Source organism: Electrona antarctica, assembly GCF_951216825.1.
Source record: "Electrona antarctica genome assembly, chromosome: 10".
In the NCBI taxonomy this organism is placed as follows: Eukaryota; Metazoa; Chordata; class Actinopteri; order Myctophiformes; family Myctophidae; genus Electrona; species Electrona antarctica.
This window is the reverse complement of record NC_136791.1, coordinates 1,844,172-1,988,350: the sequence shown is the minus strand read 5'-3', so window position 1 is coordinate 1,988,350 and position 144,179 is coordinate 1,844,172. Positions and strand designations below refer to the sequence as shown.

Here is a 144,179-nt window from a genome sequence, read left to right as displayed (position 1 = left end):
AATAACAAGAAATTTGAGAGGTTAAAAGAATACTTTGCTATTTACAAGTGTATCCACATTTACAGTGCAGTGTGTGTGTGTACCAATTTAGAGTGATCAGTTCTTGAGAACCACTTTTCTGATCGACTTTACAGTCAACAATGCACTTCCTTGGCTTCTAATACAACCATGTGTAAAGTTGATCAGACAAGCGTTTCACAAGGAGCATGTGCCTGTCCAGAGACGAGTGCACTAATTCTCTTTAACATGAATGAACCTCTTTGGAGTTAACAGCACCAAGCCATCAATATTGTATGCTGAGAATGTGACAGTGTCGTTGAGATCTGACAGCACATAGACGGATTGGCTTGACCATGTGGCTGACAGCTCATATGAACGGAGATGCTCTAAATACCAGGTCTCAAAATCATAACAGAAAAAGTTTACCTTTTGATTTACAAGGTAGATCTGTGCAATTTTGCTGAATTAGGACAGTCCCCCACTATGTCCAACAGACAATGGTCACCTTGGGTGTGCTGTAGACTGTGACACTGTCTGTGTGTTGTCTAATATGTGCCTGGGCTACCTCTGGAAGAGTTGAAACCAATACAGAGTCAACTCTGGATGTTTGGACTTCAGGTCTGAAAAAGGATGGTGAACTAAGGTGATATGCCATCATGTTTTAGTGTCTGTTTGCCAACGTCTTCAAAACATTTTTAAAGTTCATAGAGTCATGAACTACCTTCTTAAAAAAACTGCGTTTCCCTTCGAACCTCATAGTCCAAACGTGCACTAGGGGACCAAAGCACCTAACTAGGGCGGGATAGTGATGTTTAGGACGAAGCTTATACTCTGGGAAGACCTCTTGCAGTGACTGTCTGTGATCACTAATTTTGCCCTGAAAATAGTATAAGGAGTCTTTGGTAAATGATTGGCACAATGCCAATTCGACCACCTCTTTTAACTCCATCAAAACTGACCAGGCACCATCACCTTCTGGTATTTTATTGCCTACAAACAATGGAAGTAGTCTGAGCATGGTGGCATTTTCATGCCCATTGCCTCCTATTGTGCCTCGAGTCATGAATGTTTTGGGAATTAGCTGAGGTCTGTCTACTTTATCAGTGTGCTGATAGGGGAACGATTTGATCTTTTGATTTAAATACTCTAACGTAAAGTACTTCAGCCGGATCATCTCTTTAATGCAAAGAGCAAGCTCAACAGGGACAGCACCTTCCAAAAGATCATGGAGAATATCTGGAGGAAAACCTGTTACAGGGTGAAAGTACTGCAATGATTTGTGCAAGGCACAGTCACCTTTAACACCAAACTGGCTGCTCATAATGTCACTTTAAATGCCTTCTCAAATGATAGAGAACCTCAGATCCGGAAAAGGGCTGCTCAAATGTGCACAGAGGACACTTGAATGACACATGCTCCTGACTCTGACTTGTACTACTGCTAATTTCAGCAGTGTGGTTCCTAGATAAATGTGACCCCAGTGCACTAAGTGTCTTAAATGTGCACATGCAATGGCCATACAGGCATGGCAGTGGACTGACTCCTGAACATTGACTGTGCTGTAGCCTATAATGTGTAAATAACTGTGTTCGGCCAGTGAAGGACACTGAACACAACTTACACGGCCAAGTCATATGGGCACCGTCAGTGACCTGGAAACAGAAGACACGTTTTGGCACTTAGCAATGAGGATAGACTACATCCTCCACATAGCCAACATAAAGAAACTTTACACAAAATATATGGCTTAACCTTGGTATATATAGCTGCTACTATAGCATACACAAAATAATAGGTCTAAAACTAGAACAGTGTTAAGAGTGGAGATACTTACATTTAGTTCGATGTGGTGATTGAGCAGGGCCTTCAGTGTAACCGGGGGAGATATGGTACTACGAACACGAACCAACCACTGCAAAGACAATAATTGAAAATGGTTGCGCATGATGCAAATCCACACACAAAATAATAGGTCTAATGAGTTCAGGTGTTAAAGCAAAAAAAAAGCCAAGATGGAAAATGATTTTCAGACAATCAAGCACAACACTTAGTTGCGCACTGGTGTTGCGTGCAGCAAATAGCAGATATACACGCTCACAGCGCGTAGCATTCGTGACACGCTGTGAGCTTGCAGATCTGCTATTTACTGTCTGCGCAGCAGTGTGCACGACAACATTACATTCAGGTTACATTCAGCAGCGCGTGGTCCATTCTGGGCAGCTGATGTAAATATTATTTGAGTGCGAATGGATGCTTGGTAGTTTGGACTTGAGAGATCTCGTTTTGATCACTTATTGTCATTCACACCTTGACCATGGCTACATACACCCCCCACCCCCTTATTCATTTTTTTGCAGATCTGCACTGATCTCATAAATGGCCCATAAATCCGGAAATCCGGCCCCAGGACAGAGAACTTTAAGCCCTGAGAATAGCAGTCGAAATGAAATTGAAAACTTGGGGAAAGAAATAATTTCATGCAGCCAGAGACAGACATACTTGAGGCACTGGTGACAGGAGCAGGCTTTGCTTGTCGTCGGTAGGTGGCCAGTCAGACAGACGGTGGAACAGAAGAGCTGCGTGGAGCCTTTTCTCTGGAATGCCGTCTGGCCCTTGCGCAGCACCTACACATTCAAATGTCCCAACATACAAGATATCAGCACGTACACAATACATGCAATATATCATTAGTCATAGTGATTTGCAGAACAGCAGCTCTCAAAAAAGATGTATTTAAGTGATGCTCCTCTGAAAAAGACTGTCCCAGCGACACCCATAAGAGAAGATTTGTGCCGTTAGTTCTTTCCAATGTGTTTCCAAACTCATCCATGATGTCAAATGGTTTCAGCGCATGACATGCTTTCATAGCAGACCTGCCCCTCTTCTATAGAATTCAAATGACTGAAATCAGTGTAGGTTACCAAGAACTTTAACAAAGGTAATAGAGCATGCACCTCCACTCTAGCCCAGGTGCTGGACAAAAGGCAGTACAAGAGGAAAAAATAGAGTCTGCAACACTGATATGAAAACTCAGCTCCACTGGTTTATTTGATTCAACGTTTCGATCACTAGGATCTTCTTCAGTGCTTCTTCCTGAAGAAGATCCTAGTGATCGAAACGTTGAATCAAATAAACCAGTGGAGCTGAGTTTTCATACCAGTGTTGCAGACTATTTTTTCCTCTACCAAGAACTTTAACCCATGAACACGACATTACCTTTGAACAGCCACTGCAACTGACGCTGCTTGGAGTTCCGGGCTGTGGTGGAGGTGGTGGTTGTGGCTGTCGGTGGGGGGGTCTGATAGAGATGGGTTGCAGTCCTGAAGCTTGAAAAGTTCCTCTGCCTGGGATGAAAAAGGTTGTTGCCTGGGGTGCAGCGATTGGAGCAGACACTGGCACTAGAATAGATTAAAACACACACACACACATTGACAGTGTAAATTTTTGGCATGTGGATTACATTGACATTTATTTATTCATCATTACCTTTTGTATAACCCCACGGTAATTATTTGTAGAATGTCCAGATATATTGTACCAAACCAAAGTCCTGATGTCACTCACTACCCCTGGGTCACGGACATCTTAGCCTCGTACACGAACCAACCACTGCAAAGACAATAATTGAAATGGTTGCAAAATACAACTATAGCAGAGATTCAGTGTATGTCACAAGGAAAACTAGAGAATAGTAGTTTCCATGATAGGACAGATTGAAAATAAACATCATAGTTGACATTCAACCACTTGAACCCCAGCATCCCCATTCTGGGGGGGGGGGGGGGGGGGGGGGGGGGGGGACCGTCACCAAAAATGGCATACAACAGCTCACATGGCACAAGCTTGTAGATCTGCTATTTTGGTGAAGAGACTTTGATATAGATTTGTTTTAAAGAACGCACCAAGTACAGTGCAACTTAGACCCTCTAGTCCAGTGGTGTCAAACTCATTTTGGTGTGTGTGATATATATATATATATATATATATATATATATATATATATATATATATATATATATATATATATATATATATATATAGCTACTTTAATTATTAACTAACAATGCAATAAGGAGCCCCAATAAAAAGCAGTTTGAATTTATTCATATTCATTACAGAGAAAGCCTGCTCACATATGTTGTGCCAAACATACTGTAGACGTTTATTTTATTCAATATCATATTAAAACGACTCCATGCTGTGAGTTTGTCCAGACTAATCTCTCTATACTTGATAAAACAACAAAGTATTCTGAGGCACAACTGAGGGACCTTTAAAACCAAAGGAGAAAGCTTAAAGGTCAATACATTCATAATAGTTCACCAAAAACAGATCTAAGAAGTGCAAACTCTAAGAGCAAAGAGCACCTCTTCTCATCCCAACACGTTATTTTATGTATGTCGGTCTGGAACTATAACCAGACCTTAGAGACTATGAATTAGATGTTAAGGGTAAATAATGGTTAATTTCCATTTGCCGAAAATAACAGATACAAGCAAACATGTGACATGATGTCGGCTTGTTATCGATTGATTGAATCCGTTCTTGGTAGATGAAACGCTGCAAAGATGCGTTGTGAGTTAATTTGGATGAACAGCTCGGATAAACATGCTTTTTATTAAACAACGCGGGATGCAGCAATGCTAATCGCTGTACCAGCAAATCTCTAACACCCGTGGGACAAATTGTGAGTACTTTATATTTGAAAACGGAATGTTTATATACACGTTTGGATTGTAAATGTAGCGATCGCGTAAAACAGGCTGCAGTTGCGTCATGACTGTCAGGATGATTATCATGGCAGTCATGTTTCAGGGCTAACTCCCATTGTAACAATGGAATGGGGAAGTGTTCATTCTATCTCAATGGGATAGTTCCACTGTACCGCAAAGCGGGTGCATATGGGCAAAAAAAAAAAAGTAATTTAAACTACTGCCGAATGTTTAATAAAGCAATACTCATGCGCGCGCTCCTCGCACACACCAACCCGCCTCCACACACCCACCCCCTCCCTCCACACACACACACACACACACACACACACACACACACAGCGGCGCCTAGCACATTTTAGGCTCAAATGCATAAGCACGCTCTTAAATGTCGACACACACGAACAACTCCCAAATATGACCAAAAAGTAATTAAAACTACTGCCGAATTCACGTTTATTACAGTAATAATCAAACGCACGCGCACACACAGTACACACACACCGGGCCGGTGTGAGCATATATTACATTATTTTAAACTCACATGCATTTTAGCACGCTCTTAAATGTCGACACATACGAACAAATTCCAAATATGAAAAAGTTATTCAAACTACTGCCGATTTAATACGCAAGCGCGCGCACACAAACAAACACAAGTTTAGGCGGGCAAACCACCTCGCCAGTCGACACGGAAAACTACATGTTAATATGAACAAATTATCAAAACAATATATTGATTTCATGTATAATATACTTACAGTTGATGTGGTGAGACAATTCTTGATCAATTGAAGAAAATAAATTCGTTTTAGTCCAACTGAACGCTCCGACCGCACTGCGAGCAACCGGCAGCCATTAAAGAAAGTTGAGAGAGAACTTCAATGCCCGCCCACTTATGACGTCAGATGCAGTCACGTGCAACCAAGTGTAAAATGACTTATACTGGATCTCTTGTCCACTAGTCTCTTCCTAACATTTTAGTCTAGTTTTTATTTGTCGACGAAATTGTCAGTATATTTAGTCTTAGTTTTAGTCATCATAGCTTAGTTTTCATTTAGTTTCCATTTGTTTTTGTCAGTGAAAAAAGGTAGTCGACGAACATTTTTCGTCTTAGTTTTAGTCGACGAAAACAACACTGCGTCGCTGTAGTTGTTTGTTCTGCTTCAGATTGTGCTACAGTGGTCAGTGGTTCCCAAAGTGGGGTCCGTGGACCCCCAGGGGTCCTTGAGGGAGTTCCAGGGGGTCCGTGGACCCCCAGGGGTCCTTGAGGGAGTTCAATGGACCCTTATGGGTCTGTAACTCTTTAGAGTGTACAAATGTCCATTTGGTTACATTTGTACACTCTCAGAGTGTACAAAGTAGTTTTTTTTTGCCACTCAGTAGGCGTTCCCGCATTACTTCTGGGTACGATGATAATGTCACGCACAAATAACTCCATATATGGGCATAACAGGGACACATACATAATAACTGGGTCTGGGTGGGTCATCCATTTCCAACTTGCATCGTTCCAAGTAGGCCAGTGCCGCTCTAGTACTGTTCAAGCCTTCTTGATATGGTACAGAGTTCCACAGGGAATCTGGGGGTGGCTGTAACCAGAGCCATAGAGTAAGACAGAGTTACGCAAACTCCATTCACTTCATGTGGCTTCAGTACAATGGCGGCTCTCCTACATAGACTTCTATTGATTCTCTGACTGTCTGGACATCAAACTGGTGGGCTTAGCTGTAATAATAATATCATGTGGTATCATATCATAATAATATTATCACTTTTGAGTTTAATGTCGACTTTTCTGTGTGGATGTATGGACTGTCAATCAGATAGGACTTTTCTGTTTGGATGTATGGGCTGTCAATCAGATAGGACTTTTCTGTTTGGATGTATGGGCTGTCAATCAGATAGGACTTTTCTGTTTGGATGTATGGGCTGTCAATCAGATAGGACTTTTCTGTTTGAATGTATGGGCTGTCAATCAGATAGGACTTTTCTGTGTGGATGTATGGGCTGTCAATCAGATAGGACTTTTCTGTTTGGATGTATGGGCTGTCAATCAGATAGGACTTTTCTGTGTGGATGTATGGGCTGTCAATCAGATAGGACTTTTCTGTGTGGATGTATGGGCTGTCAATCAGATAGGACTTTTCTGTTTGGATGTATGGGCTGTCAATCAGATAGGACTTTTCTGTTTGGATGTATGGGCTGTCAATCAGATAGGACTTTTCTGATTGGATGTATGGGCTGTCAATCAGATAGGACTTTTCTGTTTGGATGTAAGGGTTGTCAATCAGATAGGACTTTTCTGTGTGGATGTATGGGCTGTCAATCAGATAGGACTTTTCTGTGTGGATGTATGGGCTGTCAATCAGATAGGACTTTTCTGTATGGATGTATGGGCTGTCAATCAGATAGGACTTTTCTGTGTGGATGTATGGGCTGTCAATCAGATAGGACTTTTCTGTATGGATGTATGGGCTGTCAATCAGATAGGACTTTTCTGTATGGATGTATGGGCTGTCAATCAGATAGGACTTTGCTGTATGGATGTATGGGCTGTCAATGCCAGAAAGTAGTTTTTTTTTGCCACTCAGTAGGCGTTCCCGCATTACTTCTGGGTACGATGATAATGTCACGCACAAATAACTCCATATATGGGCATAACAGGGACACATACATAATAACTGGGTCTGGGTGGGGCATCCATTTCCAACTTGCATCGTTCCAAGTAGGCCAGTGCCGCTCTAGTACTGTTCAAGCCTTCTTGATATGGTACAGAGTTCCACAGGGAATCTGGGGGTGGCTGTAACCAGAGCCATAGAGTAAGACAGAGTTACGCAAACTCCATTCACTTCATGTGGCTTCAGTACAATGGCGGCTCTCCTACATAGACTTCTATTGAGAATGGGGACAACACATATGGCCAAGTCCTGGACCGGAAGTAGGCAGAAATGCATTGGACCCTGCAGGCAACAGCCCAAGCTTTAATGATCTTAAATCTCTTTATTTTAGATTGTTTTGTAGTAATAGTACAACATAAACATTAAAGAGACTTTAGTTGTTACTGTACAATACTTTAAAACAGTTGTCATGTTGCACACATGCCTAAAATGTCTCTTATTTGCACCACCCTCGTTGACAACAATGTATTTCAAACTCCAGCTTGTCCCTCTCCAGGCTGCGTGAACAGCGCTCGAGCGCTCGGTTTCTGCCCCCTCAATGTCCTAACTCTTCTATTAGATGGCTCTGGCTGTAACGAAGGCTTTCACCTATAGAGCTCCATATATGGAAGACGACGGCGACATGCTAGTGTTGACACCAGGTCATCATAGAACTCCATATATGGATATAGCCGACTGGCATCGTCACAAGCATCCAGCTTAGCCCTATATATAAGAGCGGGTATTTGAGACTAGAGGAAAGTATCATTTGCTTTAAGCCCCTTAATGAGACACTCCGTTGCCTTCCGTACGAGACAGAATACTTGGCCTAACAACCCAGATATTCTCAGATAGGAATCCACTGACCCAGACAGATATCGTCGTGTCAGAGATTTCTGCATCCTGGTTAAAGTCCTCACCGGGTCCCCACCGGACACCCAGCTCTAACCCAGCTCTATATAGTTTGAGTAGTTATTCAAAATGGTGGTCGGCGCCAACGTGATCAAGGACGCCGCCGTGATCTTCCTGGTCGGCGGAGGCTGCGTGGTGCTGGAGTACAACAGGCAGGCCGCCAACTCGCGGTCGCGGTGCAAGAAGGAGGAGCTGAACGGGATGCTCGCGGGTCTGCAGACCCGGAGAGGAGAGCTGGCCGTGACCACGGAGACGCTTGATGCACGGCTAAAGACGCTTGATGCACGGCTCACGGAGGTCAACGGGATACTGCAGTCCAAGTCCCCCCCGCCCAAAAAGTAGGCCCGGTGCCCCCGACGGCCACCGCTCTAGGATTTTATCTATAAATGCAGCACGTCTGTGTTTACGTCTGCCCGACTTCAAATTCACACACACGCATTCCACATGCACTACCACAGTGCCCGGTGTTGGGCAAGCCTGAGAAATGACTCCATATACAGACAGGGACACATAAATGGTAAATGGTGCATTTATATAGCGCCTTTATCCAAGACGCTTTACATAGATTGTGCATTACATTCACCCATTCACACACACATTCATACACCGATTGCGGCGGAAGCCATGCAAGGTACCAACCAGCACATCGGTGTCTTGCCCAAGGACACTTCGACATGTAGACAGGAGGAGCCGGGATTCGAACCGCCGACCCATGGATCATTGGACGACCTGCTCTACCTCCTGAGCCACAGCCACCCTAACACCCACATACATACTAACTGGGTGGGGCTTGAATTTCCAACTTGCATCGTTCCAAGAGGCCAGTGCCCTACAGGCACCTATATGCAAGTGTGTGTATGTCTGTATGTCCTTTCTCATGTTTCAAGTATTCAGTACTTTATTTTTTGTTTAATAGTTTGTGTTGGGGAATACAGTGAATCAAAGCCAACAGTCTTCATCGTTATGCTAACATGCATGTCTTCATCAGTGTAGTAGTATGTCAAACCCACAGATGTTATAGTTAATTTCCAAAGTGATCAAATTATTGCAGTTACCTCTATTAACTCTAAAAAGATGTTTTGCAATGCAATTCTAAAGTAAGTAGCCTTGCCGAGCCATGGGGCCCATATAGGGCAGGAGCCTATCTCCTGTTTCTGTAGCGTGAGGCAGCTTGATGTACAAGTACACCCCCTGGACATGACGCTAGTATGTCGCAGGGACTTACCCCCAATCCAACCCTTGATGCTGAGTGTCAAGCAGGGAGGCACTGGGTCCCATTTTTAAAGTCTTTGGTATGACCCGGCCGGGGATCGAACCGTGAACCTCCCAGTCTCAGGGCGGACACTTTAACCACAAGGCCACTGGTAAGCCAATGGTAAGCCGTGTTGTTCTCACGCCACAAAGGAATGGCGGATTCAGCCACGACATACGCCGTACACACGTAAAGGAATGGCGGATTCAGCCACGACATACCCCGTACACACGTAAAGGAATGGCGGATTCAGCCACGACATACCCCGTACACACGTACGCGTGGCTCAATGAATACACTGTCGACATCTCACAGACTTTTTACATTTTCTTACATCATTCCACAGGGAGAAGAAACAGAAACAGAAACAAGTCACATGCACTTTACTGTTAAACTGCATTTCTGGCGTCGCTGCAGTGTTGTTTTTGGCAGCAAATTTCGATTTTAGTTTAGTCATAGTCTTTGGACTGAAACTTCATTTAGTTTTAGTCACATTTTAGTCACCTGGAATGTCTTAGTGTTAGTCTAGTTTTAGTCGACTAAATGTCATAAGATTTTAGTCGACTAAATCAACTGTAGATTTAGTCGACTAAAATGTATTTTGGCGGGCCTTGATGCCCTCGTAATGAGCGTTTTTACACTTGCTGAAAATAGCCGATCTACAAGCTCACAACGCGTCGCGTTGCGACGCGTTGTGAGCTTGTAGATCTGCTATTTTCAGCATGCAACCAAGTGTAAAATGACTTATACTGGATCTCTTGTCCACTAGTCTCTTCCTAACATTTTAGTCTAGTTTTTATTTGTCGACGAAATTGTCAGTATATTTAGTCTTAGTTTTAGTCATCATAGCTTAGTTTTCATTTAGTTTCCATTTGTTTTTGTCAGTGAAAAAAGGTAGTCGACGAACATTTTTCGTCTTAGTTTTAGTCGACGAAAACAACACTGCGTCGCTGTAGTTGTTTGTTCTGCTTCAGATTGTGCTACAGTGGTCAGTGGTTCCCAAAGTGGGGTCCGTGGACCCCCAGGGGTCCTTGAGGGAGTTCCAGGGGGTCCGTGGACCCCCAGGGGTCCTTGAGGGAGTTCAATGGACCCTTATGGGTCTGTAACTCTTTAGAGTGTACAAATGTCCATTTGGTTACATTTGTACACTCTCAGAGTTAAATTAACATTCATTTTACAATATAAATTGGGGGTCCGAGAGATAGAAAATAAACGTCATTAAATGGGGGTCCGTAGACTAATGCATGTCAAACTGGGGGTCCTTGAAATTAAACAGGTTGAGAATCTCTGCTAGAGCCGTACACATGTTCTCTTATGGGGGTCCCTGGCATATCTTTTCAAATGGGAGGTCCGCAGGGCTAATTAGTGTCAATTTGGGGGTCCTTGACATGAAAAGGTTTGGGAACCACTGCGTTACATTATATCATTATATTGGGTGAGGGGTCTTCAACAGAGAGTCCGGGACCCTCTGACTTACTAAAGGGGAACTGTGTGATAATAACTTGAACCGTAGCATCCCTATTCTGAGGAGACCATTTTCAGCAGAGGTTTGGTGGTTACATGTCTGAGATTAACATGAATCTAGAAAAGAAAATCCAATAAAAAAACAAAACATGTGCATTTTTTACACAACACTGATGATAGTGCTGTCTAGATGATAATGTTATATACAATGTATGTGTGCGTGTGCGTGTGTGTGTGTGTGTGTGTGTGTGTGTGTGTGTGTGTGTGTGTGTGTGTGTGTGTGTGCGTGCGTGCGTGCGTGGCTGGGAGGGGTAATGGGGGGGTCCCTGCTCCGTCTCTTTCTCAGCTAAGGGGTCCTTGGCTTGCAAAACCTTGAAGACAGACCCCGGTTTGTTGTAGATTGTTTATTTCACCAACACACAGAAACAGCCCCAGACACATTCAACCTGTTCATGTGCTACCGCTGCCCTCTGCTGGACATTCTGTATCATGATTCTCTGACTGTCTGGACATCAAACTGGTGGGCTTAGCTGTAATAATAATATCATGTGGTATCATATCATAATAATATTATCACTTTTGAGTTTAATGTCGACTTTTCTGTGTGGATGTATGGACTGTCAATCAGATAGGACTTTTCTGTTTGGATGTATGGGCTGTCAATCAGATAGGACTTTTCTGTTTGGATGTATGGGCTGTCAATCAGATAGGACTTTTCTGTTTGGATGTATGGGCTGTCAATCAGATAGGACTTTTCTGTTTGAATGTATGGGCTGTCAATCAGATAGGACTTTTCTGTGTGGATGTATGGGCTGTCAATCAGATAGGACTTTTCTGTTTGGATGTATGGGCTGTCAATCAGATAGGACTTTTCTGTGTGGATGTATGGGCTGTCAATCAGATAGGACTTTTCTGTGTGGATGTATGGGCTGTCAATCAGATAGGACTTTTCTGTTTGGATGTATGGGCTGTCAATCAGATAGGACTTTTCTGTTTGGATGTATGGGCTGTCAATCAGATAGGACTTTTCTGATTGGATGTATGGGCTGTCAATCAGATAGGACTTTTCTGTTTGGATGTAAGGGTTGTCAATCAGATAGGACTTTTCTGTGTGGATGTATGGGCTGTCAATCAGATAGGACTTTTCTGTGTGGATGTATGGGCTGTCAATCAGATAGGACTTTTCTGTATGGATGTATGGGCTGTCAATCAGATAGGACTTTTCTGTGTGGATGTATGGGCTGTCAATCAGATAGGACTTTTCTGTATGGATGTATGGGCTGTCAATCAGATAGGACTTTTCTGTATGGATGTATGGGCTGTCAATCAGATAGGACTTTGCTGTATGGATGTATGGGCTGTCAATGCCAGAAAGTAGTTTTTTTTTGCCACTCAGTAGGCGTTCCCGCATTACTTCTGGGTACGATGATAATGTCACGCACAAATAACTCCATATATGGGCATAACAGGGACACATACATAATAACTGGGTCTGGGTGGGGCATCCATTTCCAACTTGCATCGTTCCAAGTAGGCCAGTGCCGCTCTAGTACTGTTCAAGCCTTCTTGATATGGTACAGAGTTCCACAGGGAATCTGGGGGTGGCTGTAACCAGAGCCATAGAGTAAGACAGAGTTACGCAAACTCCATTCACTTCATGTGGCTTCAGTACAATGGCGGCTCTCCTACATAGACTTCTATTGAGAATGGGGACAACACATATGGCCAAGTCCTGGACCGGAAGTAGGCAGAAATGCATTGGACCCTGCAGGCAACAGCCCCAGCTTTAATGATCTTAAATCTCTTTATTTTAGATTGTTTTGTAGTAATAGTACAACATAAACATTAAAGAGACTTTAGTTGTTACTGTACAATACTTTAAAACAGTTGACATGTTGCACACATGCCTAAAATTTCTCTTATTTGCACCACCCTCGTTGACAACAATGTATTTCCAACTCCAGCTTGTCCCTCTCCAGGCTGCGTGAACAGCGCTCGAGCGCTCGGTTTCTGCCCCCTCAATGTCCTAACTCTTCTATTAGATGGCTCTGGCTGTAACGAAGGCTTTCACCTATAGAGCTCCATATATGGAAGACGACGGCGACATGCTAGTGTTGACACCAGGTCATCATAGAACTCCATATATGGATATAGCCGACTGGCATCGTCACAAGCATCCAGCTTAGCCCTATATATAAGAGCGGGTATTTGAGACTAGAGGAAAGCATCATTTGCTTTAAGCCCCTTAATGAGACACTCCGTTGCCTTCCGTACGAGACAGAATACTTGGCCTAACAACCCAGATATTCTCAGATAGGAATCCACTGACCCAGACAGATATCGTCGTGTCAGAGATTTCTGCATCCTGGTTAAAGTCCTCACCGGGTCCCCACCGGACACCCAGCTCTAACCCAGCTCTATATAGTTTGAGTAGTTATTCAAAATGGTGGTCGGCGCCTTCCCCATCGCCAAGCTCGTCTACCTGGGCGTCAAGCGGCTGAGCAAGCCGGTGGCCAACGTGATCAAGGACGCCGCCGTGATCTTCCTGGTCGGCGGAGGCTGCGTGGTGCTGGAGTACAACAGGCAGGCCGCCAACTCGCGGTCGCGGTGCAAGAAGGAGGAGCTGAACGGGATGCTCGCGGGTCTGCAGACCCGGATAGGAGAGCTGGCCGTGACCACGGAGACGCTTGATGCACGGCTAAAGACGCTTGATGCACGGCTCACGGACAGAGCCGGATTTACCTTGCTGAGGGCCCCCGGGCTGGAGCAAATTTGAGGGCCCCCCTTGGGGCGCGCGGCGAATCCGCGCGTCCCGCGATTTGGCCGAGCGGCACAGCCGCGAGGCCGGAAAAAATTTGGGCTATTTTGTTTTCATTTTGGGGTACCCAGGCCCCTAAAAAGAGAGGCAGGCAGGCAGAAGCTCTCAATGGTTTAACCATAATACAACTAAATACAATAACAATACACACATTTCACTTGAATTGGATTTCACTTTACAATTTTATAATTAAAAAAAAAAAAAAAAAAAATATATATTTTTTTTTATTTTTTTTTGGGGGGCCCCCTAGTCGGGGGCCCCCGGGCTTCAGCCCACCCTAGCCCAACGGTAAGTCCGGCTCTGCTCACGGAGGTCAACGGGATACTGCAGTCCAAGTCCCCCCCGCCCAAAAAGTAGGCCCGGTGCCCCCGACGGCCACCGCTCTAGGATTTTATCTATAAATGCAGCACGTCTGTGTTTACGTCTGCCCGACTTCAAATTCACACACACGCATTCCACATGCACTACCACAGTGCCCGGTGTTGGGCAAGCCTGAGAAATGACTCCATATACAGACAGGGACACATAAATGGTAAATGGTGCATTTATATAGCGCCTTTATCCAAGACGCTTTACATAGATTGTGCATTACATTCACCCATTCACACACACATTCATACACCGATTGCGGCGGAAGCCATGCAAGGTACCAACCAGCACATCGGTGTCTTGCCCAAGGACACTTCGACATGTAGACAGGAGGAGCCGGGATTCGAACCGCCGACCCATGGATCATTGGACGACCTGCTCTACCTCCTGAGCCACAGCCACCCTAACACCCACATACATACTAACTGGGTGGGGCTTGAATTTCCAACTTGCATCGTTCCAAGAGGCCAGTGCCCTACAGGCACCTATATGCAAGTGTGTGTATGTCTGTGTTTACGTCTGTAATCCACGTAACTCGAGCACCGTCCGCCCCACAGACTTCAATTTTGACACGCGTGTTCCACACCACCACAGGGAGTGCAGTGCCCAGCCTTGAGTCCGTCAGATACACGGTTGTCCAGAATCACCACAAAAGGCCTCTCTCTGGACAGGGCCCAAATTGATCACACCTAATCACATTATGGAGCTGGCCATTACAACGTGTTCTGACATCTGAATAGACTCCTTATTTAGGCACGCCTGACGAATAACTCCATATATGGGCATAAAAGGTACACCAACTGGGTGTTCCAAGTAGGCACCACTCTAGTAATAACAAATCGCAAGTAGCAAAAAGTCTCTAGTTCAGTTCCGACTGTTTCTAGAGTCTGTTGACATCAGAGACTCTAAATTCGGACATCATGGCTGACCTCAGGAATCCAATCCATATATGGACATCACCAACGCATCGTGGCATGTCAGAATGACACCAACGCTCTAAGCCCAGTTTAAAAGGAGACACAGACAATGTTCTATTTCTTTCAACACATGTAGGACACATTCATTCACTCAGGACAGTTTCACTTCACCTTGTTGTTTGAGACCGTGGGCTGTGGGCAGACCGTGGGCTGTGGGCAGACCTTAATGAGACACTCCGTTGCCTTCCGTACGAGACAGAATACTTGGCCTAACAACCCAGATATTCTCAGATAGGAATCCACTGACCCAGACAGATATCGTCGTGTCAGAGATTTCTGCATCCTGGTTAAAGTCCTCACCGGGTCCCCACCGGACACCCAGCTCTAACCCAGCTCTATATAGTTTGAGTAGTTATTCAAAATGGTGGTCGGCGCCTTCCCCATCGCCAAGCTCGTCTACCTGGGCGTCAAGCGGCTGAGCAAGCCGGTGGCCAACGTGATCAAGGACGCCGCCGTGATCTTCCTGGTCGGCGGAGGCTGCGTGGTGCTGGAGTACAACAGGCAGGCCGCCAACTCGCGGTCGCGGTGCAAGAAGGAGGAGCTGAACGGGATGCTCGCGGGTCTGCAGACCCGGATAGGAGAGCTGGCCGTGACCACGGAGACGCTTGATGCACGGCTAAAGACGCTTGATGCACGGCTCACGGACAGAGCCGGATTTACCTTGCTGAGGGCCCCCGGGCTGGAGCAAATTTGAGGGCCCCCCTTGGGGCGCGCGGCGAATCCGCGCGTCCCGCGATTTGGCCGAGCGGCGCAGCCGCGAGGCCGGAAAAAATTTGGGCTATTTTGTTTTCATTTTGGGGTACCCAGGCCCCTAAAAAGAGAGGCAGGCAGGCAGAAGCTCTCAATGGTTTAACCATAATACAACTAAATACAATAACAATACACACATTTCACTTGAATTGGATTTCACTTTACAATTTTATAATTAAAAAAAAATATATTTTTTTTTTTTTTTTTTTTTTGGGGGCCCCCTAGTCGGGGGCCCCCGGGCTTCAGCCCACCCTAGCCCAACGGTAAGTCCGGCTCTGCTCACGGAGGTCAACGGGATACTGCAGTCCAAGTCCCCCCCGCCCAAAAAGTAGGCCCGGTGCCCCCGACGGCCACCGCTCTAGGATTTTATCTATAAATGCAGCACGTCTGTGTTTACGTCTGCCCGACTTCAAATTCACACACACGCATTCCACATGCACTACCACAGTGCCCGGTGTTGGGCAAGCCTGAGAAATGACTCCATATACAGACAGGGACACATAAATGGTAAATGGTGCATTTATATAGCGCCTTTATCCAAGACGCTTTACATAGATTGTGCATTACATTCACCCATTCACACACACATTCATACACCGATTGCGGCGGAAGCCATGCAAGGTACCAACCAGCACATCGGTGTCTTGCCCAAGGACACTTCGACATGTAGACAGGAGGAGCCGGGATTCGAACCGCCGACCCATGGATCATTGGACGACCTGCTCTACCTCCTGAGCCACAGCCACCCTAACACCCACATACATACTAACTGGGTGGGGCTTGAATTTCCAACTTGCATCGTTCCAAGAGGCCAGTGCCCTACAGGCACCTATATGCAAGTGTGTGTATGTCTGTGTTTACGTCTGTAATCCACGTAACTCGAGCACCGTCCGCCCCACAGACTTCAATTTTGACACGCGTGTTCCACACCACCACAGGGAGTGCAGTGCCCAGCCTTGAGTCCGTCAGATACACGGTTGTCCAGAATCACCACAAAAGGCCTCTCTCTGGACAGGGCCCAAATTGATCACACCTAATCACATTATGGAGCTGGCCATTACAACGTGTTCTGACATCTGAATAGACTCCTTATTTAGGCACGCCTGACGAATAACTCCATATATGGGCATAAAAGGTACACCAACTGGGTGTTCCAAGTAGGCACCACTCTAGTAATAACAAATCGCAAGTAGCAAAAAGTCTCTAGTTCAGTTCCGACTGTTTCTAGAGTCTGTTGACATCAGAGACTCTAAATTCGGACATCATGGCTGACCTCAGGAATCCAATCCATATATGGACATCACCAACGCATCGTGGCATGTCAGAATGACACCAACGCTCTAAGCCCAGTTTAAAAGGAGACACAGACAATGTTCTATTTCTTTCAACACATGTAGGACACATTCATTCACTCAGGACAGTTTCACTTCACCTTGTTGTTTGAGACCGTGGGCTGTGGGCAGACCGTGGGCTGTGGGCAGATCGCCTGACCGTGGGCAGATCGCCTGACCGTGGGCTGTGGGCAGACCGTGGGCTGTGGGCAGATCGCCTGACCGTGGGCCGTGGGCTGTGGGCAGACCGTGGGCTGTGGGCAGTGGGCCGTGGGCTGTGGGCAGATCGCCTGACCGTGGGCTGTGGGCAGATCGCCTGACCGTGGGCAGTGGGCCGTGGGCTGTGGGCAGATCGCCTGACCGTGGGCTGTGGGCAGATCGCCTGACCGTGGGCAGTGGGCCGTGGGCTGTGGGCAGATCGCCTGACCGTGGGCTGTGGGCAGTGGGCCGTGGGCTGTGGGCAGATCGCCTGACCGTGGGCTGTGGGCAGACCGTGGGCTGTGGGCAGTGGGCCGTGGGCTGTGGGCAGATCGCCTGACCGTGGGCCGTGGGCTGTGGGCAGACCGTGGGCTGTGGGCAGTGGGCCGTGGGCTGTGGGCAGATCGCCTGACCGTGGGCTGTGGGCAGATCGCCTGACCGTGGGCCGTGGGCAGACCGTGGGCTGTGGGCTGTGGGCCGTGGGCTGTGGGCAGATCGCCTGACCGTGGGCTGTGGGCAGATCGCCTGACCGTGGGCCGTGGGCAGACCGTGGGCTGTGGGCAGACCGTGGGCTGTGGGCAGACCGTGGGCTGTGGGCAGATCGCCTGACGACGACGCATACGTTTTTAAAGGTTAGTGGAAAAAACACACCTGTGTGAACTGAGTGGTGCAACTACACATTTATTGTAGAGCTGGGACTCGATTAAAATTTTTAATCTAATTAATCAGAGGCTTTGTAGTTAATTAATCTCGATTAATCGCATTTTAATCGCATATCATTATTTGACCCGAGAACAGTGAGAAAGCTATTTTTTCAAATGGATTTTGGTATACTAGTGAATCAATGAATAGTGACTACAGGATACCACTAATTTTCAACATTTTACTGTCATTAATATACCTTAGAGCTGTTAATAATAATAAATAATAAAAAGGTCACCCCATTCTGTGTTGCCTAGAACTGGAGGTCTGAAAAAAAATCAGTGACAGTAACAAGTACATCTCAGTGACATCACAAAGCTGTACTTCATATTGTTACTGTTTTTTGTCAGACCTCCAGTTCTAGGCAACACAAAATGAGGTGACTATTTATTATTTCCAGTTTTCCACACAACTCCATAGAAAAATGTTGAAAATGAGTGGTATTCCCCTTTAAGCAATACAACTTTTTTTTCAACAGATAAACAAGTGCAGCAAGTGCCTATATAAAGTGTCTATGAATACTCAAATGTGCTTTGCATGGTGGGGCATTATTAGGGGGGAAACACTTAGACAAAGGAATAAAATAAAAAACGGTGGAATGAACTAGCTGGGGAATGCATTTCACATGGGGTTGGGGCAGAACATTGTCTGACCACGGACTTTCACACTTGCTGCTTCAGTATGTTTCGCATCGAGGACAGCTTGACAGCTTCGTGCTGTGGTGAAATCTCTGCGAGCCTCTGCAAGCCTCTACTCAGTGCGAGACATGCTAAGCTGAAGCAGCTAGCATGGAGCTAACATTGGTCATATGGCTTATGGATCCTTTACATTGCACACAACCATGCTGCTATCCACGCGTCCATCCGATAGCTTTTAAATCTAAATGCCCCATCCACGGAGCAAAAGCGATATAAGCGGCTTCTTCATTCGATTCGTTTCTCGTTTGGGTGGTGTTGTTGTCTGACGGAGCTGTAGTGTAGAGTGAAAATGGACTGCTGCTCCTCCCCCTGCAAGCAGTGCAAGGCATGCAGGGGGGGGGGGGCTGCTCCTCCCCCTGCAAGCAGTGCAAGGCATGCAGAGCCTATTCAGTACTAGAAATGCGCCCAGTGAGAAACGTTCCGCCGTGAAAAAAAAGGTGCGATTAAATGCGTTAATTTTTTTAACGCGTTAATTTTTCTGTAGTTAATTAATCTCAATTAACGCGTTAAAGTCCCGGCCCTAATTTATTGTTATAGTTACTGTACATTAGAACCAGGAAAGCATCTGTGTCATAAGCTAACCATAGCAACCAGGAAAGCATCTGTGTCATAAGCTAACCATAGCAACCATGCTCGTTTTTTTGGTACGAATAAATACGGGTACACGGGTACAAAGCCAGTTGTTGGAGTGGTTTGCACCACTCAAAAAAAAAACAGGATATAGAATAGTTACTTAAGTTAATATCTTAGTTACAATGTCATTGAGTTGAGGTGTTTGTTTAGTGTAACTAACTGTTGTGGAATTGCGATTCCACACTCGAGTCCCCTCCCGCGTGTCCCCGCTGAGACAGAGAGGACGTGGGCGTCCCCCGTGTCCCCGCTGAGACAGAGGACGTGGGCGTCCCCCGTGTCCCCGCTGAGACAGAGAGGACGTGGGGAATGTTTATCCCATGCGTGACTTCATCGTCAACAATCATATAGCTGGCTAATCTCCTGTTGGGGCGTGTCACGGCCCGTTTAACCCATTTTGGGCGGGAACCCCTTTTGGGGTTTTTATTATGTTATAGTTTAGCTATTGAAAAATAGCAGATCTTGTAGATCTGCTATTTTTGAAAAATCATGAAAATGTGGCTCAAATCTTTGAATATACAGTATATTCTTTCAGAGCAAACGTTTATACTCAAATCGTTGCTTCTGGGAGGGGGGTCCCTGGAACTACATATTTTCAGATGGGGGTCCATGGCCAAATACAGATAATTATGGAGGTCCTTGACATGAAATATTGAGAACCACTGATATAGAAACATAGGTATTTCAGAAAACTGATGAAACATAGCAAGAAAGGGGACTGGTTATTGGAGAGCAGGACTCACTACAGTGGTGTCATTAAGTAGGTTACATTGAAAGGGACTGGTTATTGGAGAGCAGGACTCACTACAGTGGTGTCATTAAGTAGGTTACATTGAGGACTGGTTATTGGAGAGCAGGACTCACTGCAGTGGTGTCATTAAGTAGGTTACATTGAGGACTGGTTATTGGAGAGCAGGACTCACTACAGTGTTGTCATTAAGTAGGTTACATTGAAAGGGGACTGGTTATTGGAGAGCAGGACTCACTACAGTGGTGTCATTAAGTAGGTTACATTGAAAGGGGACTGGTTATTGGAGAGCAGGACTCACTACAGTGGTGTCATTAAGTAGGTTACATTGAAAGGGGACTGGTTATTGGAGAGCAGGACTCACTACAGTGGTGTCATTAAGTAGGTTACATTGAGGACTGGTTATTGGAGAGCAGGACTCACTACAGTGGTGTCATTAAGTAGGTTACATTGAGGACTGGTTATTGGAGAGCAGGACTCACTACAGTGGTGTCATTAAGTAGGTTACATTGAGGACTGGTTATTGGAGAGCAGGACTCACTACAGTGGTGTCATTAAGTAGGTTACATTGAGGACTGGTTATTGGAGAGCAGGACTCACTACAGTGGTGTCATTAAGTAGGTTACATTGAGGACTGGTTATTGGAGAGCAGGACTCACTACAGTGGTGTCATTAAGTAGGTTACATTGAGGACTGGTTATTGGAGAGCAGGACTCACTACAGTGGTGTCATTAAGTAGGTTACATTGAGGACTGGTTATTGGAGAGCAGGACTCACTACAGTGGTGTCATTAAGTAGGTTACATTGAGGACTGGTTATTGGAGAGCAGGACTCACTGCAGTGGTGTCATTAAGTAGGTTACATTGAGGACTGGTTATTGGAGAGCAGGACTCACTACAGTGGTGTCATTAAGTAGGTTACATTGAGGACTGGTTATTGGAGAGCAGGACTCACTACAGTGGTGTCATTAAGTAGGTTACATTGAGGACTGGTTATTGGAGAGCAGGACTCACTGCAGTGGTGTCATTAAGTAGGTTACATTGAGGACTGGTTATTGGAGAGCAGGACTCACTGCAGTGGTGTCATTAAGTAGGTTACATTGAGGACTGGTTATTGGAGAGCAGGACTCACTACAGTGGTGTCATTAAGTAGGTTACATTGAGGACTGGTTATTGGAGAGCAGGACTCACTACAGTGGTGTCATTAAGTAGGTTACATTGAGGACTGGTTATTGGAGAGCAGGACTCACTGCAGTGGTGTCATTAAGTAGGTTACATTGAAAGGGGACTGGTTATTGGAGAGCAGGACTCACTACAGTGGTGTCATTAAGTAGGTTACATTGAGGACTGGTTATTGGAGAGCAGGACTCACTACAGTGTTGTCATTAAGTAGGTTACATTGAGGACTGGTTATTGGAGAGCAGGACTCACTGCAGTGGTGTCATTAAGTAGGTTACATTGAGGACTGGTTATTGGAGAGCAGGACTCACTACAGTGGTGTCATTAAGTAGGTTACATTGAGGACTGGTTATTGGAGAGCAGGACTCACTGCAGTGGTGTCATTAAGTAGGTTACATTGAGGACTGGTTATTGGAGAGCAGGACTCACTACAGTGGTGTCATTAAGTAGGTTACATTGAGGACTGGTTATTGGAGAGCATGACTCACTACAGTGGTGTCATTAAGTAGGTTACATTGAGGACTGGTTATTGGAGAGCAGGACTCACTACAGTGGTGTCATTAAGTAGGTTACATTGAGGACTGGTTATTGGAGAGCAGGACTCACTGCAGTGGTGTCATTAAGTAGGTTACATTGAGGACTGGTTATTGGAGAGCAGGACTCACTACAGTGGTGTCATTAAGTAGGTTACATTGAGGACTGGTTATTGGAGAGCAGGACTCACTACAGTGGTGTCATTAAGTAGGTTACATTGAGGACTGGTTATTGGAGAGCAGGACTCACTACAGTGGTGTCATTAAGTAGGTTACATTGAAAGGGGACTGGTTATTGGAGAGCAGGACTCACTACAGTGGTGTCATTAAGTAGGTTACATTGAGGACTGGTTATTGGAGAGCAGGACTCACTACAGTGGTGTCATTAAGTAGGTTACATTGAGGACTGGTTATTGGAGAGCAGGACTCACTACAGTGGTGTCATTAAGTAGGTTACATTGAGGACTGGTTATTGGAGAGCAGGACTCACTGCAGTGGTGTCATTAAGTAGGTTACATTGAGGACTGGTTATTGGAGAGCAGGACTCACTACAGTGGTGTCATTAAGTAGGTTACATTGAGGACTGGTTATTGGAGAGCAGGACTCACTACAGTGGTGTCATTAAGTAGGTTACATTGAGGACTGGTTATTGGAGAGCAGGACTCACTGCAGTGGTGTCATTAAGTAGGTTACATTGAGGACTGGTTATTGGAGAGCAGGACTCACTACAGTGGTGTCATTAAGTAGGTTACATTGAGGACTGGTTATTGGAGAGCAGGACTCACTACAGTGGTGTCATTAAGTAGGTTACATTGAGGACTGGTTATTGGAGAGCAGGACTCACTACAGTGGTGTCATTAAGTAGGTTACATTGAGGACTGGTTATTGGAGAGCAGGACTCACTACAGTGGTGTCATTAAGTAGGTTACATTGAGGACTGGTTATTGGAGAGCAGGACTCACTACAGTGGTGTCATTAAGTGGGTTACATTGAGGACTGGTTATTGGAGAGCAGGACTCACTACAGTGGTGTCATTAAGTAGGTTACATTGAGGACTGGTTATTGGAGAGCAGGACTCACTGCAGTGGTGTCATTAAGTAGGTTACATTGAGGACTGGTTATTGGAGAGCAGGACTCACTACAGTGGTGTCATTAAGTAGGTTACATTGAGGACTGGTTATTGGAGAGCAGGACTCACTACAGTGGTGTCATTAAGTAGGTTACATTGAGGACTGGTTATTGGAGAGCAGGACTCACTGCAGTGGTGTCATTAAGTAGGTTACATTGAGGACTGGTTATTGGAGAGCAGGACTCACTGCAGTGGTGTCATTAAGTAGGTTACATTGAGGACTGGTTATTGGAGAGCAGGACTCACTGCAGTGTTGTCATTAAGTAGGTTACATTGAGGACTGGTTATTGGAGAGCAGGACTCACTACAGTGGTGTCATTAAGTAGGTTACATTGAGGACTGGTTATTGGAGAGCAGGACTCACTGCAGTGGTGTCATTAAGTAGGTTACATTGAGGACTGGTTATTGGAGAGCAGGACTCACTACAGTGGTGTCATTAAGTAGGTTACATTGAGGACTGGTTATTGGAGAGCAGGACTCACTACAGTGGTGTCATTAAGTAGGTTACATTGAGGACTGGTTATTGGAGAGCAGGACTCACTACAGTGGTGTCATTAAGTAGGTTACATTGAGGACTGGTTATTGGAGAGCAGGACTCACTACAGTGGTGTCATTAAGTAGGTTACATTGAGGACTGGTTATTGGAGAGCAGGACTCACTGCAGTGGTGTCATTAAGTAGGTTACATTGAGGACTGGTTATTGGAGAGCAGGACTCACTGCAGTGGTGTCATTAAGTAGGTTACATTGAGGACTGGTTATTGGAGAGCAGGACTCACTGCAGTGGTGTCATTAAGTAGGTTACATTGAGGACTGGTTATTGGAGAGCAGGACTCACTACAGTGTTGTCATTAAGTAGGTTACATTGAGCGTAAAGTGAAACCAAATGGACCCGTTTGGGTCCATTTGGTTTTATTTATTATTTATTATTGTTAAACATGTGCATTACTTCATTCATTTACAAGAAGTCTGCACAATTGGAGAATGTAGAATAATTGTTATTTTCATCAACGTTTGCCAACAGCATGGAATTGTGGACAAAATGGTATCCAACAACAAAGTATTATCGGGTCTGAGAGGCTAAATCTCATCAAATGGTGGACCGTGGCTCAGATTACAAAATGAATAATGGACCTTTATATGATAAAATACTGATTTAGACAGATGCCAGGTTCATTGAAATGAAATGAAATGATTACTATATTTACCCAGGGTATCTGGGCTAAGCTCAAGAACTTGTTTCCAGCCAGGCCCTGCTCATAGAACATGTCATCGTAGTGGTTCAATGCCTTGTTCAAGGGCACTTCAGCTGTGGTAATTTTTTAACGTGTCGGACCGCTGATTCGAACTGGCGACCTTCCGGTATCAAGACCGCTCGGCAATCCGTTCGGCCACCGCTGCCACATTAATGTTGTTGACCTGGCATCCTATAGTTTCAATGGACATATTACATTGAAAGTAAACTATACTTCACTCCTCTCGACCAAGCTGCATTTCTATCAGGCCTTACTGGGTCCGTTGGATTGTCAAGTTGACGTGTTCTAAGTTTGTAAACAGAAGGACATGTTCTGCTCGGTGCTGGGGTCTGCCCCACACTGAGGGGACACCTGCCCCACACTGAGGGGACACCTGCCCCACACTGAGGGGACACCTGCCCCACACTGAGGGGACACCTGCCCCACACTGAGGGGACACCTGCCCCACACTGAGGGGACACCATACACATACATCAACACATCTGGCTTTTGAAATAAATGAGAGGCCATTTACACATTACAACTGTTGCAAATCAATCAGGGGGGCAAACGAAACCAATCGAACATCAATGACAAGTAAGTCACAATACTGCAAAGCAACTGATATTCAAAGAAAGATAAGAAAGAAAGAAAGAAAGAAAGAAAGAAAGAAAGAAAGAGCCTACATAGAGACATTCTTTGCCACCATGCCCGTCATGAACCAATACAGCCACCCTGTCACAACGGCTCACGGCAAACCTCAGCAACCACAGCACAACACAACACATGTACACATCACCAGTTTATCAGTCTTCAATTGAAAAATAAACATTTGGAATTAATGGCTGTTATAAAGCCCAAAACCTCTAGCTCGAACCAAAAGGAAATAGCATATTCACTCATAATAGCATCATTGAAGTTATCAAGAGCCACATACACACACATAATGTTCCCTGTTATAACTCACATAACCTTCAACAGCAGATATACAACACAACACACACACTGTAGATTCACATCAGATACAACACAACACACACACTGTAGATTCACATCAGATACAACACAACACACACACTGTAGATTCACATCAGATACAACACACACACTGTAGATTCACATCAGATACAACACACACACACACTGTAGATTCACATCAGATACAACACAACACACACACTGTAGATTCACATCAGTTACAACACAACACACACACTGTAGATTCACATCAGATACAACACAACACACACACTGTAGATTCACATCAGATACAACACAACACACACACACTGTAGATTCACATCAGATACAACACAACACACACACTGTAGATTGATAGAGTCACATCAGCATTCAATTCCACAGCCAGAAACAGTTACTGGACATGTTTCATTGCCATCCAGTCATTGGGTCCCACAATGACAGCAATAGTACACCATCATACTAGTTTACACACAACAAAACAACACAAGAAGCAGCAACACAAGAAGCAGCAGCAGCAGCAGCAGCAGCAGCAGCAGCAAAGAAGACACATGTAATATAAATTGCTGTCGGGACAAAACCTCATAACTCCATTGGACCGTCAAAATGTCTGCTAAAGCAACTAACTCCACCAACTCTCTCCCTCTCATGGACGTAATTGACAATATATAAAGTTACAACACCAACTTTGCTGAGGCTGTATTGATTTGTTTTAAAAATATAAGGTTTTCTTCATTTCCTGAAAAGATTATATTTTGCATTTCCTGAAAAATGAACATTTTGGAGTTATGAGGTTTCCTCCCGACAGCAGAGTTATACATGTATATAATATAATATTCTACCTTGAGCTGTCTTGAGCCGATTGGAAGGTCAGACTGTGGAACCCATGGATAGACAGATAGAGCCTCCTAGTTCATGATGAGCCCTCCAGCATTCTGGTGTAGATGGTCAGGGATTTAGGGCAGGCTCTAGGGTCCAGCATTCTGTAGCCCCTCTCGGCACCCTACGTAAAGTTTTCTGACATTTGGATGACTTTACACGTAGGGTCCCTCTCCAGTTCGTAAGCCCACAATAGGACGCAGCTGTACATAACCTCCGTTGCGGCCGTTCTGTGCTTTTTTGATGGGGGTTAGATGTTTCAAAAGAATTTCCTTTGGCGCAGAAGCCGTTAAGTATTTTTGTTTGACCGTTTTGGCAGCTCTGAAATTCTCTCTTCCTTCCTTCCTTGACTTCCTTATTGACATCCCATTGTACCGCCTCCAGCACCGACACTGGCTACAGTGGCGACAGAGCGATCAGAGGCAGGAACGTAGGGCCGCGCAGCTAGCCAACCTGGCGCTGGAGGCGCCACTCAGGCGCCACTCAGTTCACCCGTGTGAACTGAGTGGTGCAAGGTCTTATATAGCCTGATCAGCTATGTCAGTGACGTCACACACTAACCATAGCAACCATGCTCACCTGTGCACGGACACGTACACAGGTACACAAACATACAGACAAAGCTGCTTGTTGGAGTGGTTTGCACCACTCAAAAATACTTAACGGCTTCTGAAAATTCTCTGACGTTTCCGTTGTCTCCTATAGCTCCTATATGCTTCTTTTGAAACATCTAACCCCCATAGAAAAAGCACAGAACGGCCGCAACGGAGGTTATGTACAGCTGCGTCCTATTGTGGGCTTACGAACTGGAGAGGGACCCTACGTGTAAAGTCATCCAAATGTCAGAAAACGTTACGTAGGGTACCGAGAGGGGCTAAGCATTCTGGTGTAGTGCAGTGGTCAGGGATGGTGGCTCTAGGGTCCAGGATTCACAGCATGTCACAGGGGAACGGACTCAGGGCTGAGAAGAAGCTGAGCTTGTGGTTCTGGGGTCTTCACCCTGCCTCGTGTACCTGTCTGTGGAGCAAGTTGAGAGAGACATCTGGCTTTGAGTAGAAGGAAGGAAGGAAGGTAGAACGAAAGAAAGTGACCTGACCAAAAGAGACACATATTACGGTGTGTACAACCAATTGTTTGAGACCGCGGGGCTGTGGTCAGATTGTATGATGACGCATACGTTTTCAAAGATTAGTGAAAAATCACACCCGTGTGAAGTGAGTGGGGCAACTCGGTGTGGGGGTCCCCAAAAATGTTGAGAACCCCTGGGGGTCCCCAAAATCGTTGAGAACCCCTGCTGTAGGCTACATATAGCCCATTATATCCTGTCACAACATGATTGATTGATTGAAAATTATTGTATTCACAGTTTGTAGAATGGGTACAGTACATTTCAAACAAAAGCACAAAGTCAATACAAAAAACTGCTAAGGGGATAAAACCATTGTTTACACCATGAAGACCCTCCATTTTCAATTCATCAGAACATTTAAAGATGTACAAATATACACTAATATGAAATAAAAAGTTAATCGTCATATAGGCTATATACACAGTATATGTATGGAAAAATAGTGGGGTTGGGGGGGGGGGGGGGGGTGGGACTATAACATTTTTACATACACACACAGCCTAGTGTGTATAGCCAGGTGTACACTACACATATGTGATGTTAGTTTTATATCAGTATAAATAATACATTTTAGGAATGAAGCTGTGGTGACTTTGGGCATGCCTGGACTAGCTGGGTATGGCTTGAAATAAATTGAGCGATAGAAATGTAGATGTGCAATTGGTTCAATATCACTTTCAATTAAGCCATCATTGGTAAACAATTAGGAATTACGTTTTTGGTAGCTGTGACACCCCGAAGAAAACATTATGTGTCTGTATATTTATTCTATAACTTTATATAGGACCAGTCAGTCAGTCAGTCAGTCAGTCTGTCTGTCTGTCTGTCTGTCTGTCTGTCTGTCTGAAAAACTGAATCCATTAAATTACCTACCTAGGTTCTATCCTGGAGGCTAATCCAGCACCTCAAATGCCCTTAAAACCAGGCTCCAGATTTCCCAAAACAAACTGGTCAGGCTCCTACTTGACCTCGCCCCCCGAACCCACCTCACCCCTGCCCACTTCGACAGGCTGGAATGGCTTAGGGTCAACGACAGAGTACAGCATCTTGCAATGGGTCTGGTCCACAAGATTCGATACACCACCAAGATACCCATGTACCTGTCTAGATACTTCCTTAATGTTAACAAAGTCCACACCCACAACACCAGAGGGAGTGCAACGAACCATGTACAACCCAGATTCGGCACAAACAAGGGACTAAATTATTTTCGCTCCTATGCCACCAAAATGTGGAACGCCATACCAAGTCATTAAGACATGCGAATCCCTTGACTCCTTCAAAACCACTCTCAAAGGGCACCTACGGACGGCTGCAATTCAAAACTGGCCCCTGTAAAATCGGAATCCCTCAAACACGGACGCAAGGACAACACAAGAGACGGTCGCGGCCACACAGCCAACTCAAGGTATGGCCACTGAGCCAACTTGGGGACCCAACGCAAGGACAACACAAGAGACGGTCGCGGCCACACAGCCAACTCAAGGTACGGCCACGGAGCCGACTTGGGGACCCAACGCAGCTCCTCCAAGGAAAACAAACAAATTAACGGAGCTGAACGTGAATCCCCCCCACCGCCCACCCCTTTTTTTTCCCTCACTGACTGTATATGTTTCTTTTCCCTTTTTCCCTCCTTTATGATGATTTCCTGTTCTGTCCTTTGTCTATATAGAAGTGTCTATTTGTACGTCTCTAAATGTTTTTGATGATTTGAACATGGTGGACCCTATTGGAAACAAGTGTAATGCTTAATTGGGTCGTCCACTCACAGTTAACAGTCTTTGTATTGAGTTTGTGCTTGAAATGTACTGTAATTCTGCAAACTGTTAATACAATCAATCAATCAATCAGCAGAGGAAAGGTAGCTAACTCACCTGCAGAATATTAGACAAAACGAGCAGTTTATCATGAAGATGAATTAACTTCTCTGTCAAACTGTCACACAGGTTGTGACGGAGCAGTTTTCACTTCCTAACAACCCAGACTAGGCTATACTGCACTCAACGTCCATGAGGTGTAAAAGTTACATTATAAGTTGTTTATTTCACTCGTTTTACTAACAAACACAAAGAGTTCGTGTTTGTTTGTTAGCAGCAGGTGTGTGTGTGAGTGTGTGTGTGTGTGTGTGTGTGTGGAGGGGGAAGGGGGCGTGTCTACCGGAGGTTTTTAAAGAGCGCGCATACAGGGCAGTGCGCGTTTCCCAAAGTGGGGTCCGGGGACCCCCAGGGGTCCTTGAGGGAGTTTCAGGAGGTCCCCAGCTAAATGATACTTTACTTTGGAACCAAATGGACCCTTATATGGGTCTGTAACTGTACAAATGGAACCAAATGGATCCATTTGTACACTCTCAGAGTTCAATTAATATAGATTTTTCAATATGAATTGGGGTCCCGACTCCCAGAGATAAAAATGCCATTAAATGGGGGTCCGTAGACTAATGCATGTAAAACTGGGGCTTGAAATTAAACGGGTTGAGAATCACTGCTAGAGCCCCTGGCATATCTCTTCAAATGGGGGTCCGCGGCCGTGGGCTCATTAGTGTCAATTTGGGGGTCCTTGACATGACAAAGTTTGGGAACCACTGGTTTATGCCACGGACCACCATTTGATGCCATGTTTAGCCTCTCAGACAGTCTTAGAATATTGTGTTGTTGTTGAACAGGGACATCAAAATGATCAAAATAACAATTATTCTACATTCCCTAATTGTGTGTAGACTTCTGGTAAATTAAGTATTAATGCAGTCTATGTTTAACAATAATGTAACTTTTGAGACCGTAAAATATGAAACCAAATGGACCCGTACGGGTCCATTTGGTTTCATGTTATGCTCTCACGAGTTAAAGATCTAAAGACTAAAAGGGAACCATTTGTTTACCAACTCTGCATCATTTCAAGTTTAACTGGGGACCACCTGGAATCCCCTCAAGGACCACCATGGTGGTCCCTGGCCGGACCATTAGGATATTTTACATGTTTTTGATTAATTGAAAATGGAGGACCCTGATGTAAACATGGTCTTTAGAGCTTTTTTTATCCTCTTAGCAGATTTTGTATTGACCTAGCTGTACCTTCCTTGACATTTTAAAAGTATACCCATTAAATCAATTTTCAATCAATATTAGATCTGTAATTCTTGCGAGCATAACAAAATGGGTTCATTTCATGCTCTCGAGGAGTTAAATTATTGTTAAACAATCTTCATTAATACTTAATTTAAAATTACTCTTCACAATGAATTAGAGAATGTAGAAGAATAGCTGTTATTTTTTGATCAGCCTGGCTGTTTATCTATCTCTCCTATACGTATATTTCTACTACTTTTTTACTTTATTGAGTCAATCACATGTACAATTCCTTGTAACAAATACATTTTCTTTTCATATTTGTTTCTCACATGTTTCATGTCACTGTTTGTTAGCTGACTTTGACCCATTTTCTTTTTTTTGGCATTCATACAGACAGCTACATCCCTTCACCTATTTCAACACACAAAGAAATTAAAAGAAAAAGAAAAAGAAGAGGGTACGGCCCATATTAGATTAAAAACTTTAATTTCATTACATTTAATATACAAAATATATACAGACAGAGCTCATCATTTTCAATCACAGCCACCAGGGGGCGGACAAGACACACCACACTACACTACAGTACAGACTACAACACCAGCGCGTTGCATTGTGGGACTAATCCAAGATGGCGGCCTCCTTGTGCCAGAAGAAGAGCACTGCTGTGTACAGAATGATGACAACAACAACATTACAGAGGCTGCTGCTCCACCAGAGAAGCCTTTATTACAATAACAACAACAACAACAGTGTCAGGAGGTGGTTCAGCAGCAGCGACGCCATTAAGGATGGAGGGACGGAGGAAGAAGATGGAGGAGTAAACATCACACCATCAGCTCCAGCTCTCAGAAGCGGCTTCGCAGAGGCGTATGACCTGCACACTGACCTGAAGACTGAGCAGCAGGTAGAGAGTTGCGACCGAAGGTCGAATCTCGCGTTTTTTGTCACTCAAAATCCCCATAAAGTGTTGTCATGTGGGCCCTATTGTAAACAAGTGTAATGCTTTATTGGGTCGTCCACTCACAGTTAACACTTAACAGTCTTTGTATTGATTGAGTTTGTGCTTGAAATGTACTGTAATTCTGCAAACTGTTAATAAATCAATCAATCAAAAAGTCACTTAGCTCTGGCCCATAGCCCTAATGCTGCCGTTGCATTAAAGGCATTAGAGCTATGGACCAGAGATAAGTTGTCACTCAAAATCCCCATACATGGGGAAAGACCCCATTTATTGTGCCCAGGTCTCGTGACATCACTTCACTATGACATCATCAGGGATGATAGTAAATGTTTTTAAATTGTGTTCTTTTTCATCATGGCAACGATTATGAAGATTATGTGAAAATAATTCAATTGTGATTTATTTCAAATAATTGCGGTGGTGTAATGCTTGTGGCAGGCATTCCAGCAGCATGACCCTCAGAACAGAACCAGAGTGGCGTATAGCTGCAATTTGCAACTCTAGTTTTTTTTCTAATGGGATGAATCTAGAGTTGCAATACCCTCCATTGACTCCCCACTCATCATTTTGCGTTGGCGATCTGCTTGTCTTAAACGACGTTAAACTCACCAACATTGCAGCTGTAGTCCAAGCTTGAATTATTCTCTTTCAATCTGCAAAGCTTGTTTTTCATAAAAATCCCCCGTAGACATGTTATGAGCTACTTTCTGTCAAGAAGAAGAAATGTTGGAGTTTGGAAACGCTCGTTTGTATTAAGGGGTCGCGCTGCTGCCTCCTGCATTATGTGCAAATGCGAATCAGATGCATGCAGGGACGTTCAGTGACTTACGACGAGCGCTTCCAAACTCCAGCACTTAGAAAAATAATTTCTTGACAGAAAGTAGCTCATAACATGTCTACGGGGGATTTTTATGAAAAACAAGCTTTGCAGATTGAAAGAGAATAATTCAAGCTTGGACTACAGCTGCAATGTTGGTGAGTTTAACGTCGTTTAAGACAAGCAGATCGCAAACGCAAAATGATGAGTGGGGAGTCAATGGAGGGTATTGCAACTCTAGATTCATCCCATTATAAAAAAATCTAGAGTTGCAAATTGCGGCTAAGTGGCGTAATGATTGTGACAGAATCAGGGCGGTGTAGTGAATAGTGATTGAGAGTGTGTAATGATTGTGACAGAACCAAGGCGGTACTAGTGAGTGTGTAATGATTGTGTGACAGGCCCTCCAGCAGCAGCAGGACCCTCAGAACCAGAGCGGTAGAACGGGCAGCAGAACCGGTAGAAGCAGCTCCAGACCTGTTTCCTTCTCCGCCATGCTCCGCAGCTCTCCTCTCGTCCAGATGGGTCCAGCACAGGACAAGGTAGATTCTACCAATCATCTCTTCTTAAATCCTAACATTTTTCTACGTCCACTACCTGTCCTTTCAGCGCCACATCATTGGCCTGCTGGTGGTGGTGGGCGTGCTGTCTGTTGGTATCGTCCTGCCTGTCAACTTCTCTGGGAACCTACTTGGTGAGTGACCACACGGGGACATTAACCCATTTAGGCCTGAGGACGGTTCTACAAAAAATGTCTTCTACATCCTGACAGGTTTCTGTATCAGTCGTTCTCAAACTATTTCATGTCAAGGAGCCCCAGAATCATCTGTATTTGGCAGCGGACCCCCCCCAGAATGCGTTGTTCCAGGGGACCCCCCCCCCCGAAGCAAAGATTTTCAGTTTAAAACGTTCACTCTGAAAGATTATATTCAAAGATCTGCGACACATTTTCACGATTTTTCCAAAAAATAGCAGATCTACAAGCTCGTAGTGCGGCACCCGGTGCCGCGCTATGAGCTTGTAGATCTGCTATTTAACGCCACATGCCAGTCAGCCGCTGGTAAATTGCAGGCTACGGCAGCCACTTAACCCGCTAAAGACACCTCTGATAAAACAAAACCAACACAATTCTGTCCCGGCCAAGTGGGGACATCTTAAGAATCTTCTTTTTGTAAGTTTGAAAATGTAACTGACGTGTTAACGTACCATTTGTATTACATTATTCAGACGAATCATATGATGTACTTTGCCCTTAAGTGAAAGATTTCATAGTCTAAATCAGATTTGCAAATTTCAACAAACCACTATTAATTAGTATTTATAGTCTCATCAGTATCATGCTGGTCCAGTGCACACCCAATACTACATTTTACGGTATTTTGCTCTTATGTGGATCACATGAATCCACTCTGCCCTTTTTATAAAGGCATTAATTTCATTTTCTCCACCTAATGGGCAGCCACCTCCTGCACTGCTGCTAAACTGCTACGTTAGAATGTTCCTAGCTATACAGTGTGCAATGTCACAAGGTCGACCTCGAAGTTAATTTTCTTGTTTTTTTTTTGTTTTTTTTCTCCACAGAAAACAATGCCTACAGTTTTGGGCGAACAACTATAGCTAATTTAGATGCCAAGTGAGTAAACTCAACCATTACTTGCTTTCACAACATTCCTAAATGATATTGAATCCATGGGTCTGACAGTAAATTATTTCCCTTTGTCTTTCTTTCCCAGTAACACACTGCTGTGGCTGCACACGACCTTTGCATTCCTTTACCTGCTATTGACAGTGTACAGTATGAGACGACACACTTCCAAAATGCACTACAGAGAGGATGATCTGGTAAGTGGTGTAATATTAACCGTTTCCGTACATATAGGAGGTCGCCACACGTCCTAGGGGTCCCAATCGACGCGTACATCCGACGTCCTCACACGTCCTAGCGCATCCTCAATGATACGGGGCGAGATAAGAATATTCTGAATTTCTTCCCTTTTTTTATTTGTCAGTTCGCCTTTCGGCTACCGTATGCTACACTAGGCAATTGTTAGCTTACCATTGAGTTAGCCGTTAGCGCGGCGGAAAGAATGACTCGTCTCTCCTAATCCAGGCTCTCTGTGGTGTTGAACGGATCGATATACTGGCGCTTCATTTCTGCTCCTCATCCGTCTCTCCCGCAAAATATGAACGCTTTTTGGATCATATATCGTATAAATTAAAACGATCGCAATTTAAGCTAGCTATGTAAAGTCAACTTTTTTTAGTGGATTGATTCCGGGTCGTGGGTTTCAGAGTAAAAGCGGCCATGTCTTTCCGTCACCCCAGAGCTCCTATTTTGAAGGACTTCCGGCACCGATTGGGATTCCGAGCGCATACGTCGCTCACATATCCTTGCTTTGCACACTGCACCCCTCATTCCATTTAAAAAAACATATCCTTTTTTCAAATCGGTGCGGTGTCAAACTGTCAATGCACTACAATAAAAAAATAAAAAAATAGGAAGATTTATTCAGTATTATAGGAAGATTTCAAACTATAATATATTACTGAAGCAAAGGATATGATCGAACAATAACATACAAATAGAGTAAACATTTATTTACTTATTTTATTATTAAAAGCGGTGCAATCCACCTTTTGTCTGCCTGAATGTTCACAACTCTGTTCCCATTCTTCTCCAGGTGAAACGCACTTTATTCGTCAATGGAATCTCCAAATATGCGGAGGAGAAGGACATAAAGCAACACTTTGAGTAAGCGCTGGTTTCAGCATCTCGGCTTTACCGTGGCTTTTGTTTCACATACGTTTTTATTAACTGTCAAACGTACTGGCACTCACTTCACAATTAACGTTTTGCACATTAGCACGTAACACAGGCTTTTCCTTGGTTTATGTTTTACATGCATTAACCCATTCAGGCCTGACGTCGAAATAAAAAAAAAAAGTTTTCTAAATCATGACAATTTTCGGAAAGATTTGAGGCACATTTTAACGATTTTTCAAAAATAGCAGACCTACAAGCTCATAGCGCGCCACTCGGTGGCGCGCTATGAGCTTGTAGATCTGCTATTTTTCAATAGCTAAATTATAACAATGTTTAAAACACCAAAAGGGGTTCCCGCCCCAAAATGGGTTAATGGTTAATGTGGTTAAACGCTAACGTGACATGGATGCGTTCCAGGTCTCAATGGGTTAACCCATTTTGGTCGGGAACCCCTTTTGGTGTTAGCATTATGTTATGCTTTAGCTATTGAAAAATAGCAGATCTACAAGCTCATAGCGCGCCACCGAGTGACGCGCTACGAGCTTGTATGTCTGCTATTTTTGAAAAATCGTAAAAATGCGGCACAAATCTTTGAATATATATTATTTCAGAGCAAATGTTTTTTTTATTTCGACGTCAGGCCTAAATGGGTTAAACTGTCAAACGCACTGGTGCTCCAGTTCATAATTAAGTTGCAGATTATCAGTACTAAGCTCTGTGAGAGCCACGGCTGCTGTCCTGACCTGGGCCGTGTGCCTCTGGGACGGGACAAGACAACAGCCCGTCTATATGGTGTAATTGTCCCTAATAGAAGCCAGATGAGCAGGATCATGGGAGTCATGTGTTTGGATGGGAGGGGCCCGTGGCTCACTTCCTGCTCAGCCAAATAGTATTATGCCAAATCTTATCTCCGCTCCAGGATTCTCCTAAAAATATCTACTGTGTCAAAATATGCCCCATTGAAAGAATAGAAAAGATGAATGAATGAATAGCTTATTTCGATCTTTTCCTTTTTCAGAGAGACATTACAAATGAACCCATGGGTTAAACGGTTCCTTTAAGGTGATCAAAAAGGCATAGGCTGAAGCTTATAGCTTATTGGTGCCTATCCTTATCACAATATATATCAAAATACTAATGTGAATATACATAACAAACAACATATAAACAAAACAAACAAACATTAAAAAGAGGACAGAACAAAAAAAACAGAACAGAACAAAACGATAAACAGACAACGAAAAACATGGAGGAGAAAAAAAGACAAATATAGAAGATAGACGCTTGATTGTGTGACTCTTGATTGTGTGACTCTTGCATTTATTGCACTCTATATTGTAGAATTGAAGATTGGATATTTATCACAGAAACTGACTTCATAAGCGGCGGTGGCTCAGCGGTAGAGTGGCCTGGATGGTAACCGCAAGGTTGCCAGTTCGAACCCTGTGGGCTCCCCCCAGAGTTACTGTCGAAGTGTCCTTGGGCAAGACACTGAACCCCTAATTGCTCCTGATGTGCTAGTTGGTGCCTTGCATGGTTTCCGCTGCCATCGGTGTATGAATGTGTGTGTGTGTGAATGGGTGAATGTAATGCACAATCTCTGCAAAGTGCCTTGAATAAAGGTGCTATATAAATGCACCATTTACCATTTATTAGGATTGTGGAGACGAGATCTAATCTTTCCCTCTTTCTCCCCCCGTCTCTCCCTCGTAGGCAGGCGTATGAAAACTGCACCGTGCTAGAGGCTCGTATCTGTTATAACGTGCAGCGGCTGATGTACCTCAACTCTGAAAGGTAACAACATATAACAAATAACCTTGTAGTCTTCTGATCATCGCTTGAAGGGGTGCATACTTAGTTTAGACTAGTCATTGAAGGGGTGCATACTTAGTTTAGACTAGTCATTGGTTAGACATGGGTTAGGTTTAGGGGGGTGCATACTTAGTTTAGACTAGTCATTGATTAGACATGGGTTAGGTTTAGGTGTGCTGCCCCGTGGTTAGGTTTAGGTTTCTGGTTTAAGGACTTTAAGGAAAGAATGTTTGCTTTCGCCATCTTTGTTGAAGAAGAGTCTGGGCAATTAAGGTGTATTCTTACTAGAAGTACTAAAAGTTTCTCAATCTTATATTTAGATTTAGTCTGGATTAATCTAGTTACCTCTGAGGTAAGTTTCTGGTAGCCTGGTTAATAAACCAGACCGAATCAACCGTTGGCAAAAAAAAAATTGCCTGCCAGCGGATTAGGGTCTGGCGAGGCTCAGTAGCACGCCTCTTTCCTACAACCGAGAACAGCTCGGGCCAATCGGGACACGGTATGCAATATGGGCGGGCTTTGGTACAGTGACGTTCAATGCTTGAGACCTTTGACTGACAGTAGCTCTGACCAATTGCGTCGAAGAGAAAATGTTTGAACCCGCCCCCCGGGAAATGAAATCCAAGTGGAGCCAGCCCAGACTAATATACCGCGACAGTGTTGTGTGATATTAGTCTGGCTTATTAGCCAGGCTAGGTTTCTGGAGGTCAGGGTTTGAGATAGGTTGTAGTTGTAGGACTAATGACTGGTCTAACCAATGACTAGTCTAAACCAAAAACTGTCTAAACTATTCAATTGTCCCCACTAGCCAGGTCCCGGGTTGGGTTTGGATGTAGGTGGTTATGTAATGTATGTACGTCTGTCTGTCTGCTGCGTGCAGGAAGAAATCGGAGCGCAGCAAGAAGTTCTACACTGACCTGAAGGCCAAGGAACATATTGAAACCCTGGTCAACACCAACCCCTGTGGCCATCTCTGCTGCTGCGTTGTCAAAGGCTACTGCGAGAAGGTACAGTAGGCCTGATGTCCTTCTTCTACTACTGAATCCATTACGTACCACTTTTAACCCATTTTGACCTGACCTCGAAATTTAAAAAAAATCTTCTAAATCCTCCAGTTTTCCGAAATAAATATTTCATGATTTTTCAAAAATAGCAGACCTACAAGCTCGTAGCGCGCCACTCAAGTTGGAAATCCATGCACCCACCCAGGATAGCCAATTAGTCATATTCAGACCGCAGCCTACCTAGGTGATACTTCCCATAGGCAGCCCATTCATCCAAACAGAAAAGTCCTCTCTAATTATATTAAACAACGTCAAAATCACTAACATTGCAGCTGTAGGGAAACCTTGAATTATCCTCTTTCAATCTGTAAAGTGTTTTGTTTCATAAAAATCCACTGTATACATTTTATGATCTACTACGACTAGAGGCATGGGGTGCCTTCAGACCAAGCAGACTAGTCAAAGACTACTATACTTAAAACTGTCAGATTGATGAACAGACTAGCATTGTTATCAACATTTTAACAACATTCTAAATCCTGGAGTTTTCTGAAAAACTAAAATGACAAAAATGTTATGTTGCTATTTATTGTATAATTATACTACATAGCAGTCTGTTATCCTCTCTTACAGACCCTCAATGACCAAATTGTTTGGATGTGTGTCCAGCTGACTTGTAGTCACATCATTCTGACGTCTGCGTAGACTCCATATTTGGCCATGCCTGAGAAAGAACTCCATATATGGGCATCAAAGGGACGCAGACATAATAACTGCATTTGACACTTGCGTTCCACACCACCACAATGATGAGCGACCTCGCCCCTTCATTAGCCAATTGAACACATCTGATCGCCCCCAACGGGCACTGTTCCAGTTAAACACCCATTTAGGCCTGAAAAGAATGTCTTCTAAATCCTGACAGTTTTCTGAAATGCCTATGTTTCTAGGCCTATATATCACTCAATATTTCATGTCAAGGACCCCAAAAAATGATCTGTAATTGGCCTCCGAGACCCCCATCTGAAAATATGTTGTTCCAGGGACCTCCCCAGAAGCAAAGATTTGAGTTCAAATCGTTTGTTCTAAAAAAATATATTCCAAATTTGAGGCACATTTTCACGATTTTTCAAAAAATAGCAGACCTACAAGCTCATAGCGCGCCACTCGGTGGCGCGCTATGAGCTTGTAGATCTGCTATTTTTCAATAGCTAAATTATGTTTAAAACGCCAAAAGGGGTTCCCGTTCAAAATGGGTTAATTGAATTCAGTGGTAAATGTGTGAAGAAGTTAAAGTTCTTGGGGTGCTGTGGTTCCCCCCCCAGCGCTGCCTGACTCTGAAGTTAAAGTTCTTGGGGTGCTGTGGTTCCCCCCCCAGCGCTGCCTGACTCTGAAGTTAAAGTTCTTGGGGTGCTGTGGTTCCCCCCCCAGCGCTGCCTGACTCTGAAGTTAAAGTTCTTGGGGTGCTGTGGTTCCCCCCCCAGCGCTGCCTGACTCTGAAGTTAAAGTTCTTGGGGTGCTGTGGTTCCCCCCCCAGCGCTGCCTGACTCTGAAGTTAAAGTTCTTGGGGTGCTGTGGTTCCCCCCCCAGCGCTGCCTGACTCTGAAGTTAAAGTTCTTGGGGTGCTGTGGTTCCCCCCCCAGCGCTGCCTGACTCTGAAGTTAAAGTTCTTGGGGTGCTGTGGTTCCCCCCCCAGCGCTGCCTGACTCTGAAGTTAAAGTTCTTGGGGTGCTGTGGTTCCCCCCCCAGCGCTGCCTGACTCTGAAGTTAAAGTTCTTGGGGTGCTGTGGTTCCCCCCCCAGCGCTGCCTGACTCTGAAGTTAAAGTTCTTGGGGTGCTATGGTTCCCCCCCAGCGCTGCCTGACTCTGAAGTTAAAGTTCTTGGGGTGCTGTGGTTCCCCCCCCAGCGCTGCCTGACTCTGAAGTTAAAGTTCTTGGGGTGCTGTGGTTCCCCCCCCCAGCGCTGCCTGACTCTGAAGTTAAAGTTCTTGGGGTGCTGTGGTTCCCCCCCCAGCGCTGCCTGACTCTGAAGTTAAAGTTCTTGGGGTGCTGTGGTTCCCCCCCCAGCGCTGCCTGACTCTGAAGTTAAAGTTCTTGGGGTGCTATGGTTCCCCCCCCAGCGCTGCCTGACTCTGAAGTTAAAGTTCTTGGGGTGCTGTGGTTCCCCCCCCAGCGCTGCCTGACTCTGACGTTAAAGTTCTTGGGGTGCTATGGTTCCCCCCCCAGCGCTGCCTGACTCTGAAGTTAAAGTTCTTGGGGTGCTATGGTTCCCCCCCCAGCGCTGCCTGACTCTGAAGTTAAAGTTCTTGGGGTGCTATGGTTCCCCCCCAGCGCTGCCTGACTCTGACGTTAAAGTTCTTGGGGTGCTGTGGTTCCCCCCCCAGCGCTGCCTGACTCTGACGTTATCGTTGTTGTTCCCACAGGAAGAGGCTGTGAGCTACTACACCAAGCTGGAGTCGAAGCTGAAGGACGAGTACAGGAAAGAACGAGACAAGGTCAACAGTAAACCCCTGGGGATGGCCTTCGTCACCTTCCAAAATGAATCCATGACTGCCATGTGAGTGTTTTAGTGAGGGAGTGACTGCCATGCGAGTGTTTTAGTGAGGGAGTGACTGCCATGTGAGTGTTTTAGTGAGGGAGTGACTGCCATGTGAGTGTTTTAGTGAGGGAGTCGTGGGTATTTAAATGAATCCATGACTGCCATGTGAGTGTTTTAGTGAGGGAGTCGTGGGTATTTAAATGAATCCATGACTGCCATGTGAGTGTTTTAGTGAGGGAGTCGTGGGTATTTAAATGAATCCATGACTGCCATGTGAGTGTTTTAGTGAGGGAGTGACTGCCATGTGAGTGTTTTAGTGAGGGAGTCGTGGGTATTTAAATGAATCCATGACTGCCATGTGAGTGTTTTAGTGAGTGAGTGACTGCCATGTGAGTGTTTTAGTGAGGGAGTCACTGCCATGTGAGTGTTTTAGTGAGGGAGTGACTGCCATGTGAGTGTTTTAGTGAGGGAGTGACTGCCATTCGAGTGTTTTAGTGAGGGAGTGACTGCCATGTGAGTGTTTTAGTGAGGGAGTGACTGCCATGTGAGTGTTTTAGTGAGGGAGTGACTGCCATGTGAGTGTTTTAGTGAGGGAGTGACTGCCATGTGAGTGTTTTAGTGAGGGAGTGACTGCCATGTGAGTGTTTTAGTGAGGGAGTGACTGCCATGTGAGTGTTTTAGTGAGGGAGTCGTGGGTATTTAAATGAATCCATGACTGCCATGTGAGTGTTTTAGTGAGGGAGTCGTGGGTATTTAAATGAATCCATGACTGCCATGTGAGTGTTTTAGTGAGGGAGTCGTGGGTATTTAAATGAATCCATGACTGCCATGTGAGTGTTTTAGTGAGGGAGTCGTGGGTATTTAAATGAATCCATGACTGCCATGTGAGTGTTTTAGTGAGGGAGTGACTGCCATGTGAGTGTTTTAGTGAGGGAGTCGTGGGTATTTAAATGAATCCATGACTGCCATGTGAGTGTTTTAGTGAGTGAGTGACTGCCATGTGAGTGTTTTAGTGAGGGAGTCACTGCCATGTGAGTGTTTTAGTGAGGGAGTGACTGCCATGTGAGTGTTTTAGTGAGGGAGTCACTGCCATGTGAGTGTTTTAGTGAGGGAGTGACTGCCATGTGAGTGTTTTAGTGAGGGAGTGACTGCCATTCGAGTGTTTTAGTGAGGGAGTGACTGCCATGTGAGTGTTTTAGTGAGGGAGTAACTGCCATGTGAGTGTTTTAGTGAGGGAGTGACTGCCATGTGAGTGTTTTAGTGAGGGAGTGACTGCCATGTGAGTGTTTTAGTGAGGGAGTGACTGCCATGTGAGTGTTTTAGTGAGGGAGTGACTGCCATGTGAGTGTTTTAGTGAGGGAGTCGTGGGTATTTAAATGAATCCATGACTGCCATGTGAGTGTTTTAGTGAGGGAGTCGTGGGTATTTAAATGAATCCATGACTGCCATGTGAGTGTTTTAGTGAGGGAGTCGTGGGTATTTAAATGAATCCATGACTGCCATGTGAGTGTTTTAGTGAGGGAGTCGTGGGTATTTAAATGAATCCATGACTGCCATGTGAGTGTTTTAGTGAGGGAGTGACTGCCATGTGAGTGTTTTAGTGAGGGAGTGACTGCCATGTGAGTGTTTTAGTGAGGGAGTGACTGCCATGTGAGTGTTTTAGTGTGAATGAATCCATGACTGCCATGTGAGTGTTTTAGTGAGGGAGTCGTGGGTATTTAAATGAATCCATGACTGCCATGTGAGTGTTTTAGTGAGGGAGTCGTGGGTATTTAAATGAATCCATGACTGCCATGTGAGTGTTTTAGTGAGGGAGTCGTGGGTATTTAAATGAATCCATGACTGCCATGTGAGTGTTTTAGTGAGGGAGTTGTGGGTATTTAAATGAATCCATGACTGCCATGTGAGTGTTTTAGTGAGGGAGTCGTGGGTATTCAAATGAATCCATGACTGCCATGTGAGTGTTTTAGTGAGGGAGTCGTGGGTATTTAAATGAATCCATGACTGCCATGTGAGTGTTTTAGTGAGGGAGTCGTGGGTATTTGTTTGTGTCTCTGTGTGATCAAGCAATGTTCTTTTTCAAACTAATTGTTTCCAGCCGGGGCGCCTGATGAAGGGGAAAGGAACTGGTTGGAATAACGTGTTCCTTCCACGTGCTAAGTCCAACCAGGGAAACTCCCCCCTGTCAGGTGTAAAGGAGCAACTTGGACACTCAGGCATGAAGGAAGCATGAGTTCAAGTCCGTTGCTCTCCCCATGTCCCCCATATAATAATAATAAAACTTTATTTGTATAGCACCTTTCATGACATGAAATGCAGCTCAAAGTGCTTTACACAAAAAAAGAAAAGAAAGGCAGGGCATAAACAATACAGTGAGGACATGAATAACATTTTTTTTAAAAAGACAAATAAATCAATTAAAAGCAAGGGTGTAGAAGTGGGTCTTGAGCTGAGCTTTAAAAATGTCTACAGAGGCTGCCTGTCGAAGGTACAGTGGGAGTTTGTTCCACGCCGTCGGCCCGTAGAAGCAAAAAGCTGCTTCCCCGTATTTTTTAGTTGCCATTTTTTTAGGCAAAGCGAGCAGGCCAGCATATATGGAGACTAGGCTGGCGGAGGGTGTGTAGAGCCCAGGATCACATTAGATAATTGACACAGGGGTGAAAAATGGGTTACAAAATCGTGGGATAAAAAACGGGAGGACAAACTAATTGTTTCTTGGCTTGTTTTGACCTGTTGTAATTGTTTGTTTTGACCTGTTGTAATTGTTTGTTTTGACCTGTTGTAATTGTTTGTTTTGACCTGTTGTAATTGTTTGTTTTGACCTGTTGTAATTGTTTGTTTTGTGTGTCTTTGCCCGGATTTTTCCCCTCTCTCTCTCAAGTATCCTGAAGGACTTCAATGCTTGCAAATGTCAGGGCTGTTATTGTCGTCGGGAGCCAAAGTCCTCTCCGTTCAGCGGCAGCCTCTTCGCACACAACTGGACTGTCAGCTACGCCCCCGATCCACAGAATGTCTACTGGTAAGAACACACTCATACATATACAGTGTTCATCACATGTTCACACATGTGTGTCAAACTGCTAAACTTTACAATCCAGCAAAAATACATGTACTTTGTCTTATCAACGCAATGAGAGAGCGATGGCAGGTTAACCCATTTAGACCTGAGTTAAAAACATTCACTTTGAAAGAATTTATATTCAAAGATTTGCGCCACATTTTTACGATTTTTCAAAAATTGCTAAATTATAACATAATGTTTAACCCATTTTAGGCCTCAGGCCGATTCTAAAAACGCCTCTAAATCCTAACCTACGTTTTCGGAAAAAATTCAAATATTTATATTTTTTGATGAATACTGTACATACTGTACAGAACCCCAAAATGGGTTCCCGGCCTGAGGGGGTAAAACACTAAAAGGGGTTCCCACCAAGAATGGGTTTAAACACCAAAAGGGGTTCCCGCCCAAAATGGGTTAATGTACAGTATATTGTGAATATCCCCACAAGTCTTCAAACAGGGGTCGACGGCTTTGCTTTTTGATGTTTGTGTTTCCCCATCTGCCTGAGAATCGTGGACCGCAGAACGATTCGATTTCAGCCCCACGTTTGAAGAGCAACGCTCTCCCTCGCAGAGGAACCCCCTTTGTATAACCACTGTGGGGACAGCTGTGTCCATAACCGCGGGTCACCCATGGCTCGGTGTCGGGCTAACCACACATCCTAATGTGACCCTTCTTCCTCACAGGGAGCATCTGTCGGTCGGAGGGGTCACCTGGTGGCTGCGCTGCTTCATCATCAACGTTGTCCTCTTCCTCCTGCTCTTCTTCCTCACCACGCCGGCCATCATCATCTCCACCATGGACAAGTTCAACGTCACAAAGCCTGTGGAGTACTTAAACGTAAGTGCTTCCTTTGCCTTTTACAATTACAATTTACAACTTAGGCATTTAGCAGATGCTCTTAATCCAGAGCGATTTACATTAAGCAATAAGAAAAAAAGCATGGCATGCATATATAAAAAGTAGTTATCATGCGTAAGCTAAGAACGTAACAGTGGAGTATCTATGTAAACTATACATACTATACTATATTATATATAATACATGTATACTATATAAACTGCTATGAAAGTGCTGTCTATGTAACAAGCTATAAGTCTGTTTAAAATACTATCTAAGTCTACATAAAGTGCTATCTAAGGGACTAGGCTAGGGCAAGTGCTACGGGCCATGGTGGAGTCTGAAGAGGTGGGTTTTCAGACTACGGCGGAAGATTGGGAGTGAGGCTGCAGTTCTGACTGTGATGGGAAGTGCATTCCATAGTTTTGGAGCCAGAAGGGAGAAGAGTTTGGGACGTGTGGAGCGCTTTTACCTTCACTGTGTTGACGTTATGGGGGAGGGGGGGGGGGGGGGGGGGGATTCATTCGGTTCATGCTTCGATGCTTCGTCTGTACTAGCTGGGTCTGAATTCGTTAAAATCGTGCCAACTCGTTTGCGATGGTTTTTGAAAACCTTAGAACCATACCTAACATCATGCCAAAAATCAAAAACTTGTCACCAAGAGTATAATTGTTATGATTTTTTATGTATTAAATCCCAGTTTATAGGCATTTTAAGATCCTGGAAGCCATCGTGGACGCCATCTTGAAAATGATGCCTTTCCAGAAGTTATTTTTTCCTAATTTTTTAGTATGTTATTTAGCACACCCAATACTAATATAATCCATTGGAAAATCTCTTTTATCAATTATTTTGATTTTTAGCCATATACTGACCCATTTAATATTAGATTCATTGCAAACAGGCCACTAGGGGGCGCTCCCAACTCGTTTGCGATGGTTTTTGAAAACCTTATAACCATACCTACCATCATACCAAAAATCTAAAACTTGTCACCAAGTGCACGATCTTGTTGATTTTGGACGAATTCAGACCCAGCTATACTGCAAATACATTGAGTTGTTGAGACCAGTCTATGACTAAATAGACTGGTAAATACATTGAGTTGTTGAGACCAGTCTATGACTAAATACATTGAGTTGTTGAGACCAGTCTATGACTAAATAGACTGGTACAAATACTTTGAGTTGTTGAGACCAGTCTATGACTAAATAGACTGGTAAATACATTGAGTTGTTGAGACCAGTCTATGACTAAATACATTGAGTTGTTGAGACCAGTCTATGACTAAATAGACTGGTAAATACATTGAGTTGTTGAGACCAGTCTATGACTAAATACATTGAGTTGTTGAGACCAGTCTATGACTAAATAGACTGGTAAATACTTTGAGTTGTTGAGACCAGTCTATGACTAAATACATTGAGTTGTTGAGACCAGTCTATGACTAAATAGACTGGTAAATACATTGAGTTGTTGAGACCAGTCTATGACTAAATAGACTGGTAAATACATTGAGTTGTTGAGACCAGTCTATGACTAAATACATTGAGTTGTTGAGACCAGTCTATGACTAAATAGACTGGTAAATACATTGAGTTGTTGAGACCAGTCTATGACTAAATAGACTGGTAAATACATTGAGTTGTTGAGACCAGTCTATGACTAAATAGACTGGTAAATACATTGAGTTGTTGAGACCAGTCTATGACTAAATAGACTGGTAAATACATTGAGTTGTTGAGACCAGTCTATGACTAAATACATTGAGTTGTTGAGACCAGTCTATGACTAAATAGACTGGTAAATACATTGAGTTGTTGAGACCAGTCTATGACTAAATACATTGAGTTGTTGAGACCAGTCTATGACTAAATAGACTGGTAAATACATTGAGTTGTTGAGACCAGTCTATGACTAAATAGACTGGTAAATACATTGAGTTGTTGAGACCAGTCTATGACTAAATAGACTGGTAAAAATACATTGAGTTGAGGATTTTCTCACATCATGCAGAGAGGCCAGAGATTTTAACAATGTGCATGTGCTCAACTAATTTATTTTAAATTGGTAAAAAACAAAAATAGTTTTTTTTTAATAGCATTTCCACAGTAGAATGATGCAAGCATTGCAAGTAATGTGGCTCTGTTTGTTTGTTTGGAGGAGATACTGTAGTTTTTTACTCTCTACTGTAGTTTTTTACTCTCTTACTTTCTGCTGTAGTTACTGGGCGAGCGCTGGCGCTTTGGGCGTGGGGGGGTCAGATCAACATATGGAATGAATTCTGTACTGACCATATATGGAGCGTGTCTTGAGTGTACAGGGTTTGATGAGGTCAGTGTAGGAGCCAATATGGCCATTACTGTTTGGATCTACCATTCAGGGATGATGACGTCATTATGCCCAACAATCACAACCTCGCTGTTCAGCGTCTGCCCGGTGTGTGGAGACCTTTAATGTCAGATATACAAGCCATGTTTCACCAGGTCAGAGTGTCAGAAAAAGACATTGATTTTAGAATATAGAATGCTGTTGCATCTGTTTGGCGCTACCTCATCCTCCAGTTGCGCTAATTATGCACTTAGGAAAATTGCAGAGGATAACAAGGACTGTTTTCCTCCAATAGTGTCTGACACTGTCCATCATAACTTTTACGTGGATGATTGTTTGAAATCGTTACCATCAAAGGAAGAAGCAATGCAAAAGACCTAGCTAATATGCTTCAGAAAGGAGGATTTCATCTTTCAAAATGGATCGCACAGTGTTGACATCTATTGCAGAGGAGAAAAGATCTAAGACCACAAGAGATCTAGATTTGGATAAGGATGATTTGCCCATGGAACATGCTCTTTGGATAAGGATGATTTGCCCATGGAACATGCTCTTTGGATAAGGATGATTTGCCCATGGAACGTGCTCTTGGTCTGTACCGGTGTGTGGATAAGGATGATTTGCCCATGGAACGTGGAACGTGCTCTTGGTCTGTACTGGTGTCAGACCAAGAGCACTCGGGATGAAGAGGTGCCTCGGGATGAAGAGGTGCCTCGGGAGGAAGAGGTGCCTCAGGAGGAAGAGGTGCCTCGGGATGAAGAGGTGCCTCGGGATGAAGAGGTGCCTCGGGATGAAGAGGTGCCTCGGGATGAAGAGGTGCCTCGGGATGAAGAGGTGCCTCGGGATGAAGAGGTGCCTCGGGATGAAGAGGTGCCTCAGGCAGCTTCAAGACAATGGCAGGAATGGTTGGCACTTGGCAGATCTTAACCCATTTAGGCCTGACCTCGAAATTAAAAATAAATCTTCTAAATCCTCTAGTTTTCTGAAATAAATATTTTCACGATTTTTCAAAAATAGCAGATCTACAAGCTCATAGCGCGCCACCGAGTGGCGCGCTACGAGCTTGTAGATCTGCTATTTTTCAATAGCTAAAGCATAACATAATGTTTAAAACACCAAAAGGGGTTCCCGCCCATAATGGGTTAAAAATAAGTGCCACACTGCATCAAGGATAAATAGTAAATACTCTGCCAGAAAGTGCACAATTGCATCATTTTTCAGATGCGAGTGAATATGGTTATGGCACCGTATCCTATCTTAGATTACCTTTCAAAACAGGAGTACAGGTTTCTTTTCTGTTAGGAAAGTCTAGAGTCGCTCCAATGAAACAAACTACGATTCCCAGACTTGAGCTCACCGCTGCTGTTGTAGCAGTTTGCGTTGACAAAATGCTGAAGAAAGAGCTTTCATTTCAGTTGAAACCATCATTTTTTTGGACAGACAGCATGACTGAGTACATCTCAAGTGAGACTACAAGGTTTCTCACCTTCGTAGCAAACCGAGTGGCTATCATTAGGGAAGCATCTCACAGTGGAGATACTTCAACTCAAAGACCAATCCCGCTGATGCTTCCAGAGGGTTGTCTGCAGATCGCTTTCTGACCTGTAAGAGATGGATCGAGGGCTCCGAGTTTCTTATAAAGGCAGAAGAGGAATGGCCAAAACTCACAGTGGAGCCCCACCCAATTGCTAATGATGACCCAAATGTCAAAAATAATGTCCATGTGAATGCCATATCTGTGAACGATTCAAAAAGTGCTACACAACAGTTGTTGTGTTACTTTTCAGATTGGACTAGACTAAGAGTCTCAGTAGCTTGGTGTCTCAAATTGAAAGACGCTCTGCTGAAACTTGCAAAATGCAGAAAGGAAATGCAAGCCTCTGATGATGTCGGTGACTGTGGAGGAAATACAGAACAAAATACAGAAAGCATTGTTATCAGATGGGCTAAAATGGAGCTTCAACACGCCTGCACGATCTCATCAAGGAGGAGTATGGGAGCGTCTTGTAAAGAAAGTGCTCTACTCTGTTCTCAGACAACAACTTATGGATGATGAAGGCTTGCATACCATCATGTGTGAAATTGATGCCATTTTGAATGAGCGGAGGATTTCAGATGATCCCAATGACTTTGAGGCGCTCAAGCCTAATCATCTGCTACTTTTGAAGAGGAAACCATTGCTGCCACCTGGACTTTTCAAGGAGGAAGATCAGTACACCAGAAAAAGATGGCGACAAGTTCAGTATATGGCAGACCTATTTTGGAAAAGGTGGTTGAAGGAATACCTCCCACTGTTACAAGAAAGACAAAAGTGGAACAAAGAAAAGAGAAGCTTCGCTGTTGGTGACTTAGTTATCATTCATTATGGATCCCAGTTATCATTCATTATGGATCCCAGTTATCATTCATTATGGATCCCAGTTATCATTCATTATGGATCCCACTGCACCGAGAGGTTCATTATGGATCCCACTGCCCCGAGAGGTTCATTATGGATCCCACTGCCCCGAGAGGTTCATTATGGATCCCACTGCACCTAGAGGTTCATTATGGATCCCACTGCACCGAGAGGTTCATTATGGATCCCACTGCACTGAGAGGTTCATTATGGATCCCACTGCACCGAGAGGTTCATTATGGATCCCACTGCACTGAGAGGTTCATTATGGATCCCACTGCACTGAGAGGTTCATTATGGATCCCACTGCACCTAGAGGTTCATTATGGATCCCACTGCACCTAGAGGTTCATTATGGATCCCACTGCACCTAGAGGTTCATTATGGATCCCACTGCACCGAGAGGTTCATTATGGATCCCACTGCACCGAGAGGTTCATTATGGATCCCACTGCACCGAGAGAGGTTCATTATGGATCCCACTGCACCTAGAGGTTCATTATGGATCCCACTGCACCGAGAGAGGTTCATTATGGATCCCACTGCACCTAGAGGTTCATTATGGATCCCACTGCACCGAGAGGTTCATTATGGATCCCACTGCACCTAGAGGTTCATTATGGATCCCACTGCACCTAGAGGTTCATTATGGATCCCACTGCACCTAGAGGTTCATTATGGATCCCACTGCACCGAGAGGTTCATTATGGATCCCACTGCACCGAGAGAGGTTCATTATGGATCCCACTGCACCTAGAGGTTCATTATGGATCCCACTGCACCGAGAGGTTCATTATGGATCCCACTGCACCGAGAGAGGTTCATTATGGATCCCACTGCACCGAGAGAGGTTCATTATGGATCCCACTGCACCTAGAGGTTCATTATGGATCCCACTGCACCTAGAGGTTCATTATGGATCCCACTGCACCGAGAGGTTCATTATGGATCCCACTGCACCTAGAGGTTCATTATGGATCCCACTGCACCGAGAGGTTCATTATGGATCCCACTGCACCTAGAGGTTCATTATGGATCCCACTGCACCGAGAGAGGTTCATTATGGATCCCACTGCCCCGAGAGGTTCATTATGGATCCCACTGCACCGAGAGGTTCATTATGGATCCCACTGCACCGAGAGGTTCATTATGGATCCCACTGCACCGAGAGGTTCATTATGGATCCCACTGCCCCGAGAGGTTCATTATGGATCCCACTGCACCTAGAGGTTCATTATGGATCCCACTGCACCTAGAGGTTCATTATGGATCCCACTGCACCGAGAGGTTCATTATGGATCCCACTGCACCTAGAGGTTCATTATGGATCCCACTGCACCTAGAGGTTCATTATGGATCCCACTGCACCTAGAGGTTCATTATGGATCCCACTGCACCGAGAGGTTCATTATGGATCCCACTGCACCTAGAGGTTCATTATGGATCCCACTGCACCTAGAGGTTCATTATGGATCCCACTGCACCGAGAGGTTCATGGCTGATGGGGAAAGATCATTGACACTCATCCGGACAGGAGAGATCTGGTGCGATCCGTGAAGCTTAAGACGAGGACTGGACAGTTGGACAGACCCATCAACAAGATCTGTCTACTGCAAGAAGCTGCAGAGGTTGCAGACAACACCACAACAGTCTAAAGTTCACTTTAGTATTGGCTCCATAGACATTTGTTTTGTTTTTTGTAATTGTTTATCACAATTAAGGGGCCGGTGTGTAGGAGCCAATATGGGTGTTTTGATTTCTTTATGATTAGTATTACTTATATGGTGGTGGTGTTGTTGCACCGCCAGGCCACTAGAGGGCAGTTGACTCATTGGTGGTGGGCTGGGCACCGTCACCTACCCATTGATAGAATTGACTGGCGTGTTTTGGACCGCTAGACACGACGCACGGGTGAATCTGGGGTTTATTATTATGTTTATGAAAACGAGTGCTGCTGCTGCTTCAAGGAACCAGGCTGGAGGCGAGGCGAGCGCGTCCAGAAATACTTTTTGGTGAGTCCAAACACCACCGTGACTCAACTGAACGAGGCATTGGGCCAAATTTAGTTTAGCCACAACAGTCTGATCAACAACAGAACAGGTCAGCTGAGCTCCATACAGTATATGAAGATATAAGGGTGGCAGTGGGGGTCTTTTTTTTTTTTTTTTACTATTTTTGCAACCCAGTTTTTTCACCCAGTGCCAATTATCTAATGTAATCCTGGGCGCTACACTTCCTCTGCCAACCTGGGGGGGCAGCGGACTGACTTCATGCCTCCTTCCATGCATGAGGAGTCCAAGCTGCTTCTTTTCACCTGACAGGGGGGAATTTCCCTGGCCGGACGTAGCGCGTGGAAGGAACACGTTATTCCGACCAGTTCCTTTCCCCTCCATCAGGCGCCCCGGCTGGCCAGGGGGAGGCAGTTTAGAGACCAGGATTACTGCATGTTTTTTGTGAGGGTACCTACCCTAGAGGACACAGGAGAACATGCAAACTCCACACAGAAAGGCCCTTTCGCCAGCAGTGGGGGGTCTTGAGTGTACAGGGTTTGATGAGGGCCCAGGTAGGGCCGGTCCTTAATTTTGGGGCCTGTTGAGAACTCTACTAATAACTTTGGGGCAGGCCTGTCTAGAGTTTGAATGGACCGGTATCAGTCAAAAGGGAGACATCGAAGAGGAAGGACGGGTGGTGAAGGATCAACATATATAATGTCAGGACAGGTCAGCTCCATATATGGAGATCTAAGGGTTTGAGGTCAGATTCAGAGTTGCTGGCCGCCTCCATGCAGGTCTAGGTGTCTTCTCCATGTATGGCTATGCTATCCAGGGTTTGATGAGGTCAGTGTTGTGATCTTCATATATGGAGACGGACATATATGGTGGTGTGACGTGTCACGAGGCGTAACCATATATGGAGGCGTGACACTGACGGGAAATGCAGGTTTTTCATAGTAAACTGCGACCTACAGTCGGGCTCCAACACTACCTGTTTTTAAAACACATCTTAAAACTCATTTCTATTCCCTGGCTTTTAAACCGTGAATAATGTGTACTGTGAGTGTTTGATTTTATTGTATATGTTTTTATTACTGCTTTGCCTAATTGTACAGCACTTTGGTCAACTTTGTTGTTTTAAATGTGCTCTATAAATAAGATTGGATTGGATTGGATTGGCAATAACCACAGAATGATTCTTAAAATGTATCTTGTCACTTCTTTATGTCTCTGTCCTCCAGAATCCAATCATCACCCAGTTCTTCCCTACCCTCCTCCTGTGGGCCTTCTCCGCCCTGCTCCCCACCATCGTATACTACTCTTCATTCTTTGAGGCCCACTGGACACGGTAGGTCCCTCAGCAACGCTGTTGTTTTTGGCAGAACATTTTGATTTTAGTCTTTTGAATAGTTTTCATTTAGTTTTAGTCACATTTTAGTAGGCATGTAACGATATATCGTATATCGATATATCGATATTAATCCCGACGATATGAATCGATTCATTGAAATTAAAAAATCGACATTCCATCATATTCAAGTGCTTTTGGAGAGAAATGATAGTCACTTTCAGTAGTAGAGGCCTGTAGAGGGGAGCTGTGTGTGTCTGTGCCCAGGTGATGATGGTCGTTGATGCTCATCAAGGAAGGCAATTATGTTTCTGCACTGTCAAAAGTAATGCTACTTTTTTGCAATGTAGTTAAATAAAAAATCTCAGGGGGGAAGATAAATTATATAAAATTAAAAAACGGTAATTTTTCTTTAAAATATTTGTTTTAATATCGTGAAAAATCGTATCGTGAACCTCATATCGTGATACGAATCGTATCGTGAGTTGGGTGAATCGTTACATGCCTACATTTTAGTCACCTGGAATGTTTTAGTGTTGGTCTAGATTTAGTCGACTAAAATGTATTTTGGCGGGCCTTGATGCCATCGTAATGACTGATTTGAAAATTGAGCTTGTAGATCTGCTATTTTCAGCATGCAACCAAGTGTAGAATGACTTCTCTTGTCCACTAGTCCACTATTATTGTCAATACATTTTAAGTCTTAGTTTAAGTCATCAAAGCTTAGTTTTCATTTAGTTTCCATTTAGTTTTCGTCAGTGAAAAAAGGTAGTCGACGAAAAAATGTCGTCTTAGTTTTAGTCGACAAAAACACTGCTCAACAACAGTTGGCGTTGCACTCGTTGGTTCACACAATACAACACATTCTCAGTTATGCTCTGTGTGTTTTCACCTAATATAACCACTTCAACCCTTCCTACTTGACTGGGATCCCACAGGACTCTACACTAACCACTTCAACCCTTCCTACTTGACTGGGATCCCACAGGACTCTACACTAACCACTTCAACCCTTCCTACTTGACTGGGATCCCACAGGACTCTACACTTGGTCCGCTTCTTTAGTTGACTGGGATCCCACAGGACTCTACACTTGGTCCTTCCTACTTAGTTGACTGGGATCCCACAGGACTCTACACTTGGTCCGCTTCTTTTAGTTGACTGGGATCCCACAGGACTCTACACTTGGTCCTTCCTACTTAGTTGACTGGGATCCCACAGGACTCTACACTTGGTCCGCTTCTTTAGTTGACTGGGATCCCACAGGACTCTACACTTGGTCCGCTTCTTTAGTTGACTGGGATCCCACAGGACTCTACACTTGGTCCGCTTCTTTAGTTGACTGGGATCCCACAGGACTCTACACTTGGTCCGCTTCTTTTAGTTGACTGGGATCCCACAGGACTCTACACTTGGTCCGCTTCTTTTAGTTGACTGGGATCCCACAGGACTCTACACTTGGTCCGCTTCTTTTTCGCCCTCTACATCAGGGGTTCTCAACCCGTGGGTCGCGACCCCTTGAGGGGTCGCCAAATTATTTTGGGGGGTCCCCAAATTATTTTCAAAAAAGAAAAAAAAGTTTTTTGTTTTTTTTTTGCAACTGAATGGCTGTAAAGTGGAAATGAAGAATTTACATATAGTACACATAGTACATGCATACACCTTCCCTAATGATGATGGTTTCAGTATTTATTTATGGTGTATTGTCTCTATTATTAAGGTTATTGTAGCAGTCAATTTATATTGGGGGTCGGGAGGGGGCGGGGCGGGGGTCCCCAGACGTTGCCAAAGCATTTCCGGGGGTCCCCGGCCAAAAACGTTGAGAACCCCTGACCTAAGTCAGTGGTTCCCAAGCCTTTTCGTGTCAAGGACCCCCAAATCAACATTTATTAGGCCACGGACCCCCCCCCCCCCCCCCCCCATTTGGAAACATATGCCAGTGACCTCGATAAGGGAGGATATTTACAGCTCTAGCAGTGATTCCAAAACATATTAATTTCATGGACACCCAGTTTCACACGCATTATGCTACGGACCCCCGATTTAATGGCATTTCTATCTCATGGTACCCCAATTTATATTGTAAAACCACTGTTAATTTAACTCTGAGAGTGTACAAATGGAACCAAATGGACCCGTTAGGGTCCATTTGGTTCCATTTGTACACTCTCCGAGTTACAGAACCATAAGGGTCCATTTGGTTCCTTATATATCTCTAATTGAGCTAGGTACCCCCTGGAACTCCCTCAAGTACCCCTAGGGTTCCCCGGACCCCACTTTGGGAACCCGTGCTCTACATTGCTGTACATATCTTATTATCTTTACCGAAAATGGGCATCGCAACGCTATGTGTTGTAGTTTGTAATGTGGTAGATCTGCTATTTTTGCTGAATGTTCACCCCAGAATATGTGGTTAATATTTGTGTGCCCAAGTGTATAATAAGGAATATATATATATTTTTCCTGTTTTCCAGGTCAGGGGAGAACAGGACAACCATGCACAAATGCTACACTTTCTTAATCTTCATGGTCCTTTTGCTGCCCTCCCTGGGACTCAGCAGGTACTGCATGTCTCTGCTCACAGCTGTGTTAATAATACCAACAGTCTACATACAGTAAGAGCATCTGTCGGCTTGGTTTGGCGTCGGCATAAAGCTAAGTTATAGTTTGTTGACCGACCACTGTGTTGTTTGACAAAAGCCTGGTGCAATTAAATGTAACTTGATCCTTAGTGAAAGTATTTTTTGTGCAATTAGTTAATGAAATGTTTTCTTCCCCCTCCTTTACAGTCTGGATGTGTTCTTCCGTTGGCTTTTTGACAAGAGTTTCCTGGCAGACGCTGCAGTGAGATTTGAGTAAGTAGCAGCCGACCATATGACCACCAGAGCACTGTACAGAACACCGTACAACTGACCATATGACCACCAGAGCACTGTACAGAACACCGTACAACTGACCATATGACCACCAGAGCACTGTACAGAACACCGTACAACTGACCATATGACCACCAGAGCACTGTACAGACCATATGACCACCAGAGCACTGTACAGACCATATGACCACCAGAGCACTGTACAGACCATATGACCACCAGAGCACTGTACAGAACACCGTACAACTGACCATATGACCACCAGAGCACTGTACAGAACACCGTACAACTGACCATATGACCACCAGAGCACTGTACAGAACACCGTACAACTGACCATATGACCACCAGAGCACTGTACAGATTTTCAGACAGGGCATTAGTCCGACATTCATCCGCATGTCGGACTAGCGTCTGCTCCCGTGCTTGCGGTTATGGTTAGGTTAGGAGATGAGGTGGGTTGTCATTTGTTGGACCAAAGACGTCTGAAACCCCGTCGGCAGTGCTCGTACTGCGTTTTTTTGGTGGTACGAGATTTCTCGTACCACCAGAAGGCTTGTCTCGTACCGGAGAAGGTACCACAGGTTGAGAATCCCTGCTCTATACAGTATTATTAGCATTATTTCCCAGGGGGCCATACTGACTTGGATAAAGCGAGTGACAGCCCACACGTTGGATTTTTTTTTTTTTTTTTTTACAGCTGTACTTTATTACTCGCATTATCAAACATATCTTTATTATACTAGCCCCTGTCACAATAAGAAGGAATGTGACAGGGGCAGGTATATGTACTCAAATGGTACATCATTAATTGGTGTTTTTCTTTTGTAGATGTGTGTTCCTTCAGTGACATCATTCTCCTCTCTCTGCTGTAGATGTGTGTTCCTTCAGTGACATCATTCTCCTCTCTCTGCTGTAGATGTGTGTTCCTTCAGTGACATAATTCTTTCTCTCTCTGCTGTAGATGTGTGTTCCTTCAGTGACATCATTCTTTCTCTCTCTGCTGTAGATGTGTGTTCCTTCAGTGACATCATTCTTTCTCTCTCTGCTGTAGATGTGTGTTCCTTCAGTGACATCATTCTCCTCTCTCTGCTGTAGATGTGTGTTCCTTCAGTGACATCATTCTTTCTCTCTCTGCTGTAGATGTGTGTTCCTTCAGTGACATCATTCTCCTCTCTCTGCTGTAGATGTGTGTTCCTTCAGTGACATCATTCTCCTCTCTCTGCTGTAGATGTGTGTTCCTTCAGTGACATCATTCTCCTCTCTCTGCTGTAGATGTGTGTTCCTTCAGTGACATCATTCTCCTCTCTCTGCTGTAGATGTGTGTTCCTTCAGTGACATCATTCTCCTCTCTCTGCTGTAGATGTGTGTTCCTTCCCGACAACGGAGCGTTCTTTGTGAACTACGTCATCGCTTCAGCCTTCATCGGTAACGCCATGGACCTGCTGAGGATCCCCGGGCTGCTCATGTATATGATCCGCCTTACGCTGGCCCGCTCCGCCGCCGAGCGCAGGAACGTCAAGAGGGTCAGTGCGTCGTCCTGTCCTCTTCTTGACCAGTTGAAATAATAATAATAATACATTTTATTTATAAGGTGCCTTTCAGGGCACTCAAGGTCGCCGTACAACAAGTTAAAAAACAGTTGACACAAAACACAGTTAAAAGCAAAAGCAGACGATAAAGTATAGCTTGCAGCAGAAAACACAGATCAATCATAGGCCTGCCTAAACAGGTGGGTTTTGAGGTGGGTTTGAAATGAGGTGATTGAGTCCATGTTTCTTATATCAGGGGGGAGGGAGTTCCAGAGGTGAGGGGCAGGGCGGCTGAAAGCTCTTGACCCCATGGTGGACAAATGAGAGCATATTAACCCATTGATGCCTGAGGCCGAATCTGGGAACGCCTTCTAGGGCCTGACCTAAGATTTCTAAAAACCTTCAAATTCTGATTAATTATCTTTTAAATAGTTATGTTGCTACATGTATAGCAATAGCTGATGAGACGCAGAGAGCGCGCCGGCATCAAGGGTAGAACAACGTATACGTTGCATCAGGCATCAATGGGTTAACGTGTCTTGGAATAGGATTCCTGCACTGGGAATATCTAGAAAAAAAAGAAACAACCCTCCATTCTAATGTTACTGTACGTTACATTACATGACCAACCTGATAACAACCCTCCATTCTAATGTTACTGTACGTTACATTACATGACCAACCTGATAACAACCCTCCATTCTAATGTTACTGTACGTTACATTACATGACCAACCTGATAACAACCCTCCATTCTAATGTTACTGTACGTTACATTACATGACCAACCTGATAACAACCCTCCATTCTAATGTTACTGTACGTTACATTACATGACCAACCTGAGAACAACCCTCCATTCTAATGTTACTGTACGTTACATTACATGACCAACCTGATAACAAGACCCTCCATTCTAATGTTACTGTACGTTACATTACATGACCAACCTGATAACAAGACCCTCCATTCTAATGTTACTGTACGTTACATTACATGACCAACCTGATAACAACCCTCCATTCTAATGTTACTGTACGTTACATTACATGACCAACCTGATAACAACCCTCCATTCTAATGTTACTGTACGTTACATTACATGACCAACCTGAGAACAACCCTCCATTCTAATGTTACTGTACGTTACATTACATGACCAACCTGATAACAACCCTCCATTCTAATGTTACTGTACGTTACATTACATGACCAACCTGATAACAACCCTCCATTCTAATGTTACTGTACGTTACATTACATGACCAACCTGTTAACAACCCTCCATTCTAATGTTACTGTACGTTACATTACATGACCAACCTGATAACAACCCTCCATTCTAATGTTACTGTACGTTACATTACATGACCAACCTGATAACAACCCTCCATTCTAATGTTACTGTACGTTACATTACATGACCAACCTGATAACAACCCTCCATTCTAATGTTACTGTACGTTACATTACATGACCAACCTGATAACAACCCTCCATTCTAATGTTACTGTACGTTACATTACATGACCAACCTGATAACAACCCTCCATTCTAATGTTACTGTACGTTACATTACATGACCAACCTGAGAACAACCCTCCATTCTAATGTTACTGTACGTTACATTACATGACCAACCTGATAACAAGACCCTCCATTCTAATGTTACTGTACGTTACATTACATGACCAACCTGATAACAAGACCCTCCATTCTAATGTTACTGTACGTTACATTACATGACCAACCTGATAACAACCCTCCATTCTAATGTTACTGTACGTTACATTACATGACCAACCTGATAACAACCCTCCATTCTAATGTTACTGTACGTTACATTACATGACCAACCTGAGAACAACCCTCCATTCTAATGTTACTGTACGTTACATTACATGACCAACCTGATAACAACCCTCCATTCTAATGTTACTGTACGTTACATTACATGACCAACCTGATAACAACCCTCCATTCTAATGTTACTGTACGTTACATTACATGACCAACCTGATTACAACCCTCCATTCTAATGTTACTGTACGTTACATTACATGACCAACCTGATAACAAGACCCTCCATTCTAATGTTACTGTACGTTGCATTACATGACCAACCTGATAACAACCCTCCATTCTAATGTTACTGTACGTTACATTACATGACCAACCTGTTAACAACCCTCCATTCTAATGTTACTGTACGTTACATTACATGACCAACCTGATAACAACCCTCCATTCTAATGTTACTGTACGTTACATTACATGACCAACCTGATAACAACCCTCCATTCTAATGTTACTGTACGTTACATTACATGACCAACCTGATAACAACCCTCCATTCTAATGTTACTGTACGTTACATTACATGACCAACCTGATAACAACCCTCCATTCTAATGTTACTGTACGTTACATTACATGACCAACCTGAGAACAACCCTCCATTCTAATGTTACTGTACGTTACATTACATGACCAACCTGATAACAAGACCCTCCATTCTAATGTTACTGTACGTTACATTACATGACCAACCTGATAACAAGACCCTCCATTCTAATGTTACTGTACGTTACATTACATGACCAACCTGATAACAAGACCCTCCATTCTAATGTTACTGTACGTTACATTACATGACCAACCTGAGAACAACCCTCCATTCTAATGTTACTGTACGTTACATTACATGACCAACCTGATAACAACCCTCCATTCTAATGTTACTGTACGTTACATTACATGACCAACCTGATTACAACCCTCCATTCTAATGTTACTGTACGTTACATTACATGACCAACCTGATTACAACCCTCCATTCTAATGTTACTGTACGTTACATTACATGACCAACCTGATAACAACCCTCCATTCTAATGTTACTGTACGTTACATTACATGACCAACCTGATAACAACCCTCCATTCTAATGTTACTGTACGTTACATTACATGACCAACCTGATAACAACCCTCCATTCTAATGTTACTGTACGTTACATTACATGACCAACCTGATAACAACCCTCCATTCTAATGTTACTGTACGTTACATTACATGACCAACCTGAGAACAACCCTCCATTCTAATGTTACTGTACGTTACATTACATGACCAACCTGAGAACAACCCTCCATTCTAATGTTACTGTACGTTACATTACATGACCAACCTGATAACAACCCTCCATTCTAATGTTACTGTACGTTACATTACATGACCAACCTGATAACAAGACCCTCCATTCTAATGTTACTGTACGTTACATTACATGACCAACCTGATAACAACCCTCCATTCTAATGTTACTGTACGTTACATTACATGACCAACCTGAGAACAACCCTCCATTCTAATGTTACTGTACGTTACATTACATGACCAACCTGATAACAAGACAAGCCTTGGTTGTAAAATGTGATTTATTCAGAGGACATGTTTTGAAGGTGCTACACTGAAGATATTATAATATACATATACTGCATATTAAAACTAATAAACTATATATACTAGCCCTTAACCATTGTAAGATATACCCCCCCCCCCCTCCCCTTGTGGCAGTGGGGGGGGGGGGGGGGTACTGCGCCCTGGGTGCGTTTTCGCATTTTTTAATTCACTAATAAATTCATTATTCATTTATAATTTGTTAAATTGGCAAAAGGGCTTCGTTAAGACCTCCATATTATTATGGTCAATGCCTGTGTGAAAAGTGGGAGTGGGAGATTGGTGCAGGCGGTGAGGAGATACGGCGGCGTTTCTGACAGACAGACAGACACTCAGACATTCAGACATTCAGACATTGACTGAATTATAGTATGAGATATATGAGATATATACATATATATATATGTGTACTGTATATAATGTCTCTCTGTCTGCCTCTCTTTCTCTCTCTCATATATCTGTCAGATAAATGTTTAATGACAGCAAGAGCATGCCATGACCTATAATATCAGTTATGTTTAGGTATTCATTGGTGTGGTTTTTGATTTCATAGTTATGTTTAGGTGTGGGTTTGGTGGTGTTTTTAATTTCATTTAAGGTTAATAATCACTGATAAGCCATGTGTTTGGTCAGGTGTGGTTTAATTAATTTAGTTAAGGTTAATCACTGTTAAGGTATTAAGGTGTGGCTCTAACATTTTCATCTTGCTGGTCATTAAGTTCACATGCTTATTTATTTGCAATTTAGTGATCGTAAGGGCCGATTCATACTCCTATTTTACCGCTGTTTCAGGGCTGTAGTGCCGAAATGATTTCGGCTCATCAGGAATTTTCAGTAGCACCGAAGAGCCGACTTTAGGACGGTACCCGCCCCCCCCCCGAACCTCAAATGACGTCACATTGTAGGCTCTACAGAGCCGACTTTAGGACGGTACCCGCCCCCCCCCCGAACCTCAAATGACGTCACATTGTAGGCTCTACAGAGCCGACTTTAGGACGGTACCCGCCCCCCCCCCCCCCCCCCCCCCCCCCCCCCCCGAACCTCAAATGACGTCACATTGTAGGCTCTACAGAGCCGACTTTAGGACGGTACCCGCCCCCCCCGAACCTCAAATGACGTCACATTGTAGGCTCTACAGAGCCGACTTTAGGACGGTACCCGCCCCCCCCCCGAACCTCAAATGACGTCACATTGTAGGCTCTACAGAGCCGACTTTAGGACGGTCCCCGCCCCCCGAACCTCAAATGACGTCACATTGTAGGCTCTACAGAGCCGACTTTAGGACGGTACCCGCCCCCCCCCCCGAACCTCAAATGACGTCACATTGTAGGCTCTACAGAGCCGACTTTAGGACGGTCCCCGCCCCCCGAACCTCAAATGACGTCACATTGTAGGCTCTACAGAGCCGACTTTAGGACGGTACCCCGCCCCCCCGAACCTCAAATGACGTCACATTGTAGGCTCTACAGAGCCGACTTTAGGACGGTACCCGCCCCCCCCGAACCTCAAATGACGTCACATTGTAGGCTCTACAGAGCCGAACCCACTTTTATTCGGCTCTAAAATAGGAGTATGAATCGGCCCTAAGTCACCACCTTTCTTTTTTGTGACCAGATTTATACATACAGTAACGGTAGCAACGAAGACAACTGAGATCATGCTGCTTCCAGTCCAATATCATCTCATAACCCGTCAATTTGTCCCCGCAGCACCAAGCCTTTGAGTTCCAGTTTGGGGCAGCCTACGCCTGGATGATGTGTGTCTTTACCGTAGTTATGACCTACAGCATTACCTGCCCGATCATCGTTCCTTTTGGTGAGTGAACATCTGCGACAATGTGTCGCTTCAAACCACTTATGTCCTATTTTATACTTTTGTCATACAGCGGTGTCACCAGGCCTGGAATTTCATCCTTTTAGGGGCAAGGCCACTTGGCCTTTAGTGTGGTCAACTTTTTAAGGGCACAAGGCCAAGTGCCAGGGCATGAAGGCCATCAATTAAAAAATGATTTTCCGATGAACATTGGTTCAGAACAGTGCTTCTTAAATAAATAATCACAGCTTTAAATAACAAAATATAAGTAGCTACTGTTGTAAAATATTGTAAACATGTTTTGGGGACCCAGTCCAGAGATGAAAATCATAATGAAATGGCCTAGGACCCTGTCAGGCTGTCACCCTAGGCTAATTAATATAAATTTAATTTGGGGGTCCTTGAAATTTAAATGGCTGAGGATCATTGGGTTAAACTGTGAGTTAATTCACATAAAATACAATGACAGCCTACATAACTTTTGAATAAGGGCTTGGTTTAGAAAAGCCTATATTTTGTGCTAAACTAATATATTGAATAACATGGCATTGTAGAGAGGTTAGTGACAGATAAGATCATTTCTCCATTGTGGGGCTGCACCGCTGCAGGACTGAGGACTCTGCAGTAAGTCAACACAAAGTGAAAGTGCAGCTTCAAATCAGTTTTTTGTTCTTACCTGGAGACAGTGTGTGCTGTGCACAGGGGAACAATTGTTTAATTATATCCATGGTGTCTTTCTGTCGCTATCCATAATGCGACGCAAAAGTACATTTATGTTTGTTTTGGTGGGCTAGATAGATTCGGTAGATCTCCTCCTTGTATGGACAGCCACGCTGTTTCGCATTAGACAAAAGGAAATCAGCTGGACCATGTCCGACCAACGTTAATACATGTGACGTAGGACCGCCACACTGTCGCAACTGTAGGAAACATTGTTTTGTTTTGAGTGATAGTTGCAGTTTGACCGGATAGCTAGATTAGCTACACTAGTAGGCAGCGTGTGGGCTAAATGCCCTCTGTTTACTCTGTCAGTGCGTGTATGTGTGGCGCGGAGGAGGAGGCGTGCGGGTGTGTGTGTGTGTGTGTGTGTGTGTATGCGCGCGTCATGACGACCAGCGGCAGCGGGGGTAGTTATTAAGGCAAAGTACCGCAAAATAATCAAACCACTTTGCAAATGGCAACACAACTACAACACAGATTTGTTCTGCGCGGGACGTGAGGGGAACATTGGTTACCGTAATGACTGGAAAATTGCGATAAACGGTAAAATGAACTTCTGTGGGCGCCGGTCGGGGCACCACGGCCACTGTGGCCGTATGGGCATATACTTTTTCGAGGGGCACACGGCCAAAGAGAGGGGCAACGACGGCCATGGCCGCCGTGGCCGCCGTGAAATTCCTGCCCTGGGTGTCACACAAACATTTTGAGAATAACTTATCTACAAATGGTGGAATGCGTCGTGAGCTATTTTCCCTTTTTTTAAATCTTTTTTTTGTGTGAAAATAAATATAAAATGTCATCACGTGGCCAAAATAGGGTCACCAGTTTGAAAGTGTTTAAAAGGGCCTAATGTGAGAAGATGACGTCATGGGAGGGTTTCTGTTCCCTCTATGCTGAAGCTTACCAACAGGTGTAATATAGCCTGGGCAGCATTCCTTTCTGTTCCCTCTATGCTGAAGCTTACCAACAGGTGTAATATAGCCTGTTCCCTCTATGCTGAAGCTTACCAACAGGTGTAATATAGCCTGTTCCCTCTATGCTGAAGCTTACCAACAGGTGTAATATAGCCTGTTCCCTCTATGCTGAAGCTTACCAACAGGTGTAATATAGCCTGTTCCCTCTATGCTGAAGCTTACCAACAGGTGTAATATAGCCTGTTCCCTCTATGCTGAAGCTTACCAACAGGTGTAATATAGCCTGTTCCCTCTATGCTGAAGCTTACCAACAGGTGTAATATAGCCTGTTCCCTCTATGCTGAAGCTTACCAACAGGTGTAATATATTCTGGGCAGCATTCCTTTTCGGCTTCATGATCCGGTCGGGAGCGGATGATATTGTTACGTCATGTTGTGGTCATTGTTTTGTAGTCATCAGGATGATATCGTTACGTCATGTTGTGGTCATTGTTTTGTAGTCATCAGGATGATATCGTTACGTCATGTTGTGGTCATTGTTTTGTAGTCATCAGGATGATATCGTTACGTCATGTTGTAGTCATTGTTTTGTAGTCATCAGGATGATATCGTTACGTCATGTTGTAGTCATTGTTTTGTAGTCATCAGGATGATATCGTTACGTCATGTTGTAGTCATTGTTTTGTAGTCATCAGGATGATATCGTTACGTCATGTTGTGGTCATTGTTTTGTAGTCATCAGGATGATATCGTTACGTCATGTTGTGGTCATTGTTTTGTAGTCATCAGGATGATATCGTTACGTCATGTTGTAGTCATTGTTTTGTAGTCATCAGGATTGTATCATTACGTCATGTTGTAGTCATTGTTTTGTAGTCATCAGGATGATATCGTTACGTCATGTTGTGGTCATTGTTTTGTAGTCATCAGGATGATATCATTACTTCATGTTGTGGTCATTGTTTTGTGGTCATCAGGATGATATCGTTACGTCATGTTGTAGTCATTGTTTTGTAGTCATCAGGATGATATCGTTACGTCATGTTGTAGTCATTGTTTTGTAGTCATCAGGATGATATCGTTAGGTCATGTTGTGGTCATTGTTTTGTAGTCATCAGGATGATATCGTTACGTCATGTTGTGGTCATTGTTTTGTAGTCATCAGGATTATATCATTACGTCATGTTGTAGTCATTGTTTTGTAGTCATCAGGATGATATCGTTACGTCATGTTGTGGTCATTGTTTTGTGGTCATCAGGATGATATCGTTAGGTCATGTTGTGGTCATTGTTTTGTAGTCATCAGGATGATATCATTACGTCATGTTGTGGTCATTGTTTTGTGGTCATCAGGATGATATCGTTACGTCATGTTGTAGTCATTGTTTTGTAGTCATCAGGATGATATCGTTACGTCATGTTGTGGTCATTGTTTTGTAGTCATCAGGATGATATCGTTATGTCATGTTGTAGTCATTGTTTTGTAGTCATCAGGATGATATCGTTACGTCATGTTGTGGTCATTGTTTTGTGGTCATCAGGATGATATCGTTACGTCATGTTGTAGTCATTGTTTTGTAGTCATCAGGATGATATCGTTACGTCATGTTGTAGTCATTGTTTTGTAGTCATCAGGATGATATCGTTAGGTCATGTTGTGGTCATTGTTTTGTAGTCATCAGGATGATATCGTTACGTCATGTTGTGGTCATTGTTTTGTAGTCATCAGGATGATATCGTTACGTCATGTTGTAGTCATTGTTTTGTAGTCATCAGGATGATATCGTTACGTCATGTTGTAGTCATTGTTTTGTAGTCATCAGGATGATATCGTTACGTCATGTTGTAGTCATTGTTTTGTAGTCATCAGGATGATATCGTTACGTCATGTTGTAGTCATTGTTTTGTAGTCATCAGGATGATATCGTTACGTCATGTTGTGGTCATTGTTTTGTAGTCATCAGGATGATATCGTTACGTCATGTTGTGGTCATTGTTTTGTAGTCATCAGGCCGGAACCCTCCAAACCAGGACATCCTTCCCAATAAAAGCGTGACTCGCACTACGCCACATCAAGGCTTTTATTGGGAAGGTGTTATTCTTCCGGTTTGAGGGAAAGGATGTTCTGGTTTGGAGGGTTCCTTCCTGGCCTGATGACTAAAGGATGTTCTGGTTTGGAGGGTTCCTGGCCTGATGACTACAAAACAATGAACATGACTATCATCCGCTCCCGACCGGATCACACGGCAATTTAGTAACGTAAGGTGGAAAGCCTGTGGTGACGCGATGTTAGGTGTAATAGGATTAGGTCCTCTGAATGACCACGCTGCTCCCTTTCTCCCCTGCCCAGGACTGATGTACATGCTGCTGAAGCACCTCGCCGACAGGTACAACATGTACTACGCCTACCTGCCTTCCAAACTGGACAAAAAGATCCACTCTGGCGCTGTCAACCAAGTGGTGGCGGCTCCCATTCTCTGTCTCTTCTGGCTGCTTTTCTTCTCCACCGTTCGCACGGGTAAGGAAAGGGCTCCATCTACTGGCCACTCAATGTCCTAACGCAGCATATCCCTAACAGTTGTCGTCGGTCTCTGATGAGGTTACAATTAAACTTTGTTAAGATGCTTTGTGTTGCAAAACACCAAAGACTGTAATGATAATATAACATATAAATCTTGATATTTTTCTATAAGACCTTCAAGAATTTGTCGGTTTTCATTGTGAAACTGTGATTAGTAGGAACTTAAAAGTACACTATGTTGGTTCCATTGATCTAAGCTGGAACAAAATGATTTGATTCACCATTAAAATACACATGCTCTGAAAATGCATGCCGCCCACCAACCAATCTGACCATTTAACACGCCGACCGAAAGGCCAGCTGTGTTAACCCATTTTGACCTGAGATCAGATTCTAAAAATGTCTTCTACATCCTGACAGTTTTCTGAAAAAGCTATGTTTCTATGTCAGTCGTTCTTCTTCGAAATAGCAGACCTACAAGCTCCTATGAGCTTGTAGATCTGCTATTTTTCAATAGCTAAAGCATAACATAATGCTAACACCAAAAGGGGTTCCCACCCAGAATAGGTTAAGTGGCCGCGAATGCTTTGGAGGTTTTCAAGTGGGCCCCTGATCCATCAAACGTTGAGCAGGTGAAGTTAGAAAGGGTGACAAAATGTTAACCGATTAAAGGCTCATACATAGTCTGGATTTTCGGTGGTGGGGTGACCACCGAACTACAACATGACGTCACTGAGGTGACCACCGAACTACAACATGACGTCACTGAGGTGACCACCGAACTACAACATGACGTCACTGAGGTGACCACCGAACTACAACATGACGTCACTGAGGTGACCACCGAACTACAACATGACGTCACTGAGGTGACCACCGAACTACAACATGACGTCACTGAGGTGACCACCGAACTACAACATGACGTCACTGAGGTGACCACCGAACTACAACATGACGTCACTGAGGTGACCACCGAACTACAACATGACGTCACTGAGGTGACCACCGAACTACAACATGACGTCACTGAGGTGACCACCGAACTACAACATGACGTCACTGAGGTGACCACCGAACTACAACATGACGTCCCTGAGGTGACCACCGAACTACAACATGACGTCACTGAGGTGACCACCGAACTACAACATGACGTCCCGAGCCGCGGTGAAGAGCAAACCACCGCCACCGCTCCAGTTTTTACTCACCACCACTCAACGTTATTTCAGCTCCGGTGGTCAGCTCACCACCGGAGCGGTGGTCACCTGACCACCTAAAATCCAGACTATGAATAGGCCTTAACATGATGGCTAGGAAAATAGGGCCCAGGTTGAAAACCAGACATATCCTTTAAATGTTTCAAAGTGCAGTCGTCCAATACGTTTCCCTCTATCTTCTTCCCAAAGGGTTTTCGGCTGCAACGTCCATGTTCACATTGATCGTTTTGATCATCACGATCATCATCTGCCTCTCCCACGTCTGCTTTGGGCACTTTAAATATCTCAGCGCTCACAACTACAAGGTAACACACTGTCATCACCGAAATGTACCATCTAAGATCCTAATGTCCCTGACCACACAGTGACCTGATGCTCATGTCTATCTCTCTGTCTGTACCAGATTGACAGTCAGGAGACCGACGGCCAGTTGAACGGGCAGCCACCACGTGCCTCCCCCACAGTCAAGCAAGCAGTAAGTATCACACAGCGCTCTCGTTCATGTCATTCCCACCTTGTATTTGTTTTTGTTGGATTGGTGAAGTTGTTAGAATGGGGTTTACAAATGGTGCAGATGAGGTGTTTCTCCTCCTTTGTCCTGCTTTACATGTATGATGTATTTATTCTGCTCATTGTACAGCACCTTGTAACTATGTATTGAAAGCTGCTTTATAAATAAAGTGTACTTGGGGCGGCGGTGGCTCAGGGGTAGAGTGGCTGGATGGTAACCGCAAGGTTGCCAGTTCGAACCCGGGCTCCCCCAGAGTTGGCGTCGAAGTGTCCTTGAGCAAGACACTGAACCCCTAATTGCTCCCGATGTGCTGGTTGGTGCCTTGCATGGTTGCCATCGGTGTATGAATGTGTGTGTGAATGGGTGAATGTAATGCACATCTATGTAAAGCGCCTTGGAGAAAGGCGCTATATAAATGCACCATTTACTTACCTTTCCCTCTCCTTCTCTCTACAGCAGATGTACATTGCTCAAGTACTACAGGACCCACATTCAGACGAGGTCGGCTCAGGCAGCAGCGAGGACGACGGCCAGGGGTCCTCACAGGGGTCCTCGCAGGACGAGGAAATAATTAACGTTGGGAACGGCCTGAATGAAGACTTTCAGTCTGGCGAGGACAGCCTCATTGCGAACGAAGTGCGGCACTGACACTGCCTGGAACAGACAGGGAAAAATAGACTTGTGGAGCGTCTGAATCTATGTGTATTAAGCTAGGAACCCAACCCACAGTTCTCTAATGCATTGGTTTATACTCTGTTGCACATTGTGTCACACGCCGAAAATAGTCGATCTACAAGCTAACAACGCGTCGCAGTGCAATGTGCTGTGAGCTTGTATATCTGCTATTTTCACCGTGCAACACCGGCATGCAACTAATTATAAATCAGGCTTAAAGCATCTCAACCTCCATCGAGGGACTCGACACTAACGTAGGCACGCTATCTACAAGGACAGTTTCTAAAGAACTGTCGCTCTTGCTTCACTGGAATTCACTACATCAATGGCATCCATATACGTACAACTACAGAAATAATCTACTTTGATGACGCCTGACCCAGCATAGGAACCCCCCCCCCCTCCATCTATCTCAAAAAAGAAAAAAAGACCCCACTTGCGGCACAGGAATCCATGCGGAAAGACCCTCATGGGCAAACGAAGAAGTTGTTTTTCTTTCCCTTTCTCTTGTTTTGCCCTGTGAAGGTTTGTCTGTATTCCCTTGATATGATTGCACTTGAACCAGAAGACCTGCCCCCCCCCCTGTGCCCTGCGCTGGCACGGTGCCCCTGTGCCCTGCCCTGGGCACGGTGCCCCTGTGCCCTGCCCTGGGCACGGTGCCCCTGTGCCCTGCCCTGGGCACGGTGCCCCTGTGCCCTGCCCTGGGCACGGTGCCCCTGTCCCCTGCCCTGGGCACGGTGCCCTGGCAATAGTTTCTGTTCTCCCATAAGCTTGAGGTTTAAATATGGTAATATGGCATGCCATCATCAAGTTCAGAGAGTGTAGGGATTCCCCTATAATCCTTTCCCGGGATCCCCAGTTGTCTGCACTAGATGCTAGGGCTGAATAACTGGATCCCCAGTTGTCTGCACTAGATGCTATGGCTGAATAACTGGATCCCCAGCTGTCTGCACTAGATGCTACGGCTGAATAACTGGATCCCCAGTTGTCTGCACTAGATGCTACGGCTGAATAACTGGATCCCCAGTTGTCTGCACTAGATGCTACGGCTGAATAACTGGATCCCCAGTTGTCTGCACTAGATGCTACGGCTGAATAACTGGATCCCCAGTTGTCTGCACTAGATGCTACGGCTGAATAAGCAGCGTTATGGCAGAAGAGCAGAAGAGAGAGAGACTGTTGCCCCGTGGGAACTCCCAAGCACTGATGATGTCCCGAGTGGTTCTTATAACCCTGTGTAAGGCTTCCTAAAACAACTAGAAACACTGCTACTAACACTCCACACGCTTTGGACACGTAGACACTGTACAGCTACAAAACTCTGGATTTGTAAAGTTGCCTTTTTTTGAAACTGTATTTATTTTTAGGCACAGTATTTTAAATGATATCGAGAAAGCTCCAAAAAAGAGACGCCCCTTGACTGTGGATAATGATGGTTTGGCGGCTTGGCGTTGTGTTGTGAACCCTTTGATAAGGATTGTTTCAGTCTGGGCCGCTGCTGGACCGGCTAATGGACCGCTGCTCCTGACAGGGAGCCCCGAGGGGTGACACCCCCCAGCAAAGCTCCCAAAACAAGACTATATACCTGCGATAATGCAGGCAACGTGTCCCGGTTTTTACCCACTTTCAATCTTGCGTCCCTATTATGAGCATGTTATTTAGGTGAACATTTAAAAAGAAATGCTGATCTACAAGCTCACAATGCATCATGTATGCATTGTGAGTTTGTATATAAACCACTGGTCTTCTAGGGCACTCACTGGTCTAGGGCACTCACTGGTCTAGGGCACTCCGGAATTGGTATCGGGCATGAGACCTAACATCTGGCATTGCTTGGACTCTAAACGGGTCATGGCGGCCAGAGAACTGAGAGCCTACCAGCCCTCGGTCTGTCCGAGATGGTGAGACAGTATGTTTTTGGACCTGCTTTCTGCTGAGACAGTTTTTCCTGCATATTCTGTCACCTTTGTTCTCATAGAGGTTCTCATATACTGCAGGCTTTATCCAGGTGTTTTACATCTTGAGGTTTTCATGGCTTGTTGGATGAAGTGTCACCAGTGTGTGAGCAGAATAACGTTGTTAGGGGACAGACTGGGGCTCTCTGTCAGCTTCTAAAATGAGTGTTAGGTGGATACCGATAGGATTAGGAATGAGCTACTCAACAGCCTGTCACTATGACACAGCTGGTTAAGTTCTATCCAATATTAACAGGACTTCATCATGCCGGCAGCAAATTCAAAATGTTAATTGAGCATTGTTACAGTTACTCACTTGCCTTTACACAGACAATGCTGATTTATTGATTGTTTTAAGTCAAATTGTGTAGTTTTTGTTTTTGAAAACATATCAAACATTAGTGCAGGTCACACACAATGTAGTCTTGGAATTGTACCATCGTAGTAATTGTAGAACAGTAGCTTTATACCATGAAAATGATTTACTCTTGCCCAATGAAAGAAAAATGGGCGATGTTTCCTTCAGTTACTATGGACTAATAAGTGTTTTTATTTTCACAAATCTACATTCCATTTCCAGACGACATGGCCAGATTTGTGAGGCCTCTGGCAGAGGCAGAGCATTCTTATTTGTCACTTAGTAGTCAAGTCGAGACCAAACAATTCCCCCATGAGTAAGAACTTTGCAATGGCAGCCAGGAAAAACCTGAGCTGAACCTGGCTCTAGTCTAGGTGGTCAGCCATCTGCCTTGACCGGTTGGGTTTAGAGAGAGAGAGAGAAACAATAATGACTATAATAACAGTCCACAGCCATAATCCATGGAAACCCTCAATCCACCAGCCTGTGTGAGAACACAGGAGATGGTTGTGTGCTTAAACCCTACACATTGTAAAACGTACATCAAATGTCCTTGAGAAATGTGTCAATTTTGGTAATTCCACAGCCATACCAAGTCCATTTCTTGTAGTCTCAGTAAAAGGACCATGCAACAGCCCAGACAAACACAAGTCCATTTCTTGTAGTGTCAGTAAAAGGACCATGCAACAGTGTAGTCTCAGTAAAAGGACCATGCAACAGCCATACCAAGTCCATTTCTTGTAGTCTCAGTAAAAGGACCATGCAACAGCCCAGACAAACACACTAATGCTAATACCAAGTAACACATGCAATGTAGTGTCTCAACATTTACCAACTGACTCAGGATTTATCAGTGTTCTCTTTTAGCTATTTCTCATGTCATATATATCATTATATATGATATAATGAGTGTGTGTGGAGATTTTATTTTATTTTTCAATGTTAACTAAACCGGTATGAGTACGCCCCAATAAACATACTGTAGTAAATCTTTAAAGCTAGCCACTGTGGGCCAGTTGTTATGAGAGCATAATGTGAAAGATGGATTATTAAATCTTTAAAGCTAGCCACTGTGGGCCAGTTGTTATGAGAGCATAATGTGAAAGATGGATTATTAAATCTTTAAAGCTAGCCACTGTGGGCCAGTTGTTATGAGAGCATAATGTGAAAGATGGATTATTAAATCTTTAAAGCTAGCCACTGTGGGCCAGTTGTTATGAGAGCATAATGTGAAAGATGGATTATTAAATCTTTAAAGCTAGCCACTGTGGGCCAGTTGTTATGAGAGCATAATGTGAAAGATGGATTATTTAAATCTTTAAAGCTAGCCACTGTGGGCCAGTTGTTATGAGAGCATAATGTGAAAGATGGATTATTTAAATCTTTAAAGCTAGCCACTGTGGGCCAGTTGTTATGAGAGCATAATGTGAAAGATGGATTATTTAAATCTTTAAAGCTAGCCACTGTGGGCCAGTTGTTATGAGAGCATAATGTGAAAGATGGATTATTAAATCTTTAAAGCTAGCCACTGTGGGCCAGTTGTTATGAGAGCATAATGTGAAAGATGGATTATTTAGCTGCTCAGTGAACCGTTGTGGGGAATCATGCACTACTAATATTTTTTTCTCACTCATATGATTGACAGAGGAGGCCATATTATCTCTGTGGGTTCAGACATGGTGGTCCTGAACCGTAGCCATAAGTTGGTCCGTGGGTAGATTTCCCCCTTTTAAGACTGTTATGGTTCTATGGTTTCTAAACGATGGCTTAGTTGACACCATGAATTCTGGAGCTCTTCCAGTCATGACAAAGTGATTTTTTTTTCTTTTAATACCTCTTCATTTTTATACCTCTCTGAGAGACATTGCTAAATGTTTCTTGTTCAAAATAAAAAACAAATACGGTCCTATGCTCTTGAGGGAGATACTAACAAGATTCACGATTGCTAACAACTTGCAGACTTTGTTGCTACCTTAAAGCCCTGAATGTTATTATTCCCCAGTGTAAAGAATCTTGTGATTGTTTGATTACAATGATTTAAGAACAGGTGCAACATATACTGTAGAGCTGCATACTGTATAAATCACAAGTCGCTGAGGGTTTTCCACGGTCTGTGGAACTTCATTTGGGTACAGATCCTACAGGCTACTGGTCTGTGGAACTTCATTTGGGTACAGATCCTACAGGCTACTGGTCTGTGGAACTTCATTTGGGTACAGATCCTACAGGCTACTGGTCTGTGGAACTTCATTTGGGTACAGATCCTACAGGCTACTGGTCTGTGGAACTTCATTTGGGTACAGATCCTACAGGCTACTGGTCTGTGGAACTTCATTTGGGTACAGATCCTACAGGCTACTGGTCTGTGGAACTTCATTTGGGTACAGATCCTACAGGCTACTGGTCTGTGGAACTTCATTTGGGTACAGATCCTACAGGCTACTGGTCTGTGGAACTTCATTTGGGTACAGATCCTACAGGCTACTTTTCTATCTGATGGTGGCAATTATCTCCAATAGTTTCTATTATTTCATTGTTACAAATCTGTCCTTGTAATACTTTCTTGTGAATACCCACCTGTTTCTGTTAGGGGGATTGATTGCCATCATCAAGATTGTGTTTGTGTGGGACTGGCGTCAAATGGAGGTTCTTTGCAAGCAGCCAAGTTCTCGAACATTGTACAGATTATTCATCAGGGGTAGTTTAATTGCTCTTCGGTGAGGCACATTTTGAATGTCTGTTTTGTTTGCTTCGCATTTTATTGTTGTCTGCCTTAGCTAGATGGTAGTAGGAGTAACATTGACAGTCAGATACACAAATGATCATTTAACAGTGTCTGTTTTTCTCATTCCTCCCCAAGGGCTGTCAATACAATGGATTTATCTGTACATTTCCCCCAGGTCTTTGAACAATAAATCTATTTAATCAAGTATGTTGAATGACTAGTCGGGGTGGTTTGTATATTAAAAGTAAAACGTGTGTTCCTGCAGTTCTCCAACTTCAACACTAGGTGCTGCTTGGGAGGGATGTGTGTGTGTGTGATATATTATGCAGACGTGCGACGTGGAAAGGCAGATGGCAAGCGCGGCGCCTCCTGTACTGTACCGATCCAAACAGTACTGTACAACTTTATGAATGGGAGCGACCGGACCGAACGCTAAAACGAACCGTAAACCCTGTAAACAAGTGGAACTGAAGTAAATCTTTTCGTCATGGACGGGGGTATAGCTATTACATGCATGTCAGTTGCGATGTTTGTAGGGTGTTTTTTATTAGGATTCATCCCACTCTTGTTCAGACTCTCAGAGGTAAGAAACATCATCTATCGTTTTAATTTCAATTATACTATTAATTAGGCTACGTTGTTATGATTTCCCCATGCGGGGTTTATTCTATGGACAATGACGTAATAAATGCTTATCTCTGTTGTGCTGCACGCACGTCTCTACTCTTCAAATTGAGCGTTTTATGAATCACGATACAATGTCAATATCTCGCTGCAAATAAATAAAAATAACGTTACTTTTTCGTGCCTTGCTTTTGACATGGAATATTGTGAGTAGAGTAGGCCTATAATCATATAAATTAGGGCCTACATCAAGGAACAGGTTTGTCCATTTGAACTGAACAAGTTGTACGAGTGTATATCGCACATCATGATCACTGTAACCTTATCCAACTTTTTTTAGAAAAAAATGAAGTTTGTCACCGTCCTGGGGGCAGGACTGTTATGTGGGACAGCGTTGGCCATCATCATCCCTGAAGGAGTCGATTTACTGGAAGGGTCACAAAGAGGTGAGGACGGTCTGCACCCATCCCTTTACATCATGGGCATACTATGACCTATGACCCCGGGTCATACTATGACCTATGACCCCGGGTCATACTATGACCTATGAACCCGGGTCATACTATGACCCCGGGTCAGACAGACCTGGCTGCAATGTGAACATATTAGCATTCATCTCATTATTATTAAATACATACATAAATAAAACTCTTGAACTATTTGGATCAGGGGTTTTCAACTGATTGTGAACCACCACCCTGACTCGAATCAACCTGCATGGGGACCACTGTTTTGAGTGGGGTAAATGGTGCATTTATATAGCGCCCTTTACATAGATTGTGCATTACATTCACCCATTCACACACACATTCATTCATACACTGATGGCAGCGGAAACCATGCAAGGCACCAACCAGCACATCAGGAGCAATTAGCGGTTCAGTGTCTTGCTCAAGGACACTTCGACACTAACTCTGGGGGAGCCCACAGGGTTCGAACTGGTGACATTGCGGTTACCATCCGGAAACTACCCCTGAGCCACCGCCGCCCCTTGGGGATATGGGATAAGATTAGTGCTTAATTTTGTAACCCTTGCTATGCATCCCATTCCCATGTGTATACAATTACCATTTACAATTTAGGTATTTGGCCTAAATACATCCCACTGTTTCTCAACCAACTGGACTAGTAATAATGTCCTAATAAAAATGACTCAACCAGACAATCCGGTGCTCTTCCCCCTCTTGAGATTGTAACTCCCTTTTACTGTTGAATTTCTGACCTCCAACTTCTCAGTAAATTACTACATGGACGGTCATCATAGGTCACCAGGTGACTCTGATGAAGACCGCAAGGTTGAAACGTTAGTCGTTTTTGTATACTCGGCACCTAATAAAAGGCTCTCCGTGCTGCTCCAGTCTCTTCTCCTTATGCAGGTCACCAGGTCATTCAGTTCACGGTTTGGGAAACCTGGGGAACCTGTTGAAATTAAACCCCTGATTTGGATGAAATGTTTATAATGGAACTTGTATAGGCCATTATAGGCCTACAGGTAATTGCAGTTGCATATCTGTGTTCACAACTTCACATGATCACATCAAATTTGATCGAAACACTAGAAGGTATTGTAAGACTAGTAATTCCTTCTCACATCCCCCCCAGCAGTGTGCGCGCGTCACACACACACACGCACGCACGCGCGTCTCACACACACACACACACACACACAGACACAGACACACACAACAAACACACAACAAGGCCCCGAAATGAACTGAGGAGATTCATCTCTTCATCCTGTGGGGAATTGTTAAACCTGAACCTCGGCAGTCTCATTCTATGCAGTGACAGCAGGGGCGTAGCTAGGTTTATACACACACACACACACACACACACACACACACACATTTTAATCATTTATTTATGTCCACATAAGAGTTACAATACAAGGACACAAATATTTACAATGTGCTGTACAGAGTGCAATCAGCAAATCCCAGACAAATACCCACACACCCTTCAGGGGTACAAGTAACAGCGTATTCGCCATATTTGGCGGCTACCGATAGTAGAGATTGCACAGAGCACAGAACACACACACACACACACACACACACACACACGTGTAGATATAGATAATTCAATGTTTGAAATAACTTATTACTATACTATTACCTCATCAGTATTAAAATGTCAGTGAGTCACAAACTATTTGATAAAATAAAAAAACAAATACAAAGATTAGCTGATGCTATTTTCTATTTATTCTTTTTTTTTGTACGTTTATTTTACCAGGAGTTTAGTTGATTGATTGATTTTATTCTGGTGGTAATAAAAAGAGCACAGAGCACTTCAGACATACCGTCAGCCTCACCGAGGATGGAAATACAAGGAAGCCTTTCGGCTTATTTCCATTGTGATCCTCAACAATAACAAACAAATATGACCAGACAATCACAACAATAAACTTCTATACAGACCGTATCAATACACTAACATTGCTGAGTCCCATTGAGATTCAAAATCACATCAAATCAATTAAAAAAAAATTAACCGTGTACCGATTAGCAGTGTTCTGTAACAGGACATGTACTGTACAGATAGTGGTCAAATAGTCCTTTAACCTATTTTTAAGGCCTCCATACTGATAAGAGAGTCCAATTCCCAACCAGCTAAATGCATGCTACAGTGTACTGTGCATACTGTACACAGCATATTGTTTATATTTGAACCTTCTTTAAACAGCTGGATAGTTGACAACTGACTAAATGGAAACATAGCCTATACCATTAGTGGAATTTAAAACACATTGAGTAACTCCTATTCTCTTCTCATTCCTCTCATTTTCTGAAGCGAGGTGGCAGGCAGGGCATGTCTCTCAGTCACTTTAACAGTTGTATCACAAATGGTATTTTCGTTTTTGATGTAATTGCTAAGCCAGTCACCATTACTGGTGTCGGGAGGATTTGTCCGACACCATTTGCATGGCGTCAGGGTTAATTGCATGTAAGACAGCGTTACAGTTGACCCCAACCGAACTACCCAGTACCCACCATGACACACAAGCTACCCTGCTGGACAGAAATGAGTACAACAAAGCTAACACTTGACAAAGACATCAAAAGTTAGAAAACAGAATTATGAAAAAACTAGACGGATATAAATGAATAGACGTTAAAGTTTACTTGGGACAGTATGAGGATACACTCTTGCTGAAGGTCCAGAGGGACCGAATGTCAATGTTTGAATATAAAAGTGATGCTGCTGAACGTGAGCAGTGTGCAGGATTTGTGTTCATATTTGTTTCACAAGACGGTATGAGCTGTACCACTTGAACCCTGATGACATATTTCCGGAAAAACATATTTGTGAATCCGTTACTTTCATACCTAAAAATAATTGTCTTGACAAAAAATCGAAACAAAAGCAAAACATATCTACAAGCTCATAGCGTGCCACCGAGTGGCGCGCTAAGAGCTTGTAGGTCTGCTATTTTTGAAAAATCGTGAAAATATTTATTTCAGAAAACTGGAGGATTTAGAAGATTTTTTTTTTTAAATGTTGAGGTCAGGCCTAAATGGGTTAAGTACAATACTACACTACATCTCAGAGACGAATATTGTACTTTTACTCCACTACAATCATTTGAAAACTTTTGTAGATTTTGATTATAATTACAAAACGTAACCGAAAACGTTAACCACTTCAGCCCTATATACATTTCGGCCATTTGAAAATAGCAGATCTACAAATGATTTTCATACATTTGAAAACTTGTGAAATGGAACATTCTGCATAAGGATTATTATGAGTACTTTACTTTAAGTACATTTTGATACAAATACTTTTACTTTTAACCCATTCTGGACGGGAACCCGTTTTGGTGTTTTAACTAAGCATTATGTTATACTTTAGCTATTGAAAAATAGCAGACCTACAAGCTCATAGCGCACCACCGAGTGGCGCGCTACGAGCTTGTAGGTCTGCTATTTTTGAAATATCGTGAAAATGAGGCACAAATCTTCGAATATATATTATTTTTTTCCCCGAATATATATTCTTTCAGAGCGAACATTTTTTTTATTTCGACGTCAGGCCTACGTGGGCTAACAGACAAACAGTATCTCTACATTGCAGTAGTGTGTCCGTTTGTACTTGGATCATCACAGACAGTGTGCATAAAGGTGTCTTGGTTCTGGCTCAATTCCGATCAGTGTAATTTGAGATGTTAACAATTGTCCTTTGTTACAGTTTGCTTTGGTTAGTTGGGGATTGGTTGTCTTGCCTACTGTTCCTCTGTGTACTCTGTGTAAATTGATATGTATCTTGTTGAAAGGAGCTCAGCATACAACAGAACTAAGCCTTGCCAAGTACTCTCACCTACTGTACATGACATAGATATAATTAATGATGTTGCTCAAACAGATGTCTAAAGGCTAAATGCTCACGCCCAAATCACACGTTTTTGGCCTATATAGATAAGAATCCGATTGGTTTCATCATGTCTGAACAACAAAAGAATCCGATTTGGAACCACATTCCTGGGTTGAAATGCGATGCAGTCTGAAATATGTCTGCAGTCTCGAGACCCGGACATCGAAGTCTGAGTTATTCTTTGTCATACAACGGAGTTGCTCTCCGGAAGTAGTGAGCTTATAAATCTGCTCGCCACAAAAATACAAATGGTGAGTTTTCCTAAAAAAATCATGATTTGAGATGAACAAATTATGATTTGAGATGAACTAATCATGATTTGAGATGAACTAATCATGATTTGAGATGAACTAATCAGATCTCACAACTTAAAGGGATAGTTCAGATTTTTTTAACTTAAGTTGTATGAAATACTTGCCATTAATATAGTGGTTGCAACTGTATTCATTGATTGCCCGAGTCCCATGGTGGGAGTTCTGCTCTGGTTTTGGTGAAATATCAAGTAGTTCCGGTCATTTTGTGGGGGGCACTGGGGGCCACGCAGTAAAAGTAAATTAATCCACAAAACTAACGTAATTTGTATTGTTGACCTATTTCTAAAATATTAGTGCAACTTTCGTTCTTTTTTTACCCCTCTATCACACAGAACTATGTTTTTTGTGTCCATATCACTACGCCCAAAAAATTGTTCCATGTGATAGAGGGGTCAAAGTTGAACGAAAGTCGCGCTAATATTTTAGAAATAGGTCAACAATACAAATTACGTTCGTTTTGTGGATTCATTTACTTTTACTGCGTGGCCCCAGTGCCCCCCACAAAATGACCGGAACTACTTAATATTGACCAAAACCAGAGCAGAACTCCCACCATGGGACTCGGGCAATCAATTAATACAGTTGCAACCACTATATTAATGGCAAGTATTTCATACAACTTAAGTTAAAAAAATCTGAACTATCCCTTTAAGTGAAATGGATATTTGATCTATGTTGTTTGTCCTCCCAGGTGCCTAAAGCTTTGTTTGTTGCTGTTATGAAAATAAACTTCTACTATTTCTCGCAGATTCAAACTGCTCTGTGATGCACGAGAGTCAAAATGACAGTGAGACACTACCTTCCCTAGAGGGAGGCCTTCCACCACGTTTCTTCATCGGGATGGCCTTAGTGGTCGGTTTCACCTTCATGTTTGTGGTGGATCAGATTGGCACTTACCTTTCACTGCGCGGCAAGTCATTTCCTAGAACTCTCTCTCGATGTGTTTCCTCTACAGAAGACTGTTATTTCATGTTGTGGTGTAACCTCTTTGCAGGCACACGGACCACCAGCACCAGTGTAACGGCCACACTGGGGCTAGTGATTCACGCAGCAGGTACTATTCAACGTCATCCTGTACACAACCCTACACTATGATTCACACCTACAATAACTATTTGCCTTCATAATTTGTAGACATTAGGTGGGTACTGTTCTGGCACGTTATACTTTGTTTGTCCACAGCATCAATTTAAATAATGGCAACTTCCCAACACAGTATTAGGTTTGTTCTGAACTCCCTCATGTGACTCACCATGTGATTGCCTCACTCATAATCCTTTCACATGTTTGAAAAGACTAGTCTCAAGTATGATACGGTATGATCCAAATGTGTGACAATAAGACAGAGATACGTGTACAAACATTGCTTAAATCACTAACTTGGTATGTCTTCCCTATATAGCTGATGGTTTTGCTCTTGGGGCAGCAGTGGCCACTAACCAAGTGTCATTACAAGTTATCGTATTCTTTGCTGTGATTCTTCATAAGGTGAGAATGCACAGACAGCTTCACATGGAAGTAGTACAAACATGATGTAATAGCATGCATAAATACTATCGGAACATTCCAGGCTCCTGCAGCTTTTGGCCTGGTGTCGTTTCTGATGCATGCAGGCCTGCAGAAGAAGCACATACAAGGGCATTTACTGGCCTTCTCAGCCGCAGCACCTATATTTGCCATCTGCACTTACTTCATATTGATTGCGGTGAGAAATACTTTAAAATCAATTACAATTATTTTGTTGTTTCGTATTTTATTAAACCGTTGAGTGGGTGACATTCTTTTACGCATGTTTGTTTGTGCTCTATCATGTGCAGTCTGGTGGGTCACCACAGAACCGGGTCACTGCTACAGGCGTGGGGATGCTCTTCTCAGCGGGGACCTTCCTTTATGTGGCCACAGTGCATGTCCTCCCAGAGGTCAGCAACGGGGGACATCAGCACTCCCCTCACCTGCATCAGCAGACTAGACCACCTGGGCCTGGCCAACCAGGGACCCTAGGGGTCATGGAGAGACGACCTGGGCCTGGCCAACCAGGGAACCTAGGGGTCATGGAGAGCCTCACTCTTGTCCTGGGAATGGGACTCCCTGTGTTACTGGCCTTAGGCTTGAGTGATGACTGAGAGTTCAGTAGTTTGAACAGAGACAAGCACCGCATTTAACCACTTCAACCAGGGGAGCACAAAAGGTATATCATGCACTAAGGCTGTGCAGGTAGACCACATGACATGCCCTAAAGGCTGTGCAGGTAGACCACATGACATGCCCTAAAAGCTGTGCAGGTAGACCACATGACATGCCCTAAAAGCTGTGCAGGTAGACCACATGACATGCCCTAAAAGCTGTGCAGGTAGACCACATGACATGCCCTAAAAGCTGTGCAGGTAGACCACATGACATGCCCTAAAAATAATTATACTAATACTAATACAAATCAGGACCCGTCTGAAGTGAGTGGTACTGTACTGTACTGTACTGTACTGTACTGTACTGTACTGTACTGTACTGTACTGTACTGTACTGTACTGTACTGTACTGTACTGTACTGTACTGTACTGTACTGTACTGTACACGCCCTCCTTCCTGGCCTGTGTGTGTCTGTGTCTGTATGTTAGGCTGTGCAATGGTGGCTATTTTCGTGCTCGGACACAGCCAGGGACACAGGGACAGACACAGGGACAGAGCCACACACACAGCTGTCTATAGGAGTGGTTGCACCACTCAAAAACTTAGGAATGAAATAAGGTGACTTGATTGACGTCTGAAAGGGCCTGTCAGCCCAAACCCACAATGCAATACTTTGTTTTCAAGTATTGTATCACAAACATCAGTAGCATTACAAAGAAACCCCTACCAATTAAAACAAATATCCCTGTACTTTCCATTCCAAGTGTGTTAGTCTTATATGTGATGCCATTGCTGCTATTCCAAAGCCCCATCGGGTTAGCCTGGCTAATAAGCCAGACTTGTGTGGTATTTGAGTCTGGAGATGCTGTGTATGGATCTTGTTTCCCGGGGGGCGGGTTCAAACATTTTGTCTTTGACGCAATTGGTCAGAGCTACTGTCAGTCAAAGGTCTCAAGCTTTGAACGTCACTGTACCAAAGCCCGCCCATATTGCATGCCGTGTCCCGATTGGCCACACCAGTTCTCTGGTGTAGGAAATGGGCGTACAATTGAGCCTCTCCAGACCGTAATCTGCCGGCAGGCAATTTTCTTTTTTGCCAACGGCTGATTCGGTCTGGCTTATTAGCCAGGCTACCATCGGGTACATTGTTTAACTCTTTTTCACAGCAATTGGATATTTTGTTTGGTGGGTAGATCTTGTTTAGCTCATTAAAGCTCTTTAGCTCTCAAGTCAAAGAAGTTTGGGCACCTCTGACTGAAACCCTTCATTGAACGGGGGGTCCATCAGGGGGTCTATACTGTTTTAAACCCTTCATTGAACGGGGGGTCCATCAGGGGGTCTATACTGTTTTCGCTCAACACACAAATCCTAAATAGCCTGTTGTGAGTTTAGATTCACCAAATGTTCGCCTATTTGACACGCCCAGAATAAGGATGCTCCGTTTCAAGTGGTTTATGAGCAAGACAAACATTGACAATCCCTTTTCACTCTTGAAGAAGAAGAGGTTTTTAGAAATAGTATGTGAGCTGAATATATGTGTGTGTGTGTGTGTGTGTGTGTGTGTGTGTGTGTGTGTGTGTGTGTGTGTGTGTGTGTGTGTGTGTGTGTGTGTGTGTGTGTGTGTGTGTGTGTGTGTGTGTGTGTGTGTGTGTGTGTGTGTGTGTGTGTGTGTGTGTGTGTGTGTGTGTGTGCGTGCGTGCGTGCGTGCGTGCGTGCGTGCGTGCGTGCGTGCGTGCGTGCGTGCGTGCGTGCGTGCGTGCGTGCGCGCGCGCGCGCCGGTACGATTCCATGATAGTTCCTTGTGTCTGTGTTCAGTGCCTTCTGGATAAACTACATTCTAACGTATTAGTAAGGTGATAGCTAGCTCATTGTTACCAGTTACCACCACACAACAAAAGAGCTTAGTTTTGATGCCAAAGTGTGTGAAGTTCCTCTTCAAACTTACTGGAAATCCCATTTTAGTAACAAAATAAAATAAAAAAATGCACATGTGACCTGATTATTATTATATATAAGTGACTGAAAAGATCAGATCAGATCTACATCCCATAACAGAAAACGTTTTTACTTGAATACAGCACACAAAGCTTGAGGGTAGTAATAATGTCAGGTGTATCCTAGTTCATTGTCAGTCAGACACATTTTGTTTAATGTCCTAGTATTTAATGAATAAAATGTCATCTTTTCATGCTTATTGTTTATTGTCACCTTCTTAAAATAACGTATTTTTTGAGGAAAATGTTATTTTTGCCTCTTCATGACACAAACAATGTTTCTGCATATGCTAGATATGGAGCCAAACTGCCGGTGTTTATTTTACAGTTTGACACGGCCCATGGAGGCAGTGATCTGAGCTTCCACAGACATTTGGTCAAAGGTGCGACACTGTGTGATGTGTTGCCTAACTCTCTCCCTCACATGGAAGGAAGCGCGAGCTGCTCTGCGGGCCTCTTCCTGCATCTGCTCTCGCTGTCTCTGTAACCTCTCCCTCCTGCACTCCTTCGTGGTGAGGTAGCTCTCTCTGGCCGCTCGCTGTGCCTCCTCCTCCCTTAGCACCCGATCTCTGACTCGCTGGTGGCAGAGTTGCCTGTCCTGGTTGCTCTGGTAGGCTTTCTGAGCTCTGTCCTGGTGCTGGGCGGAGGCAGTCTGGGAGGCCTTCTCCGTGCGATGCTGGCTTAGCTGGACCAAAAGCTGCCTGTGCCTCAGCTGCTGCTGACTCTGCAGCTCGGCCCTAAGCTGGGCTCTGTGGATCTGCTCCCCTGCCCGGGCAGAGCGCTCCTGGAGCCCAGTCGCCCGGGCCTGCGTGGCCTGGACGTGTTTCTCCCAGCAGCGGCTCAGCCTCTCGTCCAGGGTGTTTCTCATCAGATCCTCCTCCTCCTTCAGCTGCTGCTCTGCCTTCTGCCTCTGGAGGAGGTGTCGCAGCAGCTCCCGGTGGTTCCCCAGCTGCAGCCTCTTCCGCTCTCTTCTCTCCTGTGTCATTTTGGTCTTCCTGGCTTTCTCCTCCTTCTCCAGTGCAACTTGCCACTCCTTCTCCCTCTCCATTTCCTCCACCTGATCCCTGTCTCTGAGCATCTTCTCCTGGTAACGCTTGCGTAGCTCTGCCTCTCTCCTGGAGGCCTCGGCTCTTTCCTGGCGCTGAGCCTGGAGTTCCTCCGTCAGCCTCCTCCAGCGGTCATCGTGCAGTAGGACCTCCTGCTCTCGTAGTCCTACTAAATCTTTCTCCTGACACTCCATCAGCCTTCTGCGGGCCTCCACGTCCTCATGCCAGCGCCGCATGCTCCGCATTAACTGTTTCCGCCTCCTTTTCTCTGTCTCAGTGCGTTGGACCTCCTCCTGTTTGTTGGCCTCCTGTCTCTCCTGCTCCTCCTGTAGACGTTGCTTCAGACGGGCTTGCTCCTCCTGGTGCTTCATCAGCATCAGAGCTGCAATCTTGCGATCGCTCTCCGATATGGTGACATTCATCTCCTTCTGGATGTCTCTTGTAAGCCTCTCCAGCTGCATTTCTGTGGCTGGAGAGTGCCTGAGCTCTCCCAAGCTAAGGCTGGAGGAGACGGAGCTCTTTTCTGGTCTGTGTCTTTTATCAGATAAGGTGTGCCTGCTAGAGGATTTGCTGTTACAGCCCTGATTCTCATTCCGAACGGGTTCCTTTCTCTCATCTGCAGAACATAAGTATTTTGGTTTATAATTGGCACTCAGACTTGAAACCTCAAGGACTGATTCTAGAGTTGAAGGTTTCTTGCTGCCCTGCCCTCCGTCCGCCGCCTCCTTGACGATCCGTTCCCTCTCCTCTCGGCACAGTTTCAAGCGCCTTCGGCATTCCTTCTCATAGGATTCATGCATAACCGTCATTGCCTCAAATGGCATGTCATGACGTTCAGTAATGAACTCATTCAACGATTTAATCAAAAGTTCAACAGGCTTGACACCAAGTCTAGCACATGATTCTAGGGATCGGGGGCTCGTTAAAACATACCGACTGTCCTCGGCTTCTGTTGAGTCAAAGTTGTTCAGATCCAGGTGAATAATCGGAGAGAGCGACCTAATTTCCCCCATGAGGACACAATAATAAACCTTTAGCCTACTTTAAAAAAAATGTTGATTGTTGTTTTCTAAGGGCAGGCATCCCTTCTTGACATCTGATTCGCATAGAAGTGGCTGATTCAGTTGTGAAACATGCGTCCAGTTCGTCCACTCGGCTTTCAATATGGGCGAACCGGTGAGGCGTCTTCATGAAGGGATTAACTGCTAATTCCCTTTCTGTCCCACGACGGTTCACTAGACAGCAGGTCAGTAGCAAAACGAATTAGGAGAGGGGGAGCACCTCCAAACACAACTTGTACCACACAAAACAGTTTGAAAAAAATAAGGAAAAAGAAAAAAACAAAACAAATCTATCATTATAATGCAATGGTAGACTATAGAAAATGGTGTATGATAGAAACAATAATAATATAATTGCTACTATTTGACTTTATAATGCAGAAACAAGATCTGAATTCCTGACCAAACATATATTCTTTGTTTTCCATGTTCTATGTATTGTCATTTAAATATAAGAATTTTAGTTACAAACAATATTTAAATACAAACCTGTTTTATAGTTGAATACGTCTGCCATTATTTTAATGAAAACAGACATGTGCAAATATATTTTTTAGAGCTGCGCCAGTGGGGAAAAAGTAAACAGATGCTTCTTTTTGTAACCATGGTAAAAACAACAGGGCAAGTCAAATAAAGAGGGACAGTCCAGTTCAATTTCAGACTGTTGGGCCCAATCCCAATCCCAATCCGCTCCCTTGCTGACTCAATGAGCCCTCACTGACTTAGCTGCGTGTTCATGTGAAGTCTGCGAGGGCTTGAGGGATGTCCCATTTGAAATCGGTAAGTCAGTGAGGGCTCAGCCCCGCCCCTTTATGTGCCCTTTGCCAAAGTCGGCATCGATGCTGACTTTAGCTGACGTTGGCAAATAAATTACCCACAGTTCATAGCGTTACCAGGGGAATGAGGGGGATCCTCCGAACGTCAATCATTTAAGTATGCAAATTAGTTATGTATCGCGGTTAGAATGTCAACAAACACAATAGTGCTTTCTCACTGTTCTCAAAGGGAGACGGAATGGAAGGATAGGCTATATATTTAATAACAATAATAATAATAAGGGAAACATGATGAGAAATGACTAATGAGCAAATAAGTAAAAGTATATGGAAATGCAATTTATGATGAATATTATTATATATGAATTATGAATATTACAACCCCTATCACACAGGAAAGTGTATTTATGAAACTAATAATAAAACGACATAAATAGACATGATAGACATGTCATGCATGTAGGCCCTGGCTGTGAATAAGGACAGGTTTTATAAAGTGATGCAAAGTGTCATGAATGGCGGACTCATCTTCAAAGTGCTGTCCCATTCCTTTCACAACAATTTGGAGCCCTTGCAGCCTCTCCCTCAAGCACTTACAGCTGACGTCACTAAAGTCAATGAGGGTTCAGGGCTCAGGGCTTGAGGGAGGCAATTGGGATTGGGCCTTAGTGTGCCATCTAGTGTCTATATCTAAGGCTCTGCCCCAAACTAAGGCAGCAGAAGACAGACATCACAGACGGTGGAGAGATGACAGTGCTCCGCACTAACCAGAAGGTGGCGGTAATGCGACAATACTACCAACCAACTGCCATCAAAGGTGAAGAAAAGTCCGCCATTGTCATTACTTCCGGTGTTGATGCGAGCTGCAAGAAGGTAAACATTTATCGACATAAATATCAAAATATTATTATTTCCCCACAGAAACACGCCGTACGGCTAACTATGATTAAAGGCTTTAGTCGATCACTTAGAATAGATCATGGCTCCTTCCTGGCAAAACATTTTCTTCGCCATTCTAGTATCTACAGTGCAAAATATTAAAAAGTAAAAGATAGTTAAAACGGTCATAGCTACTCACAGATGCCAGTAGAAACACTGATTACGTTTTTCTTTTGTTTGTACTATGGATTACTTTTTTATGGGTACTGTGAGTCCGAAACAAAATCACTGGTGGTATTTCTAATCAGATTTAAGAACATATGCTTATTATCGGTGTGCGTGCGGACATTATTTTGGTTTTAAGGTTCAGGAAGAAGGAACTGCCCTTGCATTGCTCGCCTTGCTCACAGTACAGTCTTTCAGTGTTAATTTACATTTGTACAATCATAATGTAACGTAGCCTAAGATTTAGACTCATAGATGCATTTATCGATTCTGACTGAAATACATCTAGGCTACGAGAGTCTAAATCTTAGGCTAAATGTAACGCTGCAATGATGCAATCTGTAACCATTATGTCCTGGGATTTGTTTGATTGATTGAATACTAACGGTTTGCAAAGAAAAGCACAGACGCACATACAATACTAAGAGAGTGACAAACTAATAGCCTAGGAGACACACAGCAGGAGATAATCAATTTAGAAAGTGAGACAAAACCAAGCGTGGGAAAAACCAAACAAAAATAGAATCAACAAGCAAAATGTATATTTCAAATTCTATGCAAAAACATCAAACGAGTACGAGTGAAGTGGATCTTGTGCACCAGGACCATTGCAAGTTTCTGATTGATTGAAATATTTATCAACAGTTTGCAGAATTACAGTACATTTCAAGCACAAACTCAATACAAAGACTGTTAACTGTGAGTGGACGACCCAATAAAGCATTACACTTGTTTACAAGAGGGTCCATCGTGTTCAATTCATCAAAACATTTAGAGACGTACAAATAGACACTTCTATATAGACAAAGTACAACAGGAATTCATCGTAAAAAGGGAAAAGAAACATATATATATATACTCTCGTCTCTTCTACCGTGAGCCACCCCCACCCTTACAAAATTAGCAAGGGTTAGTTGAGTTGTAGGTGTGAGGCCAAGTAGTAGCCTGACCAATTTTCCTGGGGACCCCCTGGAACGCCCTCAAGGACCCCTGGGGGTCCCCCTACTTGGGGGTCCCCCTACCCCCACTTTGAGGTAAAGCAAAGAAAAGAAAAACAAACCACGCAGCGAACGCACAAAGGTTCTTGGTTCTCAGCACACTTGACTGACTGGGGGTCTCAACCGTGTTCTCTGCCAACATGGGGGTCTCAACCGTGTTCTCTGCCAACATGGGGGTCTCAACCGTGTTCTCTGCCAACATGGGGGGTCTCAACCGTGTTCTCTGCCAACATGGGGGTCTCAACCGTGTTCTCTGCCAACATGGAGGGGCCTTGAGGCGAACCAGAGAGGTGGAATGATGCCGTTTAGCAGATAGGTTTATCAGACGACCATGTGACTCGTAGGCTTCAATCCGCTTCATGCTGGCCTATTTGGTTTTTAAACCCATGCTTGTGGTGTGAACCGTTTAGTGCTAATAAAACCTTCATATAAATACTGGAATGGCTTACCTCTATGTGCATGCTTCATTGCTTTCCCTTACAAATTTAAGTTTAAAAGTCTCTTTATAGCTCTAAGTCAGCTCAGTTCAACAGACTAAATAATTCCCCAAACTCCACAACAAAACTCGGTGGCAGAAGCTATCTTCCTAGCCTGGCGGGGCCAGACTCATAGCAGAGATTCACTGACGCTTCCTCACCGCATATGAGGGGAGGAATCTTCAGTGAATACCCGCTATGAGGCTGGCCAAGCCAGGCTACTATCTTCCCCCAAACATATCTCTTGAGGCAGCATGTACTAACTAGGCAGTGTACCACCCCACAACAGCTATAAAGATAAATTCAGTGAACAAAAAAATACCTTCACTTTGTACCCTGCTACCTCTAAAATATGTTTCAAATATTGCAGTGATGTAAATAGGTTTTCAATGTAATGAGTAACTAACCCTAACCCGGGATGCAGGGATGGTCTTTTAGATGAGTCCCAGGGACATTTTATGAGTCCCACTTCAACCACGTTATAGGAGTCATATTTTTACAAATTGCAGAATTTAACAATTACAAAAGCATTTCATTTTATATGGTTATAATGTAGTTATATTCATGTAGAATAGAAGAAGAAGAAATGATTAATATAACTAAAGCTAGCAAAATAAACTAGAATTAAAAAAACAGTACAGTAGTACAGTAGACCTGCATCCTGTGGATGCAAAATGCACCCTATTTTAATCTCTGTATTGTATGTGTTTTTTATTAGTAGGGCTACTATATCTACATATCTACAGACATGAGACGAGGAGGAGGAAAGCGAGGTAGCGGAGGGGCCACACCTCGGCAGAATGGCAACGCTGGTCGAGATGAAGATGTAATGCCTGCTGGGGGGCTAGAGGAGGAGGATGATCCCGCCCTGAGGAGAGAGATCCGTACCAAGTACAGGGAGCTTATAAACTCGGTTCAAGGTGAGTAGCATGAATGAATGCCTTTATTGCAGACTTGGGGTCCATAGAGAAACATACAAAACACAAAATACAATATACATCCAATAAAAAAACAGTCCAAATGTACATGTTAGACAGGCATTTGTGACAGTTATAAATAAAGGCTTTTAAGCCAATGTCTTCAAAGGCTAGAGGAGTATCTAGTCCAGCTTTTGACAGGGTTACTTATACTGACGATGATGCTATTCACACACTCATCCAAGCGAACATGAATCTATGCATTAAGTTCCGGAGAACAGCTTGAAAAGTATTGACTCTTGCAGCCACAAACATTTCACTTGCACTGCACCATCTAGGCTTTTTGAGTAAAATTCTCATGGCATCATTATACGCTACTTGAAGTTTCATGAGTGAGGGCAGAGTGGGGTTATGCTGTAATTGATATTTAGAATTGTGGTGGTAGCTTTAATAGTTTCTACTTTGCTGCGTGTTGATTGATACAGTATGTCTTGATTGATACAGTATGATTGATACAGTTGATTGATACAGTATGATTGATACAGTTGATTGATACAGTTTGATTGATACAGTTGATTGATACAGTATGTCTTGATTGATACAGTATGATTGATACAGTTGATTGATACAGTTGATTGATACAGTATGATTGATACAGTTGATTGATACAGTATGATTGATAGTTGATTGATACAGTATGATTGATACAGTTGATTGATACAGTTGATTGATACAGTATGATTGATACAGTTGATTGATACAGTATGATTGATACAGTATGATTGATACAGTATGATTGATACAGTATGATTGATACAGTTGATTGATACAGTATGATTGATACAGTTGATTGATACAGTATGATTGATACAGTTGATTGATACAGTATGATTGATACAGTATGATTGATACAGTTGATTGATACAGTATGATTGATACAGTTGATTGATACAGTATGATTGATACAGTATGATTGATACAGTTGATTGATACAGTATGTCTTGATTGATACAGTATGATTGATACAGTTGATTGATACAGTATGATTGATACAGTTGATTGATACAGTTGATTGATACAGTTGATTGATACAGTTGATTGATACAGTGTGTCTCTTACAGAGGACCGAGAGCAGATGCTGAGTCCTGCCAATAACAAGCTGACCGAAGTCTTGGAGGAGGCAAACAAACTTTTTAAAGATGGTAGGTGCAGAATGCAACAAATCTCAATGTGGGGTGAGAAATGAGAATTAAGGTCCTTGCAGACTGGACACGTTTTTTTTGGAAAACCGGCGGAAAGACGCTGCTAAAAACCCGAAAAAGTCGGGAACCCCTTTTTCAAGCATCATGTCATGCTTTAGCTATTGAAAAATAGCAGATCTACAAGCTCGTAGCGCGCCACCGAGTGGCGCGCTACGAGCTTGTAGGTCTGCTATTTTTGAAAATGTGGTGCAAATCTTTCAATATATATTATTACAGAGTGAACATTGTAACTCAAATCTTTGCTTCTGGGTTGGGGTCCCTGGAAAAACATTTTTTCAGATGGGGGGGGGGGGGACGGAGGCATATTACATATAATTTTTGGGGTCCTTGAAATTAAATATTGAGCACCACTGATACAGAAACACAAGGTTTTTCAGAAAACTGTCAGGATTTTGAAGACATTTTTTAAATTTCGACGTCGGGCCTAAATGGGTTAAGAAGACTGGCATTAATATTGTTAATAATAAGAAATGTGTAAAACTCTGGCCTCTGTATAACTGAAGTCCCAGAAATCCTGAGTTCTGTCAGGGTTCATTCAGCAGCACTCTACAGCGGGACTACAGCTGAGTTCTGTCAGGGTTCATTCAGCAGCACTCCTACAGCGGGACTACAGCTGAGTTCTGTCAGGGTTCATTCAGCAGCACTCTACAGCGGGACTACAGCTGAGTTCTGTCAGGGTTCATTCAGCAGCACTCTACAGCGGGACTACAGCTGAGTTCTGTCAGGGTTCATTCAGCAGCACTCTACAGCGGGACTACAGCTGAGTTCTGTCAGGGTTCATTCAGCAGCACTCTACAGCGGGACTACAGCTGAGTTCTGTCAGGGTTCATTCAGCAGCACTCTACAGCGGGACTACAGCTGAGTTCTGTCAGGGTTCATTCAGCAGCACTCTACAGCGGGACTACAGCTGAGTTCTGTCAGGGTTCATTCAGCAGCACTCTACAGCGGGACTACAGCTGAGTTCTGTCAGGGTTCATTCAGCAGCACTCTACAGCGGGACTACAGCTGAGTTCTGTCAGGGTTCATTCAGCAGCACTCTACAGCGGGACTACAGCTGAGTTCTGTCAGGGTTCATTCAGCAGCACTCTACAGCGGGACTACAGCTGAGTTCTGTCAGGGTTCATTCAGCAGCACTCTACAGCGGGACTCTACAGTGGGACAGTTCTGTGTTCCCCAGAACTGTAATTATGAAAAAGATCATTAACATGGTGAAACACATCTTGATGATGTCATCAAGATGTGTTTCACCATATTAATGATTTTTTTCAGACCTCTAGTTCTAGGAAACACAGAATGGGGGGGACTTTTTTATTATTTCCACACAACAGCTCTAAGGTATATTAATGACATAGTAAAATGTTGAAAATTAGTGGAATGCCCCTTAATGAGTTGTTCCCTGGCAGTCCGCCAGGCTCGAGAAGCAGCCCTGGACACCCAGCTACTGGTGGTGACCGCAGACCTGTGCAAGGAGAAGGCCAGCCAGCTGACCTTAATGAGACCTTAATGAGACCTTAATGAGTTGTTCCTTGTCAGTCCGCCAGGCTCGAGAAGCAGCCCTGGACACCCAGCTACTGGTCGTGACCGCTGACCTGTGCAAGGAGAAGGCCAGCCAGCTGACCTTAATGAGACCTTAATGAGTTGTTCCTTGTCAGTCCGCCAGGCTCGAGAAGCAGCCCTGGACACCCAGCTACTGGTCGTGACCGCTGACCTGTGCAAAGAGAAGGCCAGCCAGCTGTTTGTTGAGGGCAGCGCCTTTGACCCGTCTGCCTTCGCGGAGCACCTCGTGAGTCCAAATGTGAAGTAGATTTCCAACCCGGTCTCACCCAAACACGGTGAAATGGCACGAATGGCACAATTCTGTACATACACGCCTAGAAACCCCCCAAAATCCGTACATATTACACTGAAATCCTCCCCATAGACTGTGTCTAGACTGTGTCTATGGGGAGGGGTGCCATCTCTACCGAACCTGAGCCACGAGAGGGACCACCAGTGAGTGTGCAATTTGCCGTGTCGAACGTTGCGAAGTTCGGTAGAGCCGACTCGGCTCTGTCCGAGTTAACCCATTTTGGGCGGGAACCCCTTTTGGTGTTAGCATTATGTTATGCTTTAGCTATTGAAAAATAGCAGATCTACAAGCTCATAGCGCGCCACCGAGTGGCGCGCTACGAGCTTGTAGGTCTGCTATTTTTTAAAAATCGAAGAATGACATAGCTTTTTCAGAAAACTGTAGGATTTAGAAGACATTTTTAGAATCTGATCTCAGGTCAAAATGGGTTAAACCCAATGGCACAGAATCGTGAATAATGTCAAACTCATGAAAAAGTGTCCATGAACATGCACTACTAGTGAAAGCCATGCCTCTGTCGTGGTCAAAACAGTAGTAGTATGATATGTATGGATTTGGGGTTTTTCTAGGCATGTATGTATGGAATTGCCAATCCGTGCTATTTCACTGTGTTTGTTTGGGTGAGATTGGGCTGCGATTTCACTAATTTGCACATTTCAATTGAACAATTACACATGGCCATTATTCACACATATATAACCGTGTTGGCTGATGTTTCTCTCATTATCATCTGTCCGTCTGAAAGCTGAACTTCATGGGGCTTAACCGACTGGAGAACGAGGACGAGGATGAGGAAAACGGAGTGGCAGCCGACGGCTACCTTCCCCAAGACGCCTGGCATCGGGTCGCCAAGAGAGCCCAGTGCTGCTTCAAGACGGCTCCAACCTTCCATTACATGTGAGTGGCCCCATCACTTCACCTGCCATTATCTACTGCAGGGCTGGGCAACTGGCGGCCCCCACCTTCACTTAATGTGGCCCTCAGGTTAATGTCAGAATACTGATATAATATTGATTTCAGCTGTTACTATTCCACAACATGCAAACATGACCCGCTTTAATTACTTCAGTCTAAATTAGTAGCTCATTGCTCAACACAAGTATAATTAAAGGCATTTGAAATGACGTAAAAATGTTAATTTTCAGGATTCCAATTCAAAAATAGCAAAAATTCAAGATTTCAATTCGAATTTTGCAAAAATTGCCGATCTACAAGCTCAAAACGCGTCGCAGCGCGGCGCGTTTTGAGCTTGTAGATCGGCTATTTTTGCGACGACAGTAATATATGGCCCTAGGGAGTGAGTGTGGAAATATAGTGGCCCTCTCCATCGTCAAAGTTGCCCACCCCTGATCTACTGTATCTTCATAATAATAATCTTCATTAATAATAATAATACTCTTCATTCTCTACTGTAGTTGGGTCTGACTGTTTCATACATTTACCTGCAGAGTAATATCTTTGTGGATTCCTGAAAAACTCATATTTTTGTCGGAAAATTATAAACTATTTTCTCCCATTACTCTGTAAAGACAATATCATTATATTACAATTTATGATTATGGTATAATCCTACAACAATGTAGGAAGATCAAGGAAATTGAATGGTTATTGCTTTTTGATGTCTGTCTATTTATGCTTTTTGATTTCATTTCAAGAATCGAGCAGAATTTGTAATATTTTTTTAGTGTGTGTGTGTGTGTGTGTGTGTGTGTGTGTGTGTGTGTGTGTGTGTGTGTGTGTGTGTGTGTGTGTGTGTGTGTGTGTGTGTGTGTGTGTGTGTGTGTGTGTGTGTGTGTGTGTGTGTGTGTGTGTGTGTGTGTGTGTGTGTGTGTGTGTGTGTGTGTGTGTGTGTGTGTGTGTGTGTGTGTGTTGAAAACAAATATTTATTCGTCTAGAGCTGGCAGAAGGCAGTGAAAAGCAGGGTGGCACAGTTGGTAGTGCTGTCGCCTCACAGCTAGAAGGTCCTGGGTTCGATTCCCGCTCGGGACACTGTGGGCGCTGGCGGCGTGTCCTCTCCTCCGCGTCATCAGTGCCCATACCCGAGGCAGGGTTGGCGAAAGGGCCTTTCTGTGTGGAGTTTGCATGTTCTCCCCGTGTCCCCTAGGGTAGGTACCCTCACAAAAAACATGCAGTAATCCTGGTCTCTAAACTGCCTCCCCCTGGCCAGCCGGGGCGCCTGATGGAGGGGAAAGGAACTGTTTGGAATAACGTGTTCCTTCCACGCGCTACGTCCAACCAGGGAAAATCCCCCCTGTCAGGTGTAAAGGAGCAACTTGGACACTCAGGCATGAAGGAAGCATGAGTTCAAGTCCGTTGCTCTCCCCATGTCCCCCATATATGGGGACTAGGTTGGCGGAGGGTGTGTAGAGCCCAGGATCACATTAGATAATTGACACAGGGGTGAAAAATGGGTTACAAAATCGTGGGATAATTTTTATATATATATATATATATATATATAAAAAGAAGGCTGCTATTAGGGGTGGCAGTCCAAGGGTTAATGTTTATTACATCTCTTCCGCAGATGGCATCAAAGCAATCTGTTATATATGGTGGCTCTATTATGTTTCCATTGTTTTGGTTCTGGTAGGATGGGCTCATTCCTCGCAGAGCCCCCTCCTCCGAAGCAGAGGGTAGAGCGCCAGAGGAAGGCACCCACTAAGGAGACCCAACGGACCATGCCAGCTCAGGTACATTTCATTAAGTCACTAAGGAGACCCAACGGACCATGCCAGCTCAGGTAAGGAGACCCAACGGACCATGCCAGCTCAGGTACATTACACCCACAGGTACATTACACCCACAGGTACATTACACCCACAGGTACATTACACCCACAGGTACATTACACCCACTAAGGAGACCCAACGGACCATGCCAGCTCAGGTACATTTCATTAAGTCACTAAGGAGACCCAACGGACCATGCCAGCTCAGGTAAGGAGACCCAACGGACCATGCCAGCTCAGGTACATTACACCCACAGGTACATTACACCCACAGGTACATTACACCCACAGGTACATTACACCCACAGGTACATTACACCCACAGGTACATTACACCCACAGGTACATTACACCCACAGGTACATTACACCCACAGGTACATTACACCCACAGGTACATTACACCCACTAAGGAGACCCAACGGACCATGCCAGCTCAGGTACATTTCATTTAGAAAGGCACCCACTAAGGAGACCCAACGGACCATGCCAGCTCAGGTACATTTCATTTAGAAAGGCACCCACTAAGAAGACCCAACGGACCATGCCAGCTCAGGTACATTTCATTTAGAAAGGCACCCACTAAGGAGACCCAGTGGACCATGCCAGCTCAGGTACATTTCATTTAGAAAGGCACCCACTAAGGAGACCCAACGGACCATGCCAGCTCAGGTACATTTCATTAAGTCACTAAGGAGACCCAACGGACCATGCCAGCTCAGGTACATTAACCCTAACCCTAACCCCACCCACTAAGGAGACCCAACGGACCATGCCAGCTCAGGTACATTTCATTTAGAAAGGCACCCACTAAGGAGACCCAACGGACCATGCCAGCTCAGGTACATTTCATTTAGAAAGGCACCCACTAAGAAGACCCAACGGACCATGCCAGCTCAGGTACATTTCATTTAGAAAGGCACCCACTAAGGAGACCCAACGGACCATGCCAGCTCAGGTACATTTCATTTAGAAAGGCACCCACTAAGGAGACCCAACGGACCATGCCAGCTCAGGTACATTTCATTTAGAAAGGCACCCACTAAGGAGACCCAACGGACCATGCCAGCTCAGGTACATTTCATTTAGAAAGGCACCCACTAAGGAGACCCAACGGACCATGCCAGCTCAGGTACATTTCATTTAGAAAGGCACCCACTAAGGAGACCCAACGGACCATGCCAGCTCAGGTACATTTCATTTAGAAAGGCACCCACTAAGGAGACCCAACGGACCATGCCAGCTCAGGTACATTTCATTTAGAAAGGCACCCACTAAGGAGACCCAACGGACCATGCCAGCTCAGGTAAGGCACCCACTAAGGAGACCCAACGGACCATGCCAGCTCAGGTACCTAACCCTAACCCTAACCCTAACCCACTAAGGAGACCCAACGGACCATGCCAGCTCAGGTACCTAACCCTAACCCTAACCCTAACCCACTAAGGAGACCCAACGGACCATGCCAGCTCAGGTACCTAACCCTAACCCACTAAGGAGACCCAACGGACCATGCCAGCTCAGGTACATTTCATTAAGTCACTAAGGAGACCCAACGGACCATGCCAGCTCAGGTAAGGAGACCCAACGGACCATGCCAGCTCAGGTACATTTCATTTAGAAAGGCACCCACTAAGGAGACCCAACGGACCATGCCAGCTCAGGTACATTTCATTTAGAAAGGCACCCACTAAGGAGACCCAACGGACCATGCCAGCTCAGGTAAGGAGACCCAACGGACCATGCCAGCTCAGGTACATCTCATTTAGAAAGGCACCCACTAAGGAGACCCAACGGACCATGCCAGCTCAGGTACATTTCATTTAGAAAGGCACCCACTAAGGAGACCCAACGGACCATGCCAGCTCAGGTACATTTCATTTAGAAAGGCACCCACTAAGGAGACCCAACGGACCATGCCAGCTCAGGTAAGGAGACCCAACGGACCATGCCAGCTCAGGTACATTTCATTTCGGGTTTTTTCTGTGTAAATTAACACTTTTTTTTTTGCCTAGGAATCTTTCAGAATAAAGGCGCTAGAGTGCCCAGCAGATGAGGCAGATTTTACTTTGAAAAGCTGCCTCAAACCTGTGTCTTTTCCCCTTTGGACGAGACACAGTAACAGCTGATACATAATAATTACTGCAAGAATCTGCATCCTGGTTTAATATGATGATTTAGAATTTCAAAATCAAACTTTTAATTTCAATTTCAGAATATAAATCGTGAGCACATTGAGTATGATTGCAAAGAAAACGGTTTAGTGCTGCAACATAACTAGGGTGCCATAATAACTAGGGTGCCAACATAACTAGGGTGCCATAATAACTAGGGTGCCAACATAACTAGGGTGCCAACATAACTAGGGTGCCAGCCACCAGGTAAAGGTTTAGTGCTGCAACATAACTAGGGTGCCAACATAACTAGGGTGCCAACATAACTAGGGTGCCAGCCGTCAGGTAAAGGTTTAGTGCTGCAACATAACTAGGGTGCCAGCCGTCAGGTAAAGGTTTAGTGCTGCAACATAACTAGGGTGCCAACATAACTAGGGTGCCAACATAACTAGGGTGCCAACATAACTAGGGTGCCAGCCGTCAGGTAAAGGTTTAGTGCTGCAACATAACTAGGGTGCCAACATAACTAGGGTGCCAACATAACTAGGGTGCCAACATAACTAGGGTGCCAGCCGTCAGGTAAAGGTTTAGTGCTGCAACATAACTAGGGTGCCAACATAACTAGGGTGCCAACATAACTAGGGTGCCAACATAACTAGGGTGCCAGCCGTCAGGTAAAGGTTTAGTGCTGCAACATAACTAGGGTGCCAACATAACTAGGGTGCCAGCCGTCAGGTAAAGGTTTAGTGCTGCAACATAACTAGGGTGCCAGCCGTCAGGTAAAGGTTTAGTGCTGCAACATAACTAGGGTTTCATAATAACTAGGGTGCCAACATAACTAGGGTGCCAGCCGCCAGGTAAAGGTTTAGTGCTGCAACATAACTAGGGTTTCATAATAACTAGGGTGCCAACATAACTAGGGTGCCAGCCGCCAGGTAAAGGTTTAGTGCTGCAACATAACTAGGGTGCCAGCCGCCAGGTAAAGGTTTAGTGCTGCAACATAACTAGGGTGCCAGCCGCCAGGTAAAGGTTTAGTGCTGCAACATAACTAGGGTGCCAGCCGCCAGGCAAAGGTTTAGTGCTGCAACATAACTAGGGTGCCAACATAACTAGGGTGCCAGCCGCCAGGTAAAGGTTTAGTGCTGCAACATAACTAGGGTGCCAGCCGCCAGGTAAAGGTTTAGTGCTGCAACATAACTAGGGTATACAACTGATTTTGTTTCAGCTACATTGTATATCCACTGCTGACTTTCTTTGCTACACTCGCAGTGCATGACCAAAGACAATGTTCTTGTCATTTTGTTCAGCATGTATTATTAATAACAACACGCACGCACGCACACACTCACTGACTGACTGAACAGTGGATCATTGACAATAACCCATTATTCAGCTCAGCATGTACAGTAATTGTAATTTATTGAGACTCACTTATGTCCAAAAGATACATTACACTAGATGTTATTATTCAAGTCTACAAAGTTAATGCATCTTGTCCATTTTCTTGTCTTCAAGTTGAAGCAAATGGAAGAGTCTCACCAAGAGGCCACCGAGAAGGAGGTAGAGAGGATTCTGGGATTCTTGACGAGTTACCATGCAGAAGATCGTGAGTTCAAACTCCACAACAGGAATAATAACTTTCAAACTTTCAAAAGAATAATAAGTTTCAAACAGACAAATGTCTCATTTAAATTTTTCTGTCAATTTGCAGCAACTTCACCCATATCCTACTATGAGTTTGTTATTGATCCCACGTCGTTCTCACATACAGTGGAAAACATGTTTCACACATCGTTCCTCCTCAGGGTGAGTCATCTGTTTAAATGTTCACATCAGAGTTTGGAAGCTTGAGGGGACTTAGCTCTGGTCCATAGCCTTCTACTGCTTCTACGATTCTGCCCTGCAGTAAAGGCTATGGGACTTTCGTTTTTTTCTTTAGTGGAAATCTCACAAACGTTTGACCTACTCACCAATACAAAGACGGGCTGTGTCAATAGAAAGCCTACTTTCCTTAGTGGACGCACTCTGAGCCCCCCACCACACGTATAAACGGTACTTTTTGGTCAAAAAGGGATTTTGTTTCCACCGGGAAAGAAAATACTTTTAGTTACTCCAGTTACTTTTAGTTACTTTTAGTTACTCCTCTACCGATATTTCCCAGAGAACTCCCTCATAGAGAATATTTTTCCTCCGGTGAAAAATAATCTCTTTCTGGCCAAAAAGTACCGTTTATACGTGTGGTGGGGGGCTCAGAGTGCGTCCACTAAGGAAAGTAGGCTTTCTAATGACACAACCCGCCTTTGTTTTGGTGAGTAGCAAAAACGTTCTTTTAAAATACGCTAAAGAGGAGAGGCTGGTCTGATTTCGATTTGAGATTTAAAACCGAAAGTCCCATAGCCTTCTACTGCAGGGCAGAATGGTAGAAGCAGTAGAAGGTCCCATAGCCTTCTACTGCAGGGCAGAATGGTAGAAGCAGTAGAAGGCTATGGACCAGAGCTTGAGGGGACTTAGCTCTGGTCCATAGCCTTATACTGCAGGGCAGAATGGTAGAAGCAGTAGAAGGCTATGGACCAGAGCTTCTACTGCAGGGCAGAATGGTAGAAGCAGTAGAAGGCTATGGACCAGAGCTTCTACTGCAGGGCAGAATGGTAGAAGCAGTAGAAGGCTATGGACCAGAGCCTTCTACTGCAGGGCAGAATGGTAGAAGCAGTAGAAGGCTATGGACCAGAGCTTCTACTGCAGGGCAGAATGGTAGAAGCAGTAGAAGGCTATGGACCAGAGCCTTCTACTGCAGGGCAGAATGGTAGAAGCAGTAGAAGGCTATGGACCAGAGCTTGAGGGGACTTAGCTCTGGTCCATAGCCTTATACTGCAGAATGGTAGAAGCAGTAGAAGGCTATGGACCAGAGCTTCTACTGCAGGGCAGAATGGTAGAAGCAGTAGAAGGCTGTGGACCAGAGCTTCTACTGCAGGGCAGAATGGTAGAAGCAGTAGAAGGCTATGGACCAGAGCTTGAGGGGACTGTACTGTATCTTCATTGTGATGTTTGTTTTGCAGGATGGTATGGCCAGGATGTACCTGGATGTTATGTTATGTTGTGTTATGTTGTTTTGCAGGATGGTATGGCCAGGATGTACCTGGATGGTTGTATATTCATTGTGATGTTTGTTTTGCAGGATGGTATGGCCAGGATGTACCTGGATGTACTGTATGTACTGTATATTCATTGTGATGTTTGTTTTGCAGGATGGTATGGCCAGGATGTACCTGGATGTACTGTATGTACTGTATCTTCATTGTGATGTTTGTTTTGCAGGATGGTATGGCCAGGATGTACCTGGATGTTATGTTATGTTGTGTTATGTTGTTTTGCAGGATGGTATGGCCAGGATGTACCTGGATGTACTGTATGTACTGTATATTCATTGTGATGTTTGTTTTGCAGGATGGTATGGCCAGGATGTACCTGGATGCAAACAAGCTGCCCTGTATTGGTAAGACTGCTGTTTTGTCATATCAGCATTTTTACATTTTTGAGAAATACAAATCTATAGTTGTCTAGATACAGGACAGAATATGGAATGGAAATGCAAACGACATCAATGGGTGCATGGTGCGTTTGTGGAATATTGGATGAACAATAATCTTATTGTACAATAATGCTTAGTGACAAAGGTAATATTAATTGATATTCTTTCAATTACTATTTTACAATGATAATAAGTATTTTCCATATGTTTTTACCATGGCTGAGTCCCCTTTTGGCATCTCTTCTATGCTTGTCAAGCTTTCAACCCCGCAGTGATAAACAAGACTGTGGCATATCAATCATTTTCAACTATTTCAATGAGTTTTGCGTGTGTGGCCAGCAGAGACCAAACATATTTGAATTAATAGATGTGTGTGTGTGTGTGTGTGTGTGTGTGTGTGTGTGTGTGTGTGTGCGTGCGTGTGCACGCTTTCAGCCCCTGTGACATCAGGGGAGACTGACAAAGCAGAATCGGCCATCCGTAAACAATGCATCATGTCCATCAGCATGCAGAGCTGGAAGGTGAGCGACTGTAGCCTGGCTAATAAGCCAGACTCAAATCACACTGTGTGTGGTATTTGAGTCTGGAGATGCTGTGTATGGATCTTGTTTCCCGGGGGGCGGGTTCAAACATTTTCTCTTTGACGCAATTGGTTAGAGCTACTGTCAGTCAAAGGTCTCAAGCATTGAACGGCACTGTACCAAAGCCCGCCCATATTGCATACCGTGTCCCGATTGGCCACACCAGTTCTCTGGTGTGGCCAATCTCCAGACCGTAATCCGCCGGCAGGCAATTTTCTTTTGCCAGCGGCTGATTCGGTCTGGCTTATTAGCCAGGCTAGAGCGACTGGGCCATTATGGACCGTTTCAAGAATACAAGTGGTGCCTCTAGATCCAGAACCACTGCTTGTGTCACTGTGGCATAAACCAAATCATTCTGGTATAAAAGCATAAAGAGACATGCATGAACAGTACAGTACAAACAGGGCTGACATACAGGACATGGCATACAAATACCTAGTGCATTTCTAACGTATTAAGACTAGTAAGAATAAAAATAAGAAAAGATTAAACCCTAATAATAGTTTAATCTTTTCTTATTTTTATTCTTACTAGTCTTAATACGTTTGAAATGTACTAGGTATTTGTATGCTATGTCCTGTATGTCAGCCCTGTTTGATGTACTGTTTGATGTTCGATGTCTGGGGACTGCAGATGGAAATTAGCATGTTTTGCTAAATCTGGTATATTTACACTGCATTTTTAAAGGTATATTCAGTGATTTGACTTAATTCAAATATCACTTATTTTTTTCTGGATAATCCTCCTAGAGTGTGCTGACCATATAAGGAAATCCTCCCTGTCCCCAGTGAGCCCCTGGGGTCAAAAAACCCTAGTTTCAGTTTTGGTGGCGGGTGGCAAAACCTTCATCCAATCAGGATGAGAGGGGCCTTCCTCCAATCATGATCGAGTGGGGGCGGGCCTTGGTGCACTTCCCCCCACTGTACAAGGACAGTCTAAGAAGGATGAGACGCGAAGACCGTACGGGCGACGCCATGTTGCTTTGGAAGGAAAGAAACATGCGCAATGGGCTATATGCAGCCAACACTTCCGCGTTCAGCTTCCTTGGTCTCAACTGCGCATGTTTCTTTCCTTCCAAAGCAACATGGCGTCGCCCGTACGGTCTTCGCGTCTCATCCTTCTTAGACTGTCCTTGCCACTGTAGAGCGTGCATGTGCACATTTTGTTACCGGGGCGGACTGGGTGGTTTTCCAAATCACCCAAATCACTGAATGCTCCTTTAATGTAATGTACATTGTCCCGACTAAATAAACAAATAAAGTAAAGTATGAGACGTGCATCCAATAGTACTTATGTATTACTTGTATGGTCTGAACAATCGCTATCATAATTCAATTCCGTTTCAGTTGAACCTGTGAACACAAGGCAGTGAAGGCACTCCTTCACAAAGCTAGAAAACCAAAGGACAATGACTTTAACGCATTTTGGGCGGGAACCCCTTTTGGTGTTAGCATTATGTTATGCTTTGGCTATTGAAAAATATTTTTGAAAAATCGAAGAACGACTGACATAGAAACATAGCTTTTTCAGAAAACTGTCAGGATGTAGAAGACATTTTTTAGAATCTGATCTCAGGTCAAAATGGGTTAAATTGGGATGATTTTAACTATATTCAAGCTGCTGCTAGAGAACGCATACTTTCCTTAATGTGACTTTAACAACATGCCCTTTTTTAGAAAATGTTTGCAAAAGTAATTCAAAATCGCACCTTTTATTGCAATGGTGTGCTTCTCAATTCCTGTTTTTTTCCTGTGGCCCATAACTGTCACACTTGGTATAACATTGTATTTTGAGACGACACATAGTAATTTTTATTTTATCATTTTTTTCCTAGGACCTAATTGAAGCTTTTGAGATCACAGCGCCCATGATCCCAGCAAATAGTCAAAATGTGGAGTAATCTTTAATGTTTTTTTTTTTTGTTTCTTATGGCTGCATAAAAATGTATCTATGGAATGCAGCACGTGTAAATACTAAATACACTATTTAGTATTTACACGTGCTGCATAAAATATTGAATAGCTGATCTACAAGCTCATAATGCGTAGCATCGCGATGCGTTGTGAGCTTGTAGATCTGCTATTTTCACATGTGTTTCCTTTTTTACAATCATTTGATTCATCGTTGTTTTGGTAATCTTTAGAAAATGTATGTTTGTTGTAATGTTGTTTTATCGTTATTGAGCCACACATTCTTTGTGATTTTAAGGCATATTGCCCAGCCCAACTGTAATTTCTGTATTTTATATTTTGAATAATAAAAGAGAAAATAGTGAGTGTTTTTTTTTATTTTTATTAACTGCTTTTCAAGTGAATGCCCTAATGCATTCTGAGCAGTAGAGCCTTCTGACTTGAGTACATTTACTCAAGTATGTACAATTTCATGGTACTTTTACTTTACTTACTTTTTATTTCCATTTCTTTATACTTCTACTCCCACTACATATCAGTGGGAAATATTGTACAAATGACTGCTACAGTTATAGTTACTAGTTCGTAATTTATGAAGTTATTAATAAATCATATCAATCTTCAGAAAATGGCAGATCTACAAGGTCAACACATTGCAACGCAACATGTGAGCGTTTGAAGATCGGCTATTTTAAATGTTTTAAATGGGGCTTCAGTAGTTAATGGTCAAGTACATGAACTCAAGTACTGTACTTAATATTGTTTAATATTGTACATTTTTGAAGTATTTTTGCTTTCTTCAGTATTTACATTTACTTCTACCCGACTAAAGTATTGTACTTTTACTCCACTTTACAATTATATGGAAATTAGTTACTTTTTTTATTTTGATAATTATTTAAAAAAACACTAACCACTTCAGCCGAATACTCCCCAGTCACCCCGGTGGACACCGGCGGAACTGCTCAGCCTGGTATTACTACACATAACGTAAGTAAACTGCTTAAACGGTTAAACCTAACCTTATTCCCAACCTTCACCTCAGTAAAACGGTGCCAAAACCTAACCATTGGTGTGAGGTTGGGGAGAGTGTTTTAACCCATTCTGGACGGAAACTCCTTTTGGTGTTTTAACTAAGCATTATGTTATACTTTAGCTATTGAAAAATAGCAGATCTACAAGATCATAGCGCGCCACCGATATATCTCTATATCGGCCATTTGAAAATAACAAATGTATGTATTTCTACATTGTGGCATTGCTACTTTTGTTTTTTAATTTTACAACAAGAGTTCTTTTCTTATTCCACCACTGCTTCTGAGCAGTGGCTCGGAAGAGCGTTGTAAGCTTGTAGATTGGCTATTTTCACTACTTTGTTTTCTAATTTGTGGAATTTCTTTTAATTTTGTATTAATTCATGCTATCAACTTGCTTTTGGGAACTTTTTAATTTCTTTTACACGTTTCGAAATAAAATGTAGGAAACTACACAATTAAATGAAAGGGACTCATGTGTCTGTGAGCCACAAATGGGTCTCGACCCAGTGTTTGGGAACCAGTACTCGATCACTACACCAGCTCAGTGGCCTTGTGGTTAGAGTGTCCGCCCTGAGACTGGGAGGTCGGGGTTCAATCCCCGGCCGGGTCATACCAAAGACTCTAAAAATGGGACCCAGTGCCTCCCTGCTTGACACTCAGCATCAAGGGTTGGATTGGGGGTAAGGCCCTGCGACATACTAGCGTCATGTCCAGGGGGTGTACTTGTACATCAAGCTGCCTCACGCTACAGAAACAGGAGATAGGCTCCTGCCCTGTGGGCCTCATGGCTCGGCAAGGCTACTTTACTTTACTCGATCACTGAACCCGTAACCGACCAATTAAATGGTTTCTGATCACTGAACCCGTAACCGACCAATGAGCATGGTTTCTGCTGGTGTCTGTTCCCATAACCGACCAATGAGCATGGTTTCTGCTGGTGTCTGAACCCGTAACCGACCAATGAGCATGGTTTCTGAACCCGTAACCGACCAATGAGCATGGTTTCTGAACCCGTAACCGACCAATGAGCATGGTTTCTGAACCCGTAACCGACCAATGAGCATGGTTTCTGCTGGTGTCTGAACCCGTAACCGACCAATGAGCATGGTTTCTGCTGGTGTCTGTTACTATGAATGGGGAAATGTAATGCAGGCTTTGGATAATGCACCCTTTTGTCATTTAATGTCAAAGTTCTATTCTGTGAACTTTAATTTTCATACATTTTAAGGCGAGAAAGGATACTGCCAATGTGTTCTTTTTATTCAGTCGTATGCATTTAACCCATTTTGGGCGGGAACCCCTTTGTGTTTTAAACATGTTATAATTTAGCTATTGAAAAATAGCCGACCTACAAGTTCATAGCGCGCCACCGAGTGGCGCGCTATGAACTTGTAGGTCGGCTATTTTTGAAAAATCGTGAAAATGTGGCACAAATCTTTGAATATATATATTCTTTCAGAACGTTTTTAACTCAAATCTTTGCTTCTGAGGGGTTCCTGGACCAACATATTCTCAGATGGGGGTCGGTGGCCGATTATATATAATTTTTGTGGTCCTTGACTTGAAATATTGAGCACCACTGATACAGAAACATAAGGTTTTTCAGAAAACTGTCAGGATTTTGAAGACATTTTTTAAATTTCAACGTCAGGCCTAATCATATATATATATATATATATATATATATATATATATATATATATATATATATATATATATATATATCATATCCTGACCCCAATCAAAATCTCTTGTCAAATTGTTTTCACTCAAATACTGAATGGCTAGTTCGCACGAGAGACAGAAATTATGCTTATTCCCATGTCACATACCCAGCATAAGTTCTATTGATCTTTTCAATAGTGTTATGAATATGAACAGCACATTTAAATAGTTTTGATTACTTGAAAGGGACTTACTTTACATTTACCCAAAGTGGCCATGCTAGATTCAAATTAACTGTTTTGGTATCAAATAGCCTGCTGCTATTAAATCCCAGGTCAATAATGGGTCAAACTCAATAATCTCATATATAATTCATAGCCTATTAATGTTGACACAAGTACTAAATATGAATGTCCACGAGTGCACTACAGTGCCACCTACTGGTGTAAATTGCACATGCTTCGCTGCAAGTTTGCTTGGTACTCTCTCGTTGACTCACGTGACACGTCAATAAAGAGGGCGGTGCTTTTCCTTTGTTTTGCCAATGGGTTCCCAGATTGTTTGATTGGTGACACGTGTTCATTGGACAGCAGGTTAGCCTATAATCATCTGCTGAGACCGGCTGAGACTGTCTGTAAGTACTCTAGCATTTGTACGTAACCTAAACCCAAAACATTTCTATGAAAAGCAGTAACTAAATATGTAATATAGTCTTAACTCTTAAGTGTGCCTATTTGATTCATGGTAACTGTAAAAAATGCCAAACCGTTTTGCTGGCTTATGTAGAGAGTTAGAAACAGTTTAACCTAGCTAGGAAAATTCGGCATTTAGCTACAAACAACGATCTGCTGTGAAGGTTTTGGTACTGTAGACACAGCTAGTAAAGCAATAGGTTTACCAATGACAGCCAGCCACTGTAATAAGTTAGATTTATTGAGGCTGGAGTGGAGAAGATAATTGTAAACGTTGTTGTACCTGCTTGTTACGTCCCGATATGGCGGCCTAGGCAGTAGGCAATGAATCGTCGGACCAAATACATGTAACCGGGCTCTAAAGGGACAATATAACATATCCAGTGAAAGAATGGAGGAATTGATTGAAATATTTATTAACAGTTTGCAGAATTACAGTACATTTCAAGCACAACAACTCAATACAAAGACTGTTAACTGTGAGTGGACGACCCAATAAAGCATTACACTTGTTTACAAGAGGGTCCACCTTGTTCAATTCATCAAAAAAACAACTGATGGATGAAATGCAACAAGAGTTTATTTTAACATGTTAACCTCTGAACAAAGCCAGGGGAACAAACTGGTGAGTGCCAAATCAAAATAGCCTACCATAAAACAACATACTGTCAACTGAAAAATGTAAATAACTTCTAAACCTGCTATACACAAACAAAAATACAGAGGGTGGCACTCACACCTAACCTAATGTTTTTAACAGAAAATAACTACGTGTTGAAAATGTACATTGTACAGGGTACCCTAGCTCTGGTCCATAGCCTTCTACTGCTTCTGCAGGGCAGAATCGTAGAAGCAGTAGAAGGCTATGGACCAGAGCTAAGGGTACCCCAGCTCTTACCTAGTTTCCCTGAAAGAAACAATTTAGTGAAGGCTGAGACACAAAGCCTGTACAGTGTACTGGTTGTGTCTCTGTCTGACATGGTGGAAGGGACAGGGGCTGTGATTGCAAGTGTTGACCTTTATTTAACCAGTAAAAACCACATTGAGACTGAAGTCTCTTGTGAACTGGCCAAGAGAAGAGGCAACATAAGTGACACAGCTCTGCCAGTAACAATAAATACAAGACAACAACAAAAAAACAGGACAAACATACAATGCTCATAAATACAGAACCCACTACCGAAGAAGCTCAAAGGGAGAAGAGGAACGTCTAGTAGTAACACAACCAATAAAGACTAATCAATAAAAACGATTAAAGCAACTATGGCGACTGTGGCTCAAGAGGTAGAGCACGTCGTCCAATGATCCAAGGGTCGGCGGTTCGAATCCCGGCTCCTCCTGTCTACATGTCGAAGTGTCCTTGGGCAAGACACTGAACCCCAAATTGCTCCCGATGTGCTGGTTGGTACCTTGCATGGCTTCCGCCGTAATCGGTGTATGAATGTGTGTGTGAATGGGTGAATGTAATGCACAATCTATGTAAAGCGCCTTGGATAAAGGCGCTATATAAATGCACCATTTACCATTTATGAAATTTGTTAGTAAACTAAAAAGAAAGAGAGCATTTGCTATACGTCAAAGCTGCAGTGTTTGGGAAGTATGTGCCCCATGATGGCAATCCTTTTAACCCATTCTGACCTGAGATCAGATTCTAAAAATGTCTTCTACATCCTGACAGTTTTCTGAAAAAGCTATGTTTCAATGTCAGTCGTCAGTCATTTTTCAAAAATAGCAGACCTACAAGCTCCTAGCGCGCCACTCGGTGGCGCGCTATGAGCTTGTAGATCTGCTATTTTTAAATAGCTAAAGAATAACATAATGCTAACACCAAAAGGGGTTCCCGCCCAAAATGTAAAGCTCACTAGGGGAATCACAGCAGCCAGTCTGAGTCTGGTCTGTAGGTCATTCCAAGACCAGGGTCCGAAATAAGCAAGGTTTTTTCCCCAGCCTCAGTACACAAGTACACAGGTGCTTCTGGGACATTGAGATGATTGGTTGGCTGATTATTGGCGGACCAATGAGATAGTGAGGCAACACAAAATGTGGCACTCCTCAACAGCTCAATAGCATTGCTACAGCAACTTTATTTTCTTACTGCACATAATACTAGTAATATATTATGTAAAATGTGCTGTCTGGTACAACCTATAGGTAGTACCATTGCTATATGTCGGTGACAGTAAAGGCTCATACATAGTCTGGATTTTCGGTGGTTAGGTGACCACCGAACTACAACATGACGTCACTGAGCCGCGGTGAAGAGCAAACCACCGCCACCGCTCCAGCCCTTCTCTCTGTTTTTACTCACCACCGCTCAACGTTATTTGAGCTCCGGTGGTCAGCTCACCACCGGAGCGGTGGTCACCTCACCACCGGAGCGGTGGTCACCTCATCACCGGAGCGGTGGTCACCTCATCACCGGAGCGGTGGTCACCTCACCACCGGAAATCCAGACTATGAATAGGCCTTGAAGCAACAGTTTATCCACACTGTGACTTGAGTGAAAATGGAACAAGCACCTTTTTTTTGTTTTGTTTTTTTGTTAAGAAAATGGAAGGCAGTGGTGAAGAAGAGCTGGGCACATCTCAGGCTCACTCCCAGGAGGGCTTAAGAGATGTGAAGGGAAGGTACAGGGCGCTGTTCAACTTAGTTAAAGGTGAGTAAGACAGAGATGTGAAGGGAAGGTACAGGGCGCTGTTCAACTTAGTTAAAGGTGAGTAAGACAGAGATGTGAAGGGAAGGTACAGAGCGCTGTTCAACTTAGTTAAAGGTGAGTAAGACAGAGATGTGAAGGGAAGGTACAGAGCGCTGTTCAACTTAGTTAAAGGTGAGTAAGACAGAGATGTGAAGGGAAGGTACAGGGCGCTGTTCAACTTAGTTAAAGGTGAGTAAGACAGAGATGTGAAGGGAAGGTACAGGGCGCTGTTCAACTTAGTTAAAGGTGAGTAAGACAGAGATGTGAAGGGAAGGTACAGAGCGCTGTTCAACTTAGTTAAAGGTGAGTAAGACAGAGATGTGAAGGGAAGGTACAGGGCGCTGTTCAACTTAGTTAAAGGTGAGTAAGACAGAGATGTGAAGGGAAGGTACAGAGCGCTGTTCAACTTAGTTAAAGGTGAGTAAGACAGAGATGTGAAGGGAAGGTACAGAGCGCTGTTCAACTTAGTTAAAGGTGAGTAAGACAGAGATGTGAAGGGAAGGTACAGAGCGCTGTTCAACTTAGTTAAAGGTGAGTAAGACAGAGATGTGAAGGGAAGGTACAGGGCGCTGTTCAACTTAGTTAAAGGTGAGTAAGACAGAGATGTGAAGGGAAGGTACAGAGCGCTGTTCAACTTAGTTAAAGGTGAGTAAGACAGAGATGTGAAGGGAAGGTACAGAGCGCTGTTCAACTTAGTTAAAGGTGAGTAAGACAGAGATGTGAAGGGAAGGTACAGGGCGCTGTTCAACTTAGTTAAAGGTGAGTAAGACAGAGATGTGAAGGGAAGGTACAGAGCGCTGTTCAACTTAGTTAAAGGTGAGTAAGACAGAGATGTGAAGGGAAGGTACAGGGCGCTGTTCAACTTAGTTAAAGGTGAGTAAGACAGAGATGTGAAGGGAAGGTACAGAGCGCTGTTCAACTTAGTTAAAGGTGAGTAAGACAGAGATGTGAAGGGAAGGTACAGAGCACTGTTCAACTTAGTTAAAGGTGAGTAAGACAGAGATGTGAAGGGAAGGTACAGAGCGCTGTTCAACTTAGTTAAAGGTGAGTAAGACAGAGATGTGAAGGGAAGGTACAGAGCGCTGTTCAACTTAGTTAAAGGTGAGTAAGACAGAGATGTGAAGGGAAGGTACAGGGCGCTGTTCAACTTAGTTAAAGGTGAGTAAGACAGATGTGAAGGGAAGGTACAGAGCGCTGTTCAACTTAGTTAAAGGTGAGTAAGACAGAGATGTGAAGGGAAGGTACAGGGCGCTGTTCAACTTAGTTAAAGGTGAGTAAGACAGAGATGTGAAGGGAAGGTACAGAGCGCTGTTCAACTTAGTTAAAGGTGAGTAAGACAGAGATGTGAAGGGAAGGTACAGGGCGCTGTTCAACTTAGTTAAAGGTGAGTAAGACAGAGATGTGAAGGGAAGGTACAGAGCGCTGTTCAACTTAGTTAAAGGTGAGTAAGACAGAGATGTGAAGGGAAGGTACAGAGCGCTGTTCAACTTAGTTAAAGGTGAGTAAGACAGATGTGAAGGGAAGGTACAGGGCGCTGTTCAACTTAGTTAAAGGTGAGTAAGACAGAGATGTGAAGGGAAGGTACAGGGCGCTGTTCAACTTAGTTAAAGGTGAGTAAGACAGAGATGTGAAGGGAAGGTACAGAGCGCTGTTCAACTTAGTTAAAGGTGAGTAAGACAGAGATGTGAAGGGAAGGTACAGAGCGCTGTTCAACTTAGTTAAAGGTGAGTAAGACAGAGATGTGAAGGGAAGGTACAGAGCGCTGTTCAACTTAGTTAAAGGTGAGTAAGACAGAGATGTGAAGGGAAGGTACAGGGCGCTGTTCAACTTAGTTAAAGGTGAGTAAGACAGATGTGAAGGGAAGGTACAGAGCGCTGTTCAACTTAGTTAAAGGTGAGTAAGACAGAGATGTGAAGGGAAGGTACAGGGCGCTGTTCAACTTAGTTAAAGGTGAGTAAGACAGATGTGAAGGGAAGGTACAGAGCGCTGTTCAACTTAGTTAAAGGTGAGTAAGACAGAGATGTGAAGGGAAGGTACAGGGCGCTGTTCAACTTAGTTAAAGGTGAGTAAGACAGAGATGTGAAGGGAAGGTACAGAGCGCTGTTCAACTTAGTTAAAGGTGAGTAAGACAGAGATGTGAAGGGAAGGTACAGGGCGCTGTTCAACTTAGTTAAAGGTGAGTAAGACAGAGATGTGAAGGGAAGGTACAGAGCGCTGTTCAACTTAGTTAAAGGTGAGTAAGACAGATGTGAAGGGAAGGTACAGAGCGCTGTTCAACTTAGTTAAAGGTGAGTAAGACAGAGATGTGAAGGGAAGGTACAGGGCGCTGTTCAACTTAGTTAAAGGTGAGTAAGACAGAGATGTGAAGGGAAGGTACAGAGCGCTGTTCAACTTAGTTAAAGGTGAGTAAGACAGAGATGTGAAGGGAAGGTACAGAGCGCTGTTCAACTTAGTTAAAGGTGAGTAAGACAGAGATGTGAAGGGAAGGTACAGAGCGCTGTTCAACTTAGTTAAAGGTTAGTAAGACAGAGATGTGAAGGGAAGGTACAGAGCGCTGTTCAACTTAGTTAAAGGTTAGTAAGACAGAGATGTGAAGGGAAGGTACAGGGCGCTGTTCAACTTAGTTAAAGGTGAGTAAGACAGAGATGTGAAGGGAAGGTACAGAGCGCTGTTCAACTTAGTTAAAGGTGAGTAAGACAGAGATGTGAAGGGAAGGTACAGAGCGCTGTTCAACTTAGTTAAAGGTGAGTAAGACAGAGATGTGAAGGGAAGGTACAGGGCGCTGTTCAACTTAGTTAAAGGTGAGTAAGACAGAGATGTGAAGGGAAAGTACAGGGCGCTGTTCAACTTAGTTAAAGGTGAGTAAGACAGAGATGTGAAGGGAAGGTACAGAGCGCTGTTCAACTTAGTTAAAGGTTAGTAAGACAGAGATGTGAAGGGAAGGTACAGGGCGCTGTTCAACTTAGTTAAAGGTTAGTAAGACAGAGATGTGAAGGGAAGGTACAGGGCGCTGTTCAACTTAGTTAAAGGTTAGTAAGACAGAGATGTGAAGGGAAGGTACAGAGCGCTGTTCAACTTAGTTAAAGGTGAGTAAGACAGAGATGTGAAGGGAAGGTACAGAGCGCTGTTCAACTTAGTTAAAGGTGAGTAAGACAGAGATGTGAAGGGAAGGTACAGAGCGCTGTTCAACTTAGTTAAAGGTGAGTAAGACAGAGATGTGAAGGGAAGGTACAGAGCGCTGTTCAACTTAGTTAAAGGTGAGTAAGACAGAGATGTGAAGGGAAGGTACAGAGCGCTGTTCAACTTAGTTAAAGGTGAGTAAGACAGAGATGTGAAGGGAAGGTACAGGGCGCTGTTCAACTTAGTTAAAGGTGAGTAAGACAGAGATGTGAAGGGAAGGTACAGGGCGCTGTTCAACTTAGTTAAAGGTGAGTAAGACAGAGATGTGAAGGGAAGGTACAGAGCGCTGTTCAACTTAGTTAAAGGTGAGTAAGACAGAGATGTGAAGGGAAGGTACAGGGCGCTGTTCAACTTAGTTAAAGGTGAGTAAGACAGAGATGTGAAGGGAAGGTACAGAGCGCTGTTCAACTTAGTTAAAGGTGAGTAAGACAGAGATGTGAAGGGAAGGTACAGGGCGCTGTTCAACTTAGTTAAAGGTGAGTAAGACAGAGATGTGAAGGGAAGGTACAGGGCGCTGTTCAACTTAGTTAAAGGTGAGTAAGACAGAGATGTGAAGGGAAGGTACAGGGCGCTGTTCAACTTAGTTAAAGGTGAGTAAGACAGAGATGTGAAGGGAAGGTACAGGGCGCTGTTCAACTTAGTTAAAGGTGAGTAAGACAGAGATGTGAAGGGAAGGTACAGAGCGCTGTTCAACTTAGTTAAAGGTGAGTAAGACAGAGATGTGAAGGGAAGGTACAGGGCGCTGTTCAACTTAGTTAAAGGTGAGTAAGACAGAGATGTGAAGGGAAGGTACAGAGCGCTGTTCAACTTAGTTAAAGGTGAGTAAGACAGAGATGTGAAGGGAAGGTACAGAGCGCTGTTCAACTTAGTTAAAGGTGAGTAAGACAGAGATGTGAAGGGAAGGTACAGAGCGCTGTTCAACTTAGTTAAAGGTGAGTAAGACAGAGATGTGAAGGGAAGGTACAGAGCGCTGTTCAACTTAGTTAAAGGTGAGTAAGACAGAGATGTGAAGGGAAGGTACAGGGCGCTGTTCAACTTAGTTAAAGGTTAGTAAGACAGATGTGAAGGGAAGGTACAGAGCGCTGTTCAACTTAGTTAAAGGTGAGTAAGACAGAGATGTGAAGGGAAGGTACAGAGCACTGTTCAACTTAGTTAAAGGTGAGTAAGACAGAGATGTGAAGGGAAGGTACAGGGCGCTGTTCAACTTAGTTAAAGGTGAGTAAGACAGAGATGTGAAGGGAAGGTACAGGGCGCTGTTCAACTTAGTTAAAGGTGAGTAAGACAGAGATGTGAAGGGAAGGTACAGAGCGCTGTTCAACTTAGTTAAAGGTGAGTAAGACAGAGATGTGAAGGGAAGGTACAGAGCGCTGTTCAACTTAGTTAAAGGTGAGTAAGACAGAGATGTGAAGGGAAGGTACAGAGCGCTGTTCAACTTAGTTAAAGGTGAGTAAGACAGAGATGTGAAGGGAAGGTACAGAGCGCTGTTCAACTTAGTTAAAGGTGAGTAAGACAGAGGCCAGTCTATGCTCTAGTCAGTATTTTTGAGTGGTGCAACCGCTCCAAGGAACAGCAATGTCCGTGTTGTTCACCTATGTGTTGTTCACCAACCACTCCCAAGGAACAGCAATGTCCGTGTTGTTCACCTATGTTTGTGACTATGTATGTTTGTGTGTGACTCATGTGTGTGACTCATGAGTACCAGTAGGGGCGCTGTTGTGCCAGAAACAGAGACAGAGAGATAGTATTGCACTGTTGACTGTTAATTACAGAGAGAGAGAGAGAGAGAGGTGGGGGGTGGAAGGGGGGGAGTTGCACCACTCAGTTCACACGGGTGTGATTTTTTTTTTAGACCTGTTCTTTTTGGTACCACTGACAGCTTTCTTGTATGTTTGATCTGTGTTTTCCAGAGAACAGAGATGAACTGATGAATCTGTCCAGCGATCATGGGCTCAATGAGGTTATGGATGAGGCATCCGGTCTCTATTCACATGCAGGTAGGTCCAACATCACACATCCGGTCTCTATTCACATGCAGGTATAGGTCCAACATCACACATCCGGTCTCTATTCCCATGCAGGTATAGGTCCAACATCACACATCCGGTCTCTATTCCCATGCAGGTATAGGTCCAACATCACACATCCGGTCTCTATTCCCATGCAGGTATAGGTCCAACATCACACATCCGGTCTCTATTCACATGCAGGTATAGGTCCAACATCACACATCCGGTCTCTATTCCCATGCAGGTATAGGTCCAACATCACACATCCGGTCTCTATTCCCATGCAGGTATAGGTCCAACATCACACATCCGGTCTCTATTCACATGCAGGTATAGGTCCAACATCACACATCCGGTCTCTATTCACATGCAGGTAGAGGTCCAACATCACACATCCGGTCTCTATTCACATGCAGGTATAGGTCCAACATCACACATCCGGTCTCTATTCACATGCAGGTATAGGTCCAACATCACACATCCGGTCTCTATTCACATGCAGGTATAGGTCCAACATCACACATCCGGTCTCTATTCCCATGCAGGTATAGGTCCAACATCACACATCCGGTCTCTATTCCCATGCAGGTATAGGTCCAACATCACACATCCGGTCTCTATTCCCATGCAGGTATAGGTCCAACATCACACATCCGGTCTCTATTCACATGCAGGTAGAGGTCCAACATCACACATCCGGTCTCTATTCACATGCAGGTATAGGTCCAACATCACACATCCGGTCTCTATTCACATGCAGGTATAGGTCCAACATCACACATCCGGTCTCTATTCACATGCAGGTATAGGTCCAACATCACACATCCGGTCTCTATTCACATGCAGGTATAGGTCCAACATCACACATCCGGTCTCTATTCACATGCAGGTATAGGTCCAACATCACACATCCGGTCTCTATTCCCATGCAGGTATAGGTCCAACATCACACAAGTCATCTTAACCCATTTAGGCCTGACCTCGAAATTAAAAAAAAGTCTTCTAAATCCTGACAGTTTTCTGAAATACCTCATGTTTCTGTATCAGTGGTGCTCAATATTTCATGTCAAGGACCCCAGAAATTATATTTAACTGGCCACCGACACCCATCTGAAAATATGTTATTCCAGCAACCCCCCAGAAGCAAAGATTTGAGTTAAAAACGTTGGCTCTGAAAGAAAGATTTGTGCCACATTTTCACGATTTTTCAAAAATAGCAGATCTACAAGCTCATAGCGCGCCACCGAGTGGCACGCTATGAGCTTGTAGGTCTGCCATTTTTCAATAGCTAAATTAAAACATAATGTTTACAACACCAAATGGGGTTCCCGCCCAAAAACTAAACCCCTATATACTTTTTTTGGTCAAATTCTACAAGCACACAACACGTCACAACACATTGTGAGCTTGAGGTTCTGCTATATTCACAAACATTTCTGTCAAATGTTATTCTATTTTTTGCAGAATGTTAACATGCCCAGAATAGGGGTTCTAGGCTTCATGTGTACTCTTACAGGCCAATGTCTACAGGTGTGGAGAGAGAGATTGTGGTATAGCTGTATATAGTTAATATTCGAGTGGTTTCGGATTAACAATTTCAGGTCATTAATTTAAGCAGGGACATGCGATGCGAAAATGTGATGGTCCGACATGCGCTGCTCCCGTGCTTGCGATTATGGTTAGGTTAGGGATTGAGGTTTCGGATCAATAGTATGTCGGAACTAAAGCCTGTACCCCAGTCACCTGTCTCATCACAGTATGACACCCACATTAGTAAACGTCACCCTCTGGGACATCACATCACCATAATCAGATGATCATCATATTAATAATAGCAGCAATAACTAAGAAACAATGGAAAAGCAAAAGGTCTTCTATTATTATTATTAGTATTATTATTATTATTATTATTATTATTATTATTATTATTATTATTATTATTATTATTATTATTATTATTATTATTATTATTATTATTATTATTATTCAGTTCAGTCTTTTTCCGTATTTTTTTGGTTGCACTTGCACATAAGTTAAATGTGTCCTGGAAGTCCCATTCTAACTATTTGGAGCAGTATGTGCTTTTAATAGCATCGCCCTTAGAGATAGGGTGAGAAGTTCAGTCACGCGAGAGACTCGGAGTAGAGTCGCTGCTTCTTTGCCTGGAAAGGAGCCAGCTTAGGTGGTTCGGGCATCTCGTTAGGATGCCTCTCGAGCGTCTCCCTAGGGAGGTCCTCGATGCACGTCCCACTGGGAGGAGACCCCGGGGCAGACCAAAAAGCAAAGTAAAGTAAAGTTCTTTGTTTACCCAGGGTGAATGGACTAAGCTCGAGATGCTTGTTTACAGCCACACCCTGCTCATAGAACATTTCATGGTAGGGGTTCAATGCCTTGCTCAAGGGCACTTCAGCGGTGGTCATTTTAACGTGCCGGTCCGGGGATTCGAACTGGCGACCTTCCGATAACAAGACCGCTCCGCAAACCGTTCGGCCACCCCTGCCACCAAGGATCACGTCCCACTGGGAGGAGACCCCGGGGCAGACCAAGGATCACGTCCCACTGGGAGGAGACCCCGGGGCAGACCAAGGATCACGTCCCACTGGGAGGAGACCCCGGGGCAGACCAAGGACCACGTCCCACTGGGAGGAGACCCCGGGGCAGACCAAGGACCACGTCCCACTGGGAGGAGACCAAGGCGCAGATGGAGGGATCACATCGACTCACTGGCCTTGGAACGTCTCGGGATCCCCCCAGGAGGAAGTTACTAATGTTGCTCTGGAGCTCTCTGGTGGAGCTGTTGTCCCCGCGACCCGACTACGGATAAGCGCCGCTGGTTGAAGGATTTATATATGGATGGATGGAGGTGCTTTTAATACAGCACGCAGGGAGCAGTTTTGGCTAATTAACGTTATGCAGTGCATATTAATAACCGTATTGCAGTGTTGCCACATTCAGACTCAACTAATTATCCCATTTTGACCTGAGATCAGATTCTAAAAATGTCTTCTACATCCTGACAGTTTTCTGAAAAAGCTATGTTTTCGTTGTTCGATTTTTCAAAAATAGCAGACCTACAAGCTATGAGCTTGTAGATCTGCTATTTTTCAATAGCTAAAGCATAACATAATGCTAACACCAAAAAGGGTTCCCGCCCAAAATGGGTTATTAAATGAGGGAAACCTCAATGTCTCTCGAGAATAAATAAAGGAATGAATGAATGAATTAGTTTGTATTTACTAAATAAATAGCTAAATAAATAAGTTACAGTATATCTTACAAAAGAAAAGCCTTCCGTCTTTGACTCATGTGCATATTATGTCTGGTAATAGTTTCTTCTTCTAATGTTCCTTGACAGGAGCTTCTGCTCAAATACAAGCCCTGGATGCCCAGCTACTGGTTGTGATCACAGACCTGTTGCAAGAGAAGGCCAGCCAGCTGTTTGTCGAGGGCAATGCTTTTGACTCGTCTGCCTTTGCTGAGCACCTGGTGAGTGTAATGAGTGATTATGATTATGTGGAGTAGATTTCATGAAGAAACAAAGTGGAATGTCCGCACACGATATATCTGCTCCCCTTTTTATTACAACCTATAAATACAACAACGTTTCGCCCCTCCGGGCTTTCTCAAGTAACGTTGTTGTATTTATAGGTTGTAAAGACGGGGAGCAGATATATCGTGTGCGGACATTCCACTTTCTTTTCTTCATTCAGTCATTGTTTGGGTCCAGCACCGTATTCTGAAACTGGGATGTGCATACCGTTTTCCTGCTTTACAAGTAGATTTCACTAATGTGTACATTTCACATAACCATTATTCACACACACACATACCGGTACCCGTGCTGGCGGATGTTTATCTCGTGATTGTCTCTTTATCCGAACAGCTGAACTTCATGGGATTTAACCGACTGGAGGATGAGGATGAGGAAAATGGAGTGGCAACTAATGGCCGTCTGCCCCAAGACGCCTGGCTTAGGGTCGCCGAGAGAGCCCAGTGCTGCTTCAAGACAGCTCCAACCTTCCATTACATGTGAGTGGCCCCATCACTTCACCTGCTATTGTTAGGAAAGCGGAAGCAAATATCCCATTTCAACCTACTTTATAGCAATGTATATGTTGGGGAAATAATGTGTTCCAGACTCCCTTTTAATATTTTATTAGGGTAGGACAGGCTCAGAGGCAAAGGCTATGTTTTTGCTTGTGTGTGCGTGTGTGTGTGTGTGCCCATGCCCGTACAGGCAATCTCCTAGTTAATCTCGGACACTGCGATTGTTGTTGATTGCGATCAAAGTTGCCGTGTACGGTGTACGAATTAAAATCGCGATTCCCGGTATTCATAATTTCCAAAAAAGAATTTCTGGTTACAGTTACAGGAGTTTTCACTACATGGTGTTTGTGATATGAAATGTAAGCTCACCCTAATCACAGTAAACATCATGTCTTCAGTCATTTTCAAGTTACTGTAGTCACTTCAGTTGGCTGGAGTAGATTGTGATGAAATCCTATTCGATTTTGAATCGAATCGTGACCCCCAAGAATCGGAATCGAATCGAATCGTGGGACACCCAAAGATTCACAGCCCTAACCATGATGCAACTCCTCACAGGCCACGCCCATTTCCGCCTGGGCGTGGCCAAGAATGTCCATGTCATCTTCAAAAACCCACTTTTTTTGCTGCTATTCCTAGATCCAAACTCACACCAATAAATACACAATCCCTGGAGTCATGTGATTAACATGACATAACATTTATTTGAGGATACGAGTTCACACAAAGGCACCAGATGTCCTTCCTCCCAGGAGAACACACTTTACCAGAAGAAATAACTTTTTTATTGTTTGATGTTTGATTTCTTTGTTTTTTTATGTTATTTTAGAGTGGTCCTCTTGAATCTGTAAGAAACATCATAATTGTCTCCACCAGGCCGAAGGCATGGGGAGAGAGTATGTTTTGCACTCCGTCCGTGTGTGTGTGTGTGTGTGTCCGTCCGTCCTTCCGTCCGTTACCAGCTAATCTCCGGCACCGTTAACCCGATCGATGCCAAACTTTGCACACACACTCCCTGGATGCCAACGATGAACCTCTGCCCCACATTTTCCAGAACGGCCTGTTATAGCGCCACCATGAGGCAGCTTTTCACATTTTGTACCTAAAACTGCACCTATCTGTGTGAAACGTTGCATGCACACTCCCTAGAGGCCAAGGACAAACCGTTGACCTGCATTTTCCGCATCTGCCTTTTATAGCGCCACCAGGAGGCCGACTTTTGTAAAACACATTTTTTGATATTACTCCTCCAGATTCTGTCCAAAAATCTCACAAATCGTTACACAGTATCTCTATGGTCATGTGCTCAAGTTGGATCTGTCCGATATTTCATATTCCATCCTAATTGGCTATAATTGGCTTTCACAGTTTGCAAGATTGCCCCGTTTTGAACAAAAGCCTCAAATCATGAACGCAGCATGCAATTTACGTGAAATCTTTCACACATTTTCTTACTAGGCTGAGGAATATATCCCACCCTTTTCACATTGGCCTGTTATAGCGCCACCAACAGGTAGATTTTTGCAAAACACATTTTTGGAACAAAATGCCTCAAAAACATTTATATTAATCCTAAACATTTTGCCAAACATCTCACACAGTCCTATCCTCCTGGTGGAGACCTGTGCCCAGAAGGGCACTTTTTCTAGTTCATACTGATATGCAATGATGTTTTCTAATAAAACCTGAACTTAAAAGGTGTAATATTATTTAGATTACATTCTGATTGGCTATGATTGCCTTCCAAAGTGGAGTCGACCATTTTTATAAAATATGCCAAGAATTACCCCAAATTTCAGCGACACATTGAGTGGCCCTAGCATTACGTTATGCTTTAGCTATTGGAAAATAGCAGATCTACAAGCTCGTAGCATGTTATGGGGACTCATTAGAGTTAGAGCGCACCTCCAAGAGTGCTTCCTCCAGTTTCTCCAAGTTGAACGGCATGTCGCAGAGACACACGACAGACTGACACACCCCTGGATAGTTCACCCAGAGACACACGACAGACTGACACACCCCTGGATAGTTCACCCAGAGACACACGACAGACTGACACACCCCTGGATAGTTCACCCAGAGACACACGACAGACTGACACACCCCTGGATAGTTCACCCAGAGACACACGACAGACTGACACACCCCTGGATAGTTCACCCAACCTGGTGGACATCTGGTGGGCCCATAATTCAGCCCGGGAAGTGGAGTTGTGGAGGCCCTCTAGGGGCCGCGCGCCTATTTTATTAATACAAACCAAAAAAAAACGGCTGGCCCAGACCGGCCTGGACTGGACCGGCCGTTCGGGAGTTGTCCCGAATTTCCCAATGGCCAGCACGTCCCTGGTTGAGGCACCAGGGAATGGCCAGCACGTCTCCCTGGTTGAGGCACCAGGGAATGGCCAGTACGTCCCTGGTTGAGGCCCCAGGGAATGGCCAGTACGTCCCTGGTTGAGGCACCAGGGAATGGCCAGCACGTCCCTGGTTGAGGCACCAGGGAATGGCCAGCGCGTCCCTGGTTGAGGCACCAGGGAATGGCCAGCACGCCCCTGGTTGAGGCACCAGGGAATGGCCAGCACGTCTCCCTGGTTGAGGCACCAGGGAATGGCCAGCATGTCCCTGGTTGAGGCACCAGGGAATGGCCAGCACGTCTCCCTGGTTGAGGCACCAGGGAATGGCCAGCACGCCCCTGGTTGAGGCACCAGGGAATGGCCAGCACGCCCCTGGTTGAGGCACCAGGGAATGGCCAGCACGCCCCTGGTTGAGGCACCAGGGAATGGCCAGCACGTCTCCCTGGTTGAGGCACCAGGGAATGGCCAGCACGCCCCTGGTTGAGGCACCAGGGAATGGCCAGCACGCCCCTGGTTGAGGCACCAGGGAATGGCCAGCACGCCCCTGGTTGAGGCACCAGGGAATGGCCAGCACGTCTCCCTGGTTGAGGCACCAGGGAATGGCCAGCACGCCCCTGGTTGAGGCACCAGGGAATGGCCAGCACGTCTCCCTGGTTGAGGCACCAGGGAATGGCCAGCACGTCTCCCTGGTTGAGGCACCAGGGAATGGCCAGCACGCCCCTGGTTGAGGCACCAGGGAATGGCCAGCACGCCCCTGGTTGAGGCACCAGGGAATGGCCAGCACGCCCCTGGTTGAGGCACCAGGGAATGGCCAGCACGTCTCCCTGGTTGAGGCACCAGGGAATGGCCAGCACGCCCCTGGTTGAGGCACCAGGGAATGGCCAGCACGCCCCTGGTTGAGGCACCAGGGAATGGCCAGCACGACCCTGGTTGAGCGCCCTTGTCTTGTTGTGCCTTCCTCACAGGAGCCAAAGACACATTTTCGTCCTAGTTATTCACTTTTTCAATTGTTCTTATTCCCATGTTTTTTTGATTGCATAAAGACAATCTGTTATACTTATGGTGGGTGTATATACTGTCTGTTTCCATTGTTCTGGTTCTGTCAGGATGGGTTCATTCGTCGCAGAGCCCCCTCCAAAGCAAAGGGTGGAGCGCCAGAAGAAGGCACCCACTAAGGAGGCCCAAAGGACCATGCCAGCACAGGTAGATTCGTTTTGTTTTTTTGTGTCAATTAACATACCGTTTGGTGCAGTGTTGTTCTCGTCAACGGAAACTAAAACGAAATATGTTCGTCAACGCCCATTTTTCACCGCACGAAAACTAGACTAAACGAGACAAAAACCCACGTGTATAAACAATAATTGGACTAAATCATTATGCAATTTCGTTGATAAATAAAGACGAAACGAAAATGTTGTTAACAAAAATAAAGACTGAACTAAAATCTGTCTTCATTTCGTTCACTAACAAAGACTAGACGAAATATATTTTATTTATCGTATCATTTTCTACCTGTGAGCGCATCATGCATGTGCCACGCACGCACGCAGCCACGCGCACACACTAGAGTTGAATGGACATGCATGCTGTGCTCAGAACAGCTACAAAAGTTACTAAACTACGGAACGCACTGGTGCAACTCACATCTATAACATTGCTTATTTTCTTTCTGAATAGCTAACACTATTATCTTTGATAACTGAAAACATTCAGGATGTTATGTTCTCAAAATATGGTTCATATACATGGAAATATTGAGAATGCTTATCGTGTGCAAAGAAAACTATTTAGTGCTACAACATAACTAGGGTAAACTAAGGTAAACATCAGACCTAGTCTTAACATCTAAATAACAAGTATAAGTATTTTGAATTAAAAAAATCACCTGTGTGAACTGAGTGGTGCAAATCACCCCCCCCCCCCCCCCCCCTCTCTCTCTCTCTCTCTCTCTCTCTCATTAGCAGGCAGCAGTGCAGCACTATCTCTCTCTCTCTGTTTCTGGCACAACAGCGCCACTTTTGGTACTCATTGGTACTGGTGCTCATAGTCACATAGTCACACACAAACACGGTTGAACCACTCAAAAAAAATCTATATTACTGAAAATCAACTCATTTAAAGGTTATGTAAATTACACACACACTCGCTGAACAGTGGATCATTGACAATAACCCATTATTCAGCTCAGCATGTACAGTAATTGTAATTTATTGAGACTCACTTATGTCCAAAAGATACATTACAGTAGATGTTATTCAAGTCTACAAAGTTAATGCATCTTGTCCATTTTCTTGTCTTCAAGTTGAAGCAAATGGAAGAGTCTCACCAAGAGGCCACCGAGAAGGAGGTAGAGAGGATTCTGGGATTCTTGACGAGTTACCATGCGGAAGATCGTGAGTTCAAACTCCACAACAGGAATAATAACAAAGTTTTAAAACAGACAAATGTCTCATTTAAATTTTTCTGTCAATTTGCAGCAACTTCACCCATATCCTACTATGAGTTTGTTATTGATCCCACGTCGTTCTCACATACAGTGGAAAACATGTTTCACACATCGTTCCTCCTCAGGGTGAGTCATCTGTTTAAATGTTCACATCAGAGTTTGGAAGCTTGAGGGGACTTAGCTCTGGTCCATAGCCTTCTACTGCTTCTACGATTCTGCCCTGCAGTAAAGGCTATGGGACTTTCGTTTTTTTCTTTAGTGGAAATCTCACAAACGTTTGACCTACTCACCAATACAAAGACGGGCTGTGTCAATAGAAAGCCTACTTTCCTTAGTGGACGCACTCTGAGCCCCCCACCACACGTATAAACGGTACTTTTTGGTCAAAAGGGGATTTTGTTTCCACCGGGAAAAAAAATACTTTGTTACTCCAGTTACTTTTAGTTACTCCTCTACCGATATTTCCCAGAGAACTCCCTCATAGAGATCTCTTTCTGGCCAAAAAGTACCGTTTATACGTGTGGTGGGGGGCTCAGAGTGCGTCCACTAAGGAAAGTAGGCTTTCTAATGACACAACCCGTCTTTGTTTTGGTGAGTAGCAAAAACGTTCTTTTAAAATACGCTAAAGAGGAGAGGCTGGTCTGATTTCGATTTGAGATTTAAAACCGAAAGTCCCATAGCCTTCTACTGCAGGGCAGAATGGTAGAAGCAGTAGAAGGCTATGGACCAGAGCCTTCTACTGCAGGGCAGAATGGTAGAAGCAGTAGAAGGCTATGGACCAGAGCTTCTACTGCAGGGCAGAATGGTAGAAGCAGTAGAAGGCTATGGACCAGAGCTTCTACTGCAGGGCAGAATGGTAGAAGCAGTAGAAGGCTATGGACCAGAGCCTTCTACTGCAGGGCAGAATGGTAGAAGCAGTAGAAGGCTATGGACCAGAGCCTTCTACTGCAGGGCAGAATGGTAGAAGCAGTAGAAGGCTATGGACCAGAGCTTCTACTGCAGGGCAGAATGGTAGAAGCAGTAGAAGGCTGTGGACCAGAGCTTCTACTGCAGGGCAGAATGGTAGAAGCAGTAGAAGGCTGTGGACCAGAGCCTTCTACTGCAGGGCAGAATGGTAGAAGCAGTAGAAGGCCTGTGTGTCTGCCCTGCAGTAGAAGGCTATGGACCAGAGCTTGAGGGGACTGTACTGTATCTTCATTGTGATGTTTGTTTTGCAGGATGGTATGGCCAGGATGTACCTGGATGTTATGTTATGTTGTGTTATGTTGTTTTGCAGGATGGTATGGCCAGGATGTACCTGGATGTTATGTTATGTTGTGTTATGTTGTTTTGCAGGATGGTATGGCCAGGATGTACCTGGATGTTATGTTATGTTGTGTTATGTTGTTTTGCAGGATGGTATGGCCAGGATGTACCTGGATGCAAACAAGCTGCCCTGTATTGGTAAGACTGCTGTTTTGTCATATCAGCATTTTTACATTTTTGAGAAATACAAATCTATAGTTGTCTAGATACAGGATTATGATACAGGAAGTATTTTCCATATGTTTTTACCATGGCTGAGTCCCCTTTTGGCATCTCTTCTATGCTTGTCGAGCTTTCAACCCTGCAGTGATAAACAAGACTGTGGCATATCAATAACTTTCAACTATTTCAATGAGTTTTGCGTGTGTGGCCAGCAGAGACCAAACATATTTGAATTAATAGATTGTGTGTGTGTGTGTGTGTGTGTGTGTGTGTGTGTGTGTGTGTGTGTGTGTGTGTGTGTGTGTGTGTGTGTGTGTGTGTGTTCAGCCCCTGTGACATCAGGGGAGACTGACAAAGCAGAATCGGCCATCCGTAAACAATGCATCATGTCCATCAGCATGCAGAGCTGGAAGGTGAGCGACTGTAGCCTGGCTAGAGCCTGTAGTAGTAGTATAACAGGCTAGAGCGACTGGGCCATTATGGACCGTTTCAAGAATACAAGTACTGCTCTAGATCCAGAACCACTGCTTGTGTCACTGTGGCATAAACAAAATCATTCTGGTTTAACCCATTTAGGCCTGACGTCGAAAAAAGAAAGTCTTCTGAAAGAAGACGTATTCGAAGATTTGTGCCGCATTTTCGCGATTTTTCAAAAATAGCAGACCTACAAGCTCATAGCGCGCCACTCGGTGGCGCGCTATGAGCTTGTAGATCTGCTATTTTTCAATAGCTAAAGCATAACATAATGCTTAGTTAAAACACAAAGTTGTTCCCGCCCAAAATGGGATAAGCATAAAGAGACAGTACAGTGTGCATCCAATAGTACTTGTGTATTACTTGTATGGTCTGAACAATCGCTATCATAATTCAATTCCGTTTCAGTTGAACCTGTGAACACAAGGCAGTGAAGGCACTCCTTCACAAAGCTAGAAAACCAAAGGACAATGACTTTAACGCATTTTGGGCGGGAACCCCTTTTGGTGTTAGCATTATGTTATGCTTTGGCTATTGAAAAATATTTTTGAAAAATCGAAGAACGACTGACATAGAAACATAGCTTTTTCAGAAAACTGTCAGGATGTAGAAGACATTTTTTAGAATCTGATCTCAGGTCAAAATGGGTTCAATTGGGATGATTTTAACTATATTCAAGCTGCTGCTAGAGAACGCATACTTTCCTTACTGTGACTTTAACAACATGCCCTTTTTTAGAAAATGTTTGCAAAAGTAATTCAAAATTGCACCTTTTATTGCAATGGTGTGCTTCTCAATTCCTGTTTTTTCCTGTGGCCCATAACTGTCACACTTGGTATAACATTGTATTTTGAGACGACACATAGTAATTTTTATTTTATCATTTTTTTCCTAGGACCTAATTGAAGCTTTTGAGATCACGGCGCCCATGATCCCAGCAAATAGTCAAAATGTGGAGTAATCTTTAATGTTTTTTTTTTTTTGTTTCTTATGGCTGCATAAAAATGTATCTATGGAATGCAGCACGTGTAAATACTAAATACACTATTTAGTATTTACACGTGCTGCATAAAATATTGAATAGCTGATCTACAAGCTCATAATGCGTAGCATCGCGATGCGTTGTGAGCTTGTAGATCTGCTATTTTCACATGTGTTTCCTTTTTTACAATCATTTGATTCATCGTTGTTTTGGTAATCTTTAGAAAATGTATGTTTGTTGTAATGTTGTTTTATCGTTATTGAGCCACACATTCTTTGTGATTTTAAGGCATATTGCCCAGCCCAACTGTAATTTTATATTTTATATTTTGAATAATAAAAGAGAAAATAGTGAGTGTTTTTTTTTATTTTTATTAACTGCTTTTCAAGTGAATGCCCTAATGCATTCTGAGCAGTAGAGCCTTCTGACTTGAGTACATTTACTCAAGTATGTACAATTTCATGGTACTTTTACTTTACTTACTTTTTATTTCCATTTCTTTATACTTCTACTCCCACTACATATCAGTGGGAAATATTGTACAAATGACTGCTACAGTTATAGTTACTAGTTCGTAATTTATGAAGTTATTAATAAATCATATCAATCTTCAGAAAATGGCAGATCTACAAGGTCAACACATTGCAACGCAACATGTTGTGAGCATTTGAAGATCGGCTATTTTAAAATAGCCAGAGTTTTAAATGGGGCTTCAGTAGTTAATGGTCAAGTACATGAACTCAAGTACTGTACTTAATATTGTTTAATATTGTACATTTTTGAAGTATTTTTGCTTTCTTCAGTATTTACATTTACTTCTACCCGACTAAAATATTGTACTTTTACTCCACTTTACAATTATATGGAAATTAGTTACTTTTTTTATTTTGATAATTACAAAAAACACTAACCACTTCAGCCGAATACTCCCCAGTCACCCCGGTGGACACCGGCGGAACTGCTCAGCCTGGCACTACTACACAATACATAACATAAGTAAACTGCTTAAACGGTTAAACCTAACATTATTCCCAACCTTCACCTCAGTAAAACGGTGCCAAAACCTTACCCCTATTTGGTGTGAGGTTGGGGAGAGTGTTTTAACCCATTCTGGACGGAAACTCCTTTTGGTGTTTTAACTAAGCATTATGTTATACTTTAGCTATTGAAAAATAGCAGATCTACAAGCTCATAGCGCGCCACCGATATATATATCGGCCATTTGAAAATAACAAATGTATGTATTTCTACATTGTGGCATTGCTACTTTTGTTTTTTAATTTTACAACAAGAGTTCTTTTCTTATTCCACCACTGCTTCTGAGCAGTGGCTCGGAAGAGCGTTGTAAGCTTGTAGATTGGCTATTTTCACTGCTTTGTTTTCTAATTTGTGGAATTTCTTTTAATTTTGTATTAATTCATGAAAACTTGCTTTTGGGAACTTTTTATTATTATTATTTTTTTACTCATGTTTCGAAATAAAATGTAGGAAACTACACAATTAAATGAAAGGGACTCATGTGTCTGTGAGCCACAAATGGGTCTCGACCCAGTGTTTGGGAACCAGTACTCGATCACTGAACCCGTAACCGACCAATGAGCATGGTTTCTGCTGGTGTCTGAACCCGTAACCGACCAATGAGCATGGTTTCTGCTGGTGTCTGAACCCGTAACCGACCAATGAGCATGGTTTCTGCTGGTGTCTGAACCCGTAACCGACCAATGAGCATGGTTTCTGCTGGTGTCTGAACCCGTAACCGACCAATGAGCATGGTTTCTGCTGGTGTCTGAACCCGTAACCGACCAATGAGCATGGTTTCTGCTGGTGTCTGAACCCGTAACCGACCAATGAGCATGGTTTCTGCTGGTGTCTGAACCCGTAACCGACCAATGAGCATGGTTTCTGCTGGTGTCTGAACCCGTAACCGACCAATGAGCATGGTTTCTGCTGGTGTCTGAACCCGTAACCGACCAATGAGCATGGTTTCTGCTGGTGTCTGAACCCGTAACCGACCAATGAGCATGGTTTCTGAACCCGTAACCGACCAATGAGCATGGTTTCTGAACCCGTAACCGACCAATGAGCATGGTTTCTGAACCCGTAACCGACCAATGAGCATGGTTTCTGCTGGTGTCTGAACCCGTAACCGACCAATGAGCATGGTTTCTGCTGGTGTCTGAACCCGTAACCGACCAATGAGCATGGTTTCTGCTGGTGTCTGTTACTATGACCGACCAATGAGCATGGTTTCTGCTGGTGTCTGTTACTATGACCGACCAATGAGCATGGTTTCTGCTGGTGTCTGTTACTATGACCGACCAATGAGCATGGTTTCTGCTGGTGTCTGTTACTATGACCGACCAATGAGCATGGTTTCTGCTGGTGTCTGTTACTATGACCGACCAATGAGCATGGTTTCTGCTGGTGTCTGTTACTATGAACGGGGAAATGTAATGCAGGCTTTGGATAATGCCAAAGCCTGCATTGGTTAATGTCAAAGTTCTATTCTGTGAACTTTAATTTTCATACATTTTAAGGCGAGAGAGGATACTGCCAATGTGTTCTTTTTATTCAGTCGTATGCATTTAACCCATTTTGGGCGGGAACCCCTTTGTGTTTTAAACATGTTATAATTTAGCTATTGAAAAATAGCAGATCTACAAGCTCATAGCGCGCCACCGAGTGGCGCGCTACGAGCTTGTAGGTCGGCTATTTTTGAAAAATCGTGAAAATGTGGCACAAATCTTTGAATATATATATATTCTTTCAGAACGTTTTTAACTCAAATCTTTGCTTCTGAGGGGTTCCTGGACCAACATATTCTCAGATGGGGGTCGGTGGCCGATTATATATAATTTTTGTGGTCCTTGACTTGAAATATTGAGCACCACTGATACAGAAACATAAGGTTTTTCAGAAAACTTTCAGGATTTTGAAGACATCTTTTAAATTTCAACGTCAGGCCTAATCGGTGGCATAAACATTCTATATATCCAACATTATGGTTATCCTGACCTGTACTGACCCCAATCAAAATCTCTTGTCAAATTGTTTTCACTCAAATACTGAATGGCCAGTTCGCACGAGAGACAGATATTATGCTTATTCCCATGTCACATACCCAGCATAAGTTCTATTGATCTCTTCAATAGTGTTATGAATATGAACAGCACATTTAAATAGTTTTGATTACTTGAAAGGGACTTACTTTACATTTACCCAAAGTGGCCATGCTAGATTCAAATTAACTGTTTTGGTATCAAATAGCCTGCTGCTATTAAATCCCTGGTCAATAATGGGTCAAACTCAATAATCTCATATATAATTCATCATAGCCTATTAATGTTGACACAAGTACTAAATATGAATGTCCACGAGTGCACTACAGTGCCACCTACTGGTGTAAATTGCACATGCTTCGCTGCAAGTTTGCTTGGTACTCTCTCGTTGACTCACGTGACACGTCAATAAAGAGGGCGGTGCTTTTCCTTTGTTTTGCCAATGGGTTCCCAGATTGTTTGATTGGTGACACGTGTTCATTGGACAGCAGGTTAGCCTATAATCATCTGCTGAGACCGGCTGAGACTCTGTAAGTACTCTAGCATTTGTACGTAACCTAAACCCAAAACATTTCTATGAAAAGCAGTAACTAAATATGTAATATAGTCTTAACTCTTAAGTGTGCCTATTTGATTCATGGTTACTGTAAAAATTGCCAAACCGTTTTGCTGGCTTATATAGAGAGTTAGAAACAGTTTAACCTAGCTAGGACAATTCGGCATTTAGCTACAAACAACGATCTGCTGTGAAGGTTTTGGTACTGTAGACACAGCTAGTAAAGCAATAGGTTTACCAATGACAGCCAGCCACTGTAATAAGTTAGATTTATTGAGGCTGGAGTGGAGAAGATAATTGTAAACGTTGTTGTACCTGCTTGTTACGTCCCGATATGGCGGTCTAGGCAATGAATCGTCGGACCAAATACATGTAACCGGGCTCTAAAGGGACAATATAACATATCCAGTGAAAGAATGGAGGAATTGATTGAAATATTTATTAACAGTTTGCAGAATTACAGTACATTTCAAGCACAACAACTCAATACAAAGTCTGTTAACTGTGAGTGGACGACCCAATAAAGCATTACACTTGTTTACAAGAGGGTCCACCTTGTTCAATTCATAAAAAAAAAAACAACTGATGGATGAAATGAACAAGAGTTTATTTGAACATGTTTCTGAACAAAGCCAGGGGAACAAACTGGTGAGTGCCAAATCAAAATAGCCTACCATAAAACAACATACTGTCAACTGAAAAATGTAAATAACTTCTAAACCTGCTATACACAAACAAAAATACAGAGGGTGGCACTCACACCTAACCTAATGTTTTTAACAGAAAATAACTACGTGTTGAAAATGTACATTGTACAGGGTACCCTAGCTCTGGTCCATAGCCTTCTACTGCTTCTGCAGGGCAGAATCGTAGAAGCAGTAGAAGGCTATGGACCAGAGCTAAGGGTACCCCAGCTCTTACCTAGCTTCCCTGAAAGAAACAATTTAGTGAAGGCTGAGACACAAAGCCTGTACAGTGTACTATGGTTGTGTACAGTGTACACAACCAGAGCCGTCTCTCTGACATGGTGGAAGGGACAGGGGCTGTGATTGCAAGTGTTGACCTTTATTTAACCAGTAAAAACCACATTGAGACTGAAGTCTCTTTTATACAGTGTGAACTGGCCAAGAGAAGAGGCAACATAAGTGACACAGCTCTGCCAGTAACAATAAATACAAGACAACAACAAAAACAGGACAAACATACAATGCTCATAATAAATACAGAACCCATTACTGAAGAAGCTCAAAGGGAGAAGAGGAACGTCTAGTAGTAACACAACCAATAAAGACTAATCAATAAAAACGATTAAAGCAACTGTGGCGACTGGCTCAAGAGGTAGAGCACGTCGTCCAATGATCCATGGGTCGGCGGTTCGAATCCCGGCTCCTCCTGTCTATATGTCGAAGTGTCCTTGGGCAAGACACTGAACCCCAAATTGCTCCCGATGTGCTGGTTGGTACCTTGCATGGCTTCCGCCGTAATCGGTGTATGAATGTGTGTGTGAATGTAATGCACAATCTATGTAAAGCGCCTTGGATAAAGGCGCTATATAAATGCACCATTTACCATTTATGAAATTTGCTAGTAAACTAAAAAGAAAGAGCATTTGCTATACGTCAAAGCTCCAGTGTTTGGGAAGTATGTGCCCCATGATGGCAATCCTTTTAACCCATTCTGACCTGAGATCAGATTCTAAAAATGTCTTCTACATCCTGACAGTTTTCTGAAAAAGCTATGTTTCTATGTCAGTCGTCAGTCATTTTTCAAAAATAGCAGACCTACAAGCTCATAGCGCGCCACTCGGTGGCGCGCTATGAGCTTGTAGATCTGCTATTTTTAAATAGCTAAAGAATAACATAATGCTAACACCAAAAGGGGTTCCCGCCCAAAATGTAAAGCTCACTAGGGGAATCACAGCAGCCAGTTTGAGTCTGGTCTGTAGGTCATTCCAAGACCAGGGTCCGAAATAAGCAAGGTTTTTTCCCCAGCCTCAGTACACAGGTGCTTCTGGGACATTGAGATGATTGGTTGACTGATTATTGGCGGACCAATGAGATAGTGAGGCAACACAAAATGTGGCACTCCTCAACAGCTCAATAGCATTGCTACAGCAACTTTATTTTCTTACTGCACATAATACTAGTAATATATTATGTAAAATGTGCTGTCTGGTACAACCTATAGGTAGTACCATTGCTATATGTCGGTGACAGTAAAGGCTCATACATAGTCTGGATTTTCGGTGGTTAGGTGACCACCGAACTACAACATGACGTCACGAGCCGCGGTGAAGAGCAAACCACCGCCACCGCTCCAGCCCTTCTCTCTGTTTTTACTCACCACCGCTCAACGTTATTTGAGCTCCGGTGGTCAGCTCACCACCGGAGCGGTGGTCAGCTGACCACCGCTCCGGTGGTGAGCTGACCACCGAAAATCCAGACTATGAATAGGCCTTGAAGCAACAGTTTATCCACACTGTGACTTGAGTGAAAATGGAACAAGCACTTTTTTTTTGTTTTGTTTTTTTGTTAAGAAAATGGAAGGCAGTGGTGAAGAAGATCTGGGCACATCTCAGGCTCACTCCCAGGAGGGCTTAAGAGATGTGAAGGGAAGGTACAGGGCGCTGTTCAACTTAGTTAAAGGTGAGTAAGACAGAGATGTGAAGGGAAGGTACAGAGCGCTGTTCAACTTAGTTAAAGGTGAGTAAGACAGAGATGTGAAGGGAAGGTACAGGGCGCTGTTCAACTTAGTTAAAGGTGAGTAAGACAGAGATGTGAAGGGAAGGTACAGAGCGCTGTTCAACTTAGTTAAAGGTGAGTAAGACAGAGATGTGAAGGGAAGGTACAGGGCGCTGTTCAACTTAGTTAAAGGTGAGTAAGACAGAGATGTGAAGGGAAGGTACAGGGCGCTGTTCAACTTAGTTAAAGGTGAGTAAGACAGAGATGTGAAGGGAAGGTACAGGGCGCTGTTCAACTTAGTTAAAGGTGAGTAAGACAGAGATGTGAAGGGAAGGTACAGGGCGCTGTTCAACTTAGTTAAAGGTGAGTAAGACAGAGATGTGAAGGGAAGGTACAGAGCGCTGTTCAACTTAGTTAAAGGTGAGTAAGACAGAGATGTGAAGGGAAGGTACAGAGCGCTGTTCAACTTAGTTAAAGGTGAGTAAGACAGAGATGTGAAGGGAAGGTACAGGGCGCTGTTCAACTTAGTTAAAGGTGAGTAAGACAGAGATGTGAAGGGAAGGTACAGGGCGCTGTTCAACTTAGTTAAAGGTGAGTAAGACAGAGATGTGAAGGGAAGGTACAGGGCGCTGTTCAACTTAGTTAAAGGTGAGTAAGACAGAGATGTGAAGGGAAGGTACAGGGCGCTGTTCAACTTAGTTAAAGGTGAGTAAGACAGATGTGAAGGGAAGGTACAGGGCGCTGTTCAACTTAGTTAAAGGTGAGTAAGACAGAGATGTGAAGGGAAGGTAGAGGGCGCTGTTCAACTTAGTTAAAGGTGAGTAAGACAGAGATGTGAAGGGAAGGTAGAGGGCGCTGTTCAACTTAGTTAAAGGTGAGTAAGACAGAGATGTGAAGGGAAGGTAGAGGGCGCTGTTCAACTTAGTTAAAGGTGAGTAAGACAGAGATGTGAAGGGAAGGTACAGAGCGCTGTTCAACTTAGTTAAAGGTGAGTAAGACAGAGATGTGAAGGGAAGGTACAGGGCGCTGTTCAACTTAGTTAAAGGTGAGTAAGACAGAGATGTGAAGGGAAGGTACAGGGCGCTGTTCAACTTAGTTAAAGGTTAGTAAGACAGAGATGTGAAGGGAAGGTACAGGGCGCTGTTCAACTTAGTTAAAGGTGAGTAAGACAGAGATGTGAAGGGAAGGTAGAGGGCGCTGTTCAACTTAGTTAAAGGTGAGTAAGACAGAGATGTGAAGGGAAGGTACAGGGCGCTGTTCAACTTAGTTAAAGGTGAGTAAGACAGAGATGTGAAGGGAAGGTACAGAGAGCTGTTCAACTTAGTTAAAGGTTAGTAAGACAGAGATGTGAAGGGAAGGTACAGGGCGCTGTTCAACTTAGTTAAAGGTGAGTAAGACAGAGATGTGAAGGGAAGGTACAGAGCGCTGTTCAACTTAGTTAAAGGTGAGTAAGACAGAGATGTGAAGGGAAGGTACAGAGCGCTGTTCAACTTAGTTAAAGGTGAGTAAGACAGAGATGTGAAGGGAAGGTACAGAGCGCTGTTCAACTTAGTTAAAGGTGAGTAAGACAGAGATGTGAAGGGAAGGTACAGGGCGCTGTTCAACTTAGTTAAAGGTGAGTAAGAGAGATGTGAAGGGAAGGTACAGGGCGCTGTTCAACTTAGTTAAAGGTGAGTAAGACAGAGATGTGAAGGGAAGGTACAGGGCGCTGTTCAACTTAGTTAAAGGTGAGTAAGACAGAGATGTGAAGGGAAGGTACAGAGCGCTGTTCAACTTAGTTAAAGGTGAGTAAGACAGAGATGTGAAGGGAAGGTACAGGGCGCTGTTCAACTTAGTTAAAGGTGAGTAAGACAGAGATGTGAAGGGAAGGTACGGAGCGCTGTTCAACTTAGTTAAAGGTGAGTAAGACAGAGATGTGAAGGGAAGGTACAGGGCGCTGTTCAACTTAGTTAAAGGTGAGTAAGACAGAGATGTGAAGGGAAGGTACAGAGCGCTGTTCAACTTAGTTAAAGGTGAGTAAGACAGAGATGTGAAGGGAAGGTACAGAGCGCTGTTCAACTTAGTTAAAGGTGAGTAAGACAGAGATGTGAAGGGAAGGTACAGGGCGCTGTTCAACTTAGTTAAAGGTGAGTAAGACAGAGATGTGAAGGGAAGGTACAGAGCGCTGTTCAACTTAGTTAAAGGTGAGTAAGACAGAGATGTGAAGGGAAGGTACAGGGCGCTGTTCAACTTAGTTAAAGGTGAGTAAGACAGAGATGTGAAGGGAAGGTACAGGGCGCTGTTCAACTTAGTTAAAGGTGAGTAAGACAGAGATGTGAAGGGAAGGTACAGGGCGCTGTTCAACTTAGTTAAAGGTGAGTAAGACAGAGATGTGAAGGGAAGGTACAGAGCGCTGTTCAACTTAGTTAAAGGTGAGTAAGACAGAGATGTGAAGGGAAGGTACAGAGCGCTGTTCAACTTAGTTAAAGGTGAGTAAGACAGAGATGTGAAGGGAAGGTACAGAGCGCTGTTCAACTTAGTTAAAGGTGAGTAAGACAGAGATGTGAAGGGAAGGTACAGGGCGCTGTTCAACTTAGTTAAAGGTTAGTAAGACAGAGATGTGAAGGGAAGGTACAGGGCGCTGTTCAACTTAGTTAAAGGTTAGTAAGACAGAGATGTGAAGGGAAGGTACAGGGCGCTGTTCAACTTAGTTAAAGGTTAGTAAGACAGAGATGTGAAGGGAAGGTACAGGGCGCTGTTCAACTTAGTTAAAGGTGAGTAAGACAGAGATGTGAAGGGAAGGTACAGAGCGCTGTTCAACTTAGTTAAAGGTGAGTAAGACAGAGATGTGAAGGGAAGGTACAGAGCGCTGTTCAACTTAGTTAAAGGTTAGTAAGACAGAGATGTGAAGGGAAGGTACAGGGCGCTGTTCAACTTAGTTAAAGGTTAGTAAGACAGAGATGTGAAGGGAAGGTACAGAGCGCTGTTCAACTTAGTTAAAGGTGAGTAAGACAGAGATGTGAAGGGAAGGTACAGAGCGCTGTTCAACTTAGTTAAAGGTTAGTAAGACAGAGGCCAGTCTATGCTGTAGTCAGTATTTTTGAGTGGTGCAACCACTCCAAGGAACAGCAATGTCCGTGTTGTTCACCTATGTGTTGTTCACCAACCGCTCCAAGGAACAGCAATGTCCGTGTTGTTCACCTATGTGTTGTTCACCAACCACTCCAAGGAACAGCAATGTCCGTGTTGTTCACCTATGTTTGTGACTATGTATGTTTGTGTGTGACTCATGTGTGACTCATGAGTACCAGTAGGGGCGCTGTTGTGCCAGAGACAGAGAGATAGTATTGCACTGTTGACTGTTAATTACAGAGAGAGAGAGAGAGGTGGGGGGTGGAAGGGGGGGAGTTGCACCACTCAGTTCACACGGGTGTGATTTTTTTTTTAGACCTGTTCTTTTTGGTACCACTGACAGTTGTGCTTTCTTGTATGTTTGATCTGTGTTTTCCAGAGAACAGAGATGAACTGATGAATCTGTCCAGCGATCATGGGCTCAATGAGGTTATGGATGAGGCATCCGGTCTTTATTCACATGCAGGTAGGTCCAACATCACACATCCGGTCTCTATTCACATGCAGGTATAGGTCCAACATCACACATCCGGTCTCTAGTCACATGCAGGTATAGGTCCAACATCACACATCCGGTCTCTATTCACATGCAGGTATAGGTCCAACATCACACATCCGGTCTCTATTCCCATGCAGGTATAGGTCCAACATCACACATCCGGTCTTTATTCACATGCAGGTATAGGTCCAACATCACACATCCGGTCTCTATTCACATGCAGGTATAGGTCCAACATCACACATCCGGTCTCTATTCACATGCAGGTATAGGTCCAACATCACACATCCGGTCTCTATTCACATGCAGGTATAGGTCCAACATCACACATCCGGTCTTTATTCACATGCAGGTATAGGTCCAACATCACACATCCGGTCTTTATTCACATGCAGGTATAGGTCCAACATCACACATCCGGTCTCTATTCACATGCAGGTATAGGTCCAACATCACACAAAGTCATATTAACCCATTTAGGCCTGACCTCGAAATTTAAAAAAAGTCTTCTAAATCCTGACAGTTTTCTGAAATACCTCATGTTTCTGTATCAGTGGTGCTCAATATTTCATGTCAAGGACCCCAACATTTTTATTTAACTGGCCACCGACACCCATCTGAAAATATGTTTTTCCAGCAACCCCCCAGAAGCAAAGATTTGAGTTAAAAACGTTGGCTCTGAAAGAAAGATTTGTGCCACATTTTCACGATTTTTAAAAAATAGCAGACCTACAAGCTCATAGCGCGCCACCGAGTGGCGCGCTATGAGCTTGTAGATCTGCTATTTTTCAATAGCTAAATTAAAACATAATGTTTACAACACCAAATGGGGTTCCCGCCCAAAAACTAAACCCCTATATACTTTTTTTGGTCAAATTCTACAAGCACACAACACGTCACAACACATTGTGAGCTTGAGGTTCTGCTATATTCACAAACATTTCTGTCAAATGTTATTCTATTTTTTGCAGAATGTTAACATGCCCAGAATAGGGTTTCTAGGCTTCATGTGTACTCTTACAGGCCAATGTCTACAGGTGTGGAGAGAGAGATTGTGGTATAGCTGTATATAGTTAATATTCGAGTGGTTTCGGATTAACAATTTCAGGTCATTAATTTAAGCAGGGACATGCGATGCGAAAATGTGATGGTCCGACATGCGCTGCTCCCGTGCTTGCGATTATGGTTAGGTTAGGGATTGAGGTTTCGGATCAATAGTATGTCGGAACTAAAGCCTGTACCCCAGTCACCTGTCTCATCACAGTATGACACCCACATTAGTAAACGTCACCCTCTGGGACATCACATCACCATAATCAGATGATCATCATATTAATAATAGCAGCAATAACTAAGAAACAATGGAAAAGCAAAAGGTCTTCTATTATTATTATAATAATAATAATTCAGTTCACTCTTTTTCCGTATTTTTTTGGTTGCACTTGCACATAAGTTAAATGTGTCCTGGAAGTCCCATCCTAACTATTTGGAGCAGTATGTGCTTTTAATAGCATCGCCCTTAGAGATAGGGTGAGAAGTTCAGTCACGCGAGAGACTCGGAGTAGAGTCGCTGCTTCTTTGCCTGGAAAGGAGCCAGCTTAGGTGGTTCGGGCATCTCGTTAGGATGCCTCTCGAGCGTCTCCCTAGGGAGGTCCTCGATGCACGTCCCACTGGGAGGAGACCCCGGGGCAGACCAAGGACCACGTCCCACTGGGAGGAGACCCCGGGGCAGACCAAGGACCACGTCCCACTGGGAGGAGACCCCGGGGCAGACCAAGGACCACGTCCCACTGGGAGGAGACCCCGGGGCAGACCAAAAAGCAAAGTAAAGTAAAGTTCTTTGTTTACCCAGGGTGAATGGACTAAGCTCGAGATGCTTGTTTACAGCCAGACCCTGCTCATAGAACATTTCATGGTAGGGGTTCAATGCCTTGCTCAAGGGCACTTCAGCGGTGGTAATTTTAACGTGCCGGTCCGGGGATTCGAACTGGCGACCTTCCGATAACAAGACCGCTCCGCAAACCGTTCGGCCACCCCTGCCACCAAGGATCACGTCCCACTGGGAGGAGACCCCGGGGCAGACGAAGGATCACGTCCCCCTGGGAGGAGACCCCGGGGCAGACCAAGGATCACGTCCCACTGGGAGGAGACCAAGGCGCAAATGGAGGGATCACATCGACTCACTGGCCTTATAGCGCCTCGGGACCCCCCCCCCAGGAGGAAGTTACTAATGTTGCTCTGGAGAGGGAGGTCTGGAGCTCTCTGGTGGAGCTGTTGTCCCCGCAACCCGACTACGGATAAGCACCGGTGGTTGAAGGATTTATATATGGATGGATGGAGGTGCTTTTAATACAGCTTTTATTTTATTTTTTTAATTCTTTATTTACCCAGGGAAGTAGCTGAGCACAGGTGCTCATTTTCAGCAACGCCCTGCACATAGAAACAGACAGACAGACACACACACACACACACACACACACACACACACACACACACACACACACACACACACACACACACACACAGGTTGGGGGTTCAGTGCCTTGCTCAAGGGCACTTCAGCGGTGTTGGGTGAGTGATGACAATCACTTTCCTGCCCATCCGGGGGAAATGAGGGAAACCTCAATGTCTCTCGAGAACAAATAAAGGTTTGAATGAATGAATGAATTAGTTTGTATTTACTAAATAAATAGCTAAATAAATAAGTTACAGTATATCTTACAAAAGAAAAGCCTTCCGTCTTTGACTCATGTGCATATTATGTCTGGTAATTGTTCCTTCTTCTAATGTTCCTTGCCAGGAGCTTCTGCTCAAATACAAGCCCTGGATGCCCAGCTACTGGTTGTGATCACAGACCTGTTGCAAGAGAAGGCCAGCCAGCTGTTTGTCGAGGGCAATGCTTTTGACTCGTCTGCCTTTGCTGAGCACCTCGTGAGTGTAATGAGTGATTATGATTATGTGAAGTAGATTTCATGAAGAAACAAAGTGGAATGTCCGCACACGATATATCTGCTCCCCTTTTTATTACAACCTATAAATACAACAACGTTTCGCCCCTCCGGGCTTTCTCAAGTAACGTTGTTGTATTTATAGGTTGTAAAGACGGGGAGCAGATATATCGTGTGCGGACATTCCACTTTTTTTTCTTCATTCAGTCATTGTTTGGGTCCAGCACCGTATTCTGAAACTGGGATGTGCATACCGTTTTCCTGCTTTACAAGTAGATTTCACTAATGTGTACATTTCACATAACCATTATTCACACACACATACCGGTACCCGTGCTGGCGGATGTTTATCTCGTGATTGTCTCTTTATCCGAACAGCTGAACTTCATGGGATTTAACCGACTGGAGGATGAGGATGAGGAAAATGGAGTGGCAACTAATGGCCGTCTGCCCCAAGACGCCTGGCTTAGGGTCGCCGAGAGAGCCCAGTGCTGCTTCAAGACAGCTCCAACCTTCCATTACATGTGAGTGGCCCCATCACTTCACCTGCTATTGTTAGGAAAGCGGAAGCAAATATCCCATTTCAACCTACTTTATAGCAATGTATATGTTGGGGAAATAATGTGTTCCAGACTCCCTTTTAATATGTTATTAGGGTAGGACAGGCTCAGAGGCAAAGGCTATGTTTTTGCTTGTGTGCGTGTGTGAGAAGTTCAGTCACGCGAGAGACTCGGAGCTTCTTTGCCTGGAAAGGAGCCAGCTTAGGTGGTTCGGGCATCTCGTTAGGATGCCTCTCGAGCGTCTCCCTAGGGAGGTCCTCGATGCACGTCCCACTGGGAGGAGACCCCGGGGCAGACCAAGGACCACGTCCCACTGGGAGGAGACCCCGGGGCAGACCAAGGACCACGTCCCAATAAGACAATCTGTTATACTTATGGTGGGTGTATATACTGTCTGTTTCCATTGTTCTGGATCTGTCAGGATGGGTTCATTCGTGGCAGAGCCCCCTCCTCCAAAGCAAAGGGTGGAGCGCCAGAAGAAGGCACCCACTAAGGAGGCCCAAAGGACCATGCCAGCACAGGTAGATTCGTTTTGGTTTTTTGTGTCAATTAACATACCGTTTGGTGCAGTGTTGTTCTCGTCAACGGAAACTAAAACGAAATATGTTCGTCAACGCCCATTTTTCACCGCACGAAAACTAGACTAAACGAGACAAAAACCCACGTGTATGAACAATAATTGGACTAAATCATTATGCAATTTCGTTGATAAATAAAGACGAAACGAAAATGTAGTTAACAAAAATAAAGACTGAACTAAAATCTGTCTTCATTTCGTTCACTAACAAAGACTAGACGAAATATATTTTATTTATCGTATCATTTTCTACCTGTGAGCGCATCATGCATGTGCCACGCACGCACGCAGCCACGCGCACACACTAGAGTTGAATGGACATGCATGCTGTGCTCAGAACAGCTACAAAAGTTACTAAACTACGGAACGCACTGGTGCAACTCACATCTATAACATTGCTTATTTTCTTTCTGAATAGCTAACACTATTATCTTTGATAACTGAAAACATTCAGGATGTTATGTTCTCAAAATATGGTTCATATACATGGAAATATTGAGAATGCTTATCGTGTGCAAAGACAACTATTTAGTGCTACAACATAACTAGGGTAAACTAAGGTAAACATCAGACCTAGTCATCTAACATCTAAATAACAAGTATAAGTATTTTGAATTAAAAAAATCACCCGTGTGAACTGAGTGGTGCAAATCACCCCCCCCCCCTCTCTCTCTCTCTCTCTCTCATTAGCAGGCAGCAGTGCAGCACTATCTCTCTCTCTCTGTTTCTGGCACAACAGCACCACTTTTGGTACTCATTGGTACTGGTGCTCATAGTCACATAGTCACACACAAACACGGTTGAACACGGACATTGCTGTTCCTTGGAGTGGTTGCACCACTCAAAAAAAATCTATATTACTGAAAATCAACTCATTTAAAGGTTATGTAAATTACACACACACTCGCTGAACAGTGGATCATTGACAATAACCCATTATTCAGCTCAGCATGTACAGTAATTGTAATTTATTGAGACTCACTTATGTCCAAAAGATACATTACAGTAGATGTTATTATTCAAGTCTACAAAGTTAATGCATCTTGTCCATTTTCTTGTCTTCAAGTTGAAGCAAATGGAAGAGTCTCACCAAGAGGCCACCGAGAAGGAGGTAGAGAGGATTCTGGGATTCTTGACGAGTTACCATGCGGAAGATCGTGAGTTCAAACTCCACAACAGGAATAATAACTTTCAAACTTTCAAAGGAATAATAAGTTTCAAACAGACAAATGTCTCATTTTAATGTTTCTGTCAATTTGCAGCAACTTCACCCATATCCTACTATGAGTTTGTTATTGATCCCACGTCGTTCTCACATACAGTGGAAAACATGTTTCACACATCGTTCCTCCTCAGGGTGAGTCATCTGTTTAAAACCCATTTTGACCTGAGATCAGATTCTAAAAATGTCTTCTACATCCTGACAGTTTTCTGAAAAAGCTATGTTTCTATGTCAGTCGTTCTTCGTCGATTTTTGAAAAATAGCAGATCTACAAGCTCATAGCGCGCCACCGAGTGGCACACTACGAGCTTGTAGGTCTGCTATTTTTGAAAAATAGCTAAAGCATAACATAATGCTAACACCAAAAGGGGTTCCCGACAAAAATGGGTTTGTTACAGGTACAGTAAGATAAAGTAAACACTAAACACCACCCCTGATGCTTTTTATTTTCTTTTGGTTTTCATCTTCTTGGCGGTTTGCTTAATATTTTTTCCAGTTAGCTGCATTGCTCTGAATGAGCAGAGATGGAAGCTTGAGGATATTGTACATTAATAACCACATCATGGTTGAGTGGTGTCCCTCAGGGCTCTAGGCTAGTGTATAGTTTCTGTTTTCTGTTATTGTGGGGGAAACAGATGTTGCGATGCGCTGTGAGTTTGTCCATCGTCTATTTTCAGCGAAAGCTTTCCTCACACGGTGGAGGCTGGGGTTATGTGGAGGCTGGGGTTATGTGGAGGCTGGGGTTATGTGGAGGCTGGGGTTATGTGGTTAATAATGCATGTGTTTTGCAGGATGGTTTGGCGAAGATGTATCTGGACACAAACAAGTTGCCTTGCATTGGTGAGAAAAAATGCTTGTTGTTTTCCCCCTTCTTCAAAAGTTGTCAGAATTTGTATAATTCCGAGTGCTAGCAATTAACTCAATTCAATCAGATAAATGGACGAACTGATAAGAACCAGAGAGATACAGGGCAAAGGAAAACGCTAGCCCCCCCCCACACATATGCACATACGCACGCACACACGCACGCACGTATTTTTGGCTGGTTATTACATTATTGCCTGGGTAAAAATATAGCAGCCAATAATGTAATATCCTTTCCCATCTGTGGTATTCTCTCTTGCTTCCAATAAAGATAAGTAGAGTGGTTGGCTCGATTCTCACTACTGGTGAGGTGCTAGTTTCACTCCTGTGCCTTGCTTGCCTCCGTGCAGTGGCAAATTCAGGTTTCATGCTAATATTAAGCATTAACAGATTGCTGTCTGTTCATTCATATCGTGTGTGTGTACGTGCGTGCGTGTGTGCGTGTGTGCGTGCGTGTGTGTGTGCGTGCGTGCGTGCGCGCGTGCGTGCGTGCGTGCGTGTTTCAGCTCCTGGGACAGTGGAGGAGGATCATGGTGACGTTGGAGAATCAGCCTTCCGTAAACAATGCATCATGTCCATCAGCATGCAGAGCTGGAAGGTGAGGAACTGTGGGCCATTATGGACCTGCTCTAGACCACTCTAGAACCACTGCTCTAGAACCACTGCTCTAGAACCACTGCTCTAGAACCACTGCTCTAGAACCACTGCTCTAGAACCACTGCAGTATAAACAAACTATTCACTTGGGTTAACCCATTTAGGCCTGACGTCGAAATTTAAAAAAAATCTTCTAAATCCTCCAGTTTTCTGAAATATTTTTCAAAAATAGCAGACCTACAAGCTCATAGCACGCCACTCGGTGGTGCGCTATGAGCTTGTAGCTTGCAGGGGTCTGATCTCAGTTCCTATTGTTCACTGTTCATCCTCACAGTTGGTATAACATTGCAATTTGAAACAAACAAACAGTAATTTTTATTTTGTCATCTTCCTTAGGACATAATTGAAGCTTTTGAGATCACAGTGCCCATGATCCCAGCAAATAAATACCAAAAATGTTGAATGTTGAACTTCATGTTTTTTTGTTGTTTTGTTATTGTTAGGGCTGGACAAAAATATATCAAAACTGTTCTGTAGGATAATCGATAATCGAGAAGTGGGGTTTTTGTGATATTGTTTTATTTCCAACCCCCTGTATTATTTTTTGTTGTACAATGGTGGTGTACAAAAATAGTGAAAATAGCTGATCTACAAGCTCATAATGCGTAGCATCGCGATGCATTGTGAGCTTGTAGATCTGCTATTTTCACTTTTTGTATTTTTCCTTTTTTTCTTACTTACTTACAAATGTGCTCTAAGGCATCGATAAGGTTCCTCCACCTATCACGTTTTTTGGCAAACACCCCCATCTCCAGCAGCTCAGCCTCTACAGTTCAAACACCCCCATCTGGCAGCAGCTCAGCCTCTACAGTTCAAACACCCCCATCTGGCAGCAGCTCAGCCTCTACAGTTCAAACACCCCCATCTCCAGCAGCTCAGCCTCTACAGTTCAAACACCCCCATCTCCAGCAGCTCAGCCTCTACAGTTCAAACACCCCCATCTGCAGCAGCTCAGCCTCTACAGTTCAAACACCCCCATCTCCAGCAGCTCAGCCTCTACAGTTCAAACACCCCCATCTCCAGCAGCTCAGCCTCTACAGTTCAAACACCCCCCTCTGCAGCAGCTCAGCCTCTACAGTTCAAACACCCCCATCTCCAGCAGCTCGGCCTCTACAGTTC

The 144,179-nt window shown here is 43.9% G+C and overlaps 6 protein-coding genes and 2 long non-coding RNA genes across 13 annotated transcripts in view; 6 read left to right on the top strand and 2 right to left on the bottom strand.

Annotated features, from left to right (window-relative positions):
- Positions 1-1,839: 1,839 nt before the first annotated feature.
- On the bottom strand, positions 1,840-3,344 carry LOC306931604. The gene is made up of 3 exons (XR_013791030.1): positions 3,217-3,344; positions 2,500-2,624; positions 1,840-1,912 (listed from the first exon to the last, which is right to left on the bottom strand). It is a non-coding gene; the product is annotated as an uncharacterized lncRNA (long non-coding RNA).
- Positions 3,345-30,934: 27,590 nt separating this feature from the next.
- Positions 30,935-71,343, top strand: LOC306931606 (CSC1-like protein 2). Of its 3 annotated transcripts, none has more exons than XM_079513049.1 (20): positions 30,935-31,258; positions 32,742-32,826; positions 33,714-33,765; positions 33,866-33,974; positions 34,814-34,884; positions 36,610-36,690; positions 37,589-37,715; positions 40,136-40,269; positions 43,133-43,270; positions 43,999-44,152; positions 50,849-50,893; positions 52,117-52,223; positions 54,698-54,784; positions 55,013-55,078; positions 56,463-56,625; positions 61,803-61,908; positions 65,889-66,056; positions 67,469-67,584; positions 67,683-67,754; positions 68,247-71,343. In XM_079513049.1, the coding sequence occupies exons 1-20, from the start codon at positions 30,983-30,985 to the stop codon at positions 68,436-68,438; spliced, it is 2,349 nt and encodes a 782-aa protein (XP_079369175.1). In that variant the 5' UTR covers positions 30,935-30,982; the 3' UTR covers positions 68,439-71,343. The 3 variants fall into 3 exon arrangements, with proteins under 3 accessions (XP_079369175.1, XP_079369176.1, XP_079369177.1); XM_079513051.1 differs by lacking the exon at positions 32,742-32,826 and adding an exon at positions 32,534-32,674 and having other exon boundaries at positions 31,119-31,258; XM_079513050.1 differs by lacking the exon at positions 50,849-50,893 and having other exon boundaries at positions 30,936-31,258.
- Positions 71,344-72,232: 889 nt separating this feature from the next.
- Positions 72,233-73,717, top strand: LOC306931703. Its single transcript, XR_013791040.1, has 2 exons — positions 72,233-72,922; positions 73,259-73,717. It is a non-coding gene; the product is annotated as an uncharacterized lncRNA (long non-coding RNA).
- Positions 73,718-73,935: 218 nt separating this feature from the next.
- LOC306931147 (zinc transporter ZIP9-like) lies at positions 73,936-80,984 on the top strand. The gene is made up of 6 exons (XM_079512355.1): positions 73,936-74,086; positions 74,468-74,573; positions 79,564-79,869; positions 80,218-80,303; positions 80,386-80,520; positions 80,633-80,984. The coding sequence occupies exons 1-6, from the start codon at positions 73,991-73,993 to the stop codon at positions 80,936-80,938; spliced, it is 1,035 nt and encodes a 344-aa protein (XP_079368481.1). The 5' UTR covers positions 73,936-73,990; the 3' UTR covers positions 80,939-80,984.
- A 2,274-nt stretch (positions 80,985-83,258) lies between these two features.
- LOC306931487 (uncharacterized protein) lies at positions 83,259-84,791 on the bottom strand (the record flags this gene model as incomplete). Its single annotated transcript, XM_079512886.1, has 1 exon — positions 83,259-84,791. One exon carries the CDS (start codon positions 84,789-84,791, stop codon positions 83,259-83,261), a length of 1,533 nt encoding a protein of 510 aa, XP_079369012.1.
- A 1,714-nt stretch (positions 84,792-86,505) lies between these two features.
- LOC306931608 (non-structural maintenance of chromosomes element 4 homolog A-like) lies at positions 86,506-104,670 on the top strand. Of its 2 annotated transcripts, XM_079513056.1 has the most exons (12): positions 86,506-86,692; positions 89,116-89,317; positions 90,436-90,516; positions 92,229-92,359; positions 93,171-93,322; positions 95,016-95,115; positions 98,782-98,872; positions 98,978-99,072; positions 100,711-100,759; positions 101,231-101,316; positions 103,211-103,297; positions 103,367-104,670. In XM_079513056.1, exons 2-11 carry the CDS (start codon positions 89,146-89,148, stop codon positions 103,274-103,276), a joined length of 1,023 nt encoding a protein of 340 aa, XP_079369182.1. In that variant the 5' UTR covers positions 86,506-86,692; positions 89,116-89,145; the 3' UTR covers positions 103,277-103,297; positions 103,367-104,670. The 2 variants fall into 2 exon arrangements, with proteins under 2 accessions (XP_079369182.1, XP_079369181.1); XM_079513055.1 differs by having other exon boundaries at positions 86,507-86,692; positions 103,211-104,670.
- Positions 104,671-106,506: 1,836 nt separating this feature from the next.
- Positions 106,507-126,675, top strand: LOC306931609 (non-structural maintenance of chromosomes element 4 homolog A-like). Its single transcript, XM_079513057.1, has 11 exons — positions 106,507-106,622; positions 109,228-109,336; positions 114,463-114,549; positions 117,917-118,047; positions 118,445-118,590; positions 122,065-122,161; positions 123,261-123,351; positions 123,436-123,530; positions 124,799-124,847; positions 125,199-125,284; positions 126,241-126,675. Exons 2-11 carry the CDS (start codon positions 109,231-109,233, stop codon positions 126,304-126,306), a joined length of 954 nt encoding a protein of 317 aa, XP_079369183.1. The 5' UTR covers positions 106,507-106,622; positions 109,228-109,230; the 3' UTR covers positions 126,307-126,675.
- Positions 126,676-129,797: 3,122 nt separating this feature from the next.
- LOC306931607 (non-structural maintenance of chromosomes element 4 homolog A-like) overlaps positions 129,798-144,179 on the top strand; it is a 14,880-nt gene continuing 498 nt past the window's right edge. Inside the window, exons 1-11 of one of the 3 annotated variants that reach the window (XM_079513053.1) lie at positions 129,798-129,916; positions 132,479-132,587; positions 136,114-136,200; positions 139,034-139,164; positions 139,560-139,705; positions 140,163-140,262; positions 141,385-141,475; positions 141,581-141,675; positions 142,332-142,380; positions 142,911-143,002; positions 143,819-144,179. The exon at positions 143,819-144,179 is cut by the window's right edge and continues 498 nt beyond it. In XM_079513053.1, coding sequence (XP_079369179.1) covers positions 132,482-132,587; positions 136,114-136,200; positions 139,034-139,164; positions 139,560-139,705; positions 140,163-140,262; positions 141,385-141,475; positions 141,581-141,675; positions 142,332-142,380; positions 142,911-143,002; positions 143,819-144,179 — 1,258 coding nt within the window. In that variant the 5' untranslated portion in view covers positions 129,798-129,916; positions 132,479-132,481. Of the gene's footprint in view, positions 129,917-132,478; positions 132,588-136,113; positions 136,201-139,033; positions 139,165-139,559; positions 139,706-140,162; positions 140,263-141,384; positions 141,476-141,580; positions 141,676-142,331; positions 142,381-142,910; positions 143,003-143,396 lie in introns of all 3 variants that reach the window. The other 2 variants (XM_079513052.1, XM_079513054.1) reach the window with 2 other exon arrangements.

Bases quoted from the DNA above. Each gene is read 5' to 3' on its own strand.
- LOC306931606 (XM_079513049.1), top strand. From the start codon at position 30,983: ATGGCGGCCTCCTTGTGCCAGAAGAAGAGCACTGCTGTGTACAGAATG. The intron at 32,827-33,713 runs GTGAGTGACCAC...TTTTCTCCACAG, and splicing joins CTTCTCTGGGAACCTACTTG to AAAACAATGCCTACAGTTTT. The intron at 52,224-54,697 runs GTAGGTCCCTCA...CCTGTTTTCCAG, and splicing joins TTTGAGGCCCACTGGACACG to GTCAGGGGAGAACAGGACAA.
- LOC306931147 (XM_079512355.1), top strand. From the start codon at position 73,991: ATGGACGGGGGTATAGCTATTACATGCATGTCAGTTGCGATGTTTGTA. The intron at 74,087-74,467 runs GTAAGAAACATC...AACTTTTTTTAG, and splicing joins TCTTGTTCAGACTCTCAGAG to AAAAAAATGAAGTTTGTCAC. The intron at 79,870-80,217 runs GTACTATTCAAC...TTCCCTATATAG, and splicing joins GCTAGTGATTCACGCAGCAG to CTGATGGTTTTGCTCTTGGG.
- LOC306931608 (XM_079513056.1), top strand. From the start codon at position 89,146: ATGAGACGAGGAGGAGGAAAGCGAGGTAGCGGAGGGGCCACACCTCGG. The intron at 92,360-93,170 runs GTGAGTCCAAAT...TCCGTCTGAAAG, and splicing joins CTGCCTTCGCGGAGCACCTC to CTGAACTTCATGGGGCTTAA. The intron at 99,073-100,710 runs GTGAGTCATCTG...TTTGTTTTGCAG, and splicing joins ACACATCGTTCCTCCTCAGG to GATGGTATGGCCAGGATGTA.
- LOC306931609 (XM_079513057.1), top strand. From the start codon at position 109,231: ATGGAAGGCAGTGGTGAAGAAGAGCTGGGCACATCTCAGGCTCACTCC. The intron at 118,591-122,064 runs GTGAGTGGCCCC...TGGTTCTGTCAG, and splicing joins GCTCCAACCTTCCATTACAT to GATGGGTTCATTCGTCGCAG. The intron at 125,285-126,240 runs GTGAGCGACTGT...TTTTTTTCCTAG, and splicing joins TCAGCATGCAGAGCTGGAAG to GACCTAATTGAAGCTTTTGA.